Here is a 126461-nt window from a genome sequence, read left to right as displayed (position 1 = left end):
GCTTGATCCCTTCTCAGCTTTACAAGATCATGCCCACAATTCTAGAAGTGCTGAGAAACACGTGACTGGCGTTCACAGGATAAATGCTCTAGGAAGGCATGCACGTTCAGAACACAACCAGGAGACTGTAAAGCGGGGTGGGAGGGAGCATCCTTGGGCATCACTTAGAAGAAAACCTCGATGATGTCAGGGACATCTTTTTTTCAGTTGGCTCAAGAAAACTAACAGACATCAGGGTTGGAATTTTTTTTTTTTCCACAATGTCAGACACAAAGGACTCTCCAAGTATTCAAAAAGGCATTTAAGTACGAATGAGGCTGAGGGCCTGCCTGCTGTAGACACTTCTCCTCTTGAGACAGGCCTCCTGCCCACAACCCTCCCATCTCACAGGCCTGGCCCCTCAAGCCCACCTAGGTGGGCTCCACTTCCCCCCGTTGGTTAGATCTCCACGAGGGCCCACCTAGGACGGCAAACTTTAGACACCCTCCACTCTAGCACTCCTAGTTTTCTGGGGGGCACCGCCCAGTCCTCCTGACAAGCAAAGGGACAAGGGCGGATGCCCAGTTAGGTCTTCAACAGCCTACCAGGGCCAGCACGCCCAGGCCTGGGCCCTCACCTTGCAGCACCCCTCACCCCAGCCGGAACCACAGGGCCCTGTATAGGAGCAATTCTCAGCCTTTTCCTCTGTGGCCAACAACAGGTGACGTTCATCTATATGCCACTTCCATGGGTCTACTGACGGGCAGACTGGTAAACCCTAGGTGGGTGCCTGCGGCTCTACCCCCTTTCCTCCCACTTAAATGACATTATAAGGATAACTTTGAGTGTGACCTGATTTTACACATTCATGTGCTTTAAACTCTTTTACTAGTACCACTTCTGGCAACAGCTCTCACAACCAAACAAGACTGGTACAGAACACACAGGAGAGGCTGGGACAGCAGGTTTCAAAAACTCACTTTATTCCAATGTGAAATGAAGACTGATGGTTTAAAAACAAGAAAAAGTTCTTGATCAGCTGTGGGGATGCCTCGCTTGCTAGCTCACACCCACTCCCTTTGAAACCAGGTGTTGGGACAGACCATACCCGGCAGCGGCTCCCCGCAGAGCCAGCAGGCGGAGGCCCCAGCAGCAGGACCACTCCCTCCAGCTCGCAAGGGTGGCCGTCTCCGCCCACCTGCCAGGGCTCTGACAGCAGGCCCAGAGAAGCGGCCTGGGCAGCCGGGCCTGTGGGCCCACCACCTTCTGCAGCCCCCTCCCTTCCACTCCCAGAGCTCCTCTCTGTAGGTGCCTGTGTGTCCTAGGACCAGGTAGGGAGCTAAGCTCCACAAACAAGGGACAGTCACTCCTGTATCTGTGACATCTCCCCCGGGATCCATGATTCGGTCCAGGTCCCCCAGCCCCCCCCACCCCACTGTGCGTTAGGCAGCTGAGGTTGTTCAACGGGGAGAAGGATACATTCAGACTGTACCCCAAGGTTAACCCCAGCTGGGGTGCAGGGAGTGGGAAGGCAGCACCTCCTGCTGGGGCCCAAGGGCCGACAAGCCGGGGCTGGGCACAGGGGTGTCTGGGGAGCCACCGCTGCCCAACCCTTTCCCCACCCCGAGCACAGCCGGGCCAGGCCAGGCCCACCCGTGGTTAGTAAAGCTGCTGCGGCCCTCATCCCGCCATAAAGTGCTCCCCAACCGTCCAGCCCTGCCACAGGGCTCTGGCTCCCCATCCCAGGACACAGGAAAGCTCCCCTTTTCGGCTTCAAACCTGGACTTTCAGCCAGGTCGGGCCCGGGGGTAGTGGCAGCAAAAGCAGCAGCCATAATGTCAAACATACAAATGACCTGAGAAATCTCACCTGCACGTCACCCACCCACTCAGAACCGGCTCGGGGCTATGTACAAGTCAGGAAGGGCGGATCAGGACACTCGCAGGCACAGACACACTCGCGCACACCTGCTTGAGGATGGGGGGCCCGAGGGGGCACCTGTCCGCCAGCAGGGAACTGATGCCCACGCGCTCCATTCACGTGTCTTCGATTAGGCCTCTGAGTCGTATACTCTTTGAACCAGTGCAAGAACATCTTTCAGAGGGTCAGGCAGGGCAGGCCACGGTCCCAGGAGGATGCTGGGGGCGGGGTGGGGTTGGAAGCGTGGAGGAAGAGGGACTTGCTGCCTCTCCTGATGTGCAGGGCACGCCCCCTTCTCCTGGAGTCTGGATCGCTGGGTAACGGGGCAGCTGGCTGACTGTCCGTCTGTGTCTCCCTTCCTACCCCTGCAAGCTCAGGGAAGGAGGGTCCTTGGCAGCTGCGGGCTGGGAGGCCGCATCCTCTGAGGCCCCTGCTGGCTCTGGCTCAGTAGCCATGGGCTCCTCTGCCTTATCCCTGTTCCCGCTGGCCTCCTGGAGCTGGTGCCGCCGCGCCACCTCGGCTTTCAGATTCTCCAAGTCTTTTTGGCTGAGTAGAAGGACGGGGCGAAGGGTGGGTATCAGAGTGGGCCTGGGCCCTCCGTCACCTCACTGGCTCTGCTTAAACTTAGAGCAAGATCAGGCTCTGTGCTCTCTGCAGTGAGACACACGTGTGGAACAAGTGCTTCCCTCCCGCAAACAGAAAGGCCCCCGAGCGCTGAAAAAGTAAGAACTACACACACTTGACAGCCTCCAGTTAAGGCCTGGCTCCCAGCAGTCTTCACGCCCACTTCAAACCCACTGCACCCCGGCCGCTCCTATAGCTGATTACACCCAAAAAAATAGGTGTAGGTGCAACACAGAGCAGATACGCTGTAAATGCCGTAACACTGCGCTGACCAAACCCATGCCCCACACAGGTGGGAGGGAGACGGCGCGAGGGGCTTTCGAAGACAGCACTGTTTGTGAGAGCCGCACAGGGACCCTCAGGGCCCGGCTCTAAGGCACGTCCCTACACTGACAGAACAGGAGTCCAGAGAAAGAACAACGCTGCTCTTTACATACTGACACAAAACGATCGCCAAGACAGATTAAGTGCAAGAGAAAAATACCTATGTGCATGGCTCGCTACAATTTTGCGCCTTGGGGAAAAAAAGGGGAGAAAAGGTTACAAATCTGTGTTTGCCCAATTATGCAGAGTATTTCTGGAAGGATTCACAAGGAACTCCTTGCCACTGGCTATACTTTTCAATTTTGAGCCATGTCAATGTATCATATATTTAAAAAACCAAGAAGAAAAATAAAGGCCCACTTCCAAGCGGGGGTGGGGCGCCTCACCTGAGAGGAATGAAGAGGATGCCGTTGATGACGTTCAGCTGTTCCAAGACGCTGGCCATGCTGGGGGCTGTGAACTGAGGGGCAGGGAGGCTGAGCTACTGGCTGGGCGCCGGGAGGCCAGGGAGCGGCCCACCCAGCCCCGCTCGGGGACCCACCTTGAGGGGCGGGATGTTGGCGCTGGAGCCGTTGCGGTAGATCTCGTTCATAGTGCGCTGCAGGGCCACGGCCTGCTGGGTCAGGCACTTGAGGTACTCGGAGCTCTCCTTGGTCTTCTCGTGGTCCTCGCCCAGCTGCAGGGGGCGGGAAAATATCAGGGCTACCCGCAGCCCCGCCCCTTCCGCCCCTCCCGCCCCTCCCCGCCCAGCCGCAGGGGGGCGGGAAAATATCAGGGCTGCCCGCAGCCCCGCCCCTTCCGCCCCTCCCCGCCCCTCCCCGCCCAGCCGCAGGGGGAGGGAAAATATCAGGGCTGCCCGCAGCCCCACCCCTTCCGCCCCTCCTCGCCCCTCCCCGCCCCGCTGTGGCCCACCTGCGTCTTGTAGATGGTGTAGCCTTCTTTCTCGTGCTGCAGGGCTGACCGGAACTCGGCTTTGCTCTCATAGACCCGGGCGACCAGGTGGTGGCTGCAGGGAGGCACGGCGCAGGGGGAGGCGAGGGAGGGACGTGAATGGGCCGGTGGGGACGGAAGGGCGGTGTGCAGGCTATCCCAGAACCCACTCTGGGAACTTTCCAAGGGGGAAGGCAAGTCCAGAACTCAGAGAAGAGATGCAAGTTGAGAGACATTTCCTCAGGAGTCAGATGGAGGACAGAGTGCTGGATCCCGTGCCCGCCCTCAATGCAAGCACTTCCCGGGACCCTGTGGCCCGGGGCCTCCCAGTCCCCTAACCCAGCACAGCCTCACCTGAGGGCCACCTTGAGGGACTTGGGCCCGTGGTACTTGGTGCTGACGGCCAGCGCATTCTCCAGGAAGCGCAGCGATAGGTCACACTCCATCACTCCGTGCAGCACCAGCCCGATGTTGTTCTGGGGGCAGTCGGGAGGGCCCCGGTCAGCTCCCGCTCCCCTGGGCTTGAGGCTAGTCCTGCTGCCCCTCCCCAGTACTCACGTCCAGCAGGGCCATCTCAGGGTGGTCCTCCCCGAACACGAGCAGTGTGAGGTAGCGGGCGCGGTACAGCAGGCTCAGGGCCGTGGACAGCTGGCTGCTGGCGAAGCAGTACAGGGCCAGGTGCATCTGCGGGGGCAGCGGGGGCAGCGGCGTCAGGCCGGGGCGGCCAGGGGTCCCACCCACCTTGCAGGCCGTGCCCCCGGTGGCTACTCACATATTCCTGGATGGTGTTGGGGTGCTCGATGCCCATCACGCGCTCGCTCATCAGCACAGCCTTCTGTTGGTTGCTGAGGGCCTAGGGAGGTGGGGGGCTGTCACCCCCGGGTGGTACCGCCCCACACCCAGTCTGCCTGGCCCACAAGCCTCCACAGCAGCTCGGCCTCTTCACCTCTGGCTGCAATTTCTATTTTTACTTTGCACAAAGGCAGCGGAAGAGTGGTCAAAATCCAGCTGCTGTGACCATGGAAGTCGACACCCCGCTCTGAGGCTGCTTCACATTTTAAAACACTTGTCTTAATCTATGCCAACACATGCATACAAATCTAAAATTGTGCTAAAAATAAAGTATTCGTAATAAAAAAAGGCAGACACAGGCGAAAGAAAACAGAAGTCCTATGGCTGGAGTGGGGAGTGGGGCACCTACAGTGCACCTGGCCTAGGAAACAGCCTCTCAAGCCCCGGGGCCAACAAGGCAGGTGAATGCCACCAGGCCCCAGGATGGTACAGGCAACAGCACAGACCCCAAGCAGCTTCCCTGGTGCTTACAGGGCTCTAGGTACTGAGTCAGAATTTACCCTTCCCTCACCCCTGTGAAGGGAGGCCCTGCCATCACTCCCACTTTGTCCACGGGCACGGCAGCTCTCCCCAGGATACAGCTCTTAAGTGGGGGAGCTGGGGGGGGGGGCAGGGGAGGCGGGCAGCCGTACAGGCAGAACAAGCACCTCCCCGGGTCTCCACCTGCTCCTCCTGGGGGCGCCCGGAGGTAAGCAGCATCCCGGGCCCCTGGGGCGACAGGGTGGCTCCAGTTCCACCTGCCTGGACTCCTGCTTCCTACTGCCGCAGTGGTGAGAACGCAGCCCCAGTTCCCCCATTGCCCCCTCCACCCCCATGGTGCCAGACCAGGCCCCGGGCCCCTGCTGAAGGCCCAGAGGGTGCGTGTGGCCTACCTCGGCGTAGTCGCCCATGATGTAGTGGAGGCGGGCGAGGAGGCGCAGGCAGGCGCAGATCTCCACGTGCATGGCTCCGTACACGTTGTTAAACAGGTTCAGGGCCTCGTTGATGAGCTCGCAGCCCTCCTTCAGGAAGCCTGCAGGGCACCCCGAGGGTGGAAGGTCAGAGCCGGCCGGGGGGAAGTGGGGGCCCCACCCCCCACGGCTGCACCTGGCACGCACCCTGCTGTACTTTGGCCTGCCCGCTCTGGAAGAAGTGAAAGGCGTCTGAAGCCTTCGGGTTGACGTGTTTGACCACGGGGAAGATGTTGAGCACGTCTTCCTCCGTGAACGCGGGCTTGTGGCGGCTGTCGAAGCTGTACTCCTTCAGCAGGATCTGGGGACCCAGCCCAACACCCACAGGCGGCCTCAGCCCAGGCTCAAACGGCCGGCACCGCCCCACCCAGTTCCCCCCGTGGCCCCGGGAGCCCTGCAGGACGCTCTGAGCCGGCCCACCTGAATTCCGGTTTTCAGGGAGATCTCCCGCAGCAGCGTGATCTTCTGCAGCCCGTAGGTCTCCACGGCCTGGTCCACGGTCTCACTGGGGAGGAGCGGCGGGTGGGCCCAGGCAGCCCAACACCCCTCTGCCCCCTTCTCCACAGCTGCCTCTCCACCCGAGCCCCCTCCCAGCTCCCCTCCCCACTTCCCCAAGCAAGCAGTCCTCCACAGCTCCCTGCTTTCCCCTCCCCGTTCCACTGCCAGCGACCACGGAGGACCCGGACGCTGCCCGGGAGCCCAGCGCCCCTGCACCTGCTCACGTACCACTCGAGGCTGAAGTCAAAGTAGTTCTTGGCCTCCTGGCAGATGTTCTTCCAAAGCTCCTGGGGGGTCATGACAGCCCAGGCTGTGTTATCCGCTGCCCCTGGCGGCCGGTTTCTCCTCCTCCTGTTCCTCTTCTTGGAGACGAGCTCGTCGGCGGGCAGGTGGGCCACGGGGTTGGGGTAGGAGCTCAGGAAGCAGTTCAGGAAGTGGCTGATGGCAGCCGAGAGCCCCGAGAGCTCGACCCCCTGCAAGGGAGGTTGGACCAGTGTCACCACCCGGGCTTCCCCGACATGCCCATGACCCGGGCCGGGGAGGGAGTGCAGTACCTGTAAGTACGTCTTGAAGATGTGCTTGGCAGAGCGGGTGATGAGCTCTCCGATGCCGATCTTCTGCAAGGGTGCAGAGAGGGGAGTGTCGGTCAGGCCCCAGGCCTCCATCCCAGCCCTGCCATCTCACAGCCGCCCTGGGCACCACTCACGTAGATGTGGTCCAGCTGGTCCCGGGCCGGGCTCCGGAGTACCAGGTCCAGCACCTTGCCCAGGTAGCGCATGTTGATGCCGCGCTGACGCATCACCTCGGCCAGCGTGGCCCCGTCCATGGGCAGCACCGCGTGGTCTGCGAAGTCCTTCACCTGCGGGCTGCAGCAGGTCAGGCCCCCGAAGCCCAGGGCCTCTGCCTCCTCCCGCCCTGGGTCTTCCCAAGGGAGCTCACGCTATCCTGAGGCCCTGAGGGAAGGAGGGGACTGAGACCCCAGCTCCCATTCGGGAACAGGGAAGGAGACAAAGCAGCGGCAAGGATGTGAGATCTTGTCCCCAGCATTCTGCACAGGCCACCATCACCCCTGTGACTGCTGGGCCCACACGGCAGGGAAGCAGGGATATGGGAGCTGCACAGGCTCTCCTGTGACTGCAGAGGAAGAAGCAGGGCCACAGCTTCACCCTGCAGCTGTGCTGCACCTCGCAGGGGCCTGGGGCAGCCAGCACAGCAGGCTCAGCTCAAAGATCGGGGGACACAGCAATCCCACCACTGGGCATATACCCTGAGAAAACCATAATTCAAAAAAAGTCATGTACCACAATGTTCACTGCAGCTCTATTTACAATTGCCAGGACATGGAAGCAACCTAAGTGTCCATCGACCGATGAATGGATAAAGAAGATGTGGCACATATATACAATGGAATATTACTCAGCCATAAAAAGAAACAAAATTGAGTTATTTGTAATGAGGTGAATGGACCTAGAGTCTGTCATACAGAGTGAAGTAAGTCAGAAAGAGAAAAACAAATACCGTATGCTAACACATATATATGGAATCTAAAAAAAAAAAAAAGGTTCTGAAGAACCTAGGGGCAGGACAGGAATAAAGACGCAGATGTAGAGAATGGCCCTGGGGACACGGGGAGGGGGAAGGGTAAGCTGGGACGAAGTGAGAGAGTGGCATGGACATATATACACTACCAAATGTAAAATACATAGCTAGTGGGAAGCAGCCACATAGCACAGGGAGATCAGCTCGGTGCTTTGTGACCACCTAGAGGGGTGGGATAGGGAGGGTGGGAGGCAGGAGATATGGGGATATATGTATACATATAGCTGACTCACTTTGTTATAAAGCAAAAATTAACACACCATTGTAAAGCAATTATACTCCAATAAAGATGTTAAAAAAAAAAAAAAAAGATCGGGGGACAGCACGGCACCTAAGCTCAGGGTTGCCTTAGTGGGAAGCAAGCACCATGTACATACACAGGGCCTATGTACAAAGCTTGTGGGGGTGAAGATGCCCCCAGCCCCTCTATCAGCCATCCCATCACACGGGGGCTCAGAGGACCAGACCCCAGCTGCCAGCCTACAAGGGAGGGCACGCAGAGCAGAACCTGATGCCTCCCTTGGCCCCTGTGTGTCAGCAGCCCCATTCTGGGGAGGAGAACTCCACCCTGCCTGCCTTGCAGGTCAGCAGGCCTAAGTCACTCCCGCAAAGGTTCCACAAGCTTCCAGAGTCGGAGATGGATGAGGCCCCAGGGCCTGTAACAGCACCCTCTGGGCAGTCCCTCGTCCCACCCCTGCCCTCACCAAGCCGGGGATCTGGCAGGAGAGCAGGAAGGCAGCGGCATCTTTTAGCAGCTGCTTCTGGTTCCGAACTTCCTCCTGGCAAGACTCCGGGAAGCGAACCCCTGGGGGAGGGAGAGCAGAGGCGTGAGCCAGGCAGAAGAGAGGCGGGTGGCCAGACAGACGGCAGACCTCCGGTGGGCGAGCAGGCCCACCAGCACTGGGGCCCTAGAGGACCATTCACCTGGCGAGAAGATGTCGGGGTTGAAGCGGACGTCGAAGGCCGTGCTGCTGATGGAGCCCACAGCCTTGCATGCGTTGCGGATCACCTCCCGGCTGCGAGGGTCTGCTGTGGAGACACGGCCCATTAGGAGGTAGCCCCACTCCCGCTCCGGTGGGGCAGCAGCCGAGCCTCCCCTGGCCCGGGCTCCCCTGGCAGCCCCGGCAGCCCCACCTGTCCCGTCGTCCGAGGCGATGGTCTCTGCCAGTTCCTTCACCTTGGCCAGGCCACTAGCACTGCTGCCCTCCTCCTCACTTCCCACCTCGGGTGCTGGAGGGTCTTTAGGCTTGGACTCCGAGGATGGGGGGTCGCCGTTTTCCAGTGACGGGGGGATCTCCATCTTGCTGGCCTTCTGCTGCATCAGCTGTAGGGCTGCCAACTTCATGAAGAGGAGGTACCTAGAGCACAGAGGATGGGGCAGAGCAGGGAATGGAGGAGGGGTATGTAGAAGCGTGACTGCTCTGGTAGCTTCCTGCTGGCTTCAGGGGACCTGAGCCAGGCCCCAGCTCCTGCCCTGCTGGGGTTGACGGATGTTGGGGCTGGCCACCCTGCCGGCCTGGGGACACATCCCATCCAGTGTGCAAGCGTCCACACACGTGTGCGTGTGCCAGCCCAGCAATACTACCAGGTGGCGGCAGCAGGTCACAGCAAAAATGGGGATCTTCCCAGACAGGAAGAGGACAGCTGGTGTGGGGGGGCTCACACGCAGGCCAGGGCTCTCGAGAGCGCCAGGAACACCCCTGGCATTCTGACAGGGAGATTATTCTGGGGCATTTGACGGGCTGACCCCTAAGCACAAAACGCCAGCAGCAGGGACCCCAACCCCGCCCCTCCTCCAGGGCCCTGGCACTGGGATGTTCAAAAACACCCAAGCAGGGCTTCCCTGGTGACGCAGTGGTTGAGAATCTGCCTGCTAATGCAGGGGACACGGGTTCGAGCCCTGGTCTGGGAAGATCCCACATGCCGCGGAGCAACTGGGCCCGTGAGCCACAACTACTGAGCCTGCGCTTCTGCAGCCTGTGCTCCGCAACAAAAGAGGCCACGATAGTGAGAGGCCCGCGCACCGCGATGAAGAGTAGCCCACGCTTGCCGCAACTAGAGAAAGCCCTCGCACAGAAACGAAGACCCAACACGGTCAAAAATAAATAAATAAATAAAATTTAAAAACAAACAAACAAAAAAAACACCCAAGCAGATTTTCATGTGCTCCTTGAGGGAACAGCCCCGCTTCAGTCAGTTGAAAGCCACTGGTCTAGCCACTTGCTAGTTTCTGATCCACATAAAGCTCTTGGACGTCCGTGTTGGGGAGCCTGACGCCACGGTGGGTGGCGCTGGGGATGGGGCTGGGATGACCAGGGCCAGAGCTAGCTCCTCTTCACTTTCCAAAGCCTCCCCCGTCAAGGATCAGGCCCCAGGACCACCCACCAGAGGATGCAGGCGCTTGCCCTGGCTCCCCACCTGTGCTCCACGAAGGCGTCCACCAGCTCCTGGCGCAGGCAGCAGAGCTTGTGGCGGTGGGCGCGGGGGAAACCGGCGCGGGTGCACTCCTCGGGCAGCACCTCACCGGGCACGGGCAGGAAGTTGAGGTCGGGGGGGAAGGTGCGCAGCAGGTCAAGGATGTAGTGGCGACCGTCGTTGCCAATGATGCCCTTGCACTCCACGGAGGAGCAGAGCTCCACCTCTTCATCCCGGTCGTTGAGCACCCGGTGCCTCAGGATCTTGAGGGGCCGGCTTGTGCGTTCCAGCAGCTCCAGGTAACGTGGGTGCGACACCACCGTCTTGCCAAAGTCAATGGAGCCGTAGACGACGCTCTGCTCCTGGTCCCGCTCCAGGATGCCGGGGATGATGGACTGGGCCGTGACACGGTAGCCGCGGTAATCCACCACCACCGTGCCCAGCGTGTACAGCCCCTCCACATCCACGGCATTGTATGTGCGCACGCCATTCAGGTCGTTGGTGGGCGCCACGTAGGCCGCCACGTCCCCACCGAAGTCCTTGTAGTGGTCGCGGACATCAAAGCCCAAGCTGAAGAAGATGTTGTTCCAGATGAACATCTGCATCTTGGTATCCTCGCTGGGGTTGATGGCCATCACGTTGCCATCGATGACTGCCATGGCGCCCCGCGTGGCTGCCGCCGTGAAGTCGCTGTGTACCTGGGGGCCCGAGGTTGGAGGGTGAGAGAGCCGCGGGGTTCATCCCGCCTGGCCAAGCTCGCCCAGGGCTGGTGGAGGTAAGCAGGACAAAGTTTCCTCACATTTGGAAAAGGGCAAGAAACCCCAGTTTTGGGCTTCCCTGGTGGCACAGTGGTTAAGAATTTGTCTGCCAATGCAGGGGACACGGGTTCGAGCCCTGGTCTGGGAAGATCCCACATGCTGCGGAGCAACTAAGCCCGCGAGCCACAACTACTGAGCCTGCACTCTAGAGCCCGCGAGCCACAACTACTGAGCCCGTGCGCCACAACTACTGAAGCCCGCATGTCTAGAGCCCATGCTCTGCAACAAGAGAAGCCACCGCAATGAGAAGCCTGTGCACCGCAACGAAGAGTAGCCCCCGCTCACCACAACCAGAGAAAAGCCCGTGCACAGCAACGAAGACCCAACGCAGCCACAAATAAAATAAATAAAATAAAATTAATAAATTTATTTTTAAAAAAAGAAACCCCAGTTTTGAAAAAATATAACACTTATACTGAGAGAGAGAGCAGAGCTTAGTGATTAAAAGGGAGAGTGAGGATTGGGGTGGGTCTGGGAATCACCAAATACGTGCCAGGTGATCTTGGCTGGATCACCTCTCAGACCTGTTTTCTCATCTATAAAACTGTGACATAAAAGTACCGGCCTTTACAAGGTGTCTGGAAGATTACAGGAGGTAATGCCTACACAGCACCTGGCACAGCCCCTGGCAAAGTGAGCACCCTGGACTTTAGATCTTATTTTTACCATTATCATCTCTAGTAAGATTATGGGAGATTTCAAATAAACTTCTTTCAAAAGCACTGCTTTTGGGCTTCCCTGGTGGCGCAGTGGTTGAGAATCTGCCTGCCAATGCAGGGGACACGGGTTCGAGCCCTGGTCTGGGAAGATCCCACATGCCGCAGAGCAACTAGGCCCGTGAGCCGCAACTACTGAGCCTGCGCGTCTGGAGCCTGTGCTCTGCAACGGCAGAGGCCGCGGTAGTGAGAGGCCCGCGCACTGCGATGAAGAGTGGCCCCCGCTCGCCGCAACTGGAGAAAGCCCTCGCACAGAAACGAAGACCCAGCACAGCCAAAAATAAATAAATAAATAAATAAATAAATTTAAAAAAAAAAAGAGTTACTAGACTTGAGATTGGTAGGAGTAATTCTCAGTAGAAAAGGTGATATCTTAATCATTGGTCCAAGGCTAATTGAAAAATGCAAAGTATTTTGGATGAGTGACTTAAATCTTGGAAAATGAGATATGGTAGTCAGTTGTAACTAATAGGAAAGTGAGGAAATGGTGCAGCTGTTGGAAGAATTTTACTTTTTCAAAAAGTGAACTATGCCTGAGCTTAGTCTGTCCCTCAATTATGAACCAACCTGGTGTTTTTTTGCTTTAGTTTTTGTTACTGCCTGCCAATAGCAGGTCCTAGTGAATCATGGACCTCCAAGCTGAAGGAGAATAAGAACAAGTAGACATTAAAGCCTAGGTATTTGAGGGACTTCCCTGGTGGTCCAATGGTTAAGACTCCGTGCTCCCAGTGCAGGTGGCCTGGGTTCGATCCCTGGTCAGCAAACTAGATCCCGCATGCTGCAACTAAGACCCAGTGTGGCCAAATAAATAAATAAAAAACAAACAAAAAAACCCCCTAGGTATTTGATTAAAAACTTTCGGTGATCTAACATTTTCAAATTGTGAGGATGGGGGAAATCTAACTTCTTCATATTAATTGTTCACACAGACCACAAGATACTGCAAGGACAATTAATGTTTTAGTTACTTTTGCCATCTTATTTTTTATTAGAAAACAATTTCAGAACTCTAGAAGCTTATCTCTGTAGGTGCGAGAGTGAGGAAATGACAAAAATTGATTTAAGGAAATGAAGTTACTCTCGGGGATACTTTGTTGTCTGATGTAATCTTACAGAATTAAACTGTAAATTTAAAAATTTAAATTTGGGGTATTTTTCAGAATATGCAATGCATTGATGTCATAGGTAAGTGTACCTTTTTTTTTTCATTATTTGAATGCAATGCAGTGTGGCACTAATGATGTACTTTTAAACATTGTTTTTACCTAGAGTAATAGTCAAAGTCAAATATTGAGAACTTAGAGAAACCTGTAACCTCATGTCTGATGCCATGATAAGGAGCATCATCTGATGAAGTGATGAAGAATTTGCTGGCACAGCCAAAATACCCACCACTATTTACATGGATGAGTCCGTACAGTGAGGACTGTGCAAATCAAAACATGTATGCGTATGTTCTGTTGGGTTAGCTGTACGGAAATCAGAATAATTTGGATGGTGCAGACAATTTGGGGATGGTGAGAGGAAGAGAAGACAGCACAAGTGAAAAAACATTTCTCATCCAGGGGCCAGGACCGTGTTTGGGGAGATGACTGCTTCAGTTTTCATTTCTCATGAAGCGCACAGTTTATGAAGAAACAGGAGATTCTATTTAACTCTAGAAAACTAGTATGAAAAGGTACTCAATAATTCTCCTGCCTTGCCTCATTGCTGTATCTGGAATATATTATTTGGATTAGGGTTATGAGCTATAATATAATATGTGCTATTCAAGGAAGGTAGATAATTTGCTGACCCTCTTTATTTTATTTTTTAAAAAATATACCTCTTTCTCTCTTAGCTGTCATCATTCATTCATTCATTCATTCATTTATTTACGGCTGCGTTGAATCTTCGTTGCTGCGCAAGGGCTTTCTCTAGTTGCAGCGAGCGGGGGCTGCTCTTGGTTGCGGTGCGCGGGCTTCTCATTGCGGTGGCTTTTCTTGTTGCAGAGCATGGGCTCTAGATGTGCGGGCTTCATTAGTGGCACGTGGGCTTAGCTGCTCCACTGCATGTGAGATCTTTCTGGACCAGGGTTCGAACCTGTGTCCCCTGCATTGGCAGGCAGATTCTTAACCACTGCACCACAAGGGAAGCCATGCTGATCCTCTTTAAATAAGGCATTGTTGAGTGACAGTTTCATGAGAGCAGGAACCATTGGTAATCACTTAATGTACATCTAATAATAAGTAAATCTGACAGTTTCCATTTTTTATGTCAGTACACCTCTACCGTTACCATATAATTGGCTGTTTATGTTTTCCCTCAGACACATCCTTTATTTTCTGTATTGTTTTCCCCTATTTCATAAACTCCTGGTTAGCGAAGAACAATGTAGATTATTAGTGAAATAATATTTTACAGTGTTGTGTGTCTGTGTGTGTGTGTGTTGAAATAGGATTTATTTAAAATAGTTCTTCGTTTGGACTTCCCTGGTGGTGCAATGGTTAAGAATCCGCCTGCCAATGCAGGGGACACAGGTTTGACCCCTGGTCCGGGAAGATCCCACATGCCGCGGAGCAACTAACCCCGCAAGCCACAACTGCTGAGCCCATGTGCCACAACTGCTGAAGCCTGCGCGCCTAGAGCCTATGCTCCACAACGAGAAGCCACTGCAATGAGAAGCCCGCACACCACAACGAAGAGTAACCCCCGCTCGCCGCAAGTAAAGAAAGCCCTCGCGCAGCAACGAAGACCCAACAAAGCCAAAAAAAAAAAAAAGTTCTTTGTTTAAAAAGCCAAAAAATTTAAAAGTTTGGCTTTCAGCACATATCCAAGTCACTGTAATGGCCTTCAGAAATATTAAAATCATAAACATCAGTAAATACTCTAAGTCTTCCTTAAACATAATATGACAAGTTCCAGTCTAGTACTCTTTAAGGCAAAGTTGTGTCAGTCCTCATAATTTTGACATTTTGTAGTGTTTATAATTTGAGATCAATGTAACATTCCCCCAAAATGCTGCTGTGTAAGCATCATTACTTCAAAACTGTATGTAATACTGTGTACCAGGAAGAGAGAAAAGAATACAGAAGAATTCTGGAGAAGAATTCTGCATTGCATAGAAATAAAACTCTGCTAAAATAAAACTGTAAAAAACTCTACTAAAAGCCTTTCATAAAAAAATGTAACAACCTTCTGCTTTAGTTTCCTTGAAGCTGGAAACTGATCTCAAAATTTGAAGCCTTACATCACAATGCCTCAAATTCTAGGGTATTCTTTTGATTTACATCAATTTTACGTGAGGCTGATTGTCCCATTTTAAGAATGGTCTAAGTATTGTGATTTTCTTTTTTTTTAATAAATATTCAACTGGAAAATCCCTGGGTAAGACCTTACCAATCAATATTTTAATATTGAAGGCTTTAGCATTTAAAACAATGTTGTTTGAGCAGAAAATTCCCATTAGCCTTGAAGCTTTAAGTCCCAACTTTCGGACCAAAAGCTCTCATTGCAATGGGGTGAAATTGAGAGCTGTGGTGGACTTTATTTCCCACCTTGGTAAAACTAGACTTCTGCAGATCTTGTAGCTCTGTCCTGTCCATGTAGTCTCTTTCAGTGTGTTACCACTTTCTATTGTAGTTTTCCAGGTAATTTTTAATGTAACTAACTATTGATACACAGCCTAATACAAAAGAAGTTGACAGGAGAAAAATTTCAAATCGTTTGCTCAGAGATTATAGGATGGTATTATTGTTGTTGAAATGTCTGTCTCAAGTGTGAATCCGTTAGCAGTGAGCCTTGGTGTCCTTGGGAAGTCCATGGGAGATAAAATAACTTGCAAACTTGGCTAAGTGTGAAACCTTAGCCAGTGTTTTTAACACATTGAAACAAAATGAGAGGAACTTTAATAATTCACTCACCATCCTGATTTGTAAGATTATTTTTTAATATTCTCTTACTTCTCTTTTCTTTTTTACTTTTCTCCTTTCTCTTTCTGTGGTGAGGTACTTATCCAAGTCATAAACATTGTTGTCTAGGAGAGCTGCATTGGTGTAGCAGAAAAGTGGATATAGTATTAGAATACAGAATACTTAAGAATTCTGCATTCCAGAAAGCATACTGAAGAAGCCTCTGTTTCTAGTGCTCAGGCAACACAGATCTGATCTCTTAAGAACGTCTGGATATTGACATGCAAATGAACAAACCAAACTCTTCTTTGAAATATGTTTGTGATATATACAAATAGCTTAGAGGGGATTATTGAAGTACTGCCAAAATACATTTCAAAAATGATAAGTCTTTTCATTCATTATGTTGACTTTGGAAGGATTTGTGAACCCCCTTAAAATGCATGTATGTAACATTTTGTTTATCTTCATATGTCCTTTTTTGAGGGAAGAGGTCTTGGCTTTCATCACATTCTCAAAGGAGTCCAGTGACCCCCCCAAAAGATTTAGAACTCCTCCACTAGGTGGTATGAAAATACTGCCTGGTTTATTTGTACTGTTGGTTATAAATATAGATTGTTCATTGCAAAGTACTCTAAACTCTGTCTTTTGCTCCATTTGAGAACCATTTATTTTTGTTGTTATGGGATATTTTGCAATTATATGTTAAAATATTAAGCTAAAAGGTAACTGGAAAGGTAAACCTGAGAAATACTGTACATTGTCTATATTAAATTCTTAAGTATGATACTTGGGCTTTCAGGTAACCAATGTGTATGTTAAATAAAGGCAAGAAAGTTTAAAGCTAGGAAATTAATAGAGGATAAAATAATCTGAGTTAAAAGGAACCTTAGATATTATCTTCTTTCCAGAAAAGTTAGATGAATTACTCAGATTTATAGAGTTGATGACTGGCTGGAACCCACATCTTCTTTCTTAATCTGCATTTAGGGCTCTTCATACCTATTGTCTCTCTCTACCATTTGTCTTCAATACTTAGCTAGTTGTAATAAAAACATTATTAACCTATAGTAGTAAATAATAACATAATTAATTATAATTAGCAAATTGAGACGTTTTAATCATCCCACTCTCTTACTACAACCTTTCAAGTGTTCTTCTCCCAGGAGATAGAGACCTCTGCTTTCTTAATCCCTCTACTCTTTATTTGCCTTTCCTGTTATCACTTTCTGCACAACATAGTTTAGGCTCTTTGATCCATTGTTTCACCTCCCTTCATTATGCATTCATCTCACATATCCTGTAAACCCTCAACCCAATCCTAGATCTCTAAATGTATGACTTTTCTGTTTCTGTAGCCAGGTGACTGTACATACTTGCTACAGAAAAATCACATCTTTGTAGATTGGCACCAGCAAAAATATTCATGGTCTCCGATCTTAAAAATGTCCTTCCTGTACTTCCTGTTGTATTTCTTTGCCCTCATTCTTCATAGCAGCTATTTCAAGCCTCTTATTGCCTTCTTCCTTTCTCCCCCAGCCAGCAAATGACCTTACTTCCTGTTTTCCCGGAATATAAAAATTTTTGCATCTTTTTCTCCTTTCTAATACAGTAGAAGAGGTAAGCCATCTTTATATCTGGATCTCTCATTCCTTTTTCTTCCTCCTCCTTCCATTGAGTATTTCCCTATTCTGATTTTTAAAAAAGACTTTTTATTATGGAAAACATCAGACTCATAAACAAAAGTGGAGAATAATAACCATTCATGTACCCATTATCCATCTTCAACAGTTATCAACTCAAAACTAATATTGTTTCAAATATGTCCCTCCATCCACACTTCCAAATTTTTTTGAAGCAAATCCCAGACATGTTATTCCACTGATAAAATTTTCATTGTATATTTCTAAACGACTTTAAAAAATAATCACAATACCATTATCCCTTGAAAAACTCAGTTATTCTTTAATATCATCAGACATCCAGTCAATGTTCACATTTCCCCAAATGTTTGTTAATTGGTTTGTTTTACAAAAATTATTTATTTTACACTTTCTAAAAATTCAGATCTAAGTAAGGTCAGTGAAGTCCAATGGTTATATCACTTATCTCTTTTAATCTATAGGTTTCCCTTTCCAACTCTTTTTTTAATTTCCTTGGAATTTATTTGAAGAAACTGGGTCATTTATTTTATAGGGCTTTTCACAATCTGGATTTTGCTGGTTATATCCCCATGGTGTCTTTAACATATTCTTCTGCCCTGTATACTTCTTGCAAATTGATAGTTGGAGCCAGAGACTTGAACAGATTCAGATTTGATTTTGTGGCAAGAATACTTTATTGGTGGCGTGTTGTTATTCTGTCAGGGGATACATCATGTCTGGTTGTTTCATTGTTTGCCTTTGGTTAATTAGGGGGTGAAAATGGTCATATTAAAATTATTCATTCCTTTATTTCTCTTGAGTCTTTTTTTCCTCCACCATTAGCATTTAAGCATCTTGCTTGGTTGAGAAAAACAACAACCCAGAAAAACTGCTTTTTAACATTTCCATCTGTTTCTAAGATTTTTTATTCATGGTACCGTCTTTACTTCATCTTCTTGCACTCATCAGCCCATTTGGATGTGGGGTTTGCGGTGTTGAACCATGCCCTTACCATTTTATTGAAACCATTCCCATCAAGGTTATCAGTGGGAGCTCTATACTGAATGGAACAGACCCATTTCAGACCTTATCTTACTTGACAGTTGGGTAACTTTGGGTATTGTTGGTTGCCTCTCCTTGAAATACTTCCTTGACTTGTGACATATTCTCTCTTCTTTTTACTTTTACCTCTTTAATTGCTTCCTCTCAGCCTCTGTTGTAGACTCTTAAGTGTTGGTGTTGCTCTGCCTGGCTCTAGCCTAGGGCTTCTGCTCATCGTACTCTACACATTCTCCATAGGTCATCTCATCCTTTGTCATGGCTTCAGTTATACCATCTCTTAGCTGGTAAGTACCAGACCTTTTTTTTTCCCCCCATAGGTTGTTTCTTTTCAGAACTGACTTGGTTGTACAGCTTCTGACTAGAAATCTCACAGGCACCTTGGATTCAGTGTATCTAAAGATGGAATGAGTCACACTTACTTCTTCATCCCCTCACACATAGTTCTACTTAGTTCAACTTATTTCTAATCTAGAAATCTAGAAGTTTTTTGAGTTGACTCCTTGACTGACCTTTTACTCTCACCTGTCTAGTTCTCTTTATTTACTGCTGCTATTCTAGTGTAGATCTCCATCATCTATCACCTTCATTACTGCAAACCTTCTATCTGGTTTCTTCCTTTCCCGTCCTTATGGTCCATTCTTCAGTATAAAAATGAGAGTGATTTTTCTAAAAAACTTATCTAATGGTTTACCATTGTCCCTAGGATAAATTGTAAAGACCAGAGCTTGTTTTGTGACCTAGCCTGTGCTTACCTGTTCAGCTTTATCTTTTTAAAAATTTATTTATTCATTCATTCATTCATTCATTCATTCATTTATTTAGTCTGTGTTGGGTCTTCGTTGCTGTGTGCGGGCTTTCTGTAGCTGCTGCGAGCGGGGGCTACTCTTCGTTGTGGTGCATGGGCTTCTCGTTGCGGTAGCTTCTCTTGTTGTGGAGCGTGGGCTCTAGGCGTGCGGGCTTCAATAGTTGTAGCACACGGGCTCAGTAGCTGTGGCTCGCGGGCTCAGTAGCTGTGGCTCACGGGCTCTAGAGCGCAGGCTCAGTAGTTGTAGCGCACGGGCTTAGTTGCTCTGCGGCATGTGGGATCTTCCCGGGCCAGGGCTCGAACCTGTGTCCCCTGCATTGGCAGGCGGACCCTCAACCACTGTGCCACCAGGGAGGTCCCCTTCACCTTTATCTTGAATCATCACCCGCTATGTGGAAGTACTTGTCACACTTTTCGCGCAGTTTTAATTGCCTGTTTCTTGGCTGACTCTTCCAGTAAACTATAACTTCTTCCGTGTAAAGGCCAATTCTTTTCTTTTCCCTCATTAAACCTGATGCCTGGCTCATAGTAACTGTTTTGTGTATGTTTGTTGAATGAATAAATTTGTGCAGTACACTATTATACATTCAGTGATTTATGCATGCCTTGGTTTTATCGTTATTAGATCATGCTAGTATTCCAGTACTATTGTAATTCTTGTACATTAATTTGCTTTTTTGTCTAGAGGCAGTCTCTCCATAATTAAATTGGACCCTGTAATGTACCTAATACAGTAGAGTTTTTTCCTGATTAAAACAGGAATTTTTGCTATGTTTCTTTTTTACTCTGATTTATATGATTAATTCTCTGTCAGTGGATTACCATTGTCCCAGATAATGGAAATCTGTAGACAGTTCACATAGTTACCAACATCAGATAATCCTTACCCTACTGTAACCTTCGTTAGAATGTATGAGTTCCAAGATAGTTTGGCTTGGCATGACTAGTGAGATTTAGAAAAGTGAGGCTTAAATAATTAAGAGAGGTTAAATACCAAAGATGGTTGGTTTTCTGAGTTGTCCATTGTGCTTGGTTCTCAATCCACTATTTATTACTGACATTAGTCATATTTCTCTGGATTTAGACATAGTGGTAGTGGTGGCTTTCAGCTATTATTTTGAGGTAACTGGGCTACAGGTCAGAAGAATCATTCAAGATTATAAAATAAATCCCTGATTATATTTACTAGTATTGCTCAGTGGAGAAGGATCTCCATTGAAATCAGCAGCTGCCATTGGGAACATATGAGTACTCACTTTTTGACTCAGGGCTCCTATTTAAAAGCAGGGTCTGCTCTCTCATTTTTCCTCCTTGACTGGCTTATTCACCACTCTCTATCCCCAGTGCCTGGAATAGTGCCTGGCATGGCATGAAAAGGGTACTCAAGAAATGGTCTTTGACAGCGTAGTGGTTACCAGAGGGGAAGGGGTGGGTAAAGGGAATCAACTGTATGGTGACAGATGGAACCTAAACTTTTGGTGGTAAGCACGCTGTGGGGTACATAGAAGTAGAAATACAATGCTGTATACATGAAACTAAAATAATGTTATAAACCAGTGTTACCGCAATAAAAAATTAAAATTGAAAAAAAGGTACAAACTTGCAATGAGTAGTAAAGAAGTCCTAGAAATCTAAGGCACATTATAGTGAGTGTAGACAACAGTAATGTATTATAATCATCAAACTTGCTCAACAAAAGACTAGAACTTAATTATTCCAGCCACTTTTTAAAAGATTATGTAATATGATAGAGGTACTAATTAACACTACAAAGGCAATGATAATATTATAATATATAAATGTATCAAATTAACATATACCTTAAATTTACACAATGTTATATGTCAAATGTATTTCAATTTTTAAAAACTTATCATATATTTATTTTTTTTAAAGTTTTTTTTTTTTTAAGTCTTTATTGAATTTGTTGTGATGGCTTCTGTTTTTAAATTTTGGTTTTTTGGCTGCGAGGCAGGTGGGATCTTAGCTCCCTGACCAGGGATCGAACCCGCACCCCCTGCATTGGAAGGCAAAGTCTTAACCATGGGCTGCCAGGGAAGTCCAAGGTGTGATGTATTTAAAACAGAAAGAAATAGTCTTTGTTTCCTCTGTCCGTGATGTGTCTCTTAGTAGGTGGTTTTACATGCCCTTCATTAGACGTTAATTTCATTTGGAAGATGATTTCCTATTTCTTTGAAATGTCCCTTCCAATTGAATTTTGTAGGTACCAGTAGTCTGCATTTTAAGTAAGACTTACTCAGATATATAGTTTACCCTTGAACAGTGTGGGGCTAGGAGCGTCAAACCTCCTCCGCACAGTCAAAAATCTGCGTATAATTTTACAGTTGGATGACTCTTCATATCCACAGTTTCGGATTGTGTAGTCCCAGAGTACATATTTATTGAAAAAAATCCACTTATAAGTGGACCCATGCAGTTCAAACCCGTGTTGTTCAAGGGTCAACTGTATTTCCTAATTACAGTGGACGTTCTATCTAGCTATTTTTATACGGTGTGATAAGACATACTAATATTAAACTTTTGTAAGTTTATACAGGAGATTTGAAGAATAATTTTTTTAAAAAAATATTTATTTATTTGGCTGTGCTCGGTCTTAGTTGCGGCACGTGGGATCTTCGCTGTGGCATGTGGGATCTAGTTCCCCAACAAGGGATCGAACCCGGGCCCCCTGCATTGGGAGCTCGGAGTCTTAACCACTGGACCACCAGGGAAGTCCCTGAAGAATAATTCTTTAAGAAACAATTCTTGATTTTTCTTTTACCTACATTTACTCGCATTGAGCTGATCACAGTACTTTTTAGATATTGTATAGAAATTGGCTTTATAGTGTTGCAAGTATAAAGAAAGGGCTCTGAAATATTAGGTAATGGGGTTACAGAATTGGATTACTGTGTGAGCACAAAGACGTATGTACTTCATTCAGTTTTTAATTTTTTTTAAAACACATACTTCTTAAGCACACAAAATAAATTGAAACAATGCTAAATTATCTCTTTTTAAAAAAAAAAATTATTTTTGGCTGCGTCGGGTCTTCGTTGCTGCACGCGGGCTTTGTCTAATTGCAGCGAGCGGGGGCTACTCTTTGTTGCTGTGCGCAGGCTTCTCATTGCAGTGGCTTCTCGTTGCGGAGCATGGGCTCTGGGCACGCGGGCTCAGTAGTTGTGGCTCCCAGGCTCTAGAGCGCAGGCTCAGTAGTTGTGGTGCACGGGCTTAGTTGCTCTGCGGCATGTGGGATCTTCCGGACCAGGTCTCAAACCCATGTCCCCTGCATCGGCAGGCGGATTCTTAACCACTGTGCCGCTAGGGAAGTCCCTAAATTATTTCTTGATTAAATGCATTGGTTAAGAGGGCATGAGATTGCTAAACGGCTTGTTTACATTATAAGTAATATCAGCTATTCTAAGATCACTAGTAACTAATATTCAATCTTGAAGGTTACTTCAGTTATGGTTGGAACCTTTGGCTTGTGGACAGTTTCTGAAGTACTTATCTTTGTTACTTTTTTCAGGTAATGCTTCTTTTTGTAAATTAGAAAATTGTTTTCTTATCATTAAGGGAAAATTATTGTCTTCTCTAGAAGTTGTATGTTAATATTCAAAATTTAATAAAATTGATATCAATATATCTAGCAGGTGACATGGTTGTGATTGGGTAAATTTTAAAATAGTGTTCTTTTGGCTCAGTAATCTATTAAAGATAATTTAAAATATGTAAAATGACTATTTTAGCATTGATTTTCACAGTAGGTTACAAAACATCATCTGATATTCATATTACCATCATAGTAAACCTCACCTTTGAAAGTGTATACTGCAAATAATAATTTAGAAATAATTTAAATTCTAAGTGAAAGAAATAATCTTTCTCTTTTTCTTCTTAGGTGGAATGAACCTTACTTGTTGAATATCTCCTGGTTACTCGTTGGATTCACTTGTGGAAGAATCATTTTCCCCTGCGTGGAAGCCACTTAGTGGCATATTTAATTATAAATCCAGGGATTGCAAAGTTTTTTGATTTCCCAAAGGAGGGACACACCACTATATCAAATAAGCTTGACATTACAGCCAAAATGGTGCTGTCCCAGAGACAACGAGATGAACTGTAAGTTTCTCTGTTTTGTGATTTTTAAAAAATCCTCTCATAAAGGACAAAGTAGTAAATTAAAATACAGCTTTGGGAGACATATGCTAAATTAAAACTATTGTTATGAGAGTTCAAATATTGGTTTGGGCTCTTGGGTCTGATTTTAAAACTGGATCTTATTTTGACATAGTATTATTTACCCGTTTGACATAAACGTGTGTATGTTTAAAGCAGAGCAAACAAGTAAGTTAGTTGGGATAAGTTCTATCCTAAGCTTGTCTTAACTCTTATGTTCAATAGGAAGGTAGGTGCTTCAAAGCTCTTCAAAATTTTTTTGTCTGGAATCTATGTATTAGAAAAGTGAAAGCTTTTTTGTTGTTTTTACTGCTAATGCCTTTCCTTTTTGTCTTACTGTGTGGTTTTTTTTTAATATAAATTTATTTATTTATTTTTAGCTGTGTTGGGTCTTCGTTTCTGTGCGAGGGCTTTCTCTAGTTGCGGTGAGCGGGGGCCACTTTTCATTGTGGTGCGCGGGCCTCTCACTGTCGTGGCCTCTCTTGTTGCGGAGCACAGGCTCCAGATGCGCAGGCTCAGTAGTTGTGGCTCACGGGCCCAGTTGCTCCGCGGCATGTGGGATCTTCCCAGACCAGGGCTCGAACCCGCGTCCCCTGCATTGGCAGGCAGATTCTCAACCATTGCGCCACCAGGGAAGCCCTGTCTTACTGTGTTTTTTATCTTTTATCATCCAATGGCTATTGTATTTGAACTTTATGAGGTGGCTAGTATAGTTAATGCAAGTGCATTAATGAAAGAAGCATGAAATGATTTGACTACTGCTATTTTATAGTATCTTATAGCATCCCATATTTTATAGCATTCTGTTTTTGTAGGTGAGGAATATAGGGGGAACATTTAACTTCATGTTCTAGGTATTTAAAAGATTTTTCTGTGGGTCTTAAAAAACTTCATTTGGAAATAATTTCAAATTTATAGAGAAGTTGTAAGATTAGTACAAAGAATACTCATACATTTTATCCAAATTCACCTATTGTTGTTTTTTACCATTTGCTCTATCATTTGCAGTCTAGCTGTGTGTGTACAGTATTTTTTTTTAACTGGAGTATAATTGCTTTAAAATGTTGTGTTAGTTTCTGCTGTACAATGAAGTGAATAAGCTATATGTATACCTATATCCCCTCCCTCTTGGACCTCCCTTCCACCCCCTGCCCATTCCACCCACCTAGGTCATCACAGAGCACCGAGCTGAGCTCCCTGTGCTATATACAGCAGGTTCCCGCTACCTATCTATTTTATACATGGTAGTGTATATATGTCAATCCTAATCTCCCAGTTCATCCCACCCTCCCCTTCCCCTCACCCGTGTCCACATGTCCGTTCTCTACGTCTGCGTCTCTATTCCTTCCCTGGATATAGGTTCATCTGTACCATTTTTCTAGCTTCCACATATATGAGTTAATATACGATATTTGTTTTTCTCTTTCTGACTTACTTCACAGTATTTTTTTAAAACCATTTGAGAGTAAGTTGCATGCATGAACGACCTTTCCCCCAGGTACTTCATTGTGCGGTTCCTAAGAATAACTATATTCTTTTATAAAACCACAGTACAGTTAGCAATTTCAGTAAAATTTTACATTGTCACAATACTTTTTATTTAATCTACATCAGTTTTGTTAATTGGGCCAATAATGTCCTTTATAGCATTTTTTTCCCCTCTCTGGTACACCATCCAGTCCAGGTTTAGGTATATTTAGTTGTCATGTCACTTTAGTCTCATTTAACCTGGAACATTTCCTCAACATTTCTTTGTCTTTTATGACATTATTATTATTATTATTATTTTTTTAATATTTTGCTACAGCATCACAGGGGTCACTAATGTCCCAACTAACGATCTCTATTTCGTGACTGTTCAAATCCTGGTTTTCTCCACTAAGCCAATGCCGCTCTTGGATTTTAACTAATTAATTAATTTATTTATTTTTGGCTGTGTTGGGTCTTCGTTTCTGTGTGAGGGCTTTCTCTAGTTGCGGCAAGCGGGGGTCACTCTTCATCGCAGTGCGCGGGCCTCTCACTATCGTGGCCTCTCTTGTTGCGGAGCACAGGCTCCAGAGGCGCAGGCTCAGTAGTTGTGGCTCACGGGCCCAGTTGCTCTGCGGCATGTGGGATCTTCCCAGACCAGGGCTCGAACCCGTGTCCCCTGCATTAGCAGGCAGATTCTCAACCACTGTGCCACCAGGGAAGCCCAACATTAATATTTTTGAATCATCTTTAAAAAAATTTTTTTTATTGAATGAAAGATTCTTTAAATTCTGTAGTGCTTTACAATTTTCAGAAGCTTCACACATGATTTCATATAATCCCATAGTAACCCTTTTTTCCTCCCTACCCCTATGTTGCCCCTTCCCCACTTCCGTCACCCCACTGGTAACTAACCACTGGCAACTAACCACTGGCTTGTTCTCTATATCTGTGAGTCTGCTTCTTTTTTGTTTTATCCACTAGTTTGTTGTATTTTTTTTAGATTCCACGTATCAGTGATATCATACAGTATTTGTCTTTCTCTGTCTGACTTAGGTCACTTAGCATAATGTCCTCCAAGTCCATCCATGTTGCTGCAAATGGCAAGATTTTCTTTCTTTTTTTTGGCTGAGTAGTATTCCATTGTATGTATGTCACATCTTTTTTATCCATTCATCTGTTGGCGGACACTTAGGTTGCTTCCATACTTTGGCAATTGTAAGTAACGCTGCTATGAACATTGGGGTGCATGTATCTTTTCAAATTAGTGTTTTTGTTTCTTTCGATATGTACACAGGAGTAGAATTGCTGGGTCATAAGGTAGCTCTATTTTTAGTTTTTTGAGAAACCTCCATACCTTTTTCCACAATGGCTGCACCAATTTACATTCCCACCAACAGTGTATGAGGGTTCCCTTTTCTTGCCAGTGTTTGTTATTTGTGAGTCTTTTTTTTTTTTTTTTTTAATAGAGTGTTTCTCATTTTATGTTTGTCTGTTTCCACATGACTAGATCCAGTTTATGCATTCTTGGACAGAATACTACATAAATAATTTTGTATTCTTTTCAGGATATCATATCTAGGGACACAATGTCCATTTGTCCCTCAATGATGATGTTAATTTTGATTGCTCAGTCTAAATGTCTGATGTCTCCACTATATAGTTTCTGTTATTTCCTTTTCAGCAGATAAGTGGGGAGATACTTTAAGATCATGCAAGGTTTTTTTTTCCTGTCGATAATTTCTCCTCTAGATTTAACATCCATTGATGATTCTTGCTTGAATGATTCTATACTACAGTGGTGGAAAAGTGATGATTTTCTAACCCCACTACTCATTTTGTATTTATTAGCACTCAGCTTTTTACTGTAATCAGTGGACCTCCTTCTCCTTTTTATATACTTGTCTTTTCATTATTGGTATTAACTCATGGGTTCTTATATTTTCGGTTATCATTCATTACTATTGTACTGTTTTGGTGCTTGAATTGTCCCAGATTGTCCCATAGGAGCCTCTTCAGTTGACTCTTATCTATGCCCCTGTCATTTTTTGTGAGTACCTCCTTACTTTCTACAATAACAGGATATTCCAAGCTTATTGTTTACCTATCTTGCCTTAACCTTAGAATCAGCCGTTGCTCTAGAAAGCCCTGGTTCCTCTTAGTGGGGAATGGTATTTGAGACCAAGATATGGGCACTAAGTGTACTCATTACTACTGGGATGTCTTTGCTTCTGGGCCCTTTAAGTAGACAGAACTAGGATATACATGTATGTATTAACACATATACAGACCCCCTAGCTCACATGTGTACTAAGGTTTCTCAGTCTTTGCACAGTTGACGTTTTGCGCCAAATAATTCTTTGCTGTGGGGGCTATCCTGTACACTCTTGGTTGTTTAGCAACATCCCTAGCTTCTATCCACTAGGTGCCACAACCAAAAATATCTCCAGATGTTGCCACTGTCCTCTAGGAGGGCTTTCATACTTCCACAATAGTTTTAGAATTATTACGCTCATACCACTACAAAAAACAAATCTCCTGGAAAGGGTCCAGAGTTTGTATGCAGTTCTCCCCCCATCCATCCTGCCCAAGACTGAGAGTATATAATCAAATACTGTGTAAGTTACGTGGATTTGTTTTGTTCCGTTTTTTATCTCACTCTTCATGTACTTATATCATTCATTTGAAATACAGTTGGGTTCATGTGTTCTAGTGTTTCAGTTTCTGTGTTTTGCATCACATCCCCTTCCCATCTTCTCTAGTTGCGGCGAGCCGGGGCTACTCTTCGTTGCGGTACACGGACTTATTGCGATGGCCTCTCTTGTTGTAGAGCACGGGCTCTAGGTGCGTAGGCTTAGTAGCTGTGGCATGCGGGCTTTAGTAGTTGTGGCTCGCGGGCTCTAGAGCACAGGCTCAGTAGTTGTGGCGCACGGGCTTAGTTGCTCCGCTGCATGTGACTTCTTCCTAGACCAGGACTTGGACCCGTGTCCCCTGCATTGACAGGCGGGTTCTTAACCACTGTGCCACCAGGGAAGCCTGCAAATGTACTTTTATAAGCCTGCAAATGTACTTTTATATTATTGAAGGCATGTCTGGTTTTTAAATCATTCTTGTTTCTAAGTCACTTCAGATCCTTTTCTTCTAGATACCTTGTGTGAGCTGACTGCAAGTCATGCTTATTACCCTCATAATCAGGATCAATATTTAAACATTATGGCCAAGAATAGAGCTTTTATATATATGTGTGTGTGTGTGTGTGTATATATATATAAATTTGTTTATTTTTGGCTGTGTTGGGTCTTCGTTTCTGTATGCGGGCTTTCTCTAGTTGCCGTGAGCGGGGGCTACTCTTTGTTGCAGTGCGCGGGCTTCTCATTGTGGTGGCTTCTCTTGTTGTGGTAGGCACGCGGGCTTCAGTAGTTGTGGCTCACAGGCTCTAGAGCGCAGGCTCAGTAGTTGTGGCGCATGGGCTTAGTTGCTCCGCGGCATGTGGGATCTTCCCGGACCAGGGCTCGAACCCATGTCCCCTGCATTGGCAGGTGAATTCTTAACCACTGCGCCACCAGGGAGGGCCCAAGAATAGAGCTTTTAATATGGCTAAAACTCAGTTGAGAAGGGGAGAACCTAATTTCAGGTGGCCAAGTTTTTATAGAATTTGAGATAAGAATTGACTTAAATGTGCTCATCAAGCAAAAAAAAATTGTCTTACAGATCTAAATGTAAATTTGGGAAGTAGATTTAGTGTCCTCCAATTTTTAGTAAGGAGATAAAATGAAGGGATTTGCTTTTTCTCCTGTTTTTGAAAATGATGTGAACATATATTTACTATGATAGCAAGAAACAAATGTTTATGTACCTCTTACAAGTAAGATATTTTTTGGCACCTCTGTTAGCCTTTGTAATATTTTAGCATTTCTGAAGGTTGGATAGCAGTTAGGCTATAAAATTCTTTGAGGTGTTTTTGGAAAAGAAATGAAATTAATTTTAACAAACTGTTTGAAACAGGTAATTTGTGATTCAACTCAGCAAATGTGTATTGCCTGCCTTCTGTGTTCTTACTACTCTAGGGCATATAAACATGAATAATAACATGAAAACATTTTTGTGGATATGACAAACATCTTTATTTTATAGATAAATCGAGGATGGGAGAAATTAAGATTATCCAATTTTATGACACTAATAGAGGCAGTTTTCTGACTTTAAGTTCACTATTCATTAAACAAAATTCCATTACCAAAATTAATATATGTCAAAAGTAAACATAGCCCCCTAGTTTCTCAGTCCCACTTTCCAGAAGTGACCACCGGTCACCTCTGTATATTATAATTTTTTCACATATTTTCATGTTTTTACAAAAATTACATGAACATCTTTTTTTCCTTAAGATTTATAAGATAGAATTATACTTTACAACCTGTTTTTAATATTTTTTGTCACCCTTTCTTTGAGTTTGGAAATGGTACTATCTGTTGTTAGTTCATCTAATAGCTACTTATAGCAAAATAAACTCATATCTCTATTTTTTTTTTAATCAAATTTTACACATTGATTTCCCCCCATGAAAGATGAAGGAAGTCTGTTACTTTTATGTTGTCCTGGTTGATAATATTTGTACTGTTTGATTTGATGTTCACCCCTAGTTCCTTTGTGCCACAACTTTCCCATTCTTGTATTTTTTAACAGCTGTAATGAAGTATAGTTGATATACAAATAACTGTACATATTTAATGTGTACAATTTGATGAGTTTGGACCATTCTTGTATTCTTATTTTTCCCAATCAGAGTTATAAATATTAAGGGAAAAAATGGCCATGCATTAGACTGCAAAGAAAATCTCAAATTCCAAAAAAGCAGAAATCACGTAGGCCTCATTTGCTGACCATAATGCAATAAAAATACAAATTAATAGCAAAAGGAGAGAAAAGAGAAATCTATTCATGTGAACATTTAAAAATATACTTCTAAATAACTGTGGAATAAAGAGAGCAAAATAAAACTTAGGAAGTGAAGAAATCAGTAATAGTGAGGGTACTCACCTCTGGGATATAGCCCACATAGCATACAGAAAATTAGATGGTCTTTACTCTTTTAAGAAAAAAAAACAAAGATGAGGAATGAACATTCAATTCAAGAAAAAAGGAAAATAAGCTTAAAGGAAGCAGAGGGAAGGAATAATTAAAGCAGATATTAATGAAATAGAAAATATAACTTGGTAACTTGATTGGTAAAATTAAAAACTAGCTTTAAAAATAGACAAAACTGGGGCTTCCCTGGTGGCACAGTGGTTAAGAATCCACCTGCCAATGCAGGGGACACGGGTTCGAGCCGTGGTCTGGGAAGATCCCACATGCCGCAGAGCAACTAAGCCCATGCGCCACAACTACTGAGCCTGCACTCTAGAGCCTGTGAGCCACAACTACTGAAGCCCACATGCCTAGAGCCCGTGCTCCGCAACAAGAGAAGCCACTGCAATGAGAAGCCCGCGCGCCGCAATGAAGAGTAGCCCCCACTCACCACAACTAAAGAATGCCTGTGCGCAGCAACAAAGACCCAACGCAGCCAAAAATTAATTAAATTAATTAATAAAAAAATAGATAGTAGGGGAAATTGCAGTGGGGCTGGGAGAATATGGGAATGCTGCACTACCTACTCAATTTGTTTCTGTAAATCTAAAACTGTTCTAAAAAAGTCTAAAAAAAGGATGTTACAGAGTATGTAAATATGAAAAGATTTTTTTTTAAATAGACAAAACTGAAAGAAAAAAGACACAGATGAACAATATAGTAATGAAAAAGGCAGCATAAAATGAACTCAGGTGATTTTCAAAATTATGAGAATGTTCTATCCTATTAGATTTGAAAATCTAAATGACCCAAGTGATTTTCTAGGAAAATATATATGATAAAATCTGTTCAGGAAGAGGTAGAAAACCTGAATAGATAATTGACTGTAGAGGAAATGGTAAAAATAGTTACAGATTTCAAGTCCAGACGATTTTCAAGCCTAGACTTTCTGTCAAGTCTTTAAGGACCAGTAACTTCCCAGATTATGTTGTCTCTTCCAGAACATAGAAAAAGGTGGAAAACTTAGGAGCTCATTTTATAAGGGTAGAATAACCCTGATAGTGACACTAGGCAAAAGGAAAATAACAACAAACATTATACACTAATTTTTTACGTGAACTCAGATATAAAGATACTAAATAATATAACAACTGAATCCAGTAGCATATGAGAAAAGTTAGTCATGGCCAAGTATGATTTATCCCAGGAATGCAAAGGTTTTTCAATATTTAGAAACCTGTTAGTGTAATTACTATATTAATAAATAGGAGAGAAAAACGTGATCAATCCAGGAAATACAGAAATAGCGTTTTTGTTTTTTTTTTTAAAGTTGTACAATTTTTATTTATTTATTTATTTATTTATTTATTTATTTATTTATTTATGGCTGTGTTGGGTCTTCGTTTCTGTGCGAGGGCTTTCCCCAGTTGCAGCAAGTGGGGGCCACTCTTCATCGCGGTGCGCGGGCCTTTCATTATTGCGGCCTCTCTTGTTGCGGAGCACAGGCTCCAGACGCGCAGGCTCAGTAATTGTGGCTCTCGGGCCTAGTTGCTCCGCGGCATGTGGGATCTTCCCAGACCAGGGCTCGAACCCGTGTGCCCTGCATTGGCAGGCAGATTCTCAACCACTGCGCCACCAGGGAAGCCCCAGAAATAGTGTTTTTAATACTCAATCCTGATTGTTAGAAGTTCTGAGAAAATAAGGAATAGGATATTTTCTTAACTTGATTAAGGCTCGTTGCCAGAAATTTACAGCAAACATTAGAAATATCAAGTGCATTTCCATTAAAGTCTAGAAGAAGTTCAGAGTTCCTATGTTCCTGCTACCATTTAAACATATTTGAGATTCTAGCCAATGCAGTGAGGCAACAAAAAGAATTAGATAAAACTGTAGGAAAGGAAGAGACCAAATATATTTGTAGGTGATAGCATCTACGTAGGAAATACAACAGAATCAACTATAGAGTGATTGGGTTTAGTATGGTGGCCATAAACAAGATGGCATTCAAAAATAAATTGTTTTTGTTATCAGGTAATATAGTAGAAAAGATTACTTTGCCCTGTTTCTAGTGAAAAATGTGAATAATGGGAAGGTGTCAGAACTTTCATATTATTAATAAAATTAAATAGAATCCCAATCAAAATCCAAACAGAAGTTTTCATGAATTTGACCAGCTTGATTTGAAAAGTCATCTGGAAGAGAAAAATGGTTATGAAAAAATTATGAAGGATTAATGAGAAAGAACTAATTGTACCAGATATCCAAACATTACTACAAAGGTAGTAAGTAAAATATTTGTGGACTAGGCAAATAGGTTAAGGGTACAGATGAAGTTCAGAGACAGGCCCATTTATCCATAGAAATTCAGCGTATGGTAAAAGTGGCTTTTCACATCAATAGAGAAAAGATGTACTGTTCAGCAAATAGTATTAGTACAGCACATTGTTAAGATAAACTTGAGTTCAGATGAAGTAAAAGCCCAAATTTGTTAAACACATAAAAATTACAGTGTAGAGGACTTGCCTGGTGGCACAGTGGTTGAGAATCCGTCTGCCAATACAGGGGACACGGGTTCAAACCCTGGTCTGGGAAGATCCCACATGCCACGGAGCAACTAAGGCCATGTGCCACAACTACTAAGCCTGCACTCTAGAGCCTGCGAGCCACAACTACTGAGCCTGCGTGCCACAACAACTGAAGCCCGCGCGCCTAGAGCCCGTGCTCCACAACAAGAGAAGCCACCGCAATGAGAAGTGCGTGCACCGCAACAAAGAGTAGTCCCAGCTTGCCCCAACTAGAGAAAGTCTGCGCGCAGCAATGAAGACCCAACGCAGCCATAAATAAATAAATAAATAATTATGGTATAGAAATGGTAGAAGAAAATACAGCCTTTTGGTAGGAAAAGACTTCCTAAAGATACCAAATGTGGAAAACAAAAGAAGTGGTAAATCTGACTATATCGAATTATAAAATTTTTGTAAGAAGAAAGACCTAAAACAAAATTAAAACACAAGCGACCTGCTGTGGAAAATATTTGCAACACATATAACAACGGAATGGCATCTAGAGTATATAAAGGAGTCCTAAAAATTGATAAAAAATTATCACAAACAACCAGTAGAAAAAAGAAAAAATATTACTAAGGCCATTCACAAACAAAACAAATTTTAAAATTGGCCAGTAAACATGTGACATAGTATTTAACATCCGTAAACAAAACAAGATACAGTTTGTTCTTTAAACAATTGTCCAAAATGAAAATGATGATAACCTTGGCTAGCAAGGGTGTAGGGAAATGGGTTCTCTCAGGTACCGGATGGATGTATACATTGTTATAATTTCTTTAAAGGTCAGTTTGACAGTATCTTTTTTTTTTTTTTTTTAATTAATTTATTTATTTTTGACTGTGTTGGGTCTTCGGTTCGTGCGAGGGCTTTCTCCAGTTGCGGCAAGCGGGGGCCACTCTTCATCGCGGTGCGGGGACCGCTCTTCATCGCGGTGCGTGGGCCTTTCTCTATCGCGGCCCCTCCCGTCGCGGGGCACAGGCTCCAGACGCGCAGGCTCAGCAATTGTGGCTCACGGGCCCAGCTGCTCCGCGGCATGCGGGATCCTCCCAGACCAGGGCTCGAACCCGCGTCCCCTGCATTAGCAGGCAGACTCTCAACCACTGCGCCACCAGGGAAGCCCTGACAGTATCTTTTAAAATATGTTCTTTGATCTAACGGTTTTCTTTATAAAGAGCTCTTTTTAGCACATATGCAAATATTTCTGTATGGATAGCTATGTAAAATTATGTATGTTTATTGCATTGTTTTCATTGGTAAGAAACTGGTAACAACCCAGAACGGTCTATCATTAGGGGTATGTTAAATATGGTACATCCATTCTGTGGGATACTGTATATCAGCTTAAAAATGTGGTATATTTATGTGTATCTACACGTAAAGAGGTGTAAAATCTATTGTTCAGTCAAATAATCTGGTTGTTAAATAAGATGGTATGATACGTTTCTGTTAAACACCCACACACACAACTATGCATTTCTTTTGTGCCTATATCTGTAGATGCACAGATAAAGGCCTGAAAGGATATACACTAAATTGTTAACAGTGGTTACCTCTGAAGAGAGGAATGAAATTGGATAAAGGTAGAACGAAGATTTCTGATAGTATTGTTTCAGTATTTTAGAAGGCAAATATTTATTTTTTGTGTAAATAAAATAAAAATTTAATGGATTTTCTTTTAAACAAAGAAACTATAGATAATTAATATTCTCTGGCATTATAGGTTGCAATGGAGAAGCTTTAGGTCAGCCTGTTTCTCCTTGCTTTTCTGCCTAGGTATCCGTAGTATTTGTTTACTTATCTTCATGTTCACCCAAGGTAGGTTTTGGATATTCTTTAAGAACATTTGCTCTTATTATATCAGTATTTGGTTATATCGTATTATGTCTTTTTGGATTCCTTTTGTTTTGATTTATTTTTAGTTTTATGTTACCTTAGATTTTTTTTGAAGGTATAGAGTGTTCATCTATAATTTTCTCCTGCTTCCAGGGGTTATTCTTCCTCTAAAGCATGCTTTTCTCTCTATTTTACTTGCTTTGCTACTTTTCCTCTTCTCCTCTTAAACAAGTTTGCACGGGTCCTTTGTGGCATTTTTGAGGGCAGTTCTGTTCATGGGAAAAAGTGAGACAAAGCTGGCATAGCTTGAAATTGAGTGTGCTGTCTTAGTACACCTTTCTACCGTATTAGTACAGTCCTTTGCCCTTGGGGCATTTTACCTCAGCTTTCCACGTCCTTCCCAGGTGAGCTAATCTTCCTCAAGTGATCTCAAGGCTTTTTTGGATAATTTATTGTTTGTCTCTGTTAGCTAATTCTGGCTGGCTCATGTAAAGCTAATTCTCTTTACCCTTCTCTTAAATCCTGCTTTACCTGTAGACAGCTTCACTGCCCTAAAAATCCCCTGTGCTTGCCTATTTGTCCATCATCCCTCCTTCCTCTCTCCAAAACCCCTGGCAACCACTGATCTTTTTACTCTCTCTGTAGTTTTGCCATTTCCAAAAGTTGAAATCATGTGGTATGAGGCTTTTCAGAATGACTTCTTTCACTTAGCAATGTGCATTTAAGGTTCCTTCATGTCTTTTTGTTACTATAATATATTTTTAAGCTGTGTTTTGCTTTAAAAAACTAACCTCTTCAATTAGTTGAGGTGTTCAGGTTTCTCTTCTGCATACATTTGAACATTGTATATATTTAGTATCTTTTAAAGAGTGGTTCTGTCCTGGCCTTTAAAAAAAAGTAAAGATCTGTACTTCCCTACACACTTACAATTGTACATGGGAGTACACTACTACCCCTGTGAATGAGAATCTTAATACTGGGCAAGAAAAGTAAAATACATGAATTGGGTGCTGGGACTGAAATGAGACTGTAACTAATTCATATCCTCTCAGGTTCAAATTTTTATTTTAAAAAGCTATGTATTTTCTTTGACTATAAAAATAAGTATATATTTAAACATAAGCTTCTTAATATATTGCTTTCATCTGGCTTATGTTTTGAGGTTTTGCTGCTTTTTAAACTTTAAAAGGTTGATAATAATGAAACCTGTAACCATATTTCCTTGGGGTGAAAGAGTATGAGGCCTTCTGAGTCTTCAAAGGAAGATTAAAGTATTCTCAGTTTGTGTTATATTTAATCTTTTTATTCTTTGAAAGTTTTTAATTGAAATATTTCATTCAGTAGAATGCATCATATTCTGATCATTCCAGATAACAAGTAATGACTTACTATAATGGAGTACTGGTATTTTCTCTTGTTGTTAATGTTAGACTTGTCAAAACAATAACCTAGTAAACAAAAACACATACTCCATTTGTGAAATTAAACCAAAATTATAAAATTGCTGAATGTTTCAAAAACTATATTTCGACATTTGTAGAGAAGAGTGAAATGTAGGCATCTCTAAAGATAATAAAGATGTGGTCATCAATGTCAAAATTGTTGATTTTTCTGTAGAACTCATACAAAGCTTTTATTGTGTCATAAGACATTTCATTTCTCTGAAATTTTTTATTGTATTCTAGAGGATCGTATTAGAAGAGAAGTCATACTGTAAAAGGGAGGAAGGCAGTGCCACAAATACTATTAAGGAAGTTGAGAAAGTTATATGCTGAGTGGCTCCTATTGTCTATGTGAGGTTGAAAGTCAACTGAAAGGTGGGATGCAGTTAGGTATTTGAGCGTGCGAAAAGGAGACCAGGGACAAGTGAATGATTCATCAGGCAGCACTGGAATGACAACCACTTGACCCATACCAGTTCTAAAAATATAAATCCATTATTAGCTGTATTGTAGATCATTGACTATCTTGCTCTTCAGTGCAGAATTAAAATTATGCTCCGTCAGCAAATGGAACTTGTATTTAGCCAGGTAATTCTGAGGATGCTTGTTGTGACTATGACTTGATTTTAAGGGATCTTTACTTTTTACTTTTATGCTTTAGGGCTTGGCTTACTTATGATGCTCTTCCTTTATTTAGTTGGTATCCCATCTAATCTTCCTATATGCTTCTGATAAGTAAGTCTTAAAAATATCACTTAAGTTAAACTGCCTTTTCTTGCCTTGCATGTCCTTCATAATCTGTTTCTGTCCTGTCTTTCAGCCATTTCTCTCATATCTTAATCTCATTTCCAATATTTATATCTATTATTTAGATAGACCACTTTTGAGCAATTTTAAGTAAAAGTGATTATAGGCATTCTTTTCTTCTCAACTTTAATGCAAATATTTCTAGTGCTTTATCATTAACTATAACATTTGTTGGTTGAAGGTTTGAGGGGTTTCTTTTTAAAATATATTTTTTAAAATATTTATTTATTTGGCTGGGCCAGGTCTTTAGTTGATGCATGTGGACTCTTAGTTGCGGCAGGCGAGCGGGATCTAGTTCCCTGACCAGGGATCAAACCCGGGCCCCCTGCATTGGGAGCGTGGAGTCTTAACTGCTTGACCACCAGGGAAATCCCTAAAATATTAATAAGAGATGTCTTTTTTTTTTTTTTTGAGTTTGAGCTTTTTTTTTTTTTTAACATCTTTATTGGAGTATAGTTGCTTTACAATGGTGTGTTAGTTTCTGCTTTATAACAAAGTGAATCAGCTATGCATATACATATATCCCCATAACTCCTCCCTCTTGCGTCTCCCTCCCTCCCACCCTCCCTATCCCACCCCTCTAGGTGGTCACAAAGCACCGAGCTGATCTCCCTGTGCTGTGCAGCTACTTCCCAGTAGCTAGCTATTTTACATTTGGTAGTATATACAAGTCCATGCCACTCTCTCACTTCATCCCAGCTTACCCTTCCCCCTCCCTATGTCCTCAAGTCCATTCTCTACGTCTGCGTCTTTATTCCTGTCCTGCCCCTAGGTTCTTCATAACCTTTTTTTTTTTTTTAGATTCCATATATATGTGTTAGCATACGGTATTTGTTTTTCTCTTTCTGACTTACTTCACTCTGTATGACAGACTCTAGGTCCATCCACCTCACTACAAATAACTCAATTTCACTTCTTTTTATGGCTGAGTAATATTCCATTGTATATATGTGCCACATCTTCTTTATCCATTCATCTGTCGATGGACACTTAGGTTGCTTCCATGTACTGGTTATTGTAAATCGAGCTGCAATGAACATTGTGGTACATGACTCTTTTTGAATTATGGTTTTCTCAGGGTATATGCCCAGTAGTGGGACTGCTGGGTCATATGGTACTTCTATTTTTAGTTTTTTAAGGAACCTCCATACTGTTCTCCACAGTGGCTGTGTCAATTTACATTCCCACCAACAGTGCAAGAGGGTTCCCTTTTCTCCACACCCTCTCCAGCATTTATTGTTTGTAGATTTTTTCATGATGGCCATTCTGACTGGTGTGAGGTTTTTGTAGTTTTGATTTGCATTTCTCTAACGATTAGTGATGTTGAGCATCCTTTCATGTGTTTGTTGGCAGTCTGTATATCTTCTTTGGAGAAATATCTATTTAGGTCTTCTGCCCATTTTTGGATTGGGTTGTTTGTTTTTTTTTGATATGGAGCTGCATGAGCTGCTTGTAAATTTTGGAGATTAATTAATCCTTTGTCAGTTGCTTCATTTGCAAATATTTTCTCCCATTCTGAGCATTGTCTTTTCATCTTGTTTATGGTTTCCTTTGCTGTGCAAAAGCTTTTAAGTTTCATTAGGTCCCATTTGTTTATTTTTATTTTTATTTCCATTTCTCTAAGAGGTGGGTCAAAAAGGATCTTGCTGTGATTTACGTCGTAGAGTGTTCTGCCTGTGTTTTCCTCTAAGAGTTTTATAGTGTCTGGCCTTACATTGAGGTCTTTAACCCATTTTTTTTTTTAAACATCTTTATTGAAGTATAATTGCTTTACAATGGTGTGTTAGTTTCTGCTTTATAACAAAGTGAATCAGTTATACATATACATATGTTCCCATATCTCTTCCCTCTTGCATCTCTCTCCCTCTCACCCTCCCCATCTCACCCCTCTAGGTGGTCACAGAGCACCGAGCTGATCTCCCTGTGCTATGCGGCTGCTTCCCACTAGCTATCTATTTTACATTTGGTAGTGTATATATGTCCATGACACTCTCTCACCCTGTCACATCTCACCCCTCCCCCTCCCCATATCCTGAAGTCCATTCTCTAGTAGGTCTGTGTCTTTATTCCTGTCTTGCCACTAGGTTCTTCATGGCCTTTTTTTATTTTTCCTTAGATTCCATATATATGTGTTAGCATACTGTATTTGTTTTTCTCTTTCTGACTTACTTCACTCTGTATGACAGACTCTAACTCCATCCACCTCATTACAGATACCTCCATTTCATTTCTTTTTATGGCTGAGTAATATTCCATTGTATATATGTGCCACATCTTCTTTATCCATTCATCTGATGATGGACACTTAGGTTGCTTCCATGTCCTGGCTATTGTAAATAGAGCTGCAATGAACATTTTGGTACATGACTCTTTTTGAACTATGGTTTTCTCAGGGTATATGCCCAGTAGTGGGATTGCTGGGCATATGGTAGTTCTATTTGTAGTTTTTTAAGGAACCTCCATACTGTTCTCCATAGTGGCTGTATCAATTTACATTCCCACCAACAGTGCAAGAGTGTTCCCTTTCCTCCACACCCTCTCCAGCATTTACTGTTTCTAGATTTTTTGATGATGGCCATTCTGACCGGTGTGAGATGATATCTCATTGTAGTTTTGATTTGCATTTCTCTAATGATTAGTGATGTTGAGCATTCTTTCATGTGTCTGTTGGCAATCTGTATATCTTCTTTGGAGAAATGTCTGTTTAGGTCTTCTGCCCATTTTTGGATTGGGTTGTTCGTTTTTTTGTTATTGAGCTGCATGAGCTGCTTGTAAATCTTGGAGATTAATCCTTTGTCAGTTGCTTCATTTGCAAATATTTTCCCCCATTCTGATGGTTGTCTTTTGGTCTTGTTTATGGTTTCCTTTGCTGTGCAAAAGCTTTTAAGTTTCATTAGGTCCCATTTGTTTATTTGTGTTCTTATTTCTGTTTCTCTAGGAGCTGGGTCAAAAAGAATCTTGCTGTGATTTAATCCATTTTGAGTTTATTTTTGTGTATGGTGTTAGGCAGTGTTCTAATTTCATTTTTTCACATGTAGCTGTCCAGTTTTCCCAGCACCATTTGTAGAAGAGGCTGTATTTTCTCCATTATATATTCTTGCTTCCTTTATCAAAGAAAAGGTGACCATATGTGCATGGGTTTATCTCTGGGCTTTCTATCCTGTTCCATTGATCTATATTTCCGTTTTTGTGCCAGTACCATACTGTTTTGATTACTGTAGCTTTGTAGTAGTGTCTGAAGTCCGGGAGCCTGATTCCTCCAGCTCCGTTTTTCTTTCTCAAGATTGCTTTGGCTATTCGGGGTCTTTTGTGTTTTCATACAAATTGTGAAATTTTTTGTTCTAGTTCTGTGAAAAATGCCATTGGTAGTTTGATAGGGATTGCATTGAATCTGTAGATTGCTTTGGGTAGTATAGTCACTTTTACAATGTTGATTCTTCCAATCTAAGAACATGGTATATCTCTCCATCTGTTTGTATCATCTTTAATTTGTTTCATCAGTGTCTTATAGTTTTCTGCATACAGGTCCTTTGTCTCCTTAGGTAGGTTTATTACTAGGTATTTTATTCTTTTTGTTGCAGTGGTAAATGGGAGTGTTTCCTTAATTTCTCTTTCAGGTTTTTCATCTTTAGTGTATAGGAATGCAAGAGATTTCAGTGCATTAATTTTGTATCCTGCTACTTTACCAAATTCATTGATTAGCTCTAGTAGTTTTCTGGTAGCATCTTTAGGATTCTCTGTGTACAGTATCATGTCATCTGTAAACAGTGACAGCTTTACTTCTTCTTTTCTGATTTGGATTCCTTTTATTTCTTTTTCTTCTCTAATTGCTGTGGCTAAAACTTGCAAAACTATGTTGAGTAATAGTGGTAAGAGTGGGCAACCTTGTCTTGTTCCTGATCTTAGTGGAAATGGTTTCAGTTTTTCACCATTGAGAACAATGTTGGCTGTGGGTTTGTCATATATGGCCTTTATTATGTTGAGGTAAGTTCTCTCTATGCCTACTTTCTGGAGGGTTTTTAACATAAATGGGTGTTGAATTTTGTCGAAAGAATAAGAGATCTTTTTTAATGTTAATGAAGACCTTTCCATTTTTAAGGACTGTTTTAAAATCAAGAATGTTGAAGGGGCTTCCCTGGTGGCGCAGTGGTTGAGAGTCTGCCTGCCAGTGCAGGAGACACGGGTTCAAGCCCTGGTCTGGGAAGATCCCACATGCCGCGGAGCAACTGGGCCCGTGAGCCACAATTACTGAGCCTGCGCATCTGGAGCCTGTGCTCCGGAACAAGAGAGGCCACAATAGTGAGAGGCCCGCGCACCGCGATGAAGAGTGGCCCCCGCTCGCCCCAACTAGAGAAAGCCCTCGCACAGAAACGAAGACCCAACACAGCCAGAAATATAAAAAAATAAATAAAAATTAAAAAAAAAAAAAGAATGTTGAAGAATTTGGTCAGCTATACATTGAGATCTTCATCATGTACCATTCTCATTCCCGTTCTCCTCCTCAGTCCCCTGCCTATAATGCTTACTGTTTCTTTTTCCTTTAAGGCCCAACTCATATCTTGCCTTTACAAAAAGATTCTTCTATTCAGTCTCATTTGTCTCTTTTTTGAATTAGTTTTCACACCCTTTGGTAACTTTGGTTTTGCTCCTCCAATAGATTTATAAGTCCCTGGAAGGCAAGGAACCACAACCTTACTCTTTTATATTCCCTAGTATGAAGCTGGGAATATAACAGACACTCATCTCTTCCCGCATTCCCTTTTTTTCTTTCCTCCCTTGTTTTATAGTGAAATTTTGCTTTACATTTAAAAATGTAAACGTTTCAAACTTTTCAACACATGACAGTTATATTGGCTATTCTTATCGTACAGCCCGACTTTTCCATACGGGTTTCTTAAGTATGCAAAATAATTTTCTACAGGAATGGATCTAAATGGATCTCACAGTTAAATAAAATAAATATCTACAATTACTATAGACTTTAAAGTTAGAGGAAAAGGGAGAAAATGTTTTTAAAGTTGCGAGTTATATCGAACTGAGGCAAAATATCCCCCCTGTGGAGACGTTGCTGACCTCTTACTTTTATACTAGGCCATGCAACTTCTTCTTCTTTTTTTTTTTTAAATAAATTTATTTATTTTATTTATTTTTGGCTGTGTTGGGTGTTCGTTGCTGCACGTGGGCTTTCTCTAGTTGCGGCGAGCGGGGGCTTCTCTTGTTGCGGAGCGTGGGCTCTAGGCACGCAGGCTTCAGTAGTTGCGGCACGTGGGCTCAGTAGTTGTGGCTCACGGGCTCTAGAGCACAGGCTCAGTAGTTGTGGCGCACAGGCTTAGTTGCTTCGCGGCATGTGGGATCTTCCCAGACCAGGGATCCGAACCCATGTCCCCTGCATGGGTAGGTGGATTCTCAACCACTGCGCCACCAGGGAAGCCCGCAACTTCTTTTTAATGTCAGTCAGTAATACACATGTGTATCACTAATTTGAAACAACATAATTGGGAGGCTGGCCCAGTTAGTGTGAAGTGATGTCATAATCACACCTTCATTTACGTTATTGTAAGGTTACTTTTCTTAACAGATTAAAAGAGTAAAGAAGAAGACATAAACAAGGGGGAGGATCAAAACTGAACTGTTCAGTGGTGCCTTCTGCTTTGTCATTCCATTACTCAAAAAATTTCGTCTAAATATGAGAATGAAAAGTAATAATGCTTTTTTGTGTGTTCATGTTTTTGGTTTTGCCTTTTTAAAAGAAATCCAACATGGTATACTTATATACCATTTTATTGCTGCTGTGGTATGGAGAGTGAGGGGTGGATGTTACCTCAGACCCAGATCCCTGCTGAAGAGAAATGGTAACTGACAGGCTAGTATACCAGGCGCATATTCTTTTGCTTAATGATGAAGATAAAGGTCCACTCACCCTGGCTCACCCAAATTTTATTTTCCTTTACTTCATCACTGCCAGAATAAGGTCTCATTTTAACCTCTTGCTGTGCTTATACTTGTCCCAAGACTGGTAGTAGTTGAATCCTGGACTACCCTTTTGGAGTAAGTATCAAGTGTGATGATGAAGGATGATCATTGTAACCCTTTGTCAGGGCCCATAAGGTTGGAGAGGTGTAAGACCTATGGCCAGGAACTCATCATATCAGTGCTCCCCTTTCCCCAGAGATTCAGTGGGTGGCTGTAGCATATTTAAGAAGTCATGTTACCTACCTGTCAGACTTGGTTAATGTCCTATGGCAGCAGCTTATGGAATGACCTGCAGTAGTGTCTCTGCACTTGAAATGAACTTTATTCACATCTTCCCCAGGACTATGTAGTTCATCTTGGTGTTTGTCTAAAATGGCATAGCCTGGGGTGTTGTGACAGTTGTCTTCTGGAACAGGGCTGATGATGATGATGTACCTCTGGGGGTGTGAACTTGTATGCTTGATCCTGCTGGGTCTTCTCATTATCTTAGTGGTGTGCCCTCCTAACCCTGCAGACATCCCACAGTCATTGGGCCACTGCAGACTTTCAGAACAGTGCACATTAACTCCATTGCTTTCCTCATTCTTGAATATGTGAGATCAGTGTATCTTTTCTGATGGGCCTGGTAAGAAAACATCTGTTTGTCATCTACTGACTTAACCTTGTTTCTCCTCATATAAACAATAAAATTTAACTATTTATAGAATTCCTAGAACATTTTTATTCAACCTTAGAATGCTAGAGTACACAATTTGAAGAAATACTGTTATTATCATTTTGGTTTCAAAAGGCTGAATTTTTGATTCTCAGCTTCACCATTTATTAGCCAAAAAAATCAGTTAAGCTCTGTGAGCCTCAGTTTCTTTACCTGTGAAAAACAGCTTCCATCTCAGTCTCCTGTAACGCATGCTCTGTAATTCCCTCTGCTTCAATTTATATTCGTAAGAGATGCAGGGGACCCTGAAGTATTCTGCTTTTATTGTTGGTGCTATCCAATCTTTTTAGAGTTGTTTTTGTTTAACTAGCAGTTCATAGCATTTAGAAAAACTTTTGAAACTCTTATCTCCCTTTATAAGAGTGTGAGGGTGTGTATGGATTGGTAGTGTTAATGTTGTATGTACTACTATGGTAGTAGTCATATTATGTTATGACTGATACCACAGCTACAAAAATTATCCTAGGGATATAAGAACAATGAAGAGAGTGTAAGAAGTCAGCTAAAATGCTTAGAATATAATCCTTGCATTTTAATAAACTTGAAATAGTTTAGAAAAACAAACAAAATCTCATTTGTTATTGTAATAGTTTCAGAGGACAGCAGTAGAATATGTCCAATGTACTATTCCATATGTAAGCCTAAACTCTGTCTATCCAATTCTGTTTGTTCATACATAAAAGTCCTTCATCTCAGTTCGTTCTTTTGATTTTAACCATTTTCTCTGATTCTGCATGGGGTTACTGGTTTTGGTTCTACTCAGAATGACCTGTTGCACTTCTGCATGAATTTTTCTTTGATTCTAGTGATAGTTGTTTTTCTTCATCTCCTAAGGCTTAGTAGATTTATTTAACTCATGTGTATGAAGTTTCTTTGAGAGATTATTATAAACTTGTGCTTTGATGTCCACTTGTTTCCAAGGGGATAAATCTTCCATCCTAGTAAAACTGATGAAAATCATCTCTAGGTCAACAATTGAAATTAGTAGCAAACTCTAGAAGCACCTTTTAGGCTGTTAGAACCAAGAGATTCTTCAGTCTTATTTATTCTTACTTTAAGTGATGGTGGTACACCTTGCCTGAGTTAGAGGTTCCACATTCTCTGGATCAGATAGTTAGCCTAGATATTGAGTGATGAGGTAACAGGGGCAGTAGTGCCAAAGTTATCTGGCCATGGGAACCTGACTTAAGTTTTTTGACTCTGTCAGCACCACTCACCTGACATTGTGGTTAGAAGTGTGACTAAGAGGTCTGACTAAATTGTATTTGATGCGGAAATAAAATTGACTAGACTATTCTGGGACTGGGTTGTAGACTTTGTACATCATCAGTATGTTGTACTACCCCTAATGGTATCATACTCGCTTAAACTTCAGTTTTAATTTATTTGCCATATTTTTGTATATATCCCTTGCTCTTTGGTAGGTCAGTATTATGATATTTTAATGCTATGTAATAGCTCTTTTTCTAAACTCTTAACAAGTAATACTGTTAACATTTAACCTTCATTAAATAGAAAGAGAATGCATCCCTGATACTCTCGAATCTCACTGCTCCTCCCCAGCTCCAGTATTTTACAGTGCTCGTTTGAAGCCTTACTGTGGAGTGGAATACTGAGGCTACTTTAAGTTCTGGAACTGCACTTGCTAAAGTCAGCAGGGACCTCTTGGTAGCCAGATTGTTTGGACACTTTTTAGACTTTACTTGACCTCTCTCAGATCTTTGTCATTGTTAGCCATTTCCATTTCTTTGAAACTCCCTTCTCCATTGGCTTGCTGGAATCTCTTAATTCTCATAGTAGGCTTCTTCACTCCCTAATGGCTTCTTAATTATTGGTATCTGTCAAGGTTCCATCATTTACTTTCTAGTCTCCTTTTCTCTTCCCATTATATACCTTCATCCAAAGTGTCTTTCACCACTTACATGGTTTGAATCACTACTTCCTGTTTACTAATTTTCCTAAATCCTTTCCTTACGTCAGATCGATCTTTAAAGCTTCTGACCTGTATATTCAGTTACCTCCTATATCATATATCTTTACTTAAATATTTTATAGCTACTTCAAGTCAAAAGGTTTAAAACTGAACTGATTATATTCTTGCCCCCCCCCTTTTTTCCTTCCTCCTCTTCTCCTGTTTCCTGTCCAAGTACATGTTATTACCATCTACCAGAAACTTGTAAATCAACTATTTTCTCCCATCTCCCAGATCTAGTCAGTTACCAAAACAAAAGCTTAGTGGTTAAAAGTATGAGTCATTCTTGGTTTCAAGAATTTGTGTGTAGGCTGGTCAGAATGCCCATCATTAAAAGCTCTGCAAATAACAAATGCTGGAGAGGGTGTGGCGAAAAGGGGACCTTCCTACACTGTTGGTGGGAATGTAAGATGGTGCAGCCACTATGGAAAACAGTATGGAGGTTCCTTAAAAAACTAAAAATAGAATTACCATATGATCCAGCAATCCTACTCTTGGGCATATACCTGGACAAAACTATAATTCAAAAAGATACATGCACCCCTATGTTCATAGCAGTACTATTCACAAAAGCCAAAACATGGAAACAACCTAAATATCCATCAACAGATGAATGGATAAAGAAGATGTACATACATACAGTGGAATACTACTCATCAGTAAAAAAGAACGAAATAATGCCATTTGCAGCAACATGGATGCAACTAGAGATTATCAAACTAAGTGAAATAAGTCAGAAAGAGAAAGACAAATACCATATGATATCAATTACATGTGGAATCTAAAATATGGCACAAATGAACCTATCTACAAAACAGAAACAGACTCACAGACATAGAGATCAAGCTTGTAGTTGCCACGGTGGGGAGGGAGAGGGATGGATTGGGAGTCTGGGGTTGGTAGATGCAAACTATTATGTTTAGAACGGATAAACAGGACTTCCTTGGTGGCTCAGTGGTTAAGAATCTGTCTGCCAGTGCAGGGGACATGGGTTCGAGCCCTGGTCTGGGAAGATCCCACATGCTGCAGAGCAACTAAGCCCGTGCGCCACAGCTACTAAGCCTGCGCTCTAGAGCCTGTGAGCCACAACTACTGAGCCTGTGTGCCACAACTACTGAAGCCCGCATGCCTAGAGCCCATGCTCCGCAACAAGAGAAGCCACCGCAGTGAGAAGCCCTTGCACCGCAACGAAGAGTAGCCCCCACTCACTGCAGCAACGAAAACCCAACACAGCCAGAAAATAAAGAAAGAAAGAAATTTTTAAAAAATGGAAAGGATAAACAACAAGGTTCTACTATATAGCACAGGGAACTATATCCAATCTCCTGGGATAAACCATAATGGAAAAGAATATTTAAGAAAAGAATGTATATATATATGTGTATATGTGTATAACTGAGTCACTTTGCTGTACGGCAGAGATTGGCACAGCATTGTAAACCAGCTCTACTTCAATAAAAAAATTTTGAGTGTCAGGCTTTTTTAATTGCAGTATAGATCCACTTTTAAAACACTTATGAAGAAATACAATATATGGAAGTATATGAAAATGGAACAACTCTAGTTAAAGGAAGAAGGTTTTGCATTCCACCTACTTAGCCAGTTTCTTCCCCACCTACCTAATGAATGTTGATTGGAATTATTATCCTAAATTATTTCATTTCATCTTAGTTTTGTGACCTTGGATAAATCAGTCTGTCAGTTTTATAGTATAGGGGTAATAAACTTTTCTACAGGATGGTTTTAGGATCAAAAGAGACAGTGAATATTGTTTTTTAAATTAGATTTAACATTTTATAAAAAGTATAAATGTAACATACAACTCTTTTGAGGTCCTGTTTTATGCACATTTGGAATTACCTATATCTTTCTAATTGCTTTTACCACACAGCATCTTTTTAAAAATATAGATGTTGGGTTAGGCCACATAGAATTTGGAAATCTTGCAGAATCTTAAAAATTTAACATCTACACTTTCATAAAAGCTATATAAGCAGAATCAAAGGGCATCAACTGTTTGTTTTAAGTCAGTAAATGCTAACCCAAATGTCTGAAAAGTAAAGGTGGTAAAGGGATGACATTCGCAACTGCTGGTAGGAGTATAAACTGGTTACAACTCTGGGGAGCAGTTTGACAACAGCTATCAAAATGTCCTAAAAAATGTATTTTTTTTTTTTTGTCTTAGTCTCTTCTTAGACTGCTCTAACAAAATATCATAAACTGGGTGGCTTATAAACAACAAAGATTTATTTCTCACAGTTTAGAGGCTAGGAAGTCCAAGACCAAGGAACTGGCAGATTCGGTGTCTGGTGAGGGCTCACTTCCTGGTTCCTATTCTCTCCATAAGGACATTAACCCCATTTGTGACCTCCTCACATAGGCCCCACTTCCAAATACCATCACTTGGGGGATTAGGCCCCTCCACTAGTTATTGTACTTTTTTAAAAAAATAAATTTATTTATCTATTTATTTATTTGGTTTTGGCTCTGTTGGGTCTTTGTTGCTGTGCGCGGGCTTTCTCTAGTTGCGGTGAGCGGGGACTACTCTTTGTTGCAGTGCGCAGGCTTCTCATTGCAGTGGCTTCTCTTGTTGCGGAGCATGGGCTCTAGGCACACGGGCTTCAGTAGTTGTGGCACGCGGCCTCTGTAGTAGCATGCGGGCTCTAGAGCGCAGGCTCAGTAGTTGTGGCGCACAGGCTTAGTTGCTCCGCGGCATGTGGGATCTTCCTGGACCAGTGCTTGAACCCGTCTCCCCTGCATTGGCAGGCGGATTGTTAACCACTGCGCCACTAGGGAAGTCCCTAGTTATTGTACTTTAATCTTTGGTAAGCTAATAATTACCTGGAACATGAAGTGTTTGCTCGAATTCCATATTATCTTTCTCCATTTTTTGTTTTTAACATGCCATTGAATTAAAACTTAGTCCCACCAATTCTACAGTACTGCTTAGAGTGTTTTATTTCCTAAAGCATTAGGTGGGCAGTAGCATTGGCATTTATACAAGGATAGTCCTAGCAGCATTGTTTGTAGTAGTAAAAGCATATGTATCTCTGTAATGGAATACAATATTTTTTTTAAAGAGGCAGATTTACATCTGATAAAGAATGATTGCTGAAATTAAATGAGTTTATGTGACATTGTGTGTAAGACATTATCTGTAGTGTACTGCAGTTTGTTTTAAAAACACGTATTAATTATCTCTAGAAGACCATGCAAGGATATGTAGTTATAGGTAGATTATCACTGAAAGAATACACAAAACACTGGTAAAGTGGTTGCCTCTGGGATGGAATATTGCGGGTCAGTGGTGGAAACCACACTTTATTGTGTACTTATATATTTAAAGTTTGTTTAGCCTTGTGTATGTATAAACTTTTAAATTATTTAAATTAATTTGAAATGTTTTAAAGGCAATACCAAGGAAACAACTATTTCTATCACAGTGGGACTTAGGCTCAAAAAAATTGAGAGACATTGGAATAGGTTGCCTTAGGAGACAGGTAGCTGATTTTTGCCTTCAAAGAATATAAGGAGAGCATGAAATTCATTTGCTAATTCAGCTTCTCTAACCTTTGAGTTCTTCCTAATTCTAAATTAATTTCTCATTCTATGATAATATACTAAGCTTGTAGCTTATGCCTTTTTTTCACCCACTCTCATGGTTTAAAGTTGTCTCTAGGGACTTCCCTGGTGGCGCAGTGATTGGGAATCCGCCTGCCAGTGCAGGAGACATGGGTTCGGGCCCTGGTCCGGGAAGATCCCACATGCCGTGGAGCAACTGAGCCCATGTGCCACAGCTACTGAGCCTGTGCTCTAGAGCCCACGAGCCACAACTACTGAGCCCATGTGCCACAGCTACGGAAGCCTGTGCGCCTAGAGCCCGTGCTCTGCAACGAGAAGCCACTGCAATGAGAAGCCTGTGCACCACAGCCAAGAGTGGCTCCCACTCGCCGCAACTAGAGAAAAGCCCGTGCGCAACAACGAAGACCCAATGCAGCCAAAAATAAATAAATTTATAAAGTTGTCTCTAATATTAAAATACTTACTAATTGTAATTTTATCAGAACAATTCTCCCTACAAAACTAAATTTCATTACTGTCACAAAGTGATAACTAATTATATAAGCCACATCTTGATCTTACAGCTTGTGAGGCAAGCAACACTTTAGAAACATAACTGAAAGCTCAAGAACAGTGTTATAATCTTAAGGATGTACTATGACAGGGTTTACTGTTTTAGAGGCTTTTGGGGAGGGGTTCCTTTTCTTGTGAAATACTTGTATGATTTGGAAGGTAATACTTTTAAAAGAGTGTCTTAAGATTTATGAGATTTTAAATAAAATAATCTTTCTTCAAAATAGAAATGAGAGTTTATTAGGAGTCATTTGAATTTTTTTTTTTCAGAAATCGAGCTATAGCAGATTATCTTCGTTCAAATGGCTATGAAGAAGCATATTCAGTTTTTAAAAAGGAAGCTGAATTAGATATGGTATGTTTGACTTTTTACAGTTATTCATAGTATATATGAGTGGATTTTACTTAGGTATCAGTAGTTAACAGTCACCTCAGTTATTCACAAATCTTATCATTTGTTATTGTGGTTTACTTGGCACTAAACCTAGTATTCCCCCTCCCCCCCCCTTTTTGGTATAATCAGATGTTTTTATTTATTTATTTATATAATCAGGATATTTTTCGTAACGTTTGGGCCTAGAGATTGAATGGTTTGTATGGCTTGAACTATTGTATTTTTGCCTTTTTTTTTTTTTTAATGTTCTCATTTTTTTTTTCTCTAGAATGAAGAATTAGATAAGAAATATGCTGGTCTTTTGGAAAAAAAATGGACATCTGTTATTAGATTACAAAAGAAGGTAACTAAGTCTTTTTTTCTTTTAAGTTGTATTCAAAGTATTATATAAACTGAAAATATCAACATAACATAAATTATTCTTTTACATTAATTAATAATTATATTTAACCTTGAAAAGGCAAATAAAAATACATTTCTGTGCATTATTATTTCTATGCATTATGACCTATACAGATCATTGCTGGTAAATGGTAATTTATGCAACCAGGGCTACTGGCTGAGTTGAATCTAACACAACCCTGACTTCAAGGAATTGGTACTGAAGAACCCATTTATGCACTTAGATGGGAAGAACACATGGAGCCAATATGATGCTGGGGAAAGAGCACTAAAGTGTGCTCTTAGACAAGTCATTTTCATCTCTGACCTTTTATTTTTATCTGTAAAGTGAAGGCAATAGGTAATATTCTGGTCCTAAAATTTATACTTTTAGTAGGCAAAATTAGAATAAATAATATTGTTATAACATGAGTTAATCCATAAAAAGCCCTTAGAAAAGTGCCTAGCACATAGATGCTCAGTAATGTTAGCTTTTAATATGAATATTCTGATTAGCATGTACAATGTAAACTATGGTTTGGAAAGAATTTACTAAGAGTGGCAGAATTAGAAAGGATCAAGATAGGTTCCTACTCTTCCTCTCATTTGTATCCTGGCACCTTCCAAATTTTTCTTTGAGTTAAGGAGTTAAGACACAATTGTATTGAATTTTTCTCAGTTTTTAGTTTTGTCACACTAAGATTTTAGTGATATATTTAATGTAGATCATTTTCAATTAAATCTGACAAATGCTTTGTAAATTACTGAAATTTTATTCTGCATATATGGATGCAAAATAAAGGCAGGTTTTTAAAAATATACAATTTTTATCAGAATCTATCTGTACATAACTATGTGTTCCTTCTTAAGGTTATGGAATTAGAATCAAAGCTAAATGAAGCAAAAGAAGAGTTTACGTCGGGTGGACCTCTTGGTCAAAAAAGAGACCCAAAAGAATGGATTCCCCGTCCACCAGAAAAATATGCATTGAGTGGTCATAGGAGTCCAGTCACTCGAGTCATTTTCCATCCTGTGTTCAGTGTTATGGTCTCTGCTTCAGAGGATGCTACAATTAAGGTAGTGTTTTCAAAATTGAAAGACATACAATAGGGTACTTGTTAGAAGCAACTTTAATGTTAATTGAGTGAAAGAAATGAAAAGATCTTGAAATGAGGAACTACGCAGAGTAACAGGAGGGCCTCTTTGAAACTGTGTGATTGATTCTAAACCTTAAAAGACCGAATAAAATTTCACTGTAGCTCCTGAGAGACAAGCTGCCAAGTAAGTTCACTGATGAATTTGAGAAAATTGGGTGTCACTAATGTAACATTGGACAAATATAGGTCACCCAGTGCTCGAATAACTTTTGTTCTTGAAGAATTAAAGTATAAGTATGTGCCTTACTTATTAGCAGAGGTGATAGATGAAAATACAGGATTACAAAACTAGTAATTCTGGGGGTGAATATATTCCACAAAAAAATTCAATAGAGGATTTATTTAAATTGCACTCTCCTTGATGGTTTTGATTCCAAACTAAACAGTAATTCTCTCTAGGGGTGTGGAAATGTAGCAGCTTTCCATTTTAGAAGTTATGTATTTCTCTCATTTTTAAAAATTTTCATGATAAGCATATACATTTTAATATTTTTTAATCAGGAAAGAAGTTGTTTTTATAATTTCCTTTGATTCAGACACAATACAGTGATAGTTGTATAAACCACATACAGAAAGATAAGTAAAATGTAGTTTTAAAAATTTAAGTAGGTTTCTCTATCTAAAGCTTATTTCAGATTAAGTTCTAGATTTTAAGTTTCATTTGTAGAGGTATAAATAAGAAAATGTGAGTAGATTGCTAAGATTGTATTTATCACATAGCAGCAGTCAGCATAAAACGCAGGCATGACTTAAATGTATATACTTAACCTGTTCTTTAAACATGATTGTATGTTTTCCTTCTGTGGTTTCTTTAGTTTCTAAATCAGTGGCTTACATTCATCCTGTGGGCTGGTGATCCATGGGTCGGGCTGCAAAGTAATTGGAAGAGAGTCTTTTAAATTCTATTTGCATTACATATTTCTGTAGGCTGAGATGATTGCCTAATACACTAATATAGTGCTGTCTTTCAAATTATGTAGACATGTATTTAGTTTATTAATTTCATGATGGTCTTGTCTACTGAAAACTGCACTGCTGTCATGAAGCATGGGGGTAAAGATAGACTTATCAAATAGATGGAAAACTCAGTCTTAACTATTGATTTTGCAGCAGTGGTCTAAAAGCGTAAATAAAACTGCTAATATGCCATCTTAAAATTAGCTATTGGTTCAACTTTAAAATATTACAAATGGAAGTTTTAAAAGTTTTATCTATAACCATACCACATGTGTCAACAACTAGTAAAAGTTCTCCCTTCTGTTTAGTCTTTAATGTGCACACATACGAAAAGCATTTGTATTTAGTTTTGCTTCCTTCTTTGATTAAACTTATTTTAGAAATACTTTTCTTTGTTTCTAATGAATCATCATTTTTAATGATTTTAAACTGATCTTTTTACTTATATGTGGAGACTTTATAGAGTAGTTAATGGTCAAGAGCACAAGCTCTGGGTTCAAGTCCTGACCCCCCTACTTAATGATTTATGTGATATGAACAAATTAACTTTTTGTGCTTCTCTTTTCTCATCTGTAAAATGAAGATAATTAGTACCTGTGTCACAGGACTTTGGGGAGGATTAAATAATACATGGAAACTGCTTAAAATACTGAAGGAGTACTCACTGTCAGCAGTGTCTCAACACCATTAACAAATCTTCCATTGGATTTTTATTTCCAGTCATCTACTATCTTGAGTAATACTGTTCTATTCATTTTTATACATAAGTCTTTCTCATTTCGTTGGGTATTTTGTGGAACGAAAAGAAACCTGTTTCTACCAGTGGTTTTCATTCTTCAATTATGGTAAAGCTAGGGGATTCCTAAATGATGATTGTGACAGAACTACCTTCCAAAAAAACTCAAAGGAGCACACAGAGACAGAATTTTCTGTAATTTTGTGACTATCTTGGGCAAAGTGCTTGATATGTTTAAGGCTCAAATTTCTCATTTGTTGGAAGGGGGATTAAAAATATCTATAAGATTCTTTTGCTTAAAATGAAGTAATGTATACATAATGTATATAACAGTACAGTGTTTGGTGGATAGATGGTAAGTCCCCAATAAACTGTAGATAATGTTATAACAAAATTAAAATTTTATTATATAATTTCTCTTGTGCATCTAGTAAATATAACACCTTCCTTTTAGAGTCATTCATTTACATTATCAACATTTGAACTACAATAATTTAAGAAAAATGATAGAGGATGGATATTTGGAATAGCTCATGACTTTTTAATTGCGTCATTGAAATTTTTGAAACATTTCTGGTTGTCATTTAGAATTAGTTCTTAAATGTTAAGAAAAATGAACAGCAAACAAAACTGAAAAATACATTCAACTAATAAAGCAGATTAAGGATTGCCAGCTTTAATATATAGAGTTCAAACAAATGTGGAAAACAGTAACATCTCAACAGAAGAATGGACTACAGGACGAGAACAGACAATTCAGAGGAAGAAAAAGTGGCTAACCAACGACAGTAGAGCTTTGGCCTCACTACTAATAGAAGAAGAAATGCAGGTTAAAATATATATCAAATCTGCCAAGATATTTTACTTTTTAAATGAGAATTCCCAGAGGTGATAAGAATTTGATGAAGCAAGCATTCTCATTACATTTGATACAGTCTTATCAGAGAACAATTTAGCAGAATATATGAAGGGCTAAAAAGCGTACACTTTCTGACTCAAAATTCTTTTTCACCATCAATGTCTGACCTAACTGTTGCAGAATGAGGACAGATATTTTTCACTATTCAAAGGTTTTCACTATAATGTTTTCTATAATAATGAAAAAGTTTTTCCTTTTGTTTAGAAAATATTAGGAATTACTTTTAAAAGAATGTTTGCTAATAAGTTTTTTTTTTTTTTTTTTTTTTAAAGGATTTTCTTATTTTTTATTTATTTATTTATTTTTATTTTTGGCTGTGTTGGGTCTTCGGTTCGTGCGAGGGCTTTCTCCAGTTGCGGCAAGCGGGGGCCACTCTTCATCGCGGTGCGGGGACCGCTCTTCATCGCGGTGCGCGGGCCTTTCTCTATCGCGGCCCCTCCCGTCGCGGGGCACAGGCTCCAGACGCGCAGGCTCAGTAGTTGTGGCTCACGGGCCCAGCTGCTCCGTGGCATGTGGGATCTTCCCAGACCAGGGCTCGAACCCGTGTCCCCTGCATTAGCAGGCAGATTCTCAACCACTGCGCCACCAGGGAAGCCCATGCTAATAAGTTTTTAATGGCATGGAGAAATCCTTATGATAAGATGCAAAGGGAAAACAGGATAATGAAGTATACACAGTCACCATACTTTTTTAAAAGGAGCATAGAAAAAATGGAAAAACCATGCCATTGGTAGGATAATGGATATTTTTTATTGCCTTTATATCAGTACATTATATTTTTTATCATGAGCATTTATTTTATAATCATACAAAAGGTAAATATCAAGTAAAGAAAAAATTCTCATTAATTCCTGACATTTATAAACACTAAAATGCTCTGTTTGCTTACCATTTATGAAGAGACACAGTTCACATTCTGGGTATATTTATTTTAGAGGAAAATGCTTCAGTGTTCTTTAATGAATGCATGGAAAGAAAATTAACTTAAATGGAAGTGAACTTCAAGGTCACACCTTATTTATTTTCAGTATGTAAAGTATTCATCTGAACTCTTGGTGTTGAAATGAAACAACTAGATATCAAAATGAGTAAAGATACTACAAAAAAAAGAAAACTATAGACCGATATAATACCATTTATGAACATAAATGCAAAATCCTTAACAAATTATAAGCAAATTGAATCCAGCAGTTCATGAAAGGACAGTTAATATGTCATAAGCAAATAGGGTTTATTCCAGAATGCAAGATTGGTTCCACATTTGAAAATCAATCAGTGTGATATACCATATCAACAAAAAAAACATAATAGGTTCAGGAAAAGCATTTGACAAAATTCCAACATCCATTCATGATAAAAACTCTCAACAAGCTGGGAAGGGAGCTTCCTCAGCCTGATAAAAGGTAAAGGTGTCTGGAAAACCTAGAGTGGACATAATACTTAATGGTGGAAAGCAGTGCTTCCCCCCTGAGTTCAGGAATCAGGGCCAGGATGACCAGTCTCAACCACTTAAATTCACCTTTGTATTAGAGTGCCTAGCCAGTGCAGTAAAGAAGAAGAAATAAAAGGCAGATAGATTGGAAAGGAAAGAATGGAACTTGCCTTTATTTGCAGACAACATGATCTTCTATATAGAAAATCCCAAAGAATCTACAAAAACCTGCTGGAATTATGACAGTGTAACAGAATGACAGGATACAAGGTCAATATATAAAAAGTAATTGTATTTCTATAAACTAGAATAATTGAAAATCAAAATTTAAAAATGCCACAGTAGCATCAAAAAACTCCAGAATACTTCAAGATACATCTAACAAAATATGAACAAAACTAAACATACAGTAATCACTTCCATGTAGAAATACTTGAACATTTAGATGGTAACATTTTAATATGTTTATTTTGGGAAGGCTGCTACGTAAGTTTACTGTAAAAGAAATGTTTTTAGAGGATAGTTTATTTTTCTTATGTGCATTTTTTAACGTAGTTGTAATCGTGTGTAATTTTGTGTTCTTTTTTATATAACGTTATTGTATACATGCCATAAATTCCTTACAGTAGCAAATTTTTTATCTGTGTAGCCATTTCCCTAATATTGGATGTTTAGATTGTTTCCATATTTTCAAAATACATGTTCTGAGTTTCTCTAAATTGGTTGAAATACACCCTACCACAGATACATTTGAACTTACTATGGAAAGAATGAAATCAGTCACTTGATTTTAGAGCATGTAATTAGTGTTGGTTAAAGACTTAACTTCAGACTAGTATTTGGCCACCAGGATAGAAGTTTAGTATGTTCTTGAGATCTGTTTCTAATAGTAATTATTCTTGATAGCTTATTATTTTTATTTTTTTAGAAAAATTATCTTTAAGAATGTGACTGTGGCTCAGTGTTTTTATATCATAATGACATATGCTTCTGTAAATCTGCTATTTAAGGATAGTTACATCTTGTGTAGTCTTTCCTTGGCCTCTTAGATGTCTGAGCTTTGCTTGTCTAGTAGAATTGAATACTCCTTTATCATTCCCCTAATAGTCTACATATAAATTCATGTCATAGGCCTCTGAAACCCTTTTTTTTTTTTTTTTTCGGTACTTATATTTACTTTTTAACATGTCTGTTGCCTGCTGTCAGACTGGGATGGGACTCTGTCCTGTAGCATTATATACCTAATCACTAGCATGGTTAGATATATGGTAAGATGCTTAGTAAATGTGGTTTTAGAGGTCTATTTAATAATCGATTTTCTCTATAGAGAAAAGTCCAATTTATACTTGAAGGTGTGCTGTTTCTAAGAGAGTTACCCTTTGTTACTTGTTCAGTTAGTCAATATAGTGCCAGACTGGCCTGCCAAGTGCAGATGTGAACTGAGAAAGGAGTGATGTGATGCTAACCAATTTTCTGTTCACTTGACAGGTGTGGGATTATGAGACTGGAGATTTTGAACGAACTCTTAAGGGGCATACAGACTCTGTACAGGATATTTCATTCGACCATAGTGGCAAGCTTCTGGCTTCCTGTTCTGCGGATATGACCATTAAACTATGGGATTTTCAGGGCTTCGAATGCATCAGAACCATGCATGGTAAGGGGTAGAGGATAGCATTTTGATATTGGTTTCTAACATGGTATTCCAGAGAGAAGGATAATGTTTTCTAACAGTGTGCAAGTTTCCTACATTCAATTCTTTCTTCTTTTGAGTCTTTACTAGGTTTTTTTTTTTGTTTTTTTTTTAAAGCAACATCACAGACACGCAAGTATCTGTGTAGTTTTTTTTTTTTTTTGATTAATTTATTTATTTATGGCTGTGTTGGGTCTTCGTTTCTGTGCCAGGGCTTTCTCTAGTTGCGGCAAGTGGGGGCCACTCTTCATCGCGGTGCGCGGGCCTCTCACTATCGCGGCCTCTCTTGTTGCGGAGCGCAGGCTCCAGACGCACAGGCTCAGTAATTGTGGCTCACGGGCCTAGTTGCTCTGTGGCATGTGGGATCTTCCCAGACCAGGGCTTGAACCCATGTCCCCTGCATTGGCAGGCAGACTCTCAACCACTGCGCCACCAGAGAAGCCCTGTTTACTAGGTTTTAATTTTACAGTTTAACAGTAGTCAAACACAGAAATCTTAATGGTTCTGGAACAGACTGTGTTCTTTTTTGTTGTTGTTGTTACTCATATCACTCTGTTATTGGTCAAATCAGTCATGCAATCAACTGGGTCCCTACATTCAATTCTTATTGTCTATAGTGGAGGAGCATATGATGTAGATAGTCCATGGATAATCATGGTAATTGAGAGTTGTTTTCTGTTATGAGGTTTTAAGTATCTCTTAGTGGTTATAAAATATTTGTTTTCACAAATATTTTTGAATGAGAAAAACTGCTAGGGCATCTATCTGTTCTTGAGAAGAAGAGAAAATGAATTTATTGGGGTGGTTTTCTTGTTGTTTCTCATTTTTTGCAGTTGGGAAACTGAAGTCAGAGAGAGTAGATGTAGTAAAAGCTGGAACCCATATTCCTTTGCTTACTTTTTAATATTCCACATATCCTATAGTCTCATTGTTAAGTTGTTTTCCCAGGCCTTGTCATGGAGACTGTTTTCTGAAGCAGTCTGGCTTTATGGAAAGAGCATGGGCTTTGGAATCAGATATCTGGGTTCCGATTCCTACTTGTCTACTTAACGGCATTAGGAAATTTTAAGCTCTAATCTATAAGATGAATAATACTTAAGTATTGAATTAAGAATTGAAGTCATAGGGTTGTTGTGAGGATAAAATGAGATTGTATACTCAAATCATCTGGTTTAGTACCTGGTACATAGGAGGTGCTCACTAAATAAGGATTTTTGTTGTTTTTTTAAACATGATGAAATATGAATGTTTGGGTTTTATATAAGGAGCACATACTATGTTAATAAAAAAAATTTTTTAATGATTATCCAGTGACGTTAGCACTTGAGTAAGCTGTGTGACTACACAGATGGTGTAATTTGAATGGTATGCTCCCCCGCCCCACTCCCCAAAATTAAGTGCATTAGGGAAGCTTACCGATTAAGGGAGTTCTGTTGAATCCTTTTGTAAAATCTGTATTTGTTTCTTTAAGTAGCCTGTATCTTATTGCTCTAACTTAAAGAGTTCTTTCCAACCATTATATGTTCCTTAAAATAATGTGATACTTATGAGGATTCTCTGAGGCTTTTTTGGCAAAGGATAGCTAACTAGCATTGTGAATAATGCATTTTATTTTTTTTACCCCTACGAATATCAACAACAAAAAGATCATTTTTAACAACTATTTTAAATATGGAACCAAATCCCCATTTTTCTTATCCATTCTGTTCATCTCTGTAAATCTTATTTCTATCTTATATCTTAGAATAACAACCATGGAAAATTTTGTGTTTTTTTAGTGTTCATAAACATTCAGTGTATTAATATATTCAAATGCTGATGGTACTGATTCCCTGTGATTTTAAAACAGTTGTACATATTGAAATGTAATTATAAATTGAGCTGGCTGCTTGTTTCATTGTGGATTATTTTATTATTAATCCCTTAACTTTTTTGTGTAAATCCAGGTTTCTTATCAAATTTATATAAAACTCCATTGTATTTAAAGTTGCTGTGATATTTGAAATCCCATGATGAAATCTCATGGTGAACTGAGGTTTAATTGCTCTTGATGATATATCACTTAATATGTTACTGTGTTTTGTGTTTTAGGCCATGACCACAATGTTTCTTCAGTAGCCATCATGCCCAATGGAGATCATATAGTATCCGCCTCAAGGGATAAAACTATAAAAATGTGGGAAGTGCAAACTGGGTAAGTAGATTTAGTTGAAAAGGCGTCAGCTTAAAGAGCTAATATTCAACAAAAAACCCAAAATTATGTTCTGATTGTTCCAGTAAATTTGGCTGTAACCCAGAATGATCACCATGACAGTTATATTTTAAAACTTAAGTTTCAATCTCTAAATGTCTACCCAAAGGAACAGAAATTATGAAAGAAACTATATCCTTGAGAGCCATTTTCTGTGTAATGGCTTATTTTCTCTGTGGTCTTCTTTTAGGTTATCTCTCTGTGGGTTGAATTAAAATGTAAATAACATTTGTGCAGGTATGCCCCTATTAGGCTTAATTTGGTTGTGCTTAGAATTACATGATTGTTATAATAAAACCTTAACCTACTGGTTTTGTCCAGATTAGTAAGAGCATGCCTTTTCCCCAACATGGCTAGAAATATTTTTGTTAGGTTTACTGTGTGTGCTTAGTTAAAAGATTTTATTTCTCTCTATTTTTTACCTTGTGGATTTTGATTTGGTTAGCTCCTTAATGATACTTCCATCAGCTTATTTTAACTGATGTTTGACTTTCCAGCCTGTCCCCATCTTTTATTAACCAGGAATGTACGTGTATTCTGTTGACTTGCATATGATGTCATTCTCTTCATTCCAGTGCATAGCTAGTTTTGTATTGCTTCTGGGAAGGGTCCCAATGATTGCCATTCATGATGCAAACTATTACTTATTTTGATAGCTACTGTGTGAAGACATTCACAGGACACAGAGAATGGGTACGTATGGTGCGGCCAAATCAAGATGGCACTCTGATAGCCAGCTGTTCCAACGACCAGACTGTGCGCGTGTGGGTCGTAGCAACAAAGGAATGCAAGGCTGAGCTTCGAGAACATGAGCATGTGGTAGAATGCATTTCCTGGGCTCCAGAAAGCTCCTATTCTTGCATCTCTGAAGCAACAGGATCTGAGGTACTGTATGATTTATATGTTATTGTTGCTATTATCTCAGAACTTTAAATAACCTTCCTGATTCTCTATTTCATGCCATTAATGCATTTAAAAATCTACATCCCAGAATTCTGAATCTTGAAACTCTTTACTCTTCCAACTTGCAGATAGATGTGTTTATATTTTTTAACCAGTGGTTACTGTTGCTGTCAGCTGACCCTTGATGTGTGCTGGGATGGGGGTTCTCCTGAAGAGTAAAAGTGGTCATTTAAATTAGTCAGAAATGTCATTGTTATAAGAGTATACCAATGCAAAAAATAAAACTTATGGGAGAGGTTAAAGTTATCTTTTAGAAGAATAGTGTTCCTTAATGAACATAATTATTTTATTTATAAGTTTATGGTGAAATGCAGTTCAGCATTTAAATATTTGTTTTAAATGAAGAATATTTCATATGGAGGCCTCTGATACTCTTGATCATTAGAAACACTAGCTGAATCTGGAGTTTTATTATTTTTTTATGATTCTTAATTTGTGCTCTTCATGATTTCATTCTTTGTAATACCTTAAAATTACAGAATAATTAATTCTGTGAATAAGTTGTATGAGCCAAAATTGACCACATTTCTTTTTTATAGAGACATTCCTATCGTGGGTTTTTTAAAATTACATTTTAATAAATGAAGGATTCCCCATCCCCTCAGCCCCCAATTATTTTTCAAAATGAAGCTTCTATTGTAATCTCTTTCTAGTTGGCTGGTTGATGGCATTTTCAGATTTTTTTTTTTTTACTGCCACCTGGTGGTGGTTATCTACCATATGTCATAAATTCATTGTGGCTGGACTTTATATAAAGGATAAATTAAATAGTTTTTAAATTTTTCGTGATTACAGAAGTCTTGAGCAGTAAATTTACCATCCATTGGTGTTGTAGAAACTGAATCTTAATCTAAGTGGAAATTTTCTATTTTTATATTATCTAGGTCCTTCCTGTGTAACCTAGGTATGTCAAAAGACTTCTGTATTTCAGTAGAGAAAAACAAGATGAATAAGTCCTGGATATCTGATGTACAGCATGGTGACTGTAGTTAACAGTACCGTATTGTATACTTGGAACTTGCTAAGAGGGTAGATCTTTAGTGTTCTCATCACACACACAAAAACGTAGTTATGTGAGGTGATGGTTACGTTAATTAGCTTGATTGTAGTAACCATTCTTCAGTGTATACACGTCTCAGAACATGAAGTTGTATACCTTGAATAGATACAATTTTTATTTGTCAGAAAGTGCGTTTTTACAAAATTAGAAATATAGATCATTGCTAGGTAGTTTTCATTTAAAGTCCTTACCTAACTTCTTGCCTGGGAAACTTAATTTTTATATGTTTTCTATAGACTAAAAAAAGTGGCAAGCCTGGCCCATTCTTACTGTCTGGATCCAGAGACAAGACTATCAAGATGTGGGACGTCAGTACTGGCATGTGCCTTATGACCCTTGTAAGTTTGCATAATCTTACTGCTGCTTTCGCATTTTTACTGTGTGCATATCTTTTTGGGTCAGATGCCTTGTGATATCTTATTAAATAATCTGAATTATTTGAGGTTTTAAAATAACTTCTTTATAAATAGACTTTTTGTTGTTGTTAAGTCCATGGTTGCAGTGATATGGAGGTCATTCCTGTAGAATATTATGTTATACAAAGGGTCTGCAAAGCCAGTCAGTGCTAGGAGGGAGAGTCTAGCCACTGTACCTCTAAAAATTATATGACATCTCCTGCGGAGGGGAAACAGTAATATTACAGACTCATTCATTTTTTTGAAGCTGTTTGCTTTTCGATTGCATTATATTTAATTTTAATATGAATCCTTTTAACTATTACCTATATATTTGCATGTTGGGGTTCATTTGGTTTATTTTATCATTCTGAAATTAATGGTGTTATCTTTATGACTTGGAAATGCTTATTTCATTTAGGAGCCTATTTCATCTAGATTTTATATGAGGATATATAAATGATAGTAGGGGATCTGTGGACATTAATCCAGTAGCAGTTTTTCTAATTTGGTATCCATGTTGGTTTAGAGATTCTTTAAGTGCTAATCATACCTTGAAGTGATTGTCTCTCTGTAGCATATGATAGACACATATGGAAGTATCATCAAGAATTGATTAGAAAATTAAACTCTCCTCTTAGTATTCTGAGCTGAGTTCAGGTATACTATGTTGCTGTTAGAAAACATGATCTACATTTAAAAATCAGAAAGCACGTGCTCTCTTCTGTAACAACACAGGTCACCATTAATTTCCCTGGAGGTTTCTGGCTCCTGTTTTTCAACTGAAGGAGGATTCTTTTTTCTGCTTTGTTTTGGTGTGGCCACAAGAAATGTGATTTGATTTTTGTTGAAGCTTCTACAACTCTAGTGATTGGTGGCTTTTACAGATAACAAAGTATTTTTTTTTTTAAGTAAGGGCAAAGGCAAAAAAGTAAACCAAGGCAAAAGATATGTCACCTTGGTTGTCTCTTTTCTTTTTCTTTTTTAGCTCTTTGGGAGGGAGGTTCTTTTACAAAAGCAATATAGCTATTTACATTTTAGAAAATTTGAGAAATAAACAGAAAAGTTAAAAGAAGAAAATAAAAATCACCCTCAGATCACTTTACCATACCTAATAATACCTACCAAGTGTATTTTCGTAGACTAGAGCTGTCCAGTAGAGCTTTCTGTGATGATATTCTGTGTCTGCACTATCCAGCATGGTAGCGACTAGCCACGGGCAGCTGTTGAGCTCTTGAAATGTGGCTAGTGAGACTGAAGAACTGAATTGTTGATTGTATTTAATTTTAGTCTATATTTAAATAGCCACACATGACTAATGGCTATCCTGTTGGACTGTGCAGTTCTAAACCTTTTTCTTCAATTTCTATGTAGATGAACATGGTGGGGGGTTTTCTATGTAAAAATGGTATACCGTACGTACTGCTTTGCAGCAGACTTTTAGTTCAGAAGGTATGTGGCACTTGCTCATGTCATTAGATACACTTATTACATACAGTGCTTTGCTGAACGTCTTGTTAACCAAGTCATCTAGACACATTCTTAATTATTTCTTAGGATAGATTGCAAGAAATGAAACTGCTGGACAGGGGATATAGATAGATGAATGGATGAATAAAGATATGCAGTAAATACCTATATATCCTTCACCTAGAGTCGCCAGTTGTCAACATTTTCTTTTCTCTATGTGTGTATATGTAGATTTTGCTGAACAGTTTGAAATTTACTTGTAGACATCATGACACTTGACCCCAAATATTTTAACATGTATCTCCTAAAAACAAGGGGTATTCTGTATAACCATAATAAAATTATCACACTGAAGAAATTTAACATTAATACACTATGTATTTAAATAAGTCAAATACCTTTTTGTTTTTAAGGTGGGTCATGATAACTGGGTACGTGGAGTTCTGTTCCATTCTGGGGGGAAGTTTATCTTGAGTTGCGCTGATGACAAGACCCTGCGTGTGTGGGATTACAAGAACAAGCGATGCATGAAGACCCTCAATGCGCATGAACACTTTGTTACCTCCTTGGGTATGTACAAGTTACGAGGTTTCTGAGCAGTTAGGTTTCGGGGTGCCAGACCTAACAGTTTTATGAAACCATGTGGATGTTTCCAGGTAAGAAATGAACATGTGCTTTCAGGGCAGAATAGAGAAGACAGGTTAAAAACTTTATGGATTCCTGCCATTTGTTTTAAATTCTCCTTTCCTTAACTCTCTCTTTCCATCATCAGCCTTATAATAAAAAAAAAACTATTTTCTCCATTGCACAACATTGGTTTGGAAACTAGAATTATGAAGAGGATGCTTACTGAGCACTATGATGGGTAATTTTTCTTCCCTACTAGTTTGTAAGTTTCTCAAAGGAACTCTTACTCAACCTTTTTACTCTGGCAGATATATACTATTGTAAACTCAGGGAACTGTATTTACACTTAATAAACATCCTCAGTATCATCTGGACCTGAATCTAGAATTTAAGATAGTGAATAAAGTAAAATATAATACACTAGGGTATGATGGATCTAATAATGAAGGTAAAGCCTCAGTAGAATAGGGCTAATGCTTAACCTTACAGGGTCATTACAAGGATCAAATGTGAATATAAAGCATTAATACTAAGCCTAGAACATAGTAAGTGTTCAATAAATGGATACATTGAGGCTGTCCTTGTTGTTAGAATTCAGTGTTTATTCAGCCTCAGTTGGGATGAGGATAGTGGGGGAAGTATTTTTTTTAGGGTGTTTGTTAGTAGTATAGGATTTAATCATTAAGTCTCAGCTTCCCTTACCTAGTTGATAAGTTTGATATACCTGCTAGGGGTAGATGTGTGGCTGTATAGAGAAAAAGAATGGGTATTCCTGGCACTTGGATGTGCTTATTTTATGGCTTATTAAAAATTGTATCTGGCTCAGTCTGATTTTAAAATAAGCCTTCTCTTTTTCTTTCAGATTTCCATAAGACGGCACCATATGTGGTTACTGGCAGTGTAGATCAAACAGTAAAGGTGTGGGAGTGCCGTTGATTGAGTTTCATTTGGCCCCTCCTCCCTTGTTTCCTCTGGATGCACTCTGATGATACCATGGTTACCCCATTGAGCTCTGTTTAAATAAATATTGTCCTTTCATGTAAATTATTCTGGATGTAGATTGAGCTTATTAAATGTTACACACAAAGTATTCATGCATGGTGAATCCAAATTGTATACTGTAAATTTACATACGTTGTCTAGAAGTACCATAGGGTTTAAAAACCTGGGCTGGCATTGGTCACACCAGGCCTAAGAAGGCAGAAGTTGAATAAATTGAACTAGGGCACTAAACTGAATAGTTGACAGTGTCATTTTATGTTGGATTATTAATTCCTGTTTTTCTTTCTGCTGTCTGTTGGTGCCTGACTTGATGGCCTCATTTGGGGGAAAGTGGTGGTTATTAGGGCTTTTTCTGAAATGTGTATCTATGTAACATCACTTAAGTGTGCTTAATAAATCTTCTTTAAGGATGTTAGATAATAAGGCTACAATTCAGAATCTTCTGAACCATCTATGTAATTAATGGGGATTACACATTAGAATTTTTGTCATGACACATTTGCCAAATCAGTAGGATACATTTGTTTTGGCAGCCTGTCAAGCAAAGGCTAGTGGTATATTTATGTAAGAAAATGACTGTAAATCTGAAATAAGAAAAATCTCAGCAGCTAATAACAAATCATTTATTTCATTTGGGTCTTAATGCTTTGTAAACAGGTTTAAAAAACACTGTAATACTCTAAGCTTCTATTTTCCACACTAGACACACTTCTAGTTGTATTCTCCATACTGTTAGACTGTATAGTGATGTGACTTCCAAGTAGAGTTTAATCTTCCCATTGAGTGTGTCATGGTACAAATCACTATTTGTTTTTGATGTTTTTTAGGGATGTGCAATGTGCATAACATAATGACAAAGAAATATTGAAGAGGTTATGTTTGCCCATTTTAAGGGAGTGGGAGAAATACAGCAGTTTGTTGTTCAACATGAATCTGATATCGATTTGAACTGTGTTTAACTTACAAGTTTATAAAAAGACAGGGTTTAATGGAGCGTGCATAAAAATGTACTGTGTTTTCACCTTTTGTTTATGTATAAATGTTTATGAGTATATGGGCCTATCTGTAAGTGGGTAAGTCTATATATGTATGTATATCACACACATACAACCTCCATGTCCTTGGGTCCTGGGTTTTTGAAGAAGTGCTAAAACATATAAATAGAATAAATCTTGCTGTGGAATACCATGCTTTAGAACAAATCCTTTTTGATCCTAACGCTTCTGAAAACCAGGTCTGACTCTGTGGGAATTTTTCCCAGCTAAAGGAAAATCACTTCCGTTATCCGCCACCTCCACCCCCAGTTTGGCTGTTGAGCATTTTACACATCCCTGATATATTGTATATTGTGATCCAAAGTTACTACAAGTAGGTTTAAGAAAATTTTTATCTATGACTTTGGAAACAATATTCCATTGCAGATTATTAATAAATAATCCCACTGCTTAGCTAACCAACATTTTTTTAAAGAAGGTCATTTGAAAAGTTAACAGAACAATGAAATAACAAAGATAGTTTAACAAATTTATCCTGGATTGCATCTATTCATTTGTGTAATATGTGATTTTTTAAAAAAAATATCCCTTTTAGTATTAAGTGGAAATTTGGTTCCTGAAAAAGACAAAGGGTTAGAGTTAATGTCCTGTAGATACACACACAGAGAATAGGCCGTATATTTCCTAGAAGCAGCTTTATGTCTAGCTTTTGTCTTTTTGTTTGTTTGCTTGTTTGTTTTTAATAATTCCTGAGAGATGTCTCTGGAAGGAAAAGTGTTTTGAAAACTAATGGCTATTTTTGAGGACAAAAATTACAACTTAAGCTAATTTCTTAAATACAGTAGAATAACTTTCAGGACAATATTGCCTCACAACCCTGCTCACATGGAGAAGTCTTTTTTTGTTTCCCCTTAGCTGTTCGGACTGGATTTTTCTACAGAAGCTATGGAAGATATCTTTGTTCTTGTTTGCTGCTATTTCCTGTCCTATTTTAAGAAATATAAATACATAGAAATGGTGCATCTTTAACATTTGTTTGTACATGTATAAATGTCTTGTATTTTAATTCATTTTTAGCATGTAGCAACACGAATTGTTTAAGGGTAAGCCACAACATCTAGAAATCACTCCTAGATACGAACAATAAAGGAAAAAAAAAATGGTACCGATTTAGGAGGAAACAAAGCCGCTGTCGCTGGGTTTTCCCTGCAGCCTGCAGTGACTTCCACTGACAAACAAGGAGAAACTATCACTCTGTAAACAAAGTCATCCTTATTGGGAGATTGCCACAGCCTGCTGCTTAGCTGAGTTACCAGACATCCTCCATTTATGAAGCAGCGAACGTTGAATCTCAGGGATGGTCCTCAACTGGATCCAAGTGTAACGAGCCCTGTTTGAATAATGAAGGGGGTGGGGAGAGTGATCCATCCACAATCCGGAAGCATATTTGCAGAGGTTTCCTGCACTGTTGTTTGACACTGCCCTGTTGATGCCCTTTCTTCCTGTTTCCTGCGTTTTCTCTGTCTGCTGTCTAACCCTGTGCCTTGCCTGGGATAAGTACAATGATGAGGTTACTGGTTTGGATTGTAAGTAGAGGAATTTATTGATTGGTTTAGAGGTTCACTGCTGCTTTGTCACTGTCTCAATCAAATTGGCCACTTATTTAAGAAATAAAAAGCTGGTAGAATTGCATCCTCAGATGATGATTGACCTTTTGTGTGTGTGAAAACAGACATTCCAGTGCCACCCTAATATAACGTGCCCAAGAAGTCCTAGCTGCACTCTTGAAAGTGCAAGCCACGGAAACTGGTTTAGACATGGCTTGGAGAATAGTTGCTTTTTGACATGGCCTCTTGCACTTTAGGAGACTGAGACTGTCCTGTTTTGTCCATTGTGGTGTGACCAATGGTGTGCCCAGAGCACTGCTCTAAAACTCACTAGTGTTAGCACGTCGTCCGGGCTGTGGGCGCTCGCTGTAGCCTTCGGAGGCTTTGGCTCTAGATCACCAAGCCCAGTCTCCTTACTGTCAGTGCCCTGCTCTCCTGTTTGCCTCTTTTTGTTTCTATGTGAACTTCCAGATAATATCACTCATTAAATAGTTTTTTTTAAAATTTATTTAAAGAAAAACTATTTAGAAGTAAAGGATATTTTGTTTTGTTGACAGTGGTGGCTTGATAATCCTTAAGCAACTGAAGATAAAATTGTTGAAGGAAAAGGCACTTAAAATGGTTCCTCTCTGTCCAGCTGTATATAAGTCCAATGTGTTAACTAATCTAGATGATGCAAAGAAGAATCTCCTGGTAGAGAAGCAACATGTACGAAATCGGTGAAAGAGGTTTTGTTTTTTTTCAGTGGGGTAAGGGGAGGGCAAGCTGGATTTACAAGTCACGACTGGACCGAACTGGCCTTTTAATCTTTCCACTATATCATGTAAGTGGCTGCTTCCTTGTCCTGCCTATCCTTCAAGCATCCCTAAAGCTCACTCTGAAGATGGTAGAAACAAAACACACAATCTTCGAGTTAGAAGTTGATCCTGACACTGACATGAAGGCGAACGTTGATTTCACATGAACGAACAGTTACAGAGGTGGTGATTGGAGAAAACAGTTCCCCAGATTGTAAGAGTTAACTGAAGATATTGACACAATTTTAAAAAATCAGTAAAGGAATGTATATAATATTGCTCTTGTGTTTTACAGTAAGATTTGTTGCTCTCAGACTGTGTAAAACAAGATTTATTCATGTTTTCTGCATATTAAAAAAATCTTATTGTACCAATTGGTAAACTATTAAATGCCTATAAAACTAGATGTGATTTTTTTTTTTTTTTTAGTCTTTTTGTGCACAGATTTAAAACCTTTTAAATCGAGTCCTAATAGGAAGCAGGGTTGTGTTCAGCACCAGACATATGGAGAATAAGATGCAAGTTGCTAGCAGGGCCTGGATGGAAGGCCTTTCTTCAGGGCAGTGCCAGCACTGCCTTTGCTGTCTTGCTTCCTTCACCCAATTTGCAGGAGGGAACTAGGAGCACAGCTGCAGGGGTTCTTGCCTGAGGAGCTTGCACAGCCCACTGGGTCAGGCAGCTCCAGACTGTTTTCCAAGGCTCCACCCTGCCCTCCAGCAGCTCTTTCCTGACAGTGACTACAGCTGAGGCCTGGAAGGACCTGTTACAGCCTCAGGGCCCTGGGGAGAAGTGACCCTACTGCCTTTGTTCTGTTAATGAATGAGCCTTTTAATTCTGCCCAGTGGTCTTGGATTCTTGGAGATTATTAATACTGTTTTAAATTTTGGTTGAAATGTACCAAGAATCTTCACCCTTTTCCCAGAAGCCCCACGGCTTTCTATGTGCTTTACATATGTCGGCCATGTCCTGCTTTTCATCCCTGGACTACTGCCCAGCTAGCATGCGTAAGTGTCCCGCAAAGGACAAGTTGAATGATGTGGTGGCTCTTTTCTTACAGCCCAACTGCCATCCTGCCATGTAGAAGGTAGCTCCTCTACCCACCCCCCTCTCCAAATGGGAAGCTGGGCCAAGAGCACCAAAGTAATTTGCTTGAAGTTAGTTTCCCACGTTTTGCAGCTTTTCCATTTCTTTGCAGGGCTCCTCTTTTCCCCTAGGCTGAGATCCAGATGATGAGCCTGACCACTTTCCCTAAGGGTGGAGTTCCAGCTTTAGTATCACTATCCGGAAGTGCACTTAGCTGTTCAAAACCTGTTGGTTTGTCGCACACATCAAGCTTCCTTCTAAGACTCATGGTTGCATCTGTCCCTGGTGTAGGACAAGGACTGGGACGTGGAAGACTTGGAGAAATGGCGCCGCATCCTGGGTGAGGCAGCTCTGTCCCTGTTAGTCTTTGGTGGAACTTGTCTTGCCTGTAGACTGACGATTCTCCACTGCTGACGTACCAGAACCCTCTAGGAAAGTGATTCTCGGTGCGCTCCCCGTGCCAGCATCGGCATCACCTGGGAGCTCATTAGAAATGCAAGTCCTTGGGCTCTAGCTCAGACCTACTGTATCTGTCACAGGGTGGGACCCAGCAAATCCATTTTAACAAACCATCCAGATGATTCTGATTCAGGCTCAAGTTTGAGAACCACTGATCTAAATGAACTAACTTCATCGAAGAAAAAAATTTAGACAAGTCACTGGTCCCTGGGCCCTCCAGCTGGGGTTTGAACTCAAACCTCTCTCTTTCGCCGACAGTTTGATACATGGAGTTTGTTCCTTTGTGAATATTTTTCTTCCACTCACATATCCAGTTTATTATTTCTTATGTAAACATACAGGATAGTTACATCCAGGGAAGAAGGGCAAGGATCTTTCTCTTACACCAAAGTAACTGCCTTTCCAAGATCTTTTATACATAAATCCAGTAAATGAAAAGGCTGAACCGAAACACTGCATTTTTTCCCCCATATCAGAAACACTAACAACTAAAAGTGAATGTTATAAATGAATAAATTCAGCACTTTGCCATACCTGCATTTAAAAAAAGATTTCATTTTCCTGCAATTGTTTAGACACATCATGCAAACACTCTCCTAGGAGTGTTTTGAGATCACTGTTTGCTTCTGAACAAGAATAAATAATAAATAACAACCATCACTTTCACAAAACACCATTTTTTCATTGTTCCCACTTGGTCACCAGCCCTCTTAAATAAAAGTGGCTGGTGCAGGGACTAAAGGAAGGAAAATACCCAACATTTGAATGCCTGTCAGGCCAACACCCTTATTCTCAACATACCTTCTTCCTCACGTACATCCCCTGCTGGCGGATATTAGCACATTTTTACAGACAAGAAAATAGGCTCACTTAAGGTGAGGTCGTATGCCAAGGGTATTAAGCTAATTAAAGAGTGAGCTGGGACTTGAACCCAAATGCACAGCTCTTTCCCTTATCTGGTTCTGCCTGTATTAAGCATCTAATTAGCTATTTAAGTATAATGAGGGCCTTCTGACATCTCTGAAACAATCTTCTAACCTACTTTTAGTCATACAGGAAAGACCCTCATCCCATCCCCAAGCCCCTCTCTGTCACCACACTGCCAACTCCACTGTGGGGTGACCATGAGGAATGGGGTAGAGGCTGGGAATGGATAAGAATTAACGTTGCCCACACTTGCAACATAGGAAGGCTCCTCACTCATTCTATATGAAATGACTATCCTCAGGGCAACTGTGTCCTGAATGGCTTGCATCTCAGTGTCTGAGTTCTTTTTTTTAATCAGTGGATTTCCCTGTTTAATGGGGGTATTTCTTTCCATTTGAGGAGGCCCTCCTGTCCTCTGTAAGGTGTCCTGATCATGCATACCTTGTTTGATTGCTAATGTAGATACTGGGAGTCGGGGGGAGGAAATACTCGGGCCACATCAGGATACCTTATTCTCACCTTTAGGATATGTAGGAATTCCTCAACTAAGTCTAACAGTTCTCTCAATATTCATATTTAACAATGCAAATGATGCCGACAAGGGCTTAATTTCCAAAATATACAAACAGCTCATTCAACTCAATTACAAAAAAAAAAACCAACCCAATCAAAGAATGGGCAGAAGACCTAAATAGACATTTCTTCACATGCAGATGGCCAATAGGCACATGATAAGATGCTCAACATTGCTAATTATTAGAGAAATGTGAATCAAAACTACAATGCAGTATCACCTCACACTGGTCAGAATGGCCATCATTAAAAAGACTACAAATAATAAATGCTGGAGAGGGTGTGGAGAAAAGAGAACCCTCCTACACTGTTGGTGGGAATGTAAATTGATACAGCCACTATGGAAAACAGTATGGAGGTTCCTTAAAAAACTAAAAATAGTGATCCAGCAATCCCACTCCCGGGCATATATCCGGAGAAAACTCTAATCCAGAAAGGCACATGCACAGCCCAGTGTTCACAGCAGCACAATACAGTAGCCAAGACATGGAAGCAATCTAAATGTCCATCAAGAGATGAATGGATAAAGATGTGGTACATATATAAAATGGAATACTACTCAGCCATAAAAACAATGAAATAATGCCATTTGCAGTAACACAGATGGACCTAGAGATTACCATGCTAAGTGAAGTCAAAGACAAATACCATATGATACTGCTTATATGTGGAATGTAAAATATGACAGAAATGAATTTATTTACCAAACAGAAACAGACTCACAGACATAGAAAACAAACTTATGGTTACCAAAGGGGAAGGGGGTGGGGCAGGGATAAATTAGGAGTTTGGGATTAGCAGATACAAACTACTATATATAAAATAAACAACAAGGTCCTACTGTGTAGCACGGGGAACTATATTCAATATCCTGTACTGAACCATAATGGAAAAGAATATGAAAAAGAATACATACATACACATACATAGGTATAGATAATGTACAACTGAATCACTTTGCTGTACACCAGAAACACAACATTGTAAATCAACTATACTTCAATTAAAATAAAAAACAAAAAAACAATGACAGTTTGGAGGGCAGGAGCAAGTGGAGACAGATGATACAACTTAAAAGTAATAACAGTTTTTTAAAATATTTTTTAAGTTGTAAAAGTAATATGCATGTTGGGCTTCCCTGGTGGCGCAGTGGTTGAGAATCTGCCTGCTAATGCAGGGGACACGGGTTCGAGCCCTGGTCTGGGAAGATCCCACATGCCACGGAGCAGCTGGGCCCGTGAGCCACAATTGCTGAGCCTGCGCGTCTGGAGCCTGTGCCCCGCGACGGGAGGGGCCGCGATAGAGAAAGGCCCGCGCACCGCGATGAAGAGCGGTCCCCGCACCGCGATGAAGAGTGGCCCCCGCTTGCCGCAACTGGAGAAAGCCCTCGCACGAACCGAAGACCCAACACAGCCAAAAATAAATAAATAAATAAATAAAATCAAGTAAAACTTTAAAAAAAAAAAAAAAAAAAAAAAGTAATATGCATGTTAAGAGAAATGCAAACAGGGAAGAAAAGTAGAGCAGAAAGTGAAAGACCAGAGTGGGGGGACACAAAGAGGCTCACACAAGTTAGACCTGAATTCCATCTCGCGCAGCTGCCCCACGACCTGCATGTCAGTTCTCACACTAACCCTTCCTGGATACCACTGTTCACCCTTTTCAAAAATTTGCAATCTGTCAACTAAGAGAAGAGGAGAAACGGTGGATTTCACACCTCTGTGTCCTTTATAAAACAACAGTCCCTTGTCATTTCGGTTGTCAAAAGGTACCTGACAGCACCAATACGCTTAAGGGATCAACCATGAAAACTGGGCCTCTCAGGTGACTAGTAGGTACAATGGTAATTACGCTTGATCCCTTCTCAGCTTTACAAGATCATGCCCACAATTCTAGAAGTGCTGAGAAACACGTGACTGGCGTTCACAGGATAAATGCTCTAGGAAGGCATGCACGTTCAGAACACAACCAGGAGACTGTAAAGCGGGGTGGGAGGGAGCATCCTTGGGCATCACTTAGAAGAAAACCTCGATGATGTCAGGGACATCTTTTTTTCAGTTGGCTCAAGAAAACTAACAGACATCAGGGTTGGAATTTTTTTTTTTTCCACAATGTCAGACACAAAGGACTCTCCAAGTATTCAAAAAGGCATTTAAGTACGAATGAGGCTGAGGGCCTGCCTGCTGTAGACACTTCTCCTCTTGAGACAGGCCTCCTGCCCACAACCCTCCCATCTCACAGGCCTGGCCCCTCAAGCCCACCTAGGTGGGCTCCACTTCCCCCCGTTGGTTAGATCTCCACGAGGGCCCACCTAGGACGGCAAACTTTAGACACCCTCCACTCTAGCACTCCTAGTTTTCTGGGGGGCACCGCCCAGTCCTCCTGACAAGCAAAGGGACAAGGGCGGATGCCCAGTTAGGTCTTCAACAGCCTACCAGGGCCAGCACGCCCAGGCCTGGGCCCTCACCTTGCAGCACCCCTCACCCCAGCCGGAACCACAGGGCCCTGTATAGGAGCAATTCTCAGCCTTTTCCTCTGTGGCCAACAACAGGTGACGTTCATCTATATGCCACTTCCATGGGTCTACTGACGGGCAGACTGGTAAACCCTAGGTGGGTGCCTGCGGCTCTACCCCCTTTCCTCCCACTTAAATGACATTATAAGGATAACTTTGAGTGTGACCTGATTTTACACATTCATGTGCTTTAAACTCTTTTACTAGTACCACTTCTGGCAACAGCTCTCACAACCAAACAAGACTGGTACAGAACACACAGGAGAGGCTGGGACAGCAGGTTTCAAAAACTCACTTTATTCCAATGTGAAATGAAGACTGATGGTTTAAAAACAAGAAAAAGTTCTTGATCAGCTGTGGGGATGCCTCGCTTGCTAGCTCACACCCACTCCCTTTGAAACCAGGTGTTGGGACAGACCATACCCGGCAGCGGCTCCCCGCAGAGCCAGCAGGCGGAGGCCCCAGCAGCAGGACCACTCCCTCCAGCTCGCAAGGGTGGCCGTCTCCGCCCACCTGCCAGGGCTCTGACAGCAGGCCCAGAGAAGCGGCCTGGGCAGCCGGGCCTGTGGGCCCACCACCTTCTGCAGCCCCCTCCCTTCCACTCCCAGAGCTCCTCTCTGTAGGTGCCTGTGTGTCCTAGGACCAGGTAGGGAGCTAAGCTCCACAAACAAGGGACAGTCACTCCTGTATCTGTGACATCTCCCCCGGGATCCATGATTCGGTCCAGGTCCCCCAGCCCCCCCCACCCCACTGTGCGTTAGGCAGCTGAGGTTGTTCAACGGGGAGAAGGATACATTCAGACTGTACCCCAAGGTTAACCCCAGCTGGGGTGCAGGGAGTGGGAAGGCAGCACCTCCTGCTGGGGCCCAAGGGCCGACAAGCCGGGGCTGGGCACAGGGGTGTCTGGGGAGCCACCGCTGCCCAACCCTTTCCCCACCCCGAGCACAGCCGGGCCAGGCCAGGCCCACCCGTGGTTAGTAAAGCTGCTGCGGCCCTCATCCCGCCATAAAGTGCTCCCCAACCGTCCAGCCCTGCCACAGGGCTCTGGCTCCCCATCCCAGGACACAGGAAAGCTCCCCTTTTCGGCTTCAAACCTGGACTTTCAGCCAGGTCGGGCCCGGGGGTAGTGGCAGCAAAAGCAGCAGCCATAATGTCAAACATACAAATGACCTGAGAAATCTCACCTGCACGTCACCCACCCACTCAGAACCGGCTCGGGGCTATGTACAAGTCAGGAAGGGCGGATCAGGACACTCGCAGGCACAGACACACTCGCGCACACCTGCTTGAGGATGGGGGGCCCGAGGGGGCACCTGTCCGCCAGCAGGGAACTGATGCCCACGCGCTCCATTCACGTGTCTTCGATTAGGCCTCTGAGTCGTATACTCTTTGAACCAGTGCAAGAACATCTTTCAGAGGGTCAGGCAGGGCAGGCCACGGTCCCAGGAGGATGCTGGGGGCGGGGTGGGGTTGGAAGCGTGGAGGAAGAGGGACTTGCTGCCTCTCCTGATGTGCAGGGCACGCCCCCTTCTCCTGGAGTCTGGATCGCTGGGTAACGGGGCAGCTGGCTGACTGTCCGTCTGTGTCTCCCTTCCTACCCCTGCAAGCTCAGGGAAGGAGGGTCCTTGGCAGCTGCGGGCTGGGAGGCCGCATCCTCTGAGGCCCCTGCTGGCTCTGGCTCAGTAGCCATGGGCTCCTCTGCCTTATCCCTGTTCCCGCTGGCCTCCTGGAGCTGGTGCCGCCGCGCCACCTCGGCTTTCAGATTCTCCAAGTCTTTTTGGCTGAGTAGAAGGACGGGGCGAAGGGTGGGTATCAGAGTGGGCCTGGGCCCTCCGTCACCTCACTGGCTCTGCTTAAACTTAGAGCAAGATCAGGCTCTGTGCTCTCTGCAGTGAGACACACGTGTGGAACAAGTGCTTCCCTCCCGCAAACAGAAAGGCCCCCGAGCGCTGAAAAAGTAAGAACTACACACACTTGACAGCCTCCAGTTAAGGCCTGGCTCCCAGCAGTCTTCACGCCCACTTCAAACCCACTGCACCCCGGCCGCTCCTATAGCTGATTACACCCAAAAAAATAGGTGTAGGTGCAACACAGAGCAGATACGCTGTAAATGCCGTAACACTGCGCTGACCAAACCCATGCCCCACACAGGTGGGAGGGAGACGGCGCGAGGGGCTTTCGAAGACAGCACTGTTTGTGAGAGCCGCACAGGGACCCTCAGGGCCCGGCTCTAAGGCACGTCCCTACACTGACAGAACAGGAGTCCAGAGAAAGAACAACGCTGCTCTTTACATACTGACACAAAACGATCGCCAAGACAGATTAAGTGCAAGAGAAAAATACCTATGTGCATGGCTCGCTACAATTTTGCGCCTTGGGGAAAAAAAGGGGAGAAAAGGTTACAAATCTGTGTTTGCCCAATTATGCAGAGTATTTCTGGAAGGATTCACAAGGAACTCCTTGCCACTGGCTATACTTTTCAATTTTGAGCCATGTCAATGTATCATATATTTAAAAAACCAAGAAGAAAAATAAAGGCCCACTTCCAAGCGGGGGTGGGGCGCCTCACCTGAGAGGAATGAAGAGGATGCCGTTGATGACGTTCAGCTGTTCCAAGACGCTGGCCATGCTGGGGGCTGTGAACTGAGGGGCAGGGAGGCTGAGCTACTGGCTGGGCGCCGGGAGGCCAGGGAGCGGCCCACCCAGCCCCGCTCGGGGACCCACCTTGAGGGGCGGGATGTTGGCGCTGGAGCCGTTGCGGTAGATCTCGTTCATAGTGCGCTGCAGGGCCACGGCCTGCTGGGTCAGGCACTTGAGGTACTCGGAGCTCTCCTTGGTCTTCTCGTGGTCCTCGCCCAGCTGCAGGGGGCGGGAAAATATCAGGGCTACCCGCAGCCCCGCCCCTTCCGCCCCTCCCGCCCCTCCCCGCCCAGCCGCAGGGGGGCGGGAAAATATCAGGGCTGCCCGCAGCCCCGCCCCTTCCGCCCCTCCCCGCCCCTCCCCGCCCAGCCGCAGGGGGAGGGAAAATATCAGGGCTGCCCGCAGCCCCACCCCTTCCGCCCCTCCTCGCCCCTCCCCGCCCCGCTGTGGCCCACCTGCGTCTTGTAGATGGTGTAGCCTTCTTTCTCGTGCTGCAGGGCTGACCGGAACTCGGCTTTGCTCTCATAGACCCGGGCGACCAGGTGGTGGCTGCAGGGAGGCACGGCGCAGGGGGAGGCGAGGGAGGGACGTGAATGGGCCGGTGGGGACGGAAGGGCGGTGTGCAGGCTATCCCAGAACCCACTCTGGGAACTTTCCAAGGGGGAAGGCAAGTCCAGAACTCAGAGAAGAGATGCAAGTTGAGAGACATTTCCTCAGGAGTCAGATGGAGGACAGAGTGCTGGATCCCGTGCCCGCCCTCAATGCAAGCACTTCCCGGGACCCTGTGGCCCGGGGCCTCCCAGTCCCCTAACCCAGCACAGCCTCACCTGAGGGCCACCTTGAGGGACTTGGGCCCGTGGTACTTGGTGCTGACGGCCAGCGCATTCTCCAGGAAGCGCAGCGATAGGTCACACTCCATCACTCCGTGCAGCACCAGCCCGATGTTGTTCTGGGGGCAGTCGGGAGGGCCCCGGTCAGCTCCCGCTCCCCTGGGCTTGAGGCTAGTCCTGCTGCCCCTCCCCAGTACTCACGTCCAGCAGGGCCATCTCAGGGTGGTCCTCCCCGAACACGAGCAGTGTGAGGTAGCGGGCGCGGTACAGCAGGCTCAGGGCCGTGGACAGCTGGCTGCTGGCGAAGCAGTACAGGGCCAGGTGCATCTGCGGGGGCAGCGGGGGCAGCGGCGTCAGGCCGGGGCGGCCAGGGGTCCCACCCACCTTGCAGGCCGTGCCCCCGGTGGCTACTCACATATTCCTGGATGGTGTTGGGGTGCTCGATGCCCATCACGCGCTCGCTCATCAGCACAGCCTTCTGTTGGTTGCTGAGGGCCTAGGGAGGTGGGGGGCTGTCACCCCCGGGTGGTACCGCCCCACACCCAGTCTGCCTGGCCCACAAGCCTCCACAGCAGCTCGGCCTCTTCACCTCTGGCTGCAATTTCTATTTTTACTTTGCACAAAGGCAGCGGAAGAGTGGTCAAAATCCAGCTGCTGTGACCATGGAAGTCGACACCCCGCTCTGAGGCTGCTTCACATTTTAAAACACTTGTCTTAATCTATGCCAACACATGCATACAAATCTAAAATTGTGCTAAAAATAAAGTATTCGTAATAAAAAAAGGCAGACACAGGCGAAAGAAAACAGAAGTCCTATGGCTGGAGTGGGGAGTGGGGCACCTACAGTGCACCTGGCCTAGGAAACAGCCTCTCAAGCCCCGGGGCCAACAAGGCAGGTGAATGCCACCAGGCCCCAGGATGGTACAGGCAACAGCACAGACCCCAAGCAGCTTCCCTGGTGCTTACAGGGCTCTAGGTACTGAGTCAGAATTTACCCTTCCCTCACCCCTGTGAAGGGAGGCCCTGCCATCACTCCCACTTTGTCCACGGGCACGGCAGCTCTCCCCAGGATACAGCTCTTAAGTGGGGGAGCTGGGGGGGGGGGCAGGGGAGGCGGGCAGCCGTACAGGCAGAACAAGCACCTCCCCGGGTCTCCACCTGCTCCTCCTGGGGGCGCCCGGAGGTAAGCAGCATCCCGGGCCCCTGGGGCGACAGGGTGGCTCCAGTTCCACCTGCCTGGACTCCTGCTTCCTACTGCCGCAGTGGTGAGAACGCAGCCCCAGTTCCCCCATTGCCCCCTCCACCCCCATGGTGCCAGACCAGGCCCCGGGCCCCTGCTGAAGGCCCAGAGGGTGCGTGTGGCCTACCTCGGCGTAGTCGCCCATGATGTAGTGGAGGCGGGCGAGGAGGCGCAGGCAGGCGCAGATCTCCACGTGCATGGCTCCGTACACGTTGTTAAACAGGTTCAGGGCCTCGTTGATGAGCTCGCAGCCCTCCTTCAGGAAGCCTGCAGGGCACCCCGAGGGTGGAAGGTCAGAGCCGGCCGGGGGGAAGTGGGGGCCCCACCCCCCACGGCTGCACCTGGCACGCACCCTGCTGTACTTTGGCCTGCCCGCTCTGGAAGAAGTGAAAGGCGTCTGAAGCCTTCGGGTTGACGTGTTTGACCACGGGGAAGATGTTGAGCACGTCTTCCTCCGTGAACGCGGGCTTGTGGCGGCTGTCGAAGCTGTACTCCTTCAGCAGGATCTGGGGACCCAGCCCAACACCCACAGGCGGCCTCAGCCCAGGCTCAAACGGCCGGCACCGCCCCACCCAGTTCCCCCCGTGGCCCCGGGAGCCCTGCAGGACGCTCTGAGCCGGCCCACCTGAATTCCGGTTTTCAGGGAGATCTCCCGCAGCAGCGTGATCTTCTGCAGCCCGTAGGTCTCCACGGCCTGGTCCACGGTCTCACTGGGGAGGAGCGGCGGGTGGGCCCAGGCAGCCCAACACCCCTCTGCCCCCTTCTCCACAGCTGCCTCTCCACCCGAGCCCCCTCCCAGCTCCCCTCCCCACTTCCCCAAGCAAGCAGTCCTCCACAGCTCCCTGCTTTCCCCTCCCCGTTCCACTGCCAGCGACCACGGAGGACCCGGACGCTGCCCGGGAGCCCAGCGCCCCTGCACCTGCTCACGTACCACTCGAGGCTGAAGTCAAAGTAGTTCTTGGCCTCCTGGCAGATGTTCTTCCAAAGCTCCTGGGGGGTCATGACAGCCCAGGCTGTGTTATCCGCTGCCCCTGGCGGCCGGTTTCTCCTCCTCCTGTTCCTCTTCTTGGAGACGAGCTCGTCGGCGGGCAGGTGGGCCACGGGGTTGGGGTAGGAGCTCAGGAAGCAGTTCAGGAAGTGGCTGATGGCAGCCGAGAGCCCCGAGAGCTCGACCCCCTGCAAGGGAGGTTGGACCAGTGTCACCACCCGGGCTTCCCCGACATGCCCATGACCCGGGCCGGGGAGGGAGTGCAGTACCTGTAAGTACGTCTTGAAGATGTGCTTGGCAGAGCGGGTGATGAGCTCTCCGATGCCGATCTTCTGCAAGGGTGCAGAGAGGGGAGTGTCGGTCAGGCCCCAGGCCTCCATCCCAGCCCTGCCATCTCACAGCCGCCCTGGGCACCACTCACGTAGATGTGGTCCAGCTGGTCCCGGGCCGGGCTCCGGAGTACCAGGTCCAGCACCTTGCCCAGGTAGCGCATGTTGATGCCGCGCTGACGCATCACCTCGGCCAGCGTGGCCCCGTCCATGGGCAGCACCGCGTGGTCTGCGAAGTCCTTCACCTGCGGGCTGCAGCAGGTCAGGCCCCCGAAGCCCAGGGCCTCTGCCTCCTCCCGCCCTGGGTCTTCCCAAGGGAGCTCACGCTATCCTGAGGCCCTGAGGGAAGGAGGGGACTGAGACCCCAGCTCCCATTCGGGAACAGGGAAGGAGACAAAGCAGCGGCAAGGATGTGAGATCTTGTCCCCAGCATTCTGCACAGGCCACCATCACCCCTGTGACTGCTGGGCCCACACGGCAGGGAAGCAGGGATATGGGAGCTGCACAGGCTCTCCTGTGACTGCAGAGGAAGAAGCAGGGCCACAGCTTCACCCTGCAGCTGTGCTGCACCTCGCAGGGGCCTGGGGCAGCCAGCACAGCAGGCTCAGCTCAAAGATCGGGGGACACAGCAATCCCACCACTGGGCATATACCCTGAGAAAACCATAATTCAAAAAAAGTCATGTACCACAATGTTCACTGCAGCTCTATTTACAATTGCCAGGACATGGAAGCAACCTAAGTGTCCATCGACCGATGAATGGATAAAGAAGATGTGGCACATATATACAATGGAATATTACTCAGCCATAAAAAGAAACAAAATTGAGTTATTTGTAATGAGGTGAATGGACCTAGAGTCTGTCATACAGAGTGAAGTAAGTCAGAAAGAGAAAAACAAATACCGTATGCTAACACATATATATGGAATCTAAAAAAAAAAAAAAGGTTCTGAAGAACCTAGGGGCAGGACAGGAATAAAGACGCAGATGTAGAGAATGGCCCTGGGGACACGGGGAGGGGGAAGGGTAAGCTGGGACGAAGTGAGAGAGTGGCATGGACATATATACACTACCAAATGTAAAATACATAGCTAGTGGGAAGCAGCCACATAGCACAGGGAGATCAGCTCGGTGCTTTGTGACCACCTAGAGGGGTGGGATAGGGAGGGTGGGAGGCAGGAGATATGGGGATATATGTATACATATAGCTGACTCACTTTGTTATAAAGCAAAAATTAACACACCATTGTAAAGCAATTATACTCCAATAAAGATGTTAAAAAAAAAAAAAAAAGATCGGGGGACAGCACGGCACCTAAGCTCAGGGTTGCCTTAGTGGGAAGCAAGCACCATGTACATACACAGGGCCTATGTACAAAGCTTGTGGGGGTGAAGATGCCCCCAGCCCCTCTATCAGCCATCCCATCACACGGGGGCTCAGAGGACCAGACCCCAGCTGCCAGCCTACAAGGGAGGGCACGCAGAGCAGAACCTGATGCCTCCCTTGGCCCCTGTGTGTCAGCAGCCCCATTCTGGGGAGGAGAACTCCACCCTGCCTGCCTTGCAGGTCAGCAGGCCTAAGTCACTCCCGCAAAGGTTCCACAAGCTTCCAGAGTCGGAGATGGATGAGGCCCCAGGGCCTGTAACAGCACCCTCTGGGCAGTCCCTCGTCCCACCCCTGCCCTCACCAAGCCGGGGATCTGGCAGGAGAGCAGGAAGGCAGCGGCATCTTTTAGCAGCTGCTTCTGGTTCCGAACTTCCTCCTGGCAAGACTCCGGGAAGCGAACCCCTGGGGGAGGGAGAGCAGAGGCGTGAGCCAGGCAGAAGAGAGGCGGGTGGCCAGACAGACGGCAGACCTCCGGTGGGCGAGCAGGCCCACCAGCACTGGGGCCCTAGAGGACCATTCACCTGGCGAGAAGATGTCGGGGTTGAAGCGGACGTCGAAGGCCGTGCTGCTGATGGAGCCCACAGCCTTGCATGCGTTGCGGATCACCTCCCGGCTGCGAGGGTCTGCTGTGGAGACACGGCCCATTAGGAGGTAGCCCCACTCCCGCTCCGGTGGGGCAGCAGCCGAGCCTCCCCTGGCCCGGGCTCCCCTGGCAGCCCCGGCAGCCCCACCTGTCCCGTCGTCCGAGGCGATGGTCTCTGCCAGTTCCTTCACCTTGGCCAGGCCACTAGCACTGCTGCCCTCCTCCTCACTTCCCACCTCGGGTGCTGGAGGGTCTTTAGGCTTGGACTCCGAGGATGGGGGGTCGCCGTTTTCCAGTGACGGGGGGATCTCCATCTTGCTGGCCTTCTGCTGCATCAGCTGTAGGGCTGCCAACTTCATGAAGAGGAGGTACCTAGAGCACAGAGGATGGGGCAGAGCAGGGAATGGAGGAGGGGTATGTAGAAGCGTGACTGCTCTGGTAGCTTCCTGCTGGCTTCAGGGGACCTGAGCCAGGCCCCAGCTCCTGCCCTGCTGGGGTTGACGGATGTTGGGGCTGGCCACCCTGCCGGCCTGGGGACACATCCCATCCAGTGTGCAAGCGTCCACACACGTGTGCGTGTGCCAGCCCAGCAATACTACCAGGTGGCGGCAGCAGGTCACAGCAAAAATGGGGATCTTCCCAGACAGGAAGAGGACAGCTGGTGTGGGGGGGCTCACACGCAGGCCAGGGCTCTCGAGAGCGCCAGGAACACCCCTGGCATTCTGACAGGGAGATTATTCTGGGGCATTTGACGGGCTGACCCCTAAGCACAAAACGCCAGCAGCAGGGACCCCAACCCCGCCCCTCCTCCAGGGCCCTGGCACTGGGATGTTCAAAAACACCCAAGCAGGGCTTCCCTGGTGACGCAGTGGTTGAGAATCTGCCTGCTAATGCAGGGGACACGGGTTCGAGCCCTGGTCTGGGAAGATCCCACATGCCGCGGAGCAACTGGGCCCGTGAGCCACAACTACTGAGCCTGCGCTTCTGCAGCCTGTGCTCCGCAACAAAAGAGGCCACGATAGTGAGAGGCCCGCGCACCGCGATGAAGAGTAGCCCACGCTTGCCGCAACTAGAGAAAGCCCTCGCACAGAAACGAAGACCCAACACGGTCAAAAATAAATAAATAAATAAAATTTAAAAACAAACAAACAAAAAAAACACCCAAGCAGATTTTCATGTGCTCCTTGAGGGAACAGCCCCGCTTCAGTCAGTTGAAAGCCACTGGTCTAGCCACTTGCTAGTTTCTGATCCACATAAAGCTCTTGGACGTCCGTGTTGGGGAGCCTGACGCCACGGTGGGTGGCGCTGGGGATGGGGCTGGGATGACCAGGGCCAGAGCTAGCTCCTCTTCACTTTCCAAAGCCTCCCCCGTCAAGGATCAGGCCCCAGGACCACCCACCAGAGGATGCAGGCGCTTGCCCTGGCTCCCCACCTGTGCTCCACGAAGGCGTCCACCAGCTCCTGGCGCAGGCAGCAGAGCTTGTGGCGGTGGGCGCGGGGGAAACCGGCGCGGGTGCACTCCTCGGGCAGCACCTCACCGGGCACGGGCAGGAAGTTGAGGTCGGGGGGGAAGGTGCGCAGCAGGTCAAGGATGTAGTGGCGACCGTCGTTGCCAATGATGCCCTTGCACTCCACGGAGGAGCAGAGCTCCACCTCTTCATCCCGGTCGTTGAGCACCCGGTGCCTCAGGATCTTGAGGGGCCGGCTTGTGCGTTCCAGCAGCTCCAGGTAACGTGGGTGCGACACCACCGTCTTGCCAAAGTCAATGGAGCCGTAGACGACGCTCTGCTCCTGGTCCCGCTCCAGGATGCCGGGGATGATGGACTGGGCCGTGACACGGTAGCCGCGGTAATCCACCACCACCGTGCCCAGCGTGTACAGCCCCTCCACATCCACGGCATTGTATGTGCGCACGCCATTCAGGTCGTTGGTGGGCGCCACGTAGGCCGCCACGTCCCCACCGAAGTCCTTGTAGTGGTCGCGGACATCAAAGCCCAAGCTGAAGAAGATGTTGTTCCAGATGAACATCTGCATCTTGGTATCCTCGCTGGGGTTGATGGCCATCACGTTGCCATCGATGACTGCCATGGCGCCCCGCGTGGCTGCCGCCGTGAAGTCGCTGTGTACCTGGGGGCCCGAGGTTGGAGGGTGAGAGAGCCGCGGGGTTCATCCCGCCTGGCCAAGCTCGCCCAGGGCTGGTGGAGGTAAGCAGGACAAAGTTTCCTCACATTTGGAAAAGGGCAAGAAACCCCAGTTTTGGGCTTCCCTGGTGGCACAGTGGTTAAGAATTTGTCTGCCAATGCAGGGGACACGGGTTCGAGCCCTGGTCTGGGAAGATCCCACATGCTGCGGAGCAACTAAGCCCGCGAGCCACAACTACTGAGCCTGCACTCTAGAGCCCGCGAGCCACAACTACTGAGCCCGTGCGCCACAACTACTGAAGCCCGCATGTCTAGAGCCCATGCTCTGCAACAAGAGAAGCCACCGCAATGAGAAGCCTGTGCACCGCAACGAAGAGTAGCCCCCGCTCACCACAACCAGAGAAAAGCCCGTGCACAGCAACGAAGACCCAACGCAGCCACAAATAAAATAAATAAAATAAAATTAATAAATTTATTTTTAAAAAAAGAAACCCCAGTTTTGAAAAAATATAACACTTATACTGAGAGAGAGAGCAGAGCTTAGTGATTAAAAGGGAGAGTGAGGATTGGGGTGGGTCTGGGAATCACCAAATACGTGCCAGGTGATCTTGGCTGGATCACCTCTCAGACCTGTTTTCTCATCTATAAAACTGTGACATAAAAGTACCGGCCTTTACAAGGTGTCTGGAAGATTACAGGAGGTAATGCCTACACAGCACCTGGCACAGCCCCTGGCAAAGTGAGCACCCTGGACTTTAGATCTTATTTTTACCATTATCATCTCTAGTAAGATTATGGGAGATTTCAAATAAACTTCTTTCAAAAGCACTGCTTTTGGGCTTCCCTGGTGGCGCAGTGGTTGAGAATCTGCCTGCTAATGCAGGGGACACGGGTTCGAGCCCTGGTCTGGGAAGATCCCACATGCCGCGGAGCAACTGGGCCCGTGAGCCACAACTGCTGAGCCTGCGCGTCTGAAGCCTGTGTCCCGCAACGGGAGGGGCCGCGATAGTGAGAGGCCCGCGCACCGCGATGAAGAGTGGCCCCTGCTTGCCGCAACTAGAGAAAGCCCTCGCACGAAACGAAGACCCAACACAGCTAAATAAATAAATAAATAAATAAATAAATAAATAAAGTAGCTATTAAAAAAAAAATTAGAGGGCAGTATAGTATTAAAAAAAAAAAAAAAGCACTGCTTTTTCCTCATCTGTCTCAGGAAAAACACTAAGGATATCACAGTAGGGCACGTGTGTCCAGCTGAGGGCTCCACGTGGGTGTGCTGGGAGGGAAGCTGTCATGGACCTTGCCACTCAGCCCGTCCTGGAGGCGTGTCCCCACCGGTTCCGGCCCACAGACGCTAAATCTCAGAGAGGCCGGAAGAAGGAGTTGGGGTCGTCTACCAGGAGGCGGAAGGCTGGCAGGACACCCTGGAAGGTCCCTGAAGGCCCACCCCGGCTTCCCTCTTGTTCACAGAAAACAAGCAGGTAGGTGGCAGGCGGGCCTGCGGCCACTGGTCAGGCCTGCGGGGCTACGGGCACCTTGAATATGGCTCTTTCTCGCAGCAGCCGCTCAGGCAGGTTCTTCCGAGGCAGCTCCCGCGTTGTCTGCAGCTCCTCATTCCAGTCCCGAGTCTACAGCAGGACAGGGAGGGAGACACCAGCTCAACCTGAGCCCCCAGCACCTGCTCGGGGCAGTCCCGTCCCCTGCCTCCCCGCAGACAGCCCCCCAAGCACCCAGAACCCAGCCTGGCGCCCACCAGGGGAAGGGAGGGAAGAGCCAAGGGTGGGCTGCCAGGCTGCAGGCACCTGTCCTGGAATATGCTCCTCGTAGCCCAGCCGGGAGGTGTAGGCGTCCTCCGCGCGCACGCAGTCCATGGCGTGCTCCGCCTGGGGCGCTGTCCAGCTGTACACCTGGAATGGGGTGGCGATCCTCTCGAACGGGTGGCGCTGGACCCTGTGGCGGGCAGAGGGGAGATGGGGCAGCCCGCTGAGCCCAGAGCCCTGCCCTGGGCCCCTTGTCCAAGGTCCCACTGGCTCTGCCATCTCCCCACCAAGGCTTTGTCCCTGGAGAGTCGGACGGAAGCAAACGGCCGCCTGACCTAGAGCTGCTAGGCTGACTGCTGCCTAGAAGGAAGCTCTGGGGTGCTGGGGGCACAGCTTAGGGCAGAAGTGCTAGAGTTCAGGCTGTATGGTTCACCCACCCCGTGGGACGTGAGATGAGGGACAGATGGGCCCAGGTGCTACCTTTTCTTCTGCAGGGCGGCAAAGTTTTTTTTGAAGGTTGGGCTGATCTGGTTGAGCAGCTCCACCAGGGAATGGCTGAGGAAGCGGGGGCTGGCAGGCTTAGGGTTGAAGTGGTATGCTGTGGACCTGCAGGGAGAGGGTGGTCACTGTGCAGGGCGTCCCAAGCAGCTGCCCATGGACTCCGAACGGGCTCGCACAGGGACTTACTGGTTCAGGTAAAATCCCCGAGTGGATGCCGTGATGCTGACTTGTCGGTCCTCGGCTGTGATCACAAACAGGTACATGAGGTCCCCGTGCATCTTGCGATTCCCAGGGGGTGGGTTCCAGCCGCTCATGGTGAGCACTTTCAGGCACTGCAGGGGCTGCAGGAATGGCCAAGCTTGAGTGGGCCAGGCTTCCCGGTGTGGCGATCCCCTGCCCCAAAAGAGACCTGCTCCCACCTTCCAATCACGGTTCTGGGGCTGCAGAGGACACAATGGCCGCTCCCGGCTCCCTGGAAGGATGTACTCAGGCGGTGTACAGTCGATGGGGTCCATCTCCAAGCCCTTCTTCCGCTTCCCGCTGTCTGAGGGACCCGAGGCTGGTGGTCAGCCCAGGACCACCCAGGGGCCAACTCCCTCCCCAGCTCAAGTGGCCCTGGTCTGGGTGCCTCCAGCCCCTCTTCCCTCCAGGTGGGAAGGCCGGGCCCTTGGCCCCTTCACCAGCCCCTGGCCAACTTGCTCCCGGCCCCTCTGCCCAACCGTCAGCCCCAATGCCTCCCGCACCTCCCAGGTCGCCATCAGTAAAGACACTGAGGAAGGACAAGGAGTTGCAGTCAACCCCGTTGAAGGCATCGGATGGGTCCAGGCTCTTGAGCAGGTCTCGAACGTGGCGCACGTGGATGCGGGCCTCTCGCACCGTGTATGGCTCTGTCGGGAGGGGGATGGGCAGGGCGTTACCAGGGCAACAATCCACCCAGCAGAGAAAAGTTGGCCATGGCACTACCAGGGGTGGTCTTGATTTTCAATTTTAGGCTTTCACTTACAAATTCCCTTATGAACACATAAGCTGGAATTCTGCTTTCAACACATACACCTGCCTGCTGGTGGGCAGGGATCCTTGTTTGCAACGAACCTTATGCGAAAGGGCACAAGAAATGCCTCTGGAAGTGCACACAGAAGCCCCCTGCTCTCTGCCCACGAGTGTCTCGGGTGGGCAGCCCGGCACAGCTGCTAGGTCCCCATGGGCTCAGTCCAGTTCTCCCAGGGCAGCCCTGGCCGGCGGTGACCTGAGGACTTACAGGACCTCAAACTGCAACACTGCTCCCCAACTCATGTTTCATGAAATTTCAATGAGGGCTCTTCTGGGGAAGGACAGAGGTTTCGTCATTAGGTTAAGTCTGGGCGCAGCTGGGTTACATTTTTCCCACATTTGCTCCTTGGCTGACATGCCTAGAACCGCGGTGCCACCTTTCCCCAGGTAACCTAAGTTCACGGGATGTTTTATTTATTTATTTTTTTGCAAACAAACCAGACTCACCATGCCAGCTGACTGCTCCACACTGGGCCTGACTTCCCTGCTCAAGAGCCGTGAAACCTTAGTTTCCTTAAGAGACTGAACTTTTATCTCTATAAAATTTGAACGGGCTGATTTCAAGCACCTGCCTGGTACTGTTTGTTTTTTTTTTAAATCACGACTCTGATATTCAACCCATGAAGTTGGAGGGTGTGCCTGTGATGGCCTGAGAAGCAGACCTGTGCTCCTGTCCTGTCTTCTCCTGCCTCCACAGGTTCAATACCGCCCTGAGCCTCCACACGCTCATCTGTGACACAGTGATACCCAGATACCAGAGGGAGGGGTGGGGTGGGGGTGAGTGCCGCCTGGCCCCACCTCCTCATGCCCCCCCTTGGCAGGCCGCACAACTTCCGGACAAACCTTCCACCACGCGTAGCACCGAGCCCTCCTGCAGCCCCTCCACACTGCGCAGCTCTGAGAAGTGGTCCAGCATGTTGCCGTCCAGGTGCAGTGAGAAGCAGGTGCGGTGACATGTGTCTTCACGGTCCATGAGCACCTGGTGGATCTCCTGTACCATCTCCTGGGGGGACACCTGCCAGGGAGAAGGCCCCGACCAACCTGGTGAAAACATACCGCTTCCCCAGCCCAAAGTACCTGGGTCCCTAAAGTCAATGCTCCAAATACTGTTTCCCCCTTTTTGGCTTTTATTTTAAATTCCAGGCCCTGCCCATACATACCATGCCCACTTGCACCTGTGTGTGTGTGTGTGTGTGTGTGCAGGGTATATGCACATGTGCAGGACAGAGCCTTGCCCTGTTACCCGCAGGCTTAAACTATTCCTGCAGACCAAGAGCAGGCCCTGAGTAGAGCAGCAGGAGGTGTAAAAACAAGGAAAAGAAAATAGCAATCTTGCCTCCTCCCTTGCCCAGTGCCAAGGTCCCCAGGGCAAATGGCTTCCCCCTTCAGGAAGGTGTGCTCTGGGGCTGAAGCCTGCGGCTCCAGAAGACACAAGAAGGCCTCACCTGGTTCCCCAGTGAGTAACAGTTTACAAGACCTCTGGGTTGGCTCTGCTCTTGAAGACCACCCACTACCACTCTCCTCTCAGACAGATGGTAAAACTCCAGCCAGAGAATTGACCTACCTAAGGGTGGGGAGCCCTGGGACCCCAACACTACCCAGCCACTACCATATCGATCCCCAAACAGGGCTGGCAGTCCCAGCTGGGATCTGTCTCCTTGCAATGAGGCAACGGCCTGAACCTGGACTCCCATGTCCACCACGTTAGCTGAGTGACCTTGGAAGGCACAGGACCCTCGGTTTCCTGCCTCAACATGGGGCCAGACCGGGCAAAGGCAAAGCTTGGCTTTGCATCCTCATCCTCCCCAACAGGCTCAGGCCCTGGCCCCCAGTACCCCTCTATCGTCTCACCTGGAGGGAGAAGGGCTCGATCCCAGGAGCCAGGATCTTCACAGAAAAGCCCGTGTCCTGAATGACAATGACTTCCTGTCCAGTGGTCTCCTCCCCCGGCTCAGCCTCATCCAGCCCATTTTCCCGGGGCGGTTCGGCAGCCCCCTCTTCCTTTTTCAGGCTCTCCGGGCAGTCCCCATTCAACAGCATGACTGATGGCAGCTCTGCAGGGGACAAGAAAGGAGCTGAGTCAGATGGGCCTCGCTGGTGAGGTCTGCCTCACCCACCAGGGTGGACACAGCCCTACAGAATGGCATCTGCCTGTCCTCCCAAGACTCGGCCCTGCACCAGACTCCGGTCCCACCGCACCCCAGGGCACACCTGCAGGCTACTACCTGCTCACTCGCCTCCACACCCCGGGCCCTCGCTTCCTATCTGCTCCTCAGGCCCCCAGTCTGGCGGCCGTGTGAATAGGCCACCCAGACCACTCTCCCCAGAGTCACCAATGCCACCCTAAGGGCCAAACCTGAGGGTCTGCTCTGGCCTTACGCAACTAGCTGCTTGGCTCCCCTTCCCGCCACCGCTCACTTCCTCCTCTTCCCTGATGGACACTAATGCTCTTATTCTTCCCTCTCCAGCTTGACCTTCTCCTGGCAGTCCAGCTGTGGGTGTCCTGGGCCCCAGCCTCTCCTCATTCCCATCTCACCCTTGCCCGTGACTGCAAATGCCCTCCCGTCTCCCAGCTCCCGTGACCAATCCAGGCCTCGCTCCAGTTTTTCAACATGTGGCCATCCCTTAGGCCTCACCAGACTCATCTTGTCAGCATGGAATTTATCTTCCTTCACAAACCAGCCCCTGCTCTGCGAATGCCCGCCCCCCGTCCCTATCTAGTCACCCAACCTAATCTCCAAACTGGTCACAGGACTGCTGCAGGCCATTTCCCCTATTTCAAGAATACCACTTGCTGTACACCTAAAATTAACATAACATTGTAAATCAACTGTACTTCAATTAAAAAAAAATTAGAACATGCACTACAGTCCTAATTATGTGTGTATATGTACATTTATATCTATTCCAGTAGAAAGACTAAAAGACTCAGAATTCAGTGGCTTTCCTTAAATAACAGGATTAAGAGTGATATAATCCTTTCCTTATAAAGTCTGTACTTTCCAGGTGTTTACAATAAGCTTGTATTATTGTATGACACAATTGTTAAACTAGTGTTTATTTTAGGGTATGATTTAGAAAAAAATGTATCAGGAGCTTTTTGAGAAAACTAGGGCATTGAAGCTGTAGGGAGCAAATTCTTTTATCAACTTTTGTGAACTGTTCACGTTTTATATCCAAAGTCTACAAGTAATTTTCATTTTCATGGTGTGACCATATCCTTAGCTGAGTAGCTAAATGTGATCCAAAGACAACACTTATGCTTCTACAAATGAAATTCTGGTAAATATAGATAACTCCTTTTTTAAATAAAGTGCTTTTTAAGTTGTTATTAAAGGTGACCATAGTAAAAAAGATAAAATGTTTCAATTAATGGTAAATCTGCATAATTAATGGTTAATAGGAATAAGTGAAAATCCATAGAATCAAATAAATATAGCCTTTTTTCCTCTTCCAAAAAAAAAAAAAAAAAAAGGTACCCCTTAGAACCTTCTAGTACTCTCCACTGCTCTACTGCTCACAGGAACCGAACATCTTAGGCCGAAAGTCCATCTCAGCTCCTGCCAGTTCTCCCCAACGAGGTGCAGCTACACCAAACTACTCAGAAGCCTGAGAACAAGCCACACACTTTCCCTCCTACCTGTGCTTTTGTTTATGCTGCCCCCCATATACCATTCCATCGGGCAGACTCCTACTCATCCATCAAGGCCTAGGTGAAATAAACTCTCTTCTCTGAAGCCTGACCAATGACCCCTGGCAGCAGTGTCGTGCTGCACTCGGGGGGCTGTTCACACCAGTAGCTCTATCTTCCTCCTCCTGTCTTGCCCGCACTCAACAGAAAGGCACTAAATTAATTACTGTAAAAGCCCCGCACTTGTGACCAGCAACCGACTCACACGTTGTGGGGAGAAGGAGCAGGTGACAAAACCTTCCATTTCTCCCCAGGCACTAAGGGAAACAGAGGAGAGCCCTTCCCGCCCTGCCCCCGGTGGGGGAGAAGAGGGTGTCCTCGCAGAAACCCTCCAGCAAAACACAGGCCCGCCTGGAGCCCAACTGGCCCACGGGGCCTTCCGGCCCAGGGTCTGCCTGGCAGCCAGACTGGCCCCTTGCTTATCTGGGAGCTCCAGACAGGTCAGCTCACCCAGCTCTGCTCTGGACCCCAACCCCTCTAGACTCCATCTCCTCTTCCCTACCTAGCTTGAGGAGTGGGGATGGGGTGCACCTCCCCAGAGCCATGTGGGCTCTACCCAGACCTACTAGAAACATGGAGCAGGGGCCTCGGAAAATGTATAGAAGTCCAGATAAGCCTGACACGTAAGGGCACACGGTGGGGGGGGGGGGGTACCGGGAACGGGACGCGGAGAGAAGCCACTCCCTCTTCCCGCGTCCCCTCAACTTAGTGATAAACAGAACCGCCAGGAGCTCAGATACAGTCCCCTCCTCCTTCCCCCAAATAAGGACGTCTGAGGCCCAGAAGTTCAGTGCCTTGCCCAAGGTCAAGAGTCAAGAGCTGACCCTGGATTCCACCCTGGAGCGCCCCCCTACCACATGGCTGCGCTGCCCTCAGTCCTGGCCCACGGCGGGCCTTCAGTAACTGTCGCCACCCCCGTCCCCAGCACACTGCTCCAAACCTGAAGGTAAACTCCCAACAACCGCAAGGACACACAAGGACCTCTCCTTCAAGTGAGCCCACAGCCCGAGGCGGGGCGACCCCAAGCCCCTGGAAACTGAGCGGCCGGCCCCAAAGCGAGAAGCTGGCTGACTCTGCGACACAGCAGACAGGGAAAGGAGGGACAGGAGGGACAGCAGGGACAGGAGGGACAGGAGGGACAGGAGGGACAGGAGGGACAGCAGGGCGGGAGAAGGGTGGTGGTTGGTCAGTTTTCAAAATGCAGCAAGAGGGATGACAGCTATGAGGCGGCCCTCCCCCAGCCGAGGCCTTGAGAAAGGCTCTGCGGGCTGACCAGCCCTCAGGATGAGGGGGCCCCTGCCCAATACAGAACAGCAGCTTTGAGGTCTCTGAGACCCCAAAAGTGGGAAACCAGAGACCTGGACCCAGACAGGTGGCCTGTGCTCCCTGAGTCTGGGCCAGGAGGACAGAGAGGAGGGCAAGGGTGGCCACAGCTCCCACTCCCCGTCCCTGGCTCAGGGAGCCCGCCCAGAAGGCACCTCTGCTCCAGGTTCCCGCCCCAGGGGGCACCCAATCTCCTATCAGATTTCCAAGGAATGTGGCTGGTTCCCAGGGGCCTCCACTCCCCTGAGGACAGCCCGCCCTGCCCCTCCTCTTTCCTGCCAAGCACCCTGAAGGTCTCCCTACAGCGGGATCAAGGCCCAGTGACCTCCCCGCCAGAGGCCAGCCACTTGGCTCCCCGTCCCCACAGCCCACCTGGTGTGCTCGGCGGCTGCCCTCTCCCGCGTCCTGGAGTCACAGGACCTGCATGGCAGCGAGGCAGCCAGCTCTCCAGCTCAGGCCCGGCACTGCCTGTGTGCCTCCTTCCGGCCTCTGCCTCTACCCTTGCCGCCATGCAGCTGGCCGGCCCAGGGCTGGAGATCCGGCTGGCTTCGGGTTTCAGTGGGGCCAGGCCTGCCGGGGCGGCCCTGGGAAGGGCACACTCCCCCTGCCTCGCATCCTGCTCAAGGTCGGCCAGAAGGACGGCCGTGGGCCAGGAGGCCCTGGTGGCTCCAGGACCCCAGGTGGAGCTGCCATCAGTGCTCAGGCCCACCCCCCTGTCTCCCCCCAAAAGGGGGTCACTGCTGGTGAAGCAGTCAGCGGGGCAGGAGAACCCAGCGTCTGGGGTACCTGGGCCCCTCAGGATCGAGGGCCCTGGGGACTGGCTGGCAGGGGTAGAGCCCAGCAAGGGGGTCCTCTCCTCGGCCTCAACCCCAGTGGGGGTGGGCAGGACCGCTTCAGCCGGCTGCCGGCAACAGTTGGCACAGACTCGGGCCCAGGCCATGAGGTGGCCGCCCCCCTGTCCACCGGCTGCACGGAGCACCCTGCCCACCTCCTGCGGCAAGTGGCTGGCTGGGGCCTCTGGTTCGTGCTGCCCCCTGCAGGTGACCTGGCAGTTCTCCCCTTCCTGAGAGTCACTAGCTCTGGTGGGAACCCTAACCCCAGACGCCCAGAGGACAACTGCACCCGTGCCCCAGGCCTCCAGCTCCACCAAGAAGCTGGCAGGCTCCGACTTCCCTCCCTAGCAGCCCATGCCCTGCCAGGAGAAAACCAAGTCTCTCCCCTGGGGAAAACAGAGCTGGCAGCAAGAGACCAAAGGCCGAGCGGCTGTGGACAAGGAACATGCCCAGCCTTGCCAAGGCGCCTTCCCGGGGCCTCTGACTTGTTGCCAGGGCCCAGGCGGGACTGCTCCGGCATCCATACTAACCAGGGTGGGGGCGGGTAGCCAGGCTCCCTTCAGGCCCCCTCCCCGCCCATCTAGTCCCTTCCGGGCAGCCCTGAAGGGCTGGCACCCAGCAGGCCCTCGGCTCCCCGCACCCTCCACCAAGGGTTCTGGCTTGCGCACACTCAGCGGATGGCACAAAGGGCCAGGCCCCAGCAGAGCCCCTCTTCTTCCGCCGCCCTCCCCAGACACACCCCAGCCCTGTGGAGAAGCGGTGGGGGTGTGGGGGGGCAGAGCAGCCTGGCAGTGACCCCTGCGTAGCTGCTACAACCACCTCCACCCTGGTCACCACAGAGCCCACGTTCACTCTAAGCCCAGCCCGTAGCAGGTCCCTCCATCAGCTCGACCGGCCCATCTCACTTGAGGAAACTGAGGCTCCAGAAGCTTAGTAACCAAGCTGCCCAAGCTCGCAGAGGCAACAGGCAGCCAAGCCAGGTCAGAAAAAAACCAGGTTTGTCAGACACCGAAGCCCAGGCCTGAGCGCCAGCCCCCAGGCTGCAGCGCCCACCAGGTAAACAGTACCCCCTTCCTCTACACCCCTGCTTCCTTACCCCAGGGGGCACCCCTGAGGATCTGGGCTTTAGGGAAGGAGAAAGGTGATCCTCTGCAGAATGGGAAGGGGTTGCCCAAACAGCATGGCATACACCTCCCGCCCCCAAGTCTTCACTGGCCAGACCAGAATGAAGAGATAAAGCACAGCCCTGGCCTGGCCTGGGAGAACGCGGACCCAATGGGCAGCTGAAAGGAGTTAGAAAAGAAACGTAAGCCATCCCAGGTGGCCCCTGTGTGCGTTTCCCAGCCTGGCATGGCCTCACTCAGTAGACTGTGCCAGGGCCAGGCCCCGCCCTAGCCAAAACCTCGGCAGGGTGAGTCTCCTGCAGCAAGTTAGGCCTCAGAAGGCATATCACCCTATCCCAGGAATCTGGGGCTTCAAGGGAAAGGGGTGGGGACAGGCAGCCTAAGGAAGATCCCAAGGAGGTAGGCATCTGTTGGCCTCCTTCCCATCTCCACCCAGGCCAGAAGCAGGTCTGCAGGGTCTGGGGAGAGTCCAGTGTTCCCGGAGCTGCTCTGCTCAGACCTACCCAAAAGAAGAGCTCTAGGGTCCTGTCCAGGAGCTCCCCTAAGCCCCCAAGCTCCTCTCCTGTCTGCCAGCCCCCTTCCCCTCTGCTCTGGGCCTCAACTCCAAGGAGCCCTCCCCTAGGCAGAAGGAACTCGACACACCACCGTGAACTTGAAAAACCTGCTGTTCTCTTAACCGCTAAAAGTAGCTTTATTCCCTACAAGGCAACTGACCCTTGGTCCCCCCACAAAAGGCCTTGATCACCTCCTCAAGGGGACTAGAGACTCTTCCAGAGCTGGGTTCTGAGGTCAGAAGCCTGGGTGAGGGCCTGTTGGGGGTCTCCATTAAGGCCTCCTCCTTTGAATAGATTCAGACTGGCTATAATTCAAGTCCTAGCTCTATACAAGCTTCCCAGAGGCTTAGGGAGCCAACGTTCCACCTGCTAGTATGCTTCCAGGTTCCCCAAAATGAACAGCTGTACCCTCCCCTGACCCAGGTTGACCCAGACAGACCCTCTCAGAGAAATTCTCCAACACTCTCCCCTCTCCTCAGTCCCTACGTTCTCAGCATATGACCCCAGCCAACACGCCTCTCCCAGCTTCCTGCGGGACAGGCCAGGGCAGCCTTGGCAACCTGGCTGTGAGCTGGAAATCCAAATGCTGAATTGCTGTGTGACCTTGGGCAAGTCGCTTCATCTCTTCAGGTCTCTTTGCTGAAGGGGAAATCAGCCTCCTCTTATCTAGCCTGCTCCACTGATTCAGAGCCTCATCAGGGTGAAGGCTGGCAGGTTGGAGTCATCAGCATTTGTCATTCTGCCCAAACCTTGGCCTTCTCTAGGCAATCAGCAAAGCTGCCACAGTACCTATCCCCCACCATCAGCTAACCTGGCTATGATCAGTTACAGGGTCAGAGAGCCCACCTAACCCTGTTTCCGTCCTGACTCACCCAAGCTGGGAAGGGACATGAGGATGACAAGTCCCTTTTGAGGAGAGTTATGCGGAGTGGGAGGCATGGGTAGTTCTGCACTCCCACTGTCACCCAGGGCAGAGAGGGACACAGCCCAGCCCTGGGGCTCTGAGAAAGATTTGGAGATGACAACCCAAGGGCTGGGAAGGGGCTTCCAACCTCAAGGCTGTAGTCAAAGATGCGATGGAAGGAACGGAGCAAACAGAGGAGGCCCAGGGGAGAGGCAGGCCCCACCTGAGAAAAACTGCAGCCACTCCCAAAGCCAATGCCACACAGCCCCACGGGGGAGAGCTGGGAGCTTGACTCCATGCTGATGACCTTTGCCTTAAAAACAGCAACTCTGGGCTGACCCACTTTTCGCAATAAGGCGGGTTAATGATCAAGTTCTGGCACAAACACCACCTCCTGCCAAGGAGTTTGGCTTTGCCCCCATACACAGGCAGACCCCCAGGTCTGCCAGCCAGGCCGACATCTAACAGGACGGAGATCAGACCCTGCAGACCTGGGGTTAAAGCCTTGCCTCTGGGAACGAACTACAGAAACCCCCTCACGAAACACATACCCCAACTTGCGCTCTTCCCACAGACCAAGCCTGAGAAGTCCCAAGCTGAGTCTAACTCGCAAGGCTGCAGCCCTATGCACAGGGAATGCTTGGGATTCTGACGCGAAGGGGGTGCTTGACGGAACAAGTGTCAAGTGACCCCAGTCCGGAGAGTTCCCCATGCCCGGGGGCGTAGGGGGTGGGGCCGCCGCGTCCGTCCGTCTGCTGAGCCGGCACACCCCGAAACTGCATGCGCGTGCACGTCTCCCCGCGATCTGGCACGCGTGTGTTAGCCACCGCTGCCCGCCCCGGTACCCCACGTGTGAAGCCCGGGCCGCAGGCGGGGGCGACAGTGAAGGTGACCTTCAGGACGGGGGCACCCGGTGGAGGGCTCGGCGAGATGCAACCCAGCCAGGCGCGGAGGGAAGGCGGCGGTCCCCGCGCAACCCCGAACCCCCGCGCCCACTCGGCCCGATTCAGCCTCCCGCCCTGCTGCCCCCTGACCCCGGCCCCGCTCACCCGCCGCGCCCGGCCGCCCCTTGCCACCGGCCTGCGAGCTGGGCTCCCGGGCGCTGTCCGCCGGGGCGGCCGCCGGCAACTCGTCCGTTTTGATGACCATGGCGGCGGGAGCGGGCGTCCGCCTTGGCTGTCCGCGCCGCCCGCCGCGCCACTAACCCAAGTGCCCTGCGCGCCTCTGCAGCTGCGGGAAGGACGGAGTCACCGGCCCACGTGGTGCGCGCTAAGGCCTTTGACCCCACCGCCGCTCCCTTGCCCCGCCCTCGCGCCCGGCCCGGCCCACGAAGGCCCGCGAGGGACAAAATACGCCACGCCTCGTTCGCTGTGTACCAACGCGGTGACTTTCTCGAACGCCTTAAAGGGAACGTACCCTGGCTCTGGCGAGAGAACGGCTTCGGGCCCCCTCGAGGGGCGGGGCTACGGAGAGAAGTCCTTGCGGTTCGCTGCCCGTCGGGCGGGCACCTTGACCTTGGGTGGAGACTTGTCTGGACTACTGTTGCTTACAGTCCCCTCCCCCAATGGCTTCCTATTGCAGACCTGCCAAATGACCACACGGTGTCTAATCTGCGGTGTTAATATGACCCTCAGCGCCCTGCTCACCGAGTTTGCCGTCCCCGAAATGGTGGAGCGGGGGTGCGTCTGGCTTCTTGAGGAGGGGGTGGAGGGTAGCCTAGGGCATGGTCATAAGAGGCAGGGGTGGCGGGTGGCTAATAGGGATGAAGTGCCAGAGATGGGCCCACAAAACTTTGTCCTGAGCCACAACGGGCTCCCCTCTGCCAGCGGCCTCGACATTCGCCACCAGATGAGTCCTCACATCCGCGCTGGCACATTATCCCCATTTTTGAGTGGAGGAAGCTAAGATCAAGGTCACACAGAGAGCAAGACTTTAGCTAGACCAGGCTAAATCCACAGCCTGGACACTACAGTAGTTCATGTTTTCAGATGTTTGGGGCCTGGTGGGGACTGAGAAGTGAAGTCAGAGAATGCTGCCCAGCTGACATTTTACCAGGTCTTTCCAGTGAGCTGAAGTTCTCCAAGCCGAGAGGGTGAGACAGTCTTCCTTGCACAGGCCCAGGAAGCCATTGGGAAGCACTTAAGGCATATTCCAGGAACTAATAGAAATTGGGAAGCTGAAGCTGCAGAGGTTGGCTGGGGTGGGCCTAGTGCCTCATAAAAATTGCAGAGGAAAATGGACTTTGTTCTGGATTACCGGTGATGGGAAGGGGAGCCAGTGAAAGGCTTTAAGCATTTAAGCAGGAGGAAGGGAGGTGAGAAATGCTTTGGTTGCTGTGTGGAGGATAAGGGGACTGAGCTAGACCAGGGGGAGATGAGTTTGGACTATTGCACAAGAAGGCTGGAAATAAAAACAAGACCTGACTACAGCCCACCACATGGAAGGTGGGCAGTCAGGTGGTGCATGAACCTAACACGGAGTTGGATTGGAAATCTGCATCCTGCAACCTCTACCTTGTCTCTTCTCGTAACCTTGAGCAAGTCACTTGACTATCACACCTCTGAATCTCAGGAGCTTCCTCTGTCAAATAAAAACATCCATCTGTCTGGCCTCTTACCTAACTGTTGGGAGGAGATAGTGGTCATCAAAGCACTTTAGATAGTGTAAAATACTTCACTCTGTCTTTCAAGCAAAGCTTGCAGGAGCTCAGTACTGCAGGAAGATCAGAGATGAACCAGACCCAGTCCCTGCCAGGAGAAGTTTCAATCTGGTGGGTGAAGAGAGATGCACACAGCAATCTCATGTCTAAGGCTGCAGAATAAAAGCCTTTAAAGAAGGCTGTTCTGAGTGTGCAGGGGAGGCAGTCAGGAAGGGCTTCTGGGAAGACGCTGCTTTGAAGCTTTGAAGGATAAGAAGGATTTTAATGAGCAAGACAAAGGAATCATATGGGAAGACAGAAAGAGGGACCCTGGGAATTTATTCACTCATTTATTTTTTTAAGACCTTTTAATTTTATTTAGAACTTTGAATACATTCACATGGTTCAAATTTCAAAAAGCATAAAAGGGTATATAGTGAAATCTCTCACCTGCCCCCAGCCATCTGGTTTTCCTTCCCAGACCACCAGGATTACCAGTTCTTTAATATTCTTCTAGAGATATTCTTTGCATATAAGAGTGTGTATGTGTGTGTGTGTGTGTGTGTGTATATTTCCCTTTAGTTACACAAATGGTAACATACTGTACCTGCTATTCTTTACCCTGATTTTTTTACTTACTATATTCTGGAGATATCAGTACACAAAGAGCGTTCTCATTCCATTTTATGGCTGTATAATATCTCAGTGTGCAGATGTACCATAATTCTTTTAATCAATCTCCCAACTGAAACTCAAGGAATTTGGAGAATTGTACCTAGTCCAGTGTAGCTGAAGTTGGAAGTCCCCTCCATGTTGGTAACACTGCTCATAACCAAAAGCATAGCTCTGTTTTAACACTGTGAGCAGCAAGCTTGGGGATAGGGAAACAGATACACACAAAAAGCATCATCCTCTGACCACTTTCTCTATCGTCTGGTGGTCCAATCATATATTAAGCAGACTATTTCTTACTTTCAAGCTGCTTCCACCAATGTCTTTTCACCATAGTCTTAACAACAACTACTCCCATCACTTTCCCCAACTATTTCCACCATTGCCTATACATTGTGCTATGGTTAAGGTGACCATGTGATGTATCATGCAAACCAGGACACTTTGGGAGTGAAAGTGAACACTATTAATAATGACATTGGGACAACAGGCATAAACCAACACTGTCGTGGCCAAACTAGGATGTCTGGTTCTCAGGTGAGGAGTCCAGCTGCTAGACCAGGGGACTTCTTGAAGGCAATGACCATACCTTATTTATCTGGGTATCCCCAGCATCTCCCCAGAGCCTGATGCATAGTAGGTGCTTAATGCACAGTGGTTGGTTGAATGGAGGTCCCGGGTATAGGCAGAGCCAAGCAGTCCTTTAGAGGCCTCCACAGGGTTTCACCAGATATTTATAATATCTGGGCTTTCTGTGCAAATATTCCTTTTATGTAGTGTATTTCCATGATGCCTGGCTGAGACCCACCAGGCTGAGCCCTGGAGAGGTTATGATCAAGGTCTGTGAGTGTCTACTGATAAGTGAGGGCACTAATGACCAGTCTGTCCAGGGGCCTAGTGACTAAGCAGTCCCAGCAGCCTTCAGACCTGCAACATGGCTTCTGTGGACCCTCTTCCCATTTCCTTAGCAGGCTCCTGTTACACAGTCCCCATCCTCAGGGCTGCCTGCCTGGGTGGTACTCCCCATCTTTATGGCCTCTGGATAAAGATGCTAAGTAAATATAAAGGCAGGTTTACCGAGGCTGAGACCTAACCTACATAATTAGTCTGCTTAAAGCCTCCCATCTCCCTAATTATTGTTATGATGGATGCACCCATTCAGCTGGGCATTCCTATTTCCCCCCCTCATTTTCAGAGTTCCCAAGGGGTTGGAGAGGTGAGCTGGAACCCAAACCCCCCGCCCCCGGATTGCAGGAAGGCGTCCCCTACCCCGATGGCCTGACTCTAGGAACCCATGAGAGAGGAAGTGCTCCACCTCCCTCAACCCAAACCTGTGTGGGCAGAACTGCCAGGAGGGGCGACAGTTAGCAAGACTCCCTGGGCCTCAGTCTCCTGATCTATAAAATGAAAGGATTGAAAAAAATGATCTCTGAGTTAGCTGGCGGTGACATTGCACATCTCTGCTCTGTACTGTGACTCTGGGCTGGGCTCAGCCTAGAACCCCCAGGGGTCTCTGGGAGGACCCTAAGGCTAATCCCTCTCCCCCTTCCTCTTCTTCTCTCCTTTTTCTCTACTTGAAATGGGACCCCAGAGTCCTGGGTAGATGTTTATTCAGGGCTGGGCCTTCCCTTCCTCAGCTACCTGGGGAGATAAAAGGCCAGGGACAAGCAGAGGGAGGCCTGGGCCGTACTTCCTGGGAGATCTGGTCTTAGTTCACCCTGGGCTCAAACCTGATCCCCGGAGGCTGGAGCGAGGAACTAAGATGGGGCAGCCAGGGCTGCCCTGTGTCCTCCACCTGGGCACACTGGGTAGGAATCAATATGAATGTTGGCCCTCCATATCTGTGGGTTCTGCATCCGCATGAATGGTTCAACCAACCGCGGATCAAAAAAAATAAATTAAAAAAAAATTTTTTTTGGCGGCACCATGGGGCTTGTGGGAATTCCCCAACCAGGGATTGAACTTGGGCCACAGCTGTGAAAGCGCTGAACACTAACCACTAGACCCAGGGAACTCCCAAGAATGTTAAAAAAAAAAAATTCCAGAAAGCTCCAAAAAGCAAAACTTGAATTTGCTGCACTGGCAACTACTTACATAGCATTTACATTGTATTTACAATTCACACAGTATTTACAACTACTTACATAGCATTCACATTGTACTAGGAATTATTAGTAATCTAGAGATGATTTAAAGTATAAGGGAGGGGACTTCCCTGGTGACACAGTGGTTAAGACTCCACGCTCCCAATGCAGGGGGCCTGGGTTCGATCCCTGGTCAGGGAACTAGATACCACATGCATGCTGCAACTAAGACCTGGTGCAGCCAAATAAATAAATAATAAAAAAGAAAGAAAGAAAAAAAATATATATATACCAAAATGTCAAAAAAAAATAATAAAGTATAAGGGAGAATTGGGTATTCCTGGCAGTCCAACGGTTAGGACTCTACACTCTCACTGCCAGGGGCCTGGGTTGGATCCCTGGTCAGGGAACTAAGATCCCACGAGCAGAGCAGCATGGCCAAAAAATAAATAAATAAATACAGAATAAGGGAGGTTATATGCAAATACTATGCCTTTTTTTTTTTTTAAGGCCTCACCACATGGCTCGAGGGATTAGTTTCCCAACCAGGGATCAAGTCTGGGCCCCTGGCAGTGGAAGCGCAGAGTCCTAACCACTGGACTGCCAGGGAATTCCCATTTTGTATCAGGGTCTTGAGCAGCCTCAGATTTGGTTTCTGTGGAGGAGGGGGGAGGGGGAGGGAGTTTGGGGGGAGTGTCCTGGAACCAGTCCCCTGTGCATGACTGTATGTGACATCATCTATCTCCATCCCTGACTCCTTCACTATGTGACCTTGAGCAAGTCGTTTCCCTTTTCTCAATGCCAACTTCTGTGGGAGAAGCATCATGGGAAAAGAGGCATGAAATCAAGGTCTATGAAATCAAGCTCAGATACCATTGTGTCTGTTAAACTGTTTCTCAGTCCTGGCAGCTGGAAGCAGTCACTCCCTCCTTAGAGTTCAGCAAATACTTTATTCAATGTACTTTATTAGTTGGGGTCCACTTGTTTCTCCCCCATTGATTATTTGCTCTTTGACATCATCAGGCCTCACGGGGTTAGCAAGGCACTAAAACCCAACTCAAAATGGCTTTTAAAAGTGTGTCACAGATTGGAGGAGACTAAGGAAAAAATAACTAAATGCAATAGGTTCCTGGAACAGAAAAAGGACCCTAGGGGAAAAGCTGGTGAAATTCAAATAAAGTCTGTGGTTTAGTTAATAGCCATGTACCAATGTTAATTTCTTGGTTTGGATAATTGTACTATGATAAAACAAGATGTTAACAATAGGAGAAGCTGGGTGAGAGACATACAGGAACTCTGTATCATTATTGCAACTTTTCTCTAAGTCTAAATTTAGGTTAAAATAAAAAGCAGAAAACCCCCACAAATTAATGCTGGTCATTTAAATACAAAAGTGGCGGGGGGTCTGCTTACTGGTCTATATAACTGAAAAAGGCACGGGTATATGGGCTGCAGGCATAGCAGGATCCAGGCAGCTTAATTATCAGGAATTATCAAACAACAATGTCCTACAGCACAGGGAACTATATTCAACATCCTATGATAAACCATAATGGAAAAGAATATGAAAGAGAATATATATGTATAACTCAATCACTTTGCTGTACAGCAGAAATTAACACAACATTGTAAATCAACTATATTTCACAAAAATTAAAAAAAAGAAAGAAAGAAAGACTCATGACAGGAAAAAAAAAAAGGAATTGCCTCCATCTCTCTTGGTTTTACTTCTTTTGTGGAGCTTCCTAATCAGGTAGCCCCATCCCTGGTGATGGCAAATGGCCTACCAGATTTCCAGGCTGATATTCTGCCATTTTAGCCACCCAAGAATTTGTCCTTCAGTAGTCCTGTTTGGTTCCCTGCTGTATCCCTAGCACCTAACTTGGTGTGTTAAATGAATGGTTACAGTAAAAGTTCTGAGATGGACTCTTATTGGCTTAGAGTTGCATGCCCATCTCCAGCCCAATCAGTGTGTCCTACCTTACCTGGGTCACATGGGTGGGGTCAGACCCCTGCAACACATTGACTAAGCTGCGAGAAGGCTGTTGCCTGAAAGGAAGTAATGGGTACTGTTATCAGAAGAAAGGTTGCAGGCAAAACCAATATGTCCGCTGCATCCTTAGAATGCAGAGCTGCTGCTTTTTCTCCTAGAGTCACCCACAACACAGACCTACATTGAAAACGTACAGGCCTGAAGGTGCTGAGTGTGCTGAGCTCCCAAACCGCAGTCCTTGGACAGCCCTCGTTAGTGGAGGATAAGATTAGGGCTCCTCTCTGGGATGCTGGGCTTCTTGCAGCTGGATCAGATGGAGATGGTTGTCAGGGAAGAAGAACCGGCATAGCCAAAGACGTCCAGAACTCCAGGATTCCTTCTAGGCCAGAACAATGGGCAATTCCAGGCACGGAACTCTTCCATTCTATCCCTGCCAACCCTAGCCAGGAGCCTCTAATCTAAGGTCTTGTTTGTTCATTTGGGTTGGGGTGGCATGGAGAGAGGGACAGGGCTCACCTGAGCAGCAGGACAGACGTCTCAGATGAACGCCTTATGCTTTATGTGAGGAATATCTACTGAGGGGACTTCAGAGTCTCAGCTCCCAGTCTCACCCGACCCACTGGCTAAGTCCCAAACCATTCTCTATCTCCTCCACGTCCTTTCCACAGACCCGTGGTGGGCTGAGGGGATGGGGGCGCAGAGTGCCCACAGGAAAAAAGTCTGACTTGTGTGTTTTTCAGATATTTTATTAAGAATAAGGCATATGACAGTCACCCCTAAAGCACAGGGTTCTATTTCTGTGGGTGAGTGAACACACTCTGAAAAGCATTGGATTAAAAAGCGCAGCCAACAGAGAACTTGGAGCAGGATCCCTCTGCCGTGCCCATGGGGCTCCTGCCAGGTGGTTCTGCAGCCTCGCACGTCCCCCACTCAAGGCTGGCACCTCAGCGAGAGGGTGCTGAGAGATCCCTGGCTCTCCGTGATGAGGAGATGCTGCTCTACACCCTCTCGGCCTCCTTCCTCTCCACCAGGGAGACCTCTATTCTGCTGCTTGTTTGGGGAAGGGCTACACCATTTCAGCCCTCACCTGGTCCCCCAAACTGCAGGCTACTGTGGGTGGGATATTGGGGGGCAGGGGTACACAGCCTCATGCTGTATTGCCCACGGGTCCCTGACTGGCTTCCGGAACGGGGAGGGGTCCCCCCCCTGCAGCTCCTGGCTCCAGCTAGGGCCCCTGAGTGTCTACGTCAACACCTTCCTCCTGCAGTGGGGACTCATGCGGCAGAGAAGAAGGGAGAGGTGAGGGCAGGGGAGGGAAGGAAACAATCCCTTCCCTTCTAGCCACCCAAATTTTTTCGGGGCTCGAGGGAGGGGGTCTTTCCTTTGGCAGGGCGGGTCCCCCAGGCTAGGAGAAGGGGAGGGCCAGAAGCTGAGGACAAGGCTGAGGAGTTTCTGACCACTGAGGCCAAGGGCAGGCCACTGACTCCCAGTCTTATTCTGCTGCCCTGAGGGTTCTGTTCCAAACCCAGGTGCAGGAGAGAGGAAGGAAGCCTCTGTCCATTATTTCCAGGAGGGGGAGAGGGAAGGGGAATTTCTGTTAAAATTGGAACCCTGTATTTGCCTTGGCCCCTGCCCCAGCTTGCTGAGTGGATGTGGGAGGGGTGCTTGCCTTATTTCCTTTCCCAGGCACCCCGACACCTCAGCTGGGAGTCAGCGAGTCAGCCGCCCCAGCACGCTGGACCTTCATCTGGGGTATCTCCAAGTACCTCACAATTAAGTGTCATTATCTCTGATTGCTGGAAGAGCGACAGGAGGTGGGAGGTGCTGATGGGGTCACTTGGGGAGAGGCAGGCAGGCCACGGGAGGATCCGTGGGGTAGGGGTGTTTTGGGGCCCCCAGCCAGACAGCTTGGGTACACAGGAGGGAAGGAGGAAGAGGGCTATTGCTATAGAGCTGGGGGAGGCCAGGTGGGCGTAGCTATGGCTTTTAGTGGGTGGGTGGGTGGATAAAGTACTTCACCATCTCTGTAGAAGAACTGATGTAACAAAGTCACCCAGTTCACCCCAAAAGTTTGATTGTGGAAGATGAGGGTGCCTCCAGAAAGACCCCCTTTCCCTGCTGCCCAGGATCCTCTGGGCCCCGTCACATGAGAGCAGCCAAGAGCAGAGAGAGCCCTCCTCACTCAGAGCTGTTCTGAAAGGGAAGGCAACGGGTCGAGGGGTACGGTGAGTCACCCACACTTGAGGGGAGACAGAGGGTAGAGGCACAACCACAGAGACTGGGGAGGGGAGAGGTGGGAGCAGGCAGAGCAAGGACCCTAGGCCACTACTGTGGCCCATTAGACTGGACAGCACTGTCCGTTCCAAGGGTGTCCCAGTGGCGGACACCTAGACCAGGCCTGGTTATTGCTCAGTGGTCTCAGCAGTCCTGAGCTGGGAGGGGGCTGCATGTTTGTGAGCTCACTGGTGTCCTGCTCCCTCTAACATATACAGTGAAAGAGGGTATAAATGGGGTTCTTTCCCCCTCTTCTTCATGGGGCCATGACAGAAAAAGGGTTCATCACCCTAGAGACCCCCCAGACCCCTGGGTGACAAACAGAAGGCTCAGCCCCAGCCAGGGTCAGGACCTGCCAGGATGGGGTGCTTGTGAGTGAGATAAAGGACTCTCCCTGCCCCATGTCCTCCCTTGGCAGCCCCTGGAAGACCTCACAGGCACTTAGGACTTGATGCGGGACCAACAGAGGAGGGATGGCATGAGAGGACAGGGTTCTAGGGATTTGTCTTTCTTTCTAGGCCGGACTGCGTGGGGGCAATGAACTGGACTGGAGCTTCACTTCCTGCCTTTGGTCGCGACGGGGAGATGGGGAGAAATGCGTTAGGAGGTGGGCAGTATTCTTTCCTTTTGCCACTCCCCAACCTAGAGAGAGAGCACTGAGCACCCCACCACTGTCAGGTCTGATAGGATTGGGGGCATTCCTGGAGAGGGCCAGGCTGGGGCCTAACCTGTCCATTCCCTCCCACCCCTACCCCCAGCAAACCCAAACCTCCATCAACAACTGCCACTTCCAAGAAGCCGGGCCCTTCTTCCTGCCTCTGGGTGCAGCCAGCTAATTAGGAAGCTGGGCAAAATTAGCACCAATAAACAGGACTAGGAAAACTCCCAGGGCAGCCTTCAGGTTCCCAGCTACCTCCTGAAAGCACTTTCTAACCCTTCCATAAGCCTGATGGGGCAGCCCGACTCTGGCGTGTCCCCAGAGTCTAAATACCTAGGTCGGCATCCTGGGGAAGAACTGAGCTGGAGACAGCTCTAGACCAGGATCTGCCACCAAACCCATTCTGTAATCTTCTCTAAGGGTCTATGGGTACTAATTTCCAGAAGTTCAAACTTCAGTAAGTCCACACTTTCCCCACCAGAGGCTCTGGAGGAGGCGACTTCTAAAGTGTTCCGTGCTCACCTGTAAGGACCTATCAGCAGGGTAGGGGGTAGGAGAAGCGGCTTCCAAGGTAAAGGTCCAGCCTCCAGACCCCAGCCCGAACCTCCCCTTGGAGGAAGGCTCGGCGGGAAGGGCAGCCGTGGGGGGCTGGAGGAGGCCGCAGCGGGGAGCTGGAAGGCATAAGGATGCTAAGGGCCACTCTGGTTCCTTTCCGTAGGCCGCCCAGGCTTCCCCCTCCCGCCAAATGATTGTCAGCTTTCCCGGGGCAGGGCGTGGCACCCGCCCCTTCCCCTCCCAGTGGCAGGGTGGGGACCAGATAAAGATCGGTACTGTGAGTCTTCTAGAAAAAGGATGCATTCGCTGGGCGCCGCGGAGGAGGTCCCCGGCGGGAGGGGAGAGCTCAAAGCTTCGGCGTTGTAGGGCAATACAAAAGGCGGGGGCGGCTGGGAGGGGCAGGGGAGCAGGGGCCGCCTCCGCCCGCTCCCTGGGCGAGGGACCGGCTGCCATAGCCCCTGGGACCCGCCCGCGCGGCCCGAGCAGCGTCCCTAGTCGGGCCCCGGGCCCGCCTTCCCCCGCTCCCCGCCCCGCCCCGCCCAGCCGGCCCCGCGCTTACTCCGGGTCCGCCGGCGCACTGGGCGAGCTGTGCGCGGCCGGCGGGGCGGCTTGGTCAGGGGGCTCCTGGGGAGGCGGCTGGCGCGGGCTGCGGCCACAGGGCCGCAGGGGCCTCCGGGCGTAGAGGAAGAGCGCGGGGTCTGGCATGGCATCGGCGTCGTCGCCGGCCGAGCGCTCCCAGGCGGCCCAGTCCCGGCCGGGGCCCTTGGCGGCGGCCTCGGCTGCGGGCGGGCGGCGGGTCCGCTGTGCGCGCCGGCGGATCCGGGGCTCGGCGGCGGCAGCGGCGGCGCCGGGGCCCGGGCGCGGAGTCTGCAGTTTCTGGCGCGCCGCGTGCAGCTGGCAGGAGAGGTAGGCGGCCGCCTCGGTGTGCTTCTGCAGCTCAGTGCCCAGCACGGTCGCTCGGTGGCTGCGGCGACGCAGCTCCTCCAGGAAGCGGCGCTCCTCGGCGCGCAGGCTGCAGCGCAGCGCCGACACCAGCGCCTCGCGCTGCGCCACCTCCCGCCGCAGCTCCGCGTTGGCCGCCGCCCGCGCCGCCAGCTGTGACTCCAGCTCGCGGCACTTGCTCTCCAGCTCCCGGGACGCCAACTCTGGGCAGGGGAGAGGGAGGGGAGAGTGAGGGTCCCCGCCTGGCTGGACCTGCACAGCTCACCGATCCTCGGAGCGAAGCCCGGCACCCCCCCGCCTGCACGTCCTGCGGCGCTCGCCCTCACTGCCCACGCGCCTGCGACGCTGGCCTGCCTTTTTCCTCCTCGGGGCCCTTGCACCTATCTTGCCTTCTGCTTGGCCACTCTGATTCTTCAGTGCGACCCTTAAGTTTAAGTGCATACCCTTCCCTGACCATTTATTCACTCCATGACTGTTTGTTGAGCCCTGACTCTGTGCCTTGTATTGTGGCATTGTGGGTATGGTGGATAGTAAAACATTCCTCACCAAGCTCACAGCAAGCATAGTGGGAGAGGTATGGTACATAACCACAAAAGAATGTGAGGTTGCATCTGTGACACGTGCCAATACCACGACTGTAACAGGAGACTGTGACCTAATCAGGGAAGGCTTCTCAGCCGAAGAGCAACTTGGGCTAGGATTTGACAGGTGAATAGGAATTAAGTAGTGAACAGCGGAGAGAAGGGTGCTTCGGACAGAGGGTAGGACTTGTGCAAAAGCCCCGTAGCAGGAGAGACATACAAGAACAAGGGACTGAAAGAACTGGGAGTGTGAGCAGAAAAGGGGAGTCAGTGTGCCGCGAAGCTTGTTTCCTTCATAAAGAGCATTTATTACATTTTGTGGGGTTTTTTTTTAACTTGTTTATTGTTTGCCTTTGCCCACTGCATTGGGTTTCAAACCTGGATGTACACTGGAACCATCCAGAGAGCTTTAAATAATAGTTTCCTGGGCCCTATCAAAGTATCAAGTACTGGGAAAGGGTACTTCTTGAATCTTCCCTGGTGATTCTGATGTACCCCCAGGGTTGAGGACCCCTACCTCCTGGATCATAAACTCCATTTCAGCAGGGTCTGTATCCCAGGACTGGCACATGTGAGTGAGAATGGTGACAAAGGGTAGGTAAAAGGTGACTCTGGAGGGGATATGAAAACCACCAAGTGATTTTCATATAAAAGGAGGACAAGGAAAGAGAGCTCTCAAGCCCACTGAGAGAGAAAATAAAAACCAGGACACTGGGGCAGTGCCTTGAGTCCAGATGACCCCAAAAGCCCTTTCAGAGGAAGGACAGTAGGTGGAGTAAAAGCTACTATTGTCACAGAACTGTTCTTGCCTGGTGTCTGGGATATGTGCCCCCTTCCTCCAAGCATGTAGGCACAAAGAGGCCACTCATGACTGCCACTTAAAGCAGTTGGCAGAATTAGTTCAGGGCCATAAGTGTTTAGATGTTTATGCATGATATGCAAAGCAGTTTGTAGGGCTCCTAGCATTTTACCTTAACCTTAAACTTCCAGCCTTCCCCGTGCCTAACTCTTGGTCCTGTAGCTGTTGATCTATAAGCAGCACATCAATATGGCAGGGAGCCCATTCTTAAAACCCTCCTGGCCAAGAAATACTACTTTTGTGATTCATTTTAAATCAAGCATTTACCGAGTCCCTCTCCATGTCAGGTAATGTGCTTGCACTGAGAGACAATGGGTAACACCCAGTCCTAGTTCTCAGAGATCATATAATCTGGAGATTAAGATCTCAACAATGCAACCCCTCCCATTTTAAAAAATTAATTGTGGCAAAAAAAAAAGGAACAAATTTTGCCATCTTAACCATTTTTTAAGTGTACAGTAGTGTTAATATACCCCCATCATTGTGCAACAGATCTCTAGAATTTTTTCATCTTGCAAAACTGAAACTCTGTACTCATTGAACACCATCTCCTCACACCACTCCCCATTTTATGGGTGAAGTAATAATCTATAAATACTTTAGTGGAATTTCTACAACGGCAAGAAGTCATGCTTTTGTAAAATGAAGAATTTGCTAATGTGCATGTGTCTCTTTTCTCCTCCTCTAGACTATGTTCCTTGAAGTCAAAGACCCCATATTGCTATCGTGTTGAATCTTGACACTCAGCATCTTGGAGGGTGTGGACACGGACTGTGAGAATCACTTGTACAAGGATGAGAAGGATTAGGGAGGTGGGTCACAAAGGAATGAAATCAGCCATGTTCACTTCCTGGACACCATCTCCTTCCTGCTTTCATTTTCCCACTTTGGACAGAGACAGGGATACAGGGCACTATGTATGATGCTGCAGGTTGTTCATTGCACAAGGTCACCAAGCTGAGTGGGCAAATGAGGCTGACGTCCTGCACTCACTCAATAAGCTGAGGAGAGCTGTCCCCAAGTCTGGATCAGGGGTGGAGAAGGCTTGGGTCCTAAGTGGTGGGGGAAAGGTGACCACTTGTCCTCTTACCTTGCTGGTGAGATTGGGCCTCTTTCATTTCCAGGTCATGGGTCAGTTCTGGGGGCAGAGATAAGAAAAGGCAGTCGTGTGTATGTTAGAGATAGAGAGAAAGAGTATGTGTGTGAGATCAGGAATCACAGCCCAGTAAAAGTGTCAATAAATGTTCTCAGAAACCATCTAAACTACCCCCCCTCCATACTTATTTTACTGCAGCCCAGAGAGGGAAAGAGATGAAAGAGAGGTGTCAGAGGCATAGCCTGAGCCCGATCTAGCTGATTCTAAGCCCAGAGATCTTTCCAGTGTAAGCTTTGTGGCCTGGATTTGGGGGTCAGTTCAACCCTCGTGGGACTGAGGCTTGCTTTTGGGGCTGGGGGGGGGAGTATTTGCCCCTTCCCAGAGGTGATGTACAAATATTTAACATGCCAACCAATCAGAGCCAGCCTGGAGGACCCCTGCTGCCCAGGGCACATTCTCTTTACTGTTTAGTTGGTGGGTTTGGGAAAGCTGGAGTGTCCTGGGCTGCTTGGGGACACTAAAGGGGGATTCAGGACGGTGGCTATTTACCAATAGGACATGTGCGTTTCACTGTTGTCACAGCCAGTACTGCTGTGCCTGTGCTCTTTTCTGAACATCAGCCCTGCCGGTTCTAAGCTCTGGTTCCGCCACTTTCCGCAGGGCGGGGAGAAGAGCTTCAAGGAGGACAGCGCCACCTGGTGGAGCAAAGCCTGCACGGCGCCCGGCTTGGCGCTGAGCGGGTGGGGCGGGGCAACCAAGGGGCCCACCAAGGGCACTGGTGCAGGAGCAGTTTCCTCCTCTGCCTGCCTCTCTTCCCAGTCCCCAACCCTTAGATCCCAGAATGCCCCATCCCTCAGCCAGCTGGGTTTGATCATTTTTCCAGCCCACTCCCCACTCCCCCCAACTCCATCAGGGCTTAAGGGCTGGGAGGGGGGCAGGCGGGAGCCCAGGAGCTGCAGCTGCCTATGATGGAGGGCACCTCCTCAGGAGCACCTGGGTGTACCTGCAGGGATGCAGCCTGGTGCCCAAAGGGAGAAGGTGTGAACATGGGGGTGGGGGAAGGTAGCAGATCTCTGGGTCCACTGCCCAGCAGCACCAACAGAGAGAGACTCACCCTGTGGGCCCTCTGTCTGCCCCTCCTTGCTGCCCTCACCAGGCTCTTCTAGGGACTAGAGGTTTTTCTGGAGGTGCCTTCTCTGGGGAGGCCAACAGTTGCCAGGAGACAGACAGCCTGGAGTGCCTGGGCCTTTTGCTGTGACCGGAGACTGAACCTCCTCCCTGGGGTCCCTGGGAGAACTCTGATGCCTCCACCCCGCCAGGGCTTCCTGGGGCCAACTTGGCCCCTCCTCCTAGGCCCTGTGATGTAACCAAAGGGGCCCAGGACTAGGTTTGGGGATGTAGCCCAAGGGACTCTGGCTCTGTCACTAACTGCCTGTGGGCTTGTTTCTCCTTAGCCCTTAACCACTAGAGTAGGGGGTGGGGGGACAGAACCCCAGATGGGCTCCACTCCCCCATCCATCAATTCTCCCTGCCCATCTTCCAGCCAGGGTCCCCATGGTTTAGATGAGTGCACTGTGAGGTCAGACACACTGTGTGACCTCAGGCCAGTGACAGCACCTCTCTGAGCCTCAGTCTCCCCATCTATGAAATGGGAACGAAGTTGCACCCACCTCACAAGGGGCTGTTGATAAGATTAAATGAGACAAAAGAAATAAAGGGCTCAATCTCGGGCCGAGTCGGCTCTTGTTATAATCCAAGCTACCTCCGCAACCACAGCACATTTACCCACCTCTCAAGCCCCTTCATTTTGAGTTGTCACGCAGGTTCTTCCCAAAGCCCTGCCCTCCTGGTTCCTACACCAGCCCCTCCCAACTCTTATCCTTTTCCCACCCTCTGGGTCCCTCTTTAATCTCTCTCTTTTTTTTTTTAATTAATTAATTATTTTATTTTTTGGCTGTGTTGGGTCTTCGTTTCTGTGCGAGGGCTTTCTCCGGTTGCGGCGAGCGGGGGCCACTCTTCATCGCGGTGCGCGGGCCTCTCACGGTTGTGGCCTCTCCCGTTGCGGAGCACAGGCTCCAGACGTGCAGGCTCAGTAACTGTGGCTCACGGGCCCAGTTGCTCCGTGGCATGTGGGATCTTCCCAGACCAGGGCTCGAACCCGTGTCCCCTGCATTGGCAGACAGATTCTTAACCACTGCGCCACCAGGGAAGCCCCTAATCTCTTTTTTAAAAAAAATGTATGTACTTATTTATGGCTGCATTGGGTCCTCGTTGCTGTGTGCAGGCTTTCTCTAGTTGCGGTGCATGGGCTTCTCATGGCGGTGGCTTCTCTTGTTGCAGAGCACGGGCTCTAGGCGCGCGGGCTTCAGTAGTTGTGGCTCGTGGGCCCTAGAACACAGGCTCAGTAGTTGTGGTGCATGGGCTTAGTTGCTCCGCAACATGTGGGGTCTTCCTGGACCAGGGCTCGAACCCATGTTCCCTGCATTGGCAGGCGGATTTTTAACCACTGTGCCACCAGGGAAGTCCCCCAGATTGAGTTTCTTAATGTAGCATGATGCTGCTCAAAAATCTTCAGTGGCTCCCTACTACCCAGGAGGACTTCTTAGCTGTCCTGATATTGGTCAAAGTCTTCCATGATCTGGCTGCAGCCGTATTTCCCAGCAGCTTTAAGCACAGCATTATCCAGTCTAATAGAGCTTTTCATGAGCTTTTGGTTTCCTACCTTCTGCATGTTGCCATGCTGTTCCTTTCATTTGGAAAGCTTTCTCCACCCTCGTTGCCCCGTAATATCTCAGCATGTCTAAATCTAACTCAGCTCTCAGGGAGAGGAAGTGCTCCCTCCTCGGGGGAGCGTGGGATGCCTGGTCTCCTCCTCCATCACCCACGCCTCAAGCTGGACATGATCCTGCCCATGAACTCCTGTCAGCCCTCTTCATTTTTTGTGTATCTTTAGATTACCTGTTGGTGTGTGTGTGCTTCACCAACTAGACTGAGGGCTTCTTAGGGCTGGAAGGTGCTTGATGGACATTTTGTATCTCACTTCCCTAAGACTCAGTTTCCTCACCAAGAAAAAGGGGTGATCGAACACCTGCCTGGCAGGATTGTTAAGAGAGGCTCTTGGTGGACACCCCATCAGGGACAGTGCTTATGATGATGACAGTCGCCCCCCGCCATCCCTCCAGGCCTCACCTGAGCAGCGTTTCTGCAGCCTCAGGATTTCCAGGTGCAGGTCTCGCAGCAGGGCCATCTGTTCTTTTTTCAGGAAGCTGATGTGGCGTTGCACGCTCTGGATCTGATGCTCCAGGGACACGGTATCCATGGCAACCCAGGCCTGGGCCCCACCTGGGGAGGATGACAAGGTGAACTCACATCTTCTGGGCCCATCCACCCTGCCAACCTTCAGGTCCTTTCAATGGTCTCCTTCAGTCTGGGGTCCTGTTGTACCAGGGAGATGATTCTGCCACTGAAGTCATTTCCCCTGTATTTACTCACTGAAGCTTCATAAACAAGCGGTGTGTTGGCAGGAAGTATAATTATTCCCATTTAACAGATGAAGAGCCAGAGGCTCAGAGGGAAATGGCTTTACTCCCTTGCCCCCATGTAACTTTAGCCTCTTCTATATCTCAGAGAGGAAAACAAATGGGGCAGCAAAGTCAGTAAAGAGAGACAGACATTTGGGTTCTAGTCTGCTTCTTCACAAGCTGTGTGACTTTGGGCAAGCCCTCTCCCTCTCTAGGCTCTCGGTTTTCTCCTGGGTAAAATTAGGGAATTGTGGAGAGGATGAATGCTGAAGCCTCTCCAGCTCTGCCATCCCTCAAGCATCCCAGCTCAAGGGTGACCATCAACTGGCAGGGCAGTGTGATGGTTAGAGCACAACCCTCCGCCAATTCAATCCCATTTCTCTGACTTAACCTCAGCCCAGGGCTCTGGGCTCTTCCATGTCACAGAAGAGGAAGATCTGATGAATGTTTTATTAATACTGATCCTGTGGGCTGAAGGCAGGTGGTGGAGTCCCTTTTTCCAAGAGGAATAGGGGAGGGTCATATGGAGACCTAAGCAGTAGATCCACGGTAGAAGCTTATGACACTGTGATGGGAGAGGGAGGCTTGCATCCCTGAATCCTAATGATGGCCTGGCTTTTCAGCACTCTCTCTTCTGACCCTGCCCCTTTCCCAGTGAGTCTCTTCTGTGATGATCAGCATCTTGGAAAAGCATAGGCAGGGGGCAAAAACAGGTGGCAGAGGGCAGCGGAAGCCGAGACCTCTGGAGTCCAGGACTCAGAGCTCATGCCTTCTCTGCCAGGGACTCCCAAAGCTTGTGACGGCCCTTCCTCCACCTGCCCTAGGAATTCCCTGGCCAGAGGAGAGGAAAACCAGTTGATGGATTGTTCTGATCAGCAACGGTCCCCTTGAAACAGGCTTTCTGGTAAGCCTCTGCAAAGCAAGATTTTCATTTGTAGGGTCACATCCAGCAGGTGCACCTGAGAACCTCACATTCATAGGTTCCTCTCTTGGGGCCCCCCTTCCCTTGTACCTGCATGGCCTCCCTAATCCAACCAAATGGGCTTTCACTTCAGCAGGGGGTGGCCCTTTGTTGGCCTGTGGGAATCACTGGTTACATTTACTGACCATCTGCTATGTTTAGGGAACTTCATGCACATTATCTTACTTCTGCCAACCACTCTTCAGTAGGTATCACCACCTCCATTTGACAAACAAAGAAACAGACTCAGAGCTGAAGTGACTTGTGCCAGTTCACATGGTCAGTAAGTGGCAGCAGATCCAATTCTCCAACCAAGTCTTTTGAATCCAAAGAAGTTTCCCAGTGTTTACACTGAAAACTGTCCTGGGTTTGAATCCTAGGTTTTTCGGTTCCCTGCCGTGTGACTTTGGGCAAGAAAGTTAACGTCTCTGAACCTTGCTTCCCCTCTCTGTAAAATGAGGCTACTAATAGTAACAGTCCTAGGATAGTTGTGAGGGTTAAATGAAATTAGAAATTGTAGAGCATTTAGCACAGAACCTGGCTCGATCAATGCCGCATCCCTTCTCCTCCCTGTTTAATGTGTGAGTAGGTTAATCCCTGCCCTAATTTGCTCATTTGTTCATCATTCATTCATTTAATGATCTACTATTACCAACCACTGTGCTGGGTACAGGGACATAGTGATGAACAAAACAGTATTCCTGCTTTCTGCTCTCATGGAGCTCACAGGGCCAAGAGAAGAGAATCAAACAAATAAACAGGTATATCAAACAAACAAATAATACAAATAAGTTTACAGTTACAATCTATAAGTGCTGTGAAAGAAACCTACAGGGTAACGTTGAAAGAATATAAAGTGGGACCTAGTTTAGATTTGGGGTCAGGGAAGGTATCTTTGTGGAAATGATTTTAGGCTGAGGGACTTCCCTGGTGGCGCAGTGGATAAGAATCCGTGCTCCCAATGCAGGGGGCCTGGGTTCGATCCCTGGTTAGGGAACTAGATCCCACATTCATGCCACAACTAAGAGTTCACATGCCACAGCTAAGGAGCCCGTGTGCCGCAAATAAGGAGCGCATGAGCCGCAACTAAGGAGCCCACGTGCTGCAACGAAGACCTGGTGCAACCAAATAAATATTAAAAAAAAAAAAAAAAAAAGAAATGATTTTAGGCTGAGACCTTGTGGCAGGCAGAATTCCAAGGTGGTCCCCAAGATTCCCAGCCCCTGATATATACACAATATGATAGATTTCAATCCTGATTAGGTTATATGACAAAGGTGAAGGATTTTATAGACGTAATTAAGGTCTCCAATCAGTTGACTTTGAGTTAAAAAAAAAGGGAGATTATTCTGGGTGGGCCAGGTTCAAAGGGCCCTTGCTATAGGAAGAGATCTGAAGCCTGAGAGAAATTTGGCTTCTGGCCTGGATGGGGTAAACTGCCATGCTGTGAGACAGCCTGTGCAGGAAGCCATAGGCAAGAACCTGAGCGAGGCCTCTAGTAGCTGAGAATGGTCCCTGATTGACAGCTAGCCCGAAAATGGGGACTCCAGTCCTACAGCTGCAAGGAAGTAAATACTGCCAACAACCTAAGGTATCTTGGAAACGGATCTTTCCCTAGTTGAGCCTTCAGAGGAGGATGCAGCCCTACCTTGATTTCAGCCTTAGGAGACCCTGAGTGGAGGACCCAAGTAAAAGGTGCCAGACTTCTGATCCTTGGAAACTGTGAGATAATAAATTTATGCAGCAATAGAAAATTAATACAGACTTGAAGGAGGGGTAGGAGTTAGTCAGAAGACTAAAGGGAAGAGCATTCCACACAGGGAACAGCATCTGTGAAGGCCCAGAGGTAGAATAATGATAGCTTACATTTACTGAGTGCCTACTATGTGCCAGGCTTTGCGCTAAGTGCTTTATGTGGTCTTTTTGAGGAACGGAGACATTGCCACTGCTGGTGAAGTTGAAGTGTAAGGTATTAGCGGAGAGTTGCAGGAAGTGAGGTTAGCAAGTGAAAGATCACACAGGGACTTAAAGCTGTGTTAAGAATTTTGGACTAATGCTAAATGAATTGGGAAGTTATTAAAGGATTTTAAGCAGGAGATGGACGTGATAGGATTTGCATTTTTAAAAGATCACTGGCTGTTGTGGGGAGGGCAGATTAGAGGGGGCAGAGTGGATGTGGGGAGGTCAGCTGGGAAAATGTAGCAGTTATCAAGGTGAGAGATGACAAAGGCCTGGACCGGATGATGGAGGTGGAGTTGGAGACAATTTCCAGGTGTATTTTGGGGGTAGAATTGGCAGGATGAGGGGATGGGTTGGATTAGATCATGATGATGGGGAAGGGGATGTCCAGGATATCTCCCAGTTTTCCAGTTTGGGAAACTCAAGTATGAAGGCACTTTTGCTGGATCTTTCCCCATTTCTTCATCTTTCATGCTGGACTTCTTTCACATTGGATCTCTTCTATAATCACTCCTTCCATGATCTCATCCAATCCAATGGCTGTAAATGCTATTTATATGCTGACTCCTAAACTAAATCTCCTAATACCTCCACTTGGATGTCTAATAGGTCCCTCAAACTTACAAGGTTCAATACTGAACTCTTATGATCACTCCTACAAGCCTGCTCTGGCCCAGTGTTTGGTATCTTGATAAAGGGCACTTGGTTGCTCAGGCCAAAAACTTAGAAGTCATCTTTGATTCCTTTCTTTTTTCTTAAATTTATGTTTGGCTGTGTTGGGTCTTTGTTGCTGCTCGTGGGCTTTCTCTAGTTGCGGCAAGCAGTAGTTGTGGCACACGGGCTTAGTTGCTCTGCGGCATGTGGGATCTTCCCAGACCAGGGATCAAACCCATGTCGCCTGCATTGGCAGGCAGATTCTTAACCACTGCACCACCAGGGAAGCCCCCTCATTGCTTTTTATTCAACTTGCCAAGCATACTGTAGCCTCAGGGACTTTCCCTCTGCCAGGAATGTCCTTCTTCAGGATACCCTCAGGGTCCATTCCCTCCCTGCATTCAGGACTCTGACCCAGGGCCCTTCTCTGATTGCCTGATTTAAAATAGAACTCTTGGGAATTCCTTGGCAGTCCAGTGGTTAGGACATTGTGCTTCTACTGCTGGGGGCCCAGGTTTGTTCCCTGATGGGGGAACTACGATCCCTCAAGCCGCATGGCACGGCCAAAACAAACAAACAAACAAGATACCAAAAAATGGAACACTCTGTCACTCTCCATTCTCTTAATCTGCATTGTTTTTTTTCCCATGAACTTATCACCACAAGAATATATTACATTTTTGCTTATCTGTTTCCCCTGCCAGATTGTTGGCAACTCAAGGTGAAGGACTCTTGTTGTGTTTCCTCCTGTTCCCTAGTACCTAGCATAGAATCTGGCAAATAGGAGCTACTCAGTAAATATGTGTAGAATGCCTGAGTGAGTGAATCTGTCAAGCTGGGGCAGACTGATGGAGAAGCAGACTTACAGAGAAGTTAAGTCCCAGCCCGAGACATGTTAGATTTGACATGCTCAGGAGACCTCAAACAAGGAGAAATAGATTTCAAGCAGGCAGTCAGTATACTGGTGCATAACTTGGGAGAAACAGGTGAGCTATGTCTGTGCTCTTGTATATCTATGTTGGGATGTGTGTGCCTCTGCACCTGTGCATATACTTGAGCCTGTGTGCATGCCTCAAGGAGTGCATGTATGTGTGCATGTGTGTATGTGTTTTGCGGGAGGGTTCTTGCTTCTCTTGTGTCTATGTGTCTGCTGTGCGTGCACCTGAGGGATGAAGGCGTGTGGGCCTATGCTTAGGATGAAGAGAGAAAATGTCTGTTCCTAGCTGCTGAAAAGCAAATGTTTCTGAAGAGTAAAAGCCCTTTCCACACAGCCCTGGAGACTGGACCCTGGCCACAGTGAGAGGCTGAACCAACCAGCTGTTTCTGTGCCTTCCCAGAAGGACTTGAGTATTCGCTTCCAACTAGGCAGGCTGTTCTTCTCAGGGCAGAAATTTGGGTCACAAACGATCTTGGCAAATATTCTTTCTTAGACGGTATTGTTTAGTTTGTTTGGGGGAGGGCGGGGAATGGAGTGGGGAAGGGGGAACCAGGGACAACACAGATCTCTCTGTGTAGCTGGGGAATCATAGGCACTTCAGAAGGCCTGAGCCAGGAAAATGTCAGGTTTTTGCATAGAAATGCAGTGCTGGAAGCTCCAGACTTCAGAAAATGCTCCTGCCTGAGGACTTGGTCCAGGCCAGTGGCAGCAGATGAAGGGTTAGAGCTATCAGTGCCATCTTCTCCCCGCACCCAGCCCGAGATGCCCAAACTCACAGATTACAGTGCTTGGTGAGAAGGGTCCCTCACCTCTGTCCACTGTCCCGACAACTTCAGGGCCTGCATTGTTTATGCTGCCCACCTTCTCCTGTGCTCCTAGTTCTCTCTTTGAATTTTCTAGTTTGATAAAAAAAGTTCATTTAAAAAAGTGTCATTAAGAATAAAAAAGGACCTGTAACACAGGCTTCACAATTTATAGAGTTAATTCCAAGTACTTTTGATATGCCTCTCATCTGTTTGAAAGTTATAAATATTTTCCCCTCTTGGGGAAGCTGGTGGGAGAAACCTTCTGTGCTCAGGTCCCCAACCATTGACAAAGTGTCAGGCCCAGGAACTCTGTGACCCTGGTACAATTCTGACTTTCTAAGACCTGGGCTCCTGATCGCTGAAAATGACCTCACCTCCTGCTTGTCTCTGGAGCTTATGGGTACTCACTTCCTTCCCCAGCTATCTATCTACCACAGACCGGGCAAGGAGGAAACTGTAGTTCTCTCTCCTCTCCAGTTCTTAGAGCTCCTTGGGTTGAAAGAACCACAGAAAGTACAGAATCATAGTACTCAGGGCTCAGAGGGGCCCTCAGAATCATCGCAATCAGTGTTTTTCAAACTTTGCTCCATAGAGTTCCAGAGTTCTGCAAAGGGGTCTCAGATGTGGCCAAAAGGTTTGAGGGCAAAAGACAGGACTGGAAGCTTTGCTGTGTTTATTCCTCTTTTATATGGTGGGCTTGTGCATACAAATTCATTGGAGAAAGGGCTTCCACTAACCAAAAGTTTGAAAACCACTTATGTCGTCCAAATTTTCCTTGAGTGGCTAACCATCCTCCCTTCCTTAGTCTGCTCAATGTCTCTTGGTCTCTGCTGCCCCCATCTCTCCCTCAGGCAGACACCATGGCTGGGAGATGAAGCACCACTGAAGCCTCTTGCTTTCTGCTTACATGGAGTTTGCACTGTCTGCCACCCCGCAGCCCCTGACTGCTTCTCTTGTCCCAGTTTCAATTTCATTCTTGGTGTTTCTTTTCTCTTTGGGATTGAAAATATTTATTGAGTCAACAAATATCCTTGTGCTGTTCTGAACACTCAAATACCCACATTTTGTTAAAACTCTTTAAGTATGAATTCTTGTTTCAAGGAGAAAGTTAAACTTATGTTTATCATTCTTATAGCCAGGGCAGGTATATTAGATAAGACAGGCTTGGAAATAAATGGATAAATAAATGAATTAATATATTCTTTACTTTTTTTAGTCATTATTCCTCTTCACTACCTGACTCTGAGGCCTGGGGTAGGAGGGAGAGCAGGAACTCAAGAAGTCTTTCTCAGACATGGATGCACAGGTAATAATATTTATAATAATCATCAGTGGAATTCCCTGGCAGTCCAGTGGTTAGCACTCTGCACTTGCACTGCAGGGGGCCCAGGTTCGATCCCTGGTCGGGGAACTGAGATCCCGAAAGCTGTGCAGCCAAGTTAAAAAAAACAAAGAAAGAAAAACATCAGTGCACAGGTAATAATACCTATAAAATAACAATAAATGGCTGGCACTGCTCTTAGCATTTTATGTATATTAACTCATTTATTTATTTACTTATTATTATTTTTTTTGGCTGTGCGGTTTGCGGGATCTTAATTCCCTGACCAGGGATTGAATCCGGGCCCTCTGCAGTGACGGCACCCAGTCCTAACCACTGAACCACCAGGGAACTTCCTAACTCATTTATCTTTACAACAACCCTGCATTGAAGGTCCTATTAGTATATCCACTCCATAGATGAGGAAGCAGAGGCTCAGAGAGGTTAAGTAGTTTGCCCAACATATACAACTACAGTGCCTGGCAACTAGGATCTCTCCACTGGGTGCTCACCGTGGCATTCAAGGCCCTTCACAATCTAAACACAGTGCACATTTGCAGTCTGAACTCCTCTTTCAGATTCTACCACTTGCTGCTAGCCGTGGACATCCCCTCACTATCCCCCACCCTATCTCTGCCTCCTGAAACCTGACCCATCCTTCAAGGCCCTGCTCAGATGCTACCTTTCCCATGAAGCCTTCCCTGGCCCACCATGCTGGGAAGACTCTCTCCTGCCTTTGTGTTCCCCAGGCATTCTGCCTTGTATCATATTATGCTGTGTGTGTGTGCACGCCCCCCGTGTGTGCAAACCTGGCTCTAAGCCATAAGCTTCCTGAGGGCAGGGCCTCACCAGGCCAAGTCAGTGCACGTATTAAAAAATAATTACTCCCCCCCTCCAACCTCCCCAAGTCCTTGGCTCTCCTGGGGACTTGCGTTGGGAACAAAAAGTCAGTCCTTGACAAATGTCTGGGACCTTCTGCCAGGTGGGCTCACTTGGCCAGTTGTGGGGCCCCAGTTCTCTGGTGGTCGTGTGGTCTTCTCCGCTCTGGGGCCCCTCATCCCCCAGTACCTCTAGGCTATGGCTCCCCTCTCTACTGAAGATCCCAGGAGCCCCGACCTCAGTGGAGCTGAAGATCCAGGGACACGGGGAGTGGGATGTATGGGGAAACTGGAGCCCCCGCCCCCTTCAGTCTTAACGTTCTGCCCTGATTATGCCTCGAATATGACTCCCAGAGAAGGCAGGGGGGGATGTGGAGACGAAGGAGGACGGCGAAGAGAGGTACCTAGGGAGGACAGGGGAAGGCAGGCAGAAGGAAAGATACGCGTGGTGGGAGATGGCAGGAGGTGGCGGTGGCTCGACCTCGGGCCGCTCTGGACTCTTCGCCAGGGCCAGGAAGGGCCCGAGTCTGGGCGGCGGAGGACAACTTCTGCCAGCAGCCCGCGGGTCCTGTCCGTCTCCCGCGCTGCGGTGCGCAGCCCCGCGCCAGCCCTCCCGGGGGAGCTGGAGCCCGGGTCGTGCGGTTCCCCACCCGGGGCCACCCGGGCGCCCACCCCCACGCCCACCGGCCTCCTCACCTTCGGGACCTGAGGGAGCGACGGGCCAGCGGAGCCCCGAGTCCGGGCCGGGCTGCGTGGGGGGAGGCGCTGTTCTTCCCCGCGCTAGCTGCGCCCGGGGTTCCGCAGCGCCCGCCCGGGCTGTGGCGCCATCAGCTACTGCGAGGCTGCGGGGCGGTCGGGCCGGGGCTCCGGGGGGCTCCCGGGCGCCGAGGGGGGTCCGGGGCGGGCTCCAGGCGTAAACACCCAGCAACGTGACCGGAACTGGCGAACGAGCAGTAGGGGGGAAGGGGGGGCGGGAGAGATAAGGGGGGAGGGGAGGGACCTGGGACTGGCGAGGAGGGGCCGTGGGCGGGGCGGGGGGAGGGGAGGCTGGCTGAGCGCGGTCGGGGGAGGGGGAATCCCGGGAGTCCCGGGAGCCCCGGGAGCCAGGCCTAAGGACCCCGGCGGGCTGCCGAACTCGCGGAGCCGGCTTTGCCTGGAAGCTGGAAGGGAAACCCGGGGAAGCCGCCGGCCACTTGCAGAGCAAGGGCGCGGCGGGCGTATCAGCACCGCGGACAGCGCCCAGGCCCGCAGGCCGCGATCCGCTCCTCCCCTCTGCCCACCCCCTGGCGTAGAAACCAGAGACAGTGCCCCCCACTGGCCCAGGGAAGGGTTGGGGTTGAGGGGGGGGTGAGCTGCCCAGGGGTCAGAAAATCTACCCTGTGCCTCAGATCTGTCACTAGCTGTGTGACCTTGGGTGAGTCACATCACCTCTCTGGGCGGCAGTTAATAAGACATCCCCTTTCCCTCTATTTGAGGGGCCCAAAAGCCAAGAGAAGATCCTTTTAAAACCCTAACTAAAGTCCAGAACATTGGGGTTGATCCGTTTTCACTGTACAGGGGAGGCTTCTGGACCGGACTGCTTGGCTTCTAATTCTGGGTCTACCAATACCTTCCTCCTTCTCGGACCCCAGTCTCCTCATCTGTAAAATGGGGTAATGATGGTCTACACGGCTCATAAGGTCTTTGGGTTGTTGTGAGGTTTAAGTGAAATAATACATGTAAAGTACATACAACAGTGCTGAGTGCTCAGTAGGCATTCTTGCTGATGATGGCAAGGGACCAGGTGGCACTGAGTGAGTGGCAGCTGGTTCAGAGTTCCCTCTGGGTGAGTCATTTCCATCCCTGCCTTCAGGGACTGGAGGAAGGGGCTGAGGGACTTCAGACTAAAGAGCTGGTCTGGCTTTTCCCACTCTGTTGCCAGCCGAATACTTCCTTCCCTACCCTCCTAGGCCAAATATCCAGAGAAATCTTCTACCTTTGTCTCCAGAACTGGGAGACCTTTGCATGAGGGCCTTGGGGAAGGTTCCAATGACTCATCAAAGGTCATCCTGCCTTTTCTCTATGGATCCCTTTGCTCCCTTGTCCTTCCTAGTCAACTTTCAAACCTTAACTGGACTTGAGCGTCAATGGATAAAAGCTTTAGCTGCTCTTGGCAGATTCTCAAAAAATTGAAATTACTCTCTTAGTTGGCTTGACAGGCAGTGGGGTTTAAAGGCATCTCAAATCCCGCCCTGTGGTAACTCTAGCTTCTAGCTGTGCTGAAGGTAGCTCCTCTTCACTCCATCTCCCCTGAGGAAACCCGTGGGAGAGGAGCAGAAAGGCCAGCCCAGTGCTGCTGCTCCGTCCCTTGCTGTCCCTCCTGGGGCAGCATTCCTGGGCCATGTATTGTGTGTGTGTCTCCAGCAGGGCTATGGGTCTGATAAACCATTGATTTACCAGTTCTGGTGAACCAACCCCTCAATTTCATGAGATATTGGTAAGAAGGATGAAAGGTATGTTTTGTATCCCCAGAAGACATGTGGTATGAAGGACCTGAAAACCTGGTCTCTGGTCTGAGCTCTATTACTTACTAGTTAGGTAATTCTGGGGAAGCCTTAACCTCTCTGAGCTCCAGTTCCTCCTTAAAATAGTAAAAAAGGGAAAGCAACATCTACTCTGCCAACAGGATCATTGTGGGGTTGTCATGAGGTGAGAGTGAAAGGGTTTTGTAAAGTGCATGCAGATGGAATTGTTATAACCAGGACCCAAGTGTTTTTCTCCTTGATCAGTAACAAGATGGATCCTGGAGGGACTTCCCTGGTGGCACAGTGGTTAAGAATCCGCCTGCCAATGCAGGGGACATGGGTTCAAGCCCCGGTCTGGGAAGATCCCACATGCCGTGGAGCAACTAAGCCCGTGCACCACAACTACTGAGCCTGCGCTCTAGAGCCCGCGAGCCACAGCTACTAAGCCTGTGTGCCACAACTACCGAAGCCCGCATGCCTAGAGCCCGTGCTCCACAACAAGAGAAGCCACCACAATGAGAAGCCCGCACACCGCAACGAAGAGTAGCCCCCGGTCGCCACAACTAGAGAAAGCCCGCGCACAGCAACAACGAAGACCCAATACAGCCAAAAAAAAAAAAAAAAAGAATCCGCCTTCCAGTGCAGGGGACGCGGGTTCGATCCCTGTTCGGGGAACTAAGACCCCACATGTCGCGGGGCAACTAAGCCTGCGCACCACAACTACTGAGCCCGCGCACCACAATGAAAAATCCCGTATGCCGCAACTAAGACCCAACACAGCCAAAAAAAAAAAAAAAAAAAAAGATGGATCCTGGGACTCTGGCTTTTCACCAGCTGAAGCAAACAGCTCCAGATGCCTGTCTGATGGATGGCCCTGCCTGGTCATGGGGGGCTCCAGCCTTGCCACAAGAAGTGCTTCTGACAGAGTCCTGCACTGGGCCAAGCTCCCAGCTGGGCCTCTAGGGCTGTCCGTGGGACACCTGCAGGAAAAAATCCACATGTGAGACAACAAAAGATGTGCACAAAAGCATCCAAGGAATAACTGAAAATGATGAACCAGCAGAGCTAGGGCTTAAGCTTTTGGGCAAGGAGACTTTGAGGTGCTTCCTTGGAGGAGGTTAACAATCAGTCAACACACAGAGTACAGTAATATTGAGCAAAGCTGACTGCATGGTCCTATACCTGACATTATGGGGAGACCCAGAGACATATTATGACATGGAGATTATGATATTGCGGATGATGATGTTGATAATAACACTTATTAAGCATGTTCTATATGCCAAGCCATCTACTAAATACTTAAAAAAAATCATATTTCTATTTTCAAAATTAAACTTGTAACCAAGTCAAAGAAAACTAAATTGTATAAAAAGTGTACATCAGGCCTCAAAAGTAACATTATTTTGAGCTGAGCACTTTACCCACATAATCTCATTGAAACTTCAGAGAAATCCTACTGGAAAGGTTTATTCCCATTTGTAGGTGGAGAAAATGAGGCTCAAGAGAGGTTAAATTTGATACCACCCAGCTTGTAAGCAGCAGAGCCACGATTCAAACTCCAGCCCGATCAAGGCCAGAGGTGGGGGACTTCCCTAGTGACGCAGTGGTTAAGACTCTCTGCTCCCAATGCAGCGGGCCGGGGTTTGATCCCTGGTCAGGGAACTAGATCTCACATGCATGCCGCAACTAAGAGTTTGCATGCCGCAACTAAGATTTTGCATGCCACAACTAAGGAGCCCGCGTGCTACAACTAAGACCCGGCGCAACCAAATAAATAAATAAATAAATAAGTAAATAAATTAAAAAAATAAAATTAGTGGGCTTAAAAAAAAAAAAAAAAGCCAGAGGTGGGCTTCATCAGGCCCCTCAGAGAGGAGGTGACTCCAGCGGTGGCAGAAGGCACCCACAGTGATAACAGCTCTGCATTGGTCTGTGTCCTGGCAGGGAACATTTAAAATGAATCATTTGAAGAGAGTTAAGGGACTATCTCCAAGGTTGTGGGGCAGAGTTTAAGAACAAAGGATAGGCAGAGATGTTACCATCCCTAGGCCTGGAGGGACAAGAGAAGGCAGTTATGAGAGTTCAGAGAGGATGGGTATGGGGAGAGGGCTACCTGGCAGGAGTTGTGGCTTTCCTTAAAATGAAGCATCTGACCCACAGGGACCTGGGAGGGAGCTGAGGAATAAATATCCCAACCTCACTCTCCTTTTGCCTCCCCACCTCCTGCTGGCACCTCCTCCAGCCAGTCCCAATCAGAAGCCAGAAGTTAAGGGAGTCCATTGACACTGCTTGCATAGGTTGACTTCCTGGGACACAAGCAGAGTAGAGAAAGGTGTGGAAAGGTTCTGGAGGAAGGAGATATCTGGCACAACCTTCCTCAACTTGGGCCCCATTTGCTGTTCTCTGCCAGGCTGCTGCCCACTGAGTGCTCCAGCAATGGTGGACACCAAGATGCTCTAAACAGGGGGGCAGGTGACAGTGTTACAGGGATACCCTCTTTTCTTCAAAGACTCTGGCCATCTGTCCTGACCCCAAAAGACCACCCAATCTGGGTCCCTTGGGATGCTGTGGCTAGAGGGATTGGGAGCTCTGGGACTGGAGACCCAACCAGAAGTTACTGTGGATAAGCCTTTTAGTCAGCTTACCTTAAGAATGAAAGATCAAACTAGGGCAAGGCTGCACTCTGCTCAGGGGTGAAATGGATGATTTGGATAAAATGGTCCCTAAAATCTCAGCTCTGACTTTTGGAGTTTGAGATCATTCCTCAACCACTAGCATGGCAACAGGAATGAGCTGTGTGTGTGTGTGTGTGTGTGTGTGTGTGTGTGTGTGTGTGTGTACTAGGCCACAATTCAGCCTCAGACACATTCCCTCTGCCTCAGCCCTGCCCACATCCTCCTCCTTCTAGGGCAGAGAGCTCAGACGCTCACCCGACAGACTTCATTGAAGGGATCCTGAGGGGTTCCACTGCCTATGCCTGAAGTTCTTCCATTTCAGACCACTTTCCATGATCTTGGGCAGCTAGCTCCCCAATTCTTTCATGATCTGGTGTAACTGTGGCCATTTTTTTCCTTAATTTTCCCCTAACTTTGTATTAGCTTTGCCACACGTA

At 46.6% G+C, this 126461-nt stretch overlaps 4 protein-coding genes and 1 non-coding gene across 9 annotated transcripts; 2 read left to right on the top strand and 3 right to left on the bottom strand.

Moving 5' to 3' along the window:
* Positions 1-940: 940 nt before the first annotated feature.
* Positions 941-10828, bottom strand: LOC130705976 (clustered mitochondria protein homolog; the record flags this gene model as incomplete). Its single annotated transcript, XM_057536644.1, has 17 exons — positions 941-2445; positions 3234-3307; positions 3389-3523; positions 3760-3853; positions 4132-4253; positions 4336-4461; positions 4550-4630; positions 5502-5641; positions 5727-5880; positions 6000-6084; positions 6306-6550; positions 6632-6694; positions 6784-6936; positions 8381-8481; positions 8601-8705; positions 8811-9034; positions 10095-10828. Coding segments are annotated over 17 exons (2823 nt in total), but the record flags the coding sequence as incomplete, so codon positions are not given.
* Positions 10829-22926: 12098 nt separating this feature from the next.
* On the top strand, positions 22927-68421 carry LOC130705885 (platelet-activating factor acetylhydrolase IB subunit beta). The gene is made up of 10 exons (XM_057535823.1): positions 22927-23147; positions 49452-49536; positions 49844-49918; positions 50827-51033; positions 56646-56814; positions 58942-59044; positions 59758-59986; positions 61361-61462; positions 63403-63559; positions 64479-68421. Exons 1-10 carry the CDS (start codon positions 23116-23118, stop codon positions 64550-64552), a joined length of 1233 nt encoding a protein of 410 aa, XP_057391806.1. The 5' UTR covers positions 22927-23115; the 3' UTR covers positions 64553-68421.
* Positions 68422-73850: 5429 nt separating this feature from the next.
* LOC103017725 (clustered mitochondria protein homolog) lies at positions 73851-96718 on the bottom strand. Of its 5 annotated transcripts, none has more exons than XM_057536415.1 (26): positions 96503-96718; positions 88876-89078; positions 87868-88039; positions 86718-86861; positions 86394-86518; positions 86161-86315; positions 85954-86079; positions 85516-85663; positions 85249-85341; positions 83005-83699; positions 81721-81944; positions 81511-81615; positions 81291-81391; positions 79694-79846; positions 79542-79604; positions 79216-79460; positions 78910-78994; positions 78637-78790; positions 78412-78551; positions 77460-77540; positions 77246-77371; positions 77042-77163; positions 76670-76763; positions 76299-76433; positions 76144-76217; positions 73851-75355 (listed from the first exon to the last, which is right to left on the bottom strand). In XM_057536415.1, exons 1-26 carry the CDS (start codon positions 96600-96602, stop codon positions 75169-75171), a joined length of 4050 nt encoding a protein of 1349 aa, XP_057392398.1. In that variant the 5' UTR covers positions 96603-96718; the 3' UTR covers positions 73851-75168. The 5 variants fall into 5 exon arrangements, with proteins under 5 accessions (XP_057392398.1, XP_057392399.1, XP_057392396.1 ...); XM_057536416.1 differs by having other exon boundaries at positions 81511-81612; XM_057536413.1 differs by lacking the exon at positions 96503-96718 and adding an exon at positions 92411-92546.
* A 6895-nt stretch (positions 96719-103613) lies between these two features.
* CCDC92B (coiled-coil domain containing 92B) lies at positions 103614-121736 on the bottom strand. The gene is made up of 4 exons (XM_057536288.1): positions 121539-121736; positions 112995-113147; positions 109800-109847; positions 103614-107472 (listed from the first exon to the last, which is right to left on the bottom strand). Exons 2-4 carry the CDS (start codon positions 113122-113124, stop codon positions 106883-106885), a joined length of 768 nt encoding a protein of 255 aa, XP_057392271.1. The 5' UTR covers positions 113125-113147; positions 121539-121736; the 3' UTR covers positions 103614-106882.
* Positions 119982-120054, top strand: TRNAA-UGC (transfer RNA alanine (anticodon UGC)). Its single transcript has one exon. It is a non-coding gene; the product is annotated as a tRNA-Ala (tRNA).
* Positions 121737-126461: the final 4725 nt, after the last annotated feature.

Source organism: Balaenoptera acutorostrata, chromosome 20 (genome assembly GCF_949987535.1).
Source record: "Balaenoptera acutorostrata chromosome 20, mBalAcu1.1, whole genome shotgun sequence".
Lineage (NCBI taxonomy): Eukaryota > Metazoa > Chordata > Mammalia > Artiodactyla > Balaenopteridae > Balaenoptera > Balaenoptera acutorostrata.
The sequence above is the reverse complement of the archived record's forward strand: the minus strand, read 5'-3'. Positions and strand labels throughout refer to the sequence as shown.

Coding starts and splice junctions, on each gene's coding strand:
- CCDC92B (XM_057536288.1), bottom strand. CDS start 113,124: ATGGATACCGTGTCCCTGGAGCATCAGATCCAGAGCGTGCAACGCCAC. Junction 109,848..112,994: donor GCTGCAGAAACGCTGCTCAG/GTGAGGCCTGGA, acceptor CTCTGCCCCCAG/AACTGACCCATGACCTGGAA. Junction 107,473..109,799: donor GGCCCAATCTCACCAGCAAG/GTAAGAGGACAA, acceptor TCCCCTGCCCAG/AGTTGGCGTCCCGGGAGCTG.
- LOC103017725 (XM_057536415.1), bottom strand. CDS start 96,602: ATGGTCATCAAAACGGACGAGTTGCCGGCGGCCGCCCCGGCGGACAGC. Junction 85,664..85,953: donor GCCGCCCTGCAGAAGAAAAG/GTAGCACCTGGG, acceptor TGCCCGCCACAG/GGTCCAGCGCCACCCGTTCG. Junction 81,392..81,510: donor CCCCGACATCTTCTCGCCAG/GTGAATGGTCCT, acceptor TCCCTCCCCCAG/GGGTTCGCTTCCCGGAGTCT.
- LOC130705885 (XM_057535823.1), top strand. CDS start 23,116: ATGGTGCTGTCCCAGAGACAACGAGATGAACT. Junction 59,987..61,360: donor CTGAAGCAACAGGATCTGAG/GTACTGTATGAT, acceptor TGTTTTCTATAG/ACTAAAAAAAGTGGCAAGCC. Junction 63,560..64,478: donor ACACTTTGTTACCTCCTTGG/GTATGTACAAGT, acceptor TTTTTCTTTCAG/ATTTCCATAAGACGGCACCA.